Genomic DNA, 144,179 nt, shown 5'->3' with positions numbered 1-144,179 from the left:
TAAGTGAAATTGTCTGTAAACAATTTTTAGAAAAATTACTTGTGTCATGCACAAAGTAGATGTCCTAACCGACTTGCCCAAACTATAGTTTGTTAACAAGAAATTTGTGGAGTGGTTGAGAAACGAGTTTTAATGACTCCAACATAAGTGTATGTAAACTTCCGACTTCAACTGTACATAAGTATTCAGACCCTTTGCAATGAGACTTGAAAGTCCGTAGAGCTCCGAGACAGGATTGTGTTGAGGCACAGATCTAAGGAAGGGTACCAAAACATTTCTGCTGCATTGAAGATCCCCAAGAATACAGTGGCCTCCATCATTCTTAAATGGAAGAAGTTTGGAACCACCAATAATCTTCCTAGAGCTGGCCGCCTGGCCAAACTGAGCAATCGGGTGAGAAGGGCCTTGGTCAGGGAGGTGAACAAGAACCCAATGGTCACTCTGACAGAGCTCCAGAGTTCCTCTGTGGAGATGGGAGAACCTTCCAGAAGGACAATCCTCTCTGCAGCACTCCACCAATCAGGCCTTTATGGTAGAGTGGCCAGACGGAAGCTACTCCTCAGTAAAAGGCACATGACAGCCCACTTCGAGTTTGCCAAAAGGCACCTAAAGGACTCTCAGACAATGAGAAACAAGATTCTCTGGTCTAATGAAACCAAGATTGAATTATTTGGCCTGAATGCCTAGCGTCACGTCTGGAGGCAACCTGGCACGATCCCTACGGTGAAGCATGGTGGTGGCAGCATCATGCTGCGGGGATCTTTTTCATTTGCATATACTTTTTTGACAAGTCAGGATCGAGGGAAAGATGAAAACAGCAAAGTACAGAGAGATCCTTGAAGAAAACCTGCCCCAGAGTGCTCAGCACCTCAGACTGGGACGAAAGTTCACCTTCCAACAGGACAACGACCCTAAGCACACAGCCAAGACAGCACAGGAGTGGCTTCGGGACAAGTCTCTGAATCCTTGAGGTGCCTAGCCAGAGCCCAGACTTGAACCCAATCGAACATCTTTGGAAAGACCTGATAATAGATGTGCAGGGATGCTCCCCATCCAACCTGACAAAGCTTGAGATGATCTGCAGAGAAAAATGGGAGAAACTCCCCAAATACACGTGTGCCAAGCTTGTATCGTCATACCCAAGAAGTCTCGAGGCAGTAATTGCTGCCAAAGTTGCTTCAACAAATTATGGAGTAAAGGGTCTAAATACTTATGTAAATGTTATATTTCAGTTCTTTATTTTTAATAMATTTGCTCAAATGTATTAAAAACAGTTTTTGCTTTGTCATTATGGGGTATTGTGTGTAGATGTAACGACGTTCGTCTGAGGAAGAAGGAGAGGACCAAGGTGCAGCKGGGTATGTGTTCATGACTTWTAATAACACTGAACACTAGAACAAAAAATAACAAAACGGAACAAACGAAACAGTCCTTTCTGGTGCAGACACAAAACAGAAAACWACTACCTACAAAACACAGGAGGGAAAAGGCTACCTAAGTGTGGTTCTCAATCAGAGACAACGATAAACAGCTGCCTCTGATTGAGAACCACACCCGGCCAAACACATAGAAATCGACAACATAGAACAAAAACATAGAATGCCCACCCCAACTCACGCCCTGACCAGACAAAATAGAGACACAAAAAGGATCTCTAAGGTCAGGGCGTGACGGTAGATTGATGAGGRAAAAAACGATTTAATCAATTTTAGAATAAGGCAATAACGTAACAAAATTTGGAAAAGGTCAAGGGGTCTGAAAACTTTCCGAATGCACTGTAGACCACATGTAGATGTTTTATGTTAATAAAGACTTTCTAAAGTGCCAAAATTCTTCATTTTGATATGTCCCTCTGTGCATCCTCTGTGACTTCCAGGAAGATTTTAACCCACCAAAATATATCCAGGTTTTCACCATTATTGTTAAGCTCATGTTATTAGTGATTATTTTAAGGTAAAAAAAANACTTCCAGGAAGATTTTAACCCACCAAAATATATCCAGGTTTTCACCATTATTGTTAAGCTCATGTTATTAGTGATTATTTTAAGGTAAAAAAAACAACCTGTCCTTCATTTTAAGGTCAACCCGGTTACATTAAATGAACTCTTGTTTTAATATGGTGAAACCATTCACTTTCATTTTTTTTTTTTTTTAAGAACATCTAATTGTCAAGTCATAGCATAAAAGCAGTTGAGCTGTTTTGGCCTTTTTCTGGTGTTTTGGGGTGGAAATCTGAACGGGTCGAGCATAACAACCCTGTTCTCATAAATAGGCAGGCTAGATATGCTTGAACAATTTTAGGTAACGCTTTACATTAAGTTGGCCCTATTACTATTTAGCTACACAGTAATAACTGTAGTAATGACATAGTAGTGGAATTACATAGTAATAAGGTTGTAGCTGTTTCAGTTTTTACACAATGGTAACAAGGAATGTGTAATTACACATCCACTTGCTTAATGTTATTACATATTTCTTGTTCCACTATGTAAATAATGTTTTGTAATTATACATTATAAAGTCAGCTGTGAATACCGTGTTATTAACTCGAACCAAAATCTGACCTTTGTTACATGTTACTACAAGGTGCCACTACCATTGAATCCACATGTAATACCAGAGTTTATAAATAGGCTTAGACCTGGTAACAACAATTGTAACAAGGAACACCCTGTCATTAACTACCAGCCATTTTCAATTAATTTATTACTATACTATGACCTGGCTCAAAGGCTATACCAAATCAAATGTAATGTAAGAACAATATAGTTACATAGGAGATACTTGAAGTTATCATGTACCTACCCAGAAACAAGCAACTTGATATAAAGTGAAACCCAGTAGGGTATAACCTTTAATTACTATGCAGTTACAATGTAACAACCTTTGCAGACAATAGGCTAATGAGGACAAATTATGAGACAGGACAACATTAGGTATAAACCTTTTAGTTACATTGTTCTTACAATGTAACAATCTTTATCAACCAACTCTGTAATTGCAATGTTGTTACAAGGGATATACATGTATTTACAATGTATTTACCCAGGAGCAAGCAACTTAATGTGAAATCATGTGACATTTAAATGACTTTGTAGTTACAACCTGACAACCTTTGCAGACAATAGGCTAACCAGGAGAAAAAGGAGACAAGATACATTTTTTCAGTTGGACTTTTCTTTAGGAATCGGACATTTCTTTCCCCATTTTCGCCTAAAATGACATACCCAAATCTAACTGCCTGTAGCTCAGGACCTGAAGCAAGGATATGCATATTCTTGATACCATTTGAAAGGAAACACTTTTACAAATTCATGTAGGAGAATATAACACATTAGATCTGGTAAAATATATAATCTTTGAAATGCAAGAGAAAGGCCATAATATACTATTCCAGGTTAGGCGCAATTTCGATTTTGGCCACTAGATGGCAACAGTGTATGTGCAAAGTTTTAGACTGATTCAATGAACCATTGCATTTCTGTTCAAAATGTTGTATCAAGACTGCCCAAATGTGCCTAATTGGTTTATTAATACNGTGCAAAGTTTTAGACTGATTCAATGAACCATTGCATTTCTGTTCAAAATGTTGTATCAAGACTGCCCAAATGTGCCTAATTGGTTTATTAATACATTTTCAAGTTAATAACTGTGCACGCTCCTCAAACAATAGCATGGTATTATTTCACCGTAATAGCTACTGTAAATTGGACAGTGCAGTTACATTAACAGGAATTTAAGCWTTCTGCCGATATCAGATATGTCTATGTCCTGGGAAATTTTCTTGTTACTTACAACCTCATGGTAATCACATTAGCCTACGTTAGCTCAACYGTCCCGTGGCGGGGACAMCGRCCACTAAGATTCATATTCAAACCATTGAAATTCAATTCCCCATTTCAGACTCAAAGCAAAAGCCATATTARTTAGTAAAATATACTAACACAGGTTGGGAAAGCTAGCTAGCATTTCCCCATTACACCTATTCCCCCAGACACTCACTATAGTCATTTTGTTTTACCTCTTGATATGTTTTTTATTATTGTTGAACATTTGCTCTTTATGACAGAATGTGATAAAGTGTGTTCACCAAGTTACACATCTCAAAAGGCACCGAATTGGTGGAACAACCCTGCTATTTTATAAACAGCATGACAAAGCTCCATTCTCCCATTAATCCATGCTGACAGACCCAACAAGAAAATGATGCACCCTCACATCTTTCAACAGAACACAGGGTGTTGAAAATGCCCTGTCTTCCCTCATTATTCCGTCCTGTACATCAACCTTTAAGCAATTTGGCCTTGGGTTAGGTCTCCTCCCATTTTGTTTGGAACTGTATCATAGGGAGTGTTCTCAAGCTCCTGTCTGACTGATGTCTCGGCCTTCATGAGCCTTAACCAACCAAAACAATGTATTGGCCTGGTTACGTGGGTCTGCCTGTCTGTGAGGTCAACGATTTTTACAAGGGATGCCACCCATCGAGACAGCAATGCCCACTCAGCGTACCAGTGGGTGGTCTCTCTACCCAAGCAGGGCACCATTGTGGTTGAGAGAGCAGTTTGGGGCTGCCCATTATGCCCACAGTAAATGTGTTGAGAGATACATTGCCTATCACTCTGTAAAATGACTTTCAAAATGCACTCTATGCAGGCCTTTACCGTTACACTCTATAAGCCCTATACCAGTAACTAACAACCCCCAACATTAAATACATTGCTCTTTTGTCCTCCAACAGACTGAAGGTCCCTGAGGATGCTATGTGAGCAGTATTCACTGTGCAGTAAGTATACGCTATGTGAAAAAGCTGGTGTTTTGGCAGAGGTGGCGACTGTGGGCTGGAATGGAAATAATCAGTTGAAGCTGGCTGTAGAAAAGAAGCTGTAGTTCTGAGCCGAAGCCCTGTGCTCCCCAGAGGGAGATATGGTTCTCACCATACTCTCATTCTGCTCGCTTTCAGCCTGACACTAAACCTATTGTGACTAAAAGGAATCCAGCTAACATTTTATATCTCCATGAGGAGAACAAAAGTGGGATTTACCAGTGAAGGAAAATGGCATCAATAGGTTGCCATGAGGAAGAAAAGTAAGAAATTCATCAATTGTCTTCACAATCGTGAAGGTCAATGACAACACAAAAAAATGCCTATGAACTGGGGACATGCACAACTATTGTGAGTGGATTGTAACAACAACCATACAGTAAATTAAGATCCTACATCCATCTTTTTATAGAGGGTGTCTCTGACTGTTATAACTTTGAAACAATTGTTCAGCCTGTAGCATACAGAACTGCATTGAACCCTACTGCCATGGAAACTAAAACCCTTATCAAGGCAAACAGTAAACCGTTAACCCAAAGTACCCTTTAAACTTCTGATACCCTGATATCTCTGCTATTGCTGATCAAAAGGAGGCGAATTACATTTTTTGAACTTGGATCATGGAAACTAAAAGAGAAATCTCAGTGTGCAACTCAAGGTATGTACAGTATTTTCCACAGACCCTTCTGTTATTTACAGTCTGTTGCCTATCATTTGACAGGCCTGTGCAGCTGCACAGGTGGATTACACTTTGAAATGGACATACAATGCCATTTTGAAGTGTATACCAGCTGAATAATGTACTAAAGCATCATAACCCTTTTAATGAAGCTAATGTTAACATACCAACAAAGCAAGCAACCGTTTTTATGATACAGCCTAGCCAGAGAACAAGGCTGAGGGCAACATAGACTGCCTTCTCTAAAATCAGAAAACATAGGCCTAAATACCTATTTAGCATGATACCATATCATCTATGTAATTGTATACAATTCAACAGCACAAGCCATTTTCCCTGACCCTGTACTTACTCATGCATTATAGAGACATTAGACATTCAGGAGATCCCCAAAACAATATCCATGACCTTGTATCACTTCTTTAGTGTTTCACCCTCCCCACCCCCATATGACTGATGAATTAAGTTGTTATCACTATAAGATATGGCCTCTCCCAACATCATATGGTATAGGAGTTAGCTTTATCATTTACATTATATAAACAAATCTGTCATTGTCGATAGCCTACAGTAAGTGTGAGGTTGAAACTGAGAAACCACTGCCAATGAGAACGTAAACACCTGGTGTGGAGAGAGCCTAGGAGACAGGAACCGGTGGAGCAAGCAGCCTGAAACCCTGTGTGGAGGATAAGTGTCGTCTGTGGCCCCTCCACCACAAGGAGCCACAGGGCTTAAAGGCTGAGTAAGTCCAGAGTTTCTAATGGTGCTTTCATAACCATTTGTGCTCTTACCCTACATTGATTCCTTCAACAGCAGTTACTATTCATTCCTCTGTTCCATTATGAAAAGAATGGTGAGGCAAGAAAGAGTCCAGGTTGTTAAGAACACTGAAACACTTGGAATTGGTTACAAAACTCTGTGTTTGAGAGTTACGGTGGTCCATAGCTCCAGGAGGAAGTATTTATAGTGCCAGAAAGCAGTTTGATCTCCAATATACTTATCCTTTGAATCTGAGGATTATGTGGCTATAACAAATAAGAACCAGTAAGCATATGGGACAGCCATTTTGAAATTATTGTGTAGCTTTTTCCACAGTCTTCCTTTGAGTGAATTGAATCAAGCTCGATTTCAAATCAGTACATGTTGTTCTGAGTGGATAGTTCTGTGGCCTCTCAAGCATACCTAAGCAGACCCGAGACCCTGACACAGGATAAATCCACATACAGAATTCTACATGTGCAATATTTCCAGCAAAACTATTTAATCAGTACTTCTGATGCTGGAAATGTTTTACACTCACACAGGAACACAGAAGCTTCGCTGCTCACTCCATTCTGTTCCCAGGACATTTTACACTGAGATCTGGGGGAACTAATAAACTATTTATTTGGGCTAAAGGCTGTAGAATAAATCATCCTTTCATTTCTTACCGTTGAATACCAAAAGATGACAAGCTTTTAAAGCTGTGTTTACCCACACCCTATTAAAGAGGGAGGTTTAAAGATCTTGGTTGGTAAACCAAGTCAACTGCACAGAGACATTGACATACTGCTGACTCCAAGGGAAAAACACAATCATTTCAAGTTGTATAGTCCAGGAGGAGGGATACATAGCTACAGTTATTTCTCATTCATCTATAGTTGATTTCAGCAATTTCCATTTTATACACACTAAACACGCCATCAATGGATCATCTGGCTTCTTAGGTCTTCCATCTTGGCATAGTGTATTCCTGGCAAACTGCATGTCATTGAGGGGCACTTTGTGGGAGTTTGGATACTGTCTGCAGACCTATTAAACTGGGCATATTCCAAATCCAAGTCAGGTCAACAAGCAGACAGTGCCAGGGTACAGCAGTATCTCAACATTGAGGGTGAGAGATCAAACATTATAGTTGGCAATAAAAATATTTCCATGTCAAAAGTTCACAACGGTACGTCATTCACAAGTCACCATGTTAATCATGGCCTCTGCATTCAGACAGGTCACACAATCTACAAAATGACGTTGGCTATCGTTTCTGGTGCACCTGCAAAGTTTATCTCCCCATAAATCAAAGCCATGGCTGGAATGTTAGATCATGGAAACGGGGAGAATAACAGTACATTGGTGTGAGATATCTTCAAAATTATGAGACGGAACAGTAGGTTGATATGCAAGCATTGAGACATCTGGTTCTAGTCATTCATACAGCACCATGGAGTGACTACCAGATGAAGTGTTCAAATCTAATTTAATATGTTACAATTMAATTAGATATGTTGCAAGTTATAATAAAGTAAAGATATCACATGGATTGTCTGAGATAACAAGAGCATTTTACTTCAACAGATAACCTGCTGTGACAATGCCTACAGTCCCGTACATTAAATATAGAAAAGTGAAATATAGTTGTTCCCTCTCTAAACCTTTATACCGTCAGGTGGAGCTTTTGTCCTGCTTTCAGCAGTGTTTATACAGAAAAGACTCTTTGATCGTAAAATAAATCTCATGGTAGCCTATAACAAGTATATAAACAGAGGTATAGCGATGCTCCATTCTTTTTAGTCTGAAATTGAAATTTATGGCAAATTCACTTTGAGAATGACAAAGGTATGCATGATATGGATCAAGAGACTAAAAAAGTTGTGAGTTTAGGCTGTGAATTTAACCTGACTATGTAAAGTAATTCAACCAAGTCTGGTAAAATATGAACAAGTGCCCTCTTGTGCAAATGAAAAGATTCTAAGAGGGGAAAAAAGCTGACTACACTACATCGCAGAAAGAGTGGWATCTGACTTTGAGAAACCTTTTGAAGTTGAAAATGCATTTAACAACGACCTGAATCCACTGACCCAGGAAGTTTTTCTAACCAGTCAAATGGGAAATATGACCCATCGAGACGGGGTAACGAGCTGAGGCAGAATATAATTAAAATAGCATAGAAAGTCTGTACGATCTGCGAGAAGGAACAGGGATTATTTCAYCTGGCTCGCTATCAGCATTATAAATCAATCAATTATTTATGTCTGGGCCTGTAAAGAATATAGTGAAGAATTTCATTTTTTACATAGGAGTACATTTTGAAATGTAGAAGGGACTTAAAGGAAGTTGTCTTGAACAGTTGAGGAAATAATAGAGAGTACCCAGCTGCCCCCTGTCAACAGTAAGTGACATCATCAGATGTAGGATCCAACGGCCAACAACCAGACAAGAATATATTTTTAGTGGAATTACTGTATATTGGCTTCCAGGACAGTGCTTTACATTCCAATCACTCAGTGTTATCTTCTCTGCGCTACGGATCCCTTTAGCGGGATCATTTTCCTAAACAACCGCTGAATTGCAGGGCGCAAAATATTACTAACAATATTTATAATCATGCAATCACAAGTGAAATATACCAAAACACAGCTTAGCTTGTTGTTAATCCACCTATCGTGTCAGATTTTGAAAATATGCTTTGCAGCGAAAGCAATCCAAGCTTTTGTGAGTGTATCAATCAATGCTACAACAGCTAGCCCCAAATTAGCATGGTCACGAAAGTCAGAAAAGCAATAAAATGAATTGCTTACCTTTGATAATCTTCRGATGTTTGCACTCACGAGACTCCCAGTTACACAAGAAATGTTATTTTTGTTAAATAAATATTACTTTTATAACAAAAAAACGCCATTTGGGTTGCGCGTTATGTTCAGAAAACTACAGCCTCGTTCCGTTCGACAAAAATTCAAAAAGTATCCGTAATGGTCGTAGAAACATATCAAATGTTTTTTATAATCAATCCTCAGGTTGTTTTTAGCAAACATAATCGATAATATTTCAACCGGACCGTAACCTATTCAATAAGAGAGAAAAAGAAAATGGAGGGCTACCCCTCTTGTGCGCAGGAACTAATCAGAGGACACCTGACTAGTTTTGAAATATCTCGCTAATTTTTCAAAATAAAAGCCTGAAACTATGTCTAAAGCCTGGTCACAGCCTGAGGAAGCCATTGGAAAAGGAATCTGGTTGATACCCCTTTAAATGGAAGAAAGACGGGCCAGGAAACACAGATACAAAAAAAAAATCACTTCCGGGTTAGATTTTCTCAGGTTTTCGCCCGCAGAATCAGTTTTGTTATACTCACAGACAATATTTGGACAGTTTTGGAAACTTTGGAGTGTTTTCTATCCTAATCATATTCTACGATCTGGACCTGAGAAATAGTCTGTTTACCTTGGGAACGTTATTTTAAAAAATTATAATAATCTGACCCCTAGCGTCAAGAGGTTACAGCGCTCTTCTTCACATGCATCCAAATAATACTCATCCTTATCGTCTTCTTAGATGTGATACCTGAAAGTGAAAACCATCGCATTTAACCATGGAAAGGTGACTGGGAATATGGCAGAATACAAACAGTGTAGTTATTCTCTCCGTAAGGCAATAAAACAGGAAAAACGTCAGTATAGAGACAAAGTGGAGTCCCAATTCAACGGCTCAGACACGAGATGTACATGGTAGGGTCTACAGACAATCACGTACTACAAAGGGAAAACCAGCTACGTCGCAGACACCAACATCTTGCTTCCGGACAAGCTAAACACCTTCTTCGCCCGCTTTGAGGATAACAYAGTCCCACCAACGTGGCCCACTACCAAGGACTGTGGGCTCTCCTTCTCCGTGGCCGATGTGAGTAAGACGTTTAAGCGTTTTAACCTTCGCAAGGCTGCCGGCCCAGACAGCATCCCTAGCCGCGTCYTCAGAGCATGCGCAGGCCAGCTGGCTGGAGTGTTTCCGGACATATTCAATCTCTCCCTATCCCAGTCTGTTGTCCCCACATACTTCAAGATGTCCACCATTGTTCCTGTACCCAAGAAAGCAAAGGTAACTGAACTAAATGACTATCGCCATCATGMAGTGCTTTGAGAGASTAGTCAAGGATTATATCACCTCTAGCACTTTAATTTGCTTACCGCCCCAATAGGTCCACTAACGATGCAATCGCAATCGCACTGGACGCTACCCTATCCCATCTGGACAAGAGGAATACCTATGTAAGAATGCTGTTCATTGACTATAGCTCAGCATTAAACACCACAGTACCCTCCAAGCTCATCATTAACCTCTTGAAGCTATTTTTATGTTTGGAAAAATAACGTTCCCAATGTAAGCTGCCTATTTCTCAGGTCCAGATACTAGAATATGCATATAATTGACAGAGTATGATAGAAAACACTGTAAAGTTTCCAAAACTGTAAAAATATTGTCTGTGAGTATAACAGAACTGATTTTGCAGGCGAAAACCTGAGGAAATCCAACCCGGAAGTGCCTTTTATTTTGAAAGATCACTGTTCCATTGCCTGCCTTTCGTCCATTTAAAGGGATATCAACCAGATTCCCTTTCCAATGGCTTCCTCAGGGTGTCTTTAGACATAGTTTCAAGCTTTTATTCTGAAAAATGAGCGAGATTTATCAAAACGCGTCAGTGGATAGACGGAGGTCCTTACATTAGTTCATGCGCTCGACACTAGTTGCTGGACATTTTCTTTCTCTCCAGTATTGAATAGTTTACAGTCCGGTTGAAATATTATCRATTATTGATGTTAAAACAACCTGAGGATTGATTATTAAAAACATTTGACATGTTTCTACGAACTTTACGGATACTTTTTGGAATTTTCGTCAAGCCTTGATGACTTGCCTAAGGCTGTGTAATACTGAACATAACGCGCCAAACAAATGGAGTTTTTTTTATATAAAAATAATCTTTATCGAACAAAAGGAACATTTATTGTGTAACTGGGAGTCTCGTGAGTGCAAACATCCGAAGATCATCAAAGGTAAGTGATTAATGTTATTGCTTTACTGGCTTTCGTGACCAATCTACATTGCTGCTAGGTGTTTGTAATGTTTTGTCTAGTGATCGATAAACTCACACAAACGCTTGGATTGCTTTCACTGTAAAGCATATTTTCAAAATCTGACACGACAGGTGGATTAACAACAAGCTAAGCTGTGTTTTGCTATATTGCACTTGTGATTTCATGAATATAAATATTTTTAGCAATTTTTTAAAAATTTGGCGCTCTGCAATTCAGCGGTTGTTTACGAAAATGATCCCGCTAAAGGGAAGAAGCGTCAAGAAGTTAAGCTCGAGGCCCTGGGTCTGAACCCCGCCCTGTGCAACTGGGTCCTGGACTTCCTGACAGGCCGCCCCCAGGTGGTGAAGGTAGCAAACAACACCTCCACTTCGCTGATCCTCAACACTGGGGCCCCACAAGGATGTGTGCTTAGGTCCCTCCTGTACTCCCTGTTCACCCATGACTGCGTGGCCATGCATGCCTCCAACTCAATCATCAAGTTTGCCAACGACACAACAGTAGTAGGCCTGATTACCAACAATGACGACACAGCCTACAGGGAGGAGCCCTGGGAGTGTGGTACCAGGAAAATAACCTCTCACCCAACGTCAACAAAACAAAGGTGCTAATCGTGGACTTCAGGAAGCAGCAGAGGGAGCACCCCCCTATCCACATCTACRGGACCGCAGTGGAGACGGTGGAAAGCTTCAAGTTCCTCGGCGTACACATCACTGACAAACTGAAATGGTCCACCCACACAGACAGTGTGTTGAAGAAGGCGCAACAGCGCCTCTGCAACCTCAGGAGGCCGAAGAAAGTTGGCTTGGCTCCTAAAACCCTCACAAACTTTTACAGATGCACAATTGAGAGCATCCTGTCGGGCTGTATCACGGCCTGGTACGGCAACTGCACCACCCGCAACCGCAGGGCTCTCCAGAGGGTGGTGTGGTATGCCCAACGCATCACCGGGGGCAAACTACCTGCCCTCCAGGAAACCTATAGCACCCGATGTCACAGATAGGCCAAAAAGATCATCAAGGGCAATATCCACCCGAGCCACTGCCTGTTCACAGAGAGACTGGAAAATATATAAGGCCATCAGACTGTTAAATAGCCATTACTAGCATATTAGAGGCTGCTGCCCTATATACATAGACTTGAAATCACTGGCCACTTTAATAATGTAACACTAGTCACTTTAATAATGTTTACATATTTTGCATTACTCATCTCATATGTATATACTGTATTCTATCCTATTCTATTGTATCTTAGTCTATGCCGCTCTGACATTGGTCGTCCAAATATTTATATATTCTTAATTCCATTCCTTTACTTTAGATTGTGTGTATTGTTAGATACACATTTCGCTACACCCGCAATATCATCTGCTAATCGCGTGTATGTGACAAATAAAATTTGGTTTGATTTGATTTGACCATGACTGTGAAACACATTTATTCTGGAAAAATAACAACAATTACACATTTAATGCTGGCTTTGCTGCCAATACATTTGACAGTTTTGCAAAACCAACCCACTGGGCACAGATGTCATTTCAACGTCTAGATTTTGATTTACATTTGGTTGAGTTGTCAACTAACGTGAATTCACTGTGAAATCAACAAAAACATTCACCATGTCAAAAAAAGAAGACGAAATTCCATTAAGTTGATTTCTTTTTGCAAATCCAATCAGTTTTTCACGTTATTCAATGTTTTTCACGTTATTCAATTCATCACATGAGATGGAAATAATGTTGATTCAACCAGTTTTTGCCCAGTGGGAAGTGTCTGCTTAATTTAGAGTCACTACAACTTACAGTGCCCTCTACTGGGAGGATCTATGAGATGTATTTTTATATAAGGAAAACTAGTGATCTCATCCCTCCATTCCATCCTGCACCTCATCAAACACCCTCACATTTTCACACAAAACTGGGCAAGGGACCAGTTGTAGAACAAAAAACAGACAACCTATGGAAATGTGGTGTACGTCAAAAAACCCAGCAAAATGACATGACTCATTGGAGGTTGAGAGCATGATGTCATGTGGGAGGACTGATGGTGTCACGGTGCGAAATGAGTGGCACACCAGGCATGACCTCATTACCTATGACCTTACACTTCAGCCGGGAAACATTTCAGTACATTTAAGTAAACACATTCACACCACTCCCCCACTTTCCCAAAATATATGGGAATTGTCATTCTTCAAACAAAAAAAGTGCCATGTTACATCTTACCATGCTACGATGCTGTAGTGTAGTGTTTAAGGGACAACAAATACTTGGCACACACCTTGACGAATGTAGAGTTTTCAACGTATCCAAATCCGAGGTGGGAAAAATGTAGAACTAACAACAAAATGAATGGGAATTTTAAATGTGAAATTCCAATGGCTCTAGTTCATCTTGAGGCTTTTCTGGTTGTATTTTAATGTGGGTACAGGAGGACAGCGCATGAACTACAAAGACCTGTTTCTGTATAAGGGAGGGGTGCTACAGTTCAGGTTCACCTCTGGTTAGCTTGACGTGCACAGCCAAAAATCATAAGCTAAGTTTAGTTTGGTTTAACAAGCCTTAAAGACACACTCCAGCTATTTCTGAACTATTCCTGTTGAAAAATCCCACGGCATGTTTAAGTACAGTAATGTACACACACTTAAGGGTAAAAAACATGTGCAAACATCATGAAGGAGGCCATTCAAGGAGTTGGTCTAATGGTGCCTCGTGATGTCAGCGGTCTCCCATTGCTTGAGGAACAAGTGCTATGTCAGAGGACACCAGGAACACTAACTGAGATGAGCCGTTTGTTAAGTAAAACAGGTAATAAATGAGCTTAAAGGAGACTGATGTAGGACTTTAAACTACTTATCTTAAAACAGGGCTGTGACATGATTGAAATAACACCTGTAATTAATTTCTACATGTAACATTTATCTTGAAGCTGTGCAGGCCAAAAAAGTTGTCTTTGAGTATGAGGTTTTGACTCCTGTGGGTTGTTTAAAAGGACTTTTGAGAGGTTGAGCCAAATAAAAGATCCAAATATAATGTTTTCACTTGCCCAGGTTATGGTTGGGGCTGAAATTAAAGGGATTGCAGAAACTCAGACAGATGTTTGAAAWTGCAGTGTAGCACACTTAGCAACTAACTGGAAAAACAGTGGTGCGGGGCTTAAATGTTCTCTTCTGACATGGGGAACACTTTGCCGTATTCCCCCAACCACTATTTGACCCTTCAGATCACCTCAACTCTCAATTATAATTCAATAGTTTAGTGATCCTCCCTATATATGAGCCACGCTACAATTCCTRCCAAGTGGGTTAACCCTATTGGCGTGATGCGTAGGATATTTGCCTTTCACGCCAGACACCTGAGTTTGTTTCTCGTTCGCTACGATATGTTGGGACCTGGCATTTTTATTGTTTGTTATATAAACAAATAAAAATCTGTCATTTACAGCTCACCAATTGCCACTGCACAACATACAAGTAATGCAGCGATAATGTGGTTGATTCACACTAGATTAGATATTCAGTACACTAAGCATGCAATGTGCTACTAACCTCAGGGGCTGGAATTAGTCTATGATATAAATACAGAGAAAGAGGGAGAGCTGTGGAGGCATATGAGACACTGGAAAGCCTGAGATGCCAAATACTGTACTGAATGGTGGAACACACTAAGCAATGGGAACCATATGTTCTCAAGGGAGAGGCCTATGGGGAGTGGTGCTTACATACAATCATGTCTAATGGCCGTAGTCCAGTTACAAGAGGCGATGGAAAACCCTAATGCTAATTCATATACTGTAAGGGTGAGCACAAATACAGGTGCCTTTCCAATCAATTAGCTGTAAATGCAGTATCCTAATCTAGATTGAATCCAGTCTAAGTGGCTGGATTGATAATGCTCCGTAATGGGCAGCTTTGTTCCATATCACAAAGTAATCTGGCAACTCTGAYCTTCCACATCATATCTGCAGCCAGGCGGAAAATGGGGTGTGTAATAGCTTGTCTTGCACAATAAGACTGTGTGTGATAAGAGGCGATAGCAGCAAGGAAAGCAGCCTACTCTGCATGCAGTCCTAAGCGTTAACTTGGCTAGAGTTAGGAGCCAGGTTGTTGCATGACTGCAGGCCAACCCTGACTGCATCCTTCAATGTGAAATCAAAAAATAAATTTCACCATTGCCATTGGATTTAGGTTAACTTTGGGTGAAAAAAATACAAAATGCCCTTGTGACTTTTTGCAAATCCAATCAGTTTTCCACATTGATTCAACGTATATATAACTATCTGCCCCTTACACAGCAAGCAAATTTAACACTGGGCCAGTGTCTATACGAGTCCACAACTTTCAGTGTTAAGTTAACACTGTGCTTAGTGCTGACACTGTTACACTTTGTCAGTGCTAGGGAATTAACATTTTAGCATTTAACACTAGGAAGTGTATAAAGTTTACACCAATGGTGTTATGCAATAACACCTCATATAATATTTTTAACCATTACACAAAGAGATCCAGCTCATGCTGCAYTAAGGACATAACAATATTATTTCCAAGTCTTTATTTTCATATGCTCTTATGTGCTGATTTCCAAAGACTTCAGKACTGGCAGCAGACAAGCTCAAACTTTTATTAACATAACCATAGACCACTTGAACTAGTACAACACTTCCACTCATGGCTGGCCAAAAACAATGAATTGAAAGCCACACCCCCACTAAGCCACGCCTACATTATAACGCCTTGCCTTGCCTTTTCGAGGTAATTGTAGCGTTACCACCCATAACAGTTTTGTTAGTGAGAGAGACATGGTTGTTGAATTCGGTCATTTTCAGTCCTGTGGATTTCACTAAGTAAGTTCCTACTGGAGGCGGATGTTGTCATTCAAATCAAACTCTTCAGGACAATACATTAAATATATAATAAGGCCTTGGTTGTCAAATCAAGGCCAAGTTCCTCCTTAACACAGTGGTGTTAGGAACCTCCCTGGTTCACAGGCCACTTCAGGCCTGCAAGTAACATTACGCTGGCTTACAAAATGGTGTGTAATTCCTACTGCAATCCAAGAGGAGTTAGGACATCCAACAGTGGTAATTTGTATTCACCTGCAACCTGCATTCAGAATGACTGTCAGGATTAGAAAGATTGTGAGGAGACTAGCTAAACCATTTAAACTGGGACAACCATTTCAGTAACGGCTGCAATAAATCTAACAAAATTATTGGATTAGTTTAGACACATTTACGTTATTTATCTTTGTGTAGCATAATATCAATCAATCAATCAATGTAGGCCTTCATGCAAAAACAAAGATAGTGAAAACAATCCTAAAAATGTCTACCTGCAGTAGAGCATGGTGGGAAATCTGATAATGATGGGCATGGTTTGATGGGAATGTTTTACTCTCCACAGAGTAAAACTGACATGTTCACATTTTCACACTCAACACGGGTTATTAACACCAACGCYGGGGTTATTTTACACCACTGCGTGTTMATTTCACTTTTACAGAGKTAATTTAAGCCCTAAATCAACACTAGAAATGTTACACAGAAAAATCAACACTACAGTATGTAACACTGGCCAATTTGCTGAGTACTGTACCTCCACAAAGTCAAAAGTATTAGATTGATTAGTTTAATATATTTGTTTGTCTTCAAGTCATAAAATGTTGCTCAAATATAAATTKAAGAAAACTTAAAGTGACATATTCTTGCAAGGGAGAGTCAGAGTTCAAGTGCATGGAAGCCTTTGGCAGTGTTTGTAACAAAACAGGTACTCAACCAAATAGTCTGCTCACAACATCATTATCACTGCTAAAGATTGCCACCTAGGGGTGGCAACCAGCAAATGATACCAATATATTTCTGCTCTCATATTTCCAATGTTTCACATGCACAGGAACACTCTTCAATGACACATTTCATGCCCTAAAAACATCACAATGATTGATTGATATTCAGCCACTGCTCAACAATAGTTTGTCTGATTCAAATGCCTCAATATCTATTTGCTTTATTGTCTTTTTCTGGGGGGACTGCAACTCAACGATTTACATTACACTACCTAAAACTAGCCTACTTATGTTTTGTTTTAGTGCTGATAAAAGTAAATATATCAAACCCAAGAACACTATCAAAAGTTGCTAAAAAACAGATGGCAATCACACAAAACAAAACAGTAGAGCGGTGAAAAAGAACTTGGATGCGTTAGTAAGGCCCTCCAAGTACATGGCTGAGGACACTCACTGTATCATAGCTGTCACACTGGGGCTAAATTTGGAGGCCTCATGCCAGAAATTAAGCAATCCTTCAAAGTGKCTCTGACCTACTTGAAAGCCTTACATTTATTTATTTGCAGTGCAGAGACTGCAGTGGTACATGGAGAAAGKGCATGGGTTGCTCATTATAAAGTTTTGATGACTCTTGTCTTCCTTTTTGACAGAAAAGGTTAGATGTGAATTAATAAGCAAGACTGCCGTAACCGTAAGCCATGTAATTTAACATACTCCTCCACCTCTCAGTGCATTTATTGTGTTGTAACGCTAAAAGAGCAGTGGGCYTTTCTCCTGGAGCCTGAAACAGGAATACCACGGTGGGTCCTCAGGCCACGGTCATTCTCAGCGAGGCAGAGGGACACTCCAAGAGTGATGTCAGTCCTTCCACGCCCTTTAAACCTGTGCCGTGTGACTCCGGCCTGGCGGTGTTGTTACTCTCTTGATGCGGTCTGCTTTTCCTCTCCGCTAAATCAGATGGCTCCCAGGGGTCTAGTAGTCTTTGGTATGTTTCAGATGACTTCTTGAGCTTCCTGTTCCTCTCCTGGGCTCCTCCCGGRGAGTTAGGGCTGGATGAGTCAAAGCTGTAAACCTTGAGCCCTTGGAAGACAGGGGAAACCAGTGCTCTCCACAGCCAGAGTCCATTGATTGTGTAAGCACAATAAGGAGGAGGCATATAGCCTTGCTTCTAGTGCAATCACCATCACACTCTTCATCAGTGCTGTGCATCATTTACCTAATGAACATGAAATATATATTCCCTGTGATCTTTACATTGGAGTAACACTGTCAATCCATTTWAAAAAATGATCAAAACTCCGTACACGCATCTGGCTTTAGAATCTTATTTGGAATCCCACCTGTATCTGTCAGCAGCACCAGACTCACAACACAACATTTTAGCACAGGGTTACCCAGCTGGCAGCCGTTATGTTTTTATATATATACAGTACCAAAAGTTTGGACACACCTACATATTCAAGGGTTTTTCTTTATTTGTAYTATTTTGTACATTGTAGAATAATAGTGAAGACATCGAAACTATGAAATAACACATGGAATCATGTAGTAACCAAAAAAGTGTTAAGACAATCCGGTGRAAAATTTCAAGAACTTTGAAAGTTGCTTCAAGCGCAGTAGACAAATTAGGACCACCACAAGAAAGGAAAACCCAGAGTTACCTCTGCTGCAGAGGATAAGTTCATTAGAGTTAACTGCACCTCAGATTGCAGCCCAAATAAATGCTTCACAGAGTTCAAGTAACAGACACATTTCAACATCAACTGTTCAGAGGAGACTGGGTGAATCAGGCCTTCATGGTTGAATTGCTGCAAAGAAACCACTTCTAAAGGACACCAATAAGAAGAAGATACTTGCTTGGGCCACGAAACACGAGCAATGGACCTTAGACCGGTGGAAATCTGTCCTTTGATCTGAGTTCAAATTTCAGATTTTTGTTTCCAATCGCTGTGTCTTTGTGAGACGCAGAGTAGGTGAATGGATGATCTCTGCATGTGTGGTTCCCACCGTGAAGCATGGAGGAGGAGGTGTGTCACCTTTGCTGGTGACACTGTTTGTGATKTATTTAGAATTCAAGGCACACTTAACCAGCATGGCTACCACAGCATTCTGCAGCRATACACCATCCCATCTGGTTTGGGCTTAGTGGGACTATCATTTCTTTTCAACAGAACAATGACACAAAACACACTTCCAGGCTGTGTAAGGGCTATTTGACCAAGAAGAAGAGTGATGGAGTGCTGCATCATTTATCTGGGTTGGAGCCCCCCCTTGAGYTGTGCCGTGGCGGAGATCTTTGTGGGCTATACTCGGCCTTGTCTCAGGATGGTAAGTTGGTGGTTGAAGATATCCCTCTAGTGGTGTGGGGGCTGTGCTTTGGCAAAGTGGGTTGGGTTATATCCTGTCTGTTTGGCCCTGTCCGGGGGTAACATCGGATGGGGCCACAGTATCTCCTGACCCCTCCTGTCTCAGCCTCCAGTATTTATACAGCATGTAGTTTATGTGTCGGGGGCTAGGGTCAGTCTGTTATATCTGTAGTATTTCTCCTGTTTTATCCGGGGTCCTGTGAATTTAAGTATGCTTTCTCTAATTCTCTCTTTCTTTTTTCTCTCTCTCAGAAGACCTGAGCCTTAGGACCATGCCTCAGGACTACCTGGCATGATGACTCCTTGCTGTCCCCAGTCCACCTGGCCGTGCTGCTGCTCCGTTTTCAACTGTTCTGCCTGCGGCTATGGAACCCTGACCTGTTCACCGGACGTGCTACCTGTCCAAGACCTGCTGTTTTCAACTCTAGAAAGCGGTAGAGATACTCTCAATGATCGGCTATGAAAAGCCAACTGACATTTACTCCTGAGGTGCTGACTTGTTGCACCCTCGACAACTACTGTGATTATTATTATTTGACCATGCTGGTCATCTATGAACATTTGAACATCTTGGCCATGTTCTGTTATAATCTCCACTCGGCACAGCCAGAAGAGGACTGGCCACCCCTCATAGCCTGGTTCCTCTCTAGGTTTCTTCCTAGGTTTTGGCCTTTCTAGRGAGTTTTTCCTAGCCACCGTGCTTCTACACCTGCATTGCTTGCTGTTTGGGGTTTTAGGCTGGGTTCTGTACAGCACTTTGATATATCAGCTGATGTAAGAAGGGCTATATAAATACATTTGATTTGATTTGATTTATTATCATTGCATAGGCACAAAACTTTTGTATTTATAAAAAACWAACTTGACAGGAGAATGTGCGGTCCTCCACAGACACTTTGACCCATACGTACGCACATAAACTGGAGAAATGAGAATGGATGAAACTCGAGAAACACTTTGAAATTGATACCATTGTGTAAAATAAATTGAAATAATACCTCTCACGTATTATAAATTAAGYGCACACAAAAAACATGATTTATGATAATAAATACAAATGGAGATATCTGTTTTTGSAAAAGAACCCCTCAAATATGTTGTACAGTTTAATCGGGAATCATATTTAATTGGATCTGTAATTATTAAATAATACTTGCATGTTATGCTCATAAATAATAAGGTGAACAGTAAGACAAATTACATTTAAACTGAGCTGTTTTCGAAGCCTCAGTTAGGCAGATACGAGTGAACAATTTCATATAATTTTATCACAAGTTCGTTGCGCAGAACTGTCAATGTGATAATGGCYCTGTCATTGTCAGTTACAATCAGGGTAATTTCCACACCTGAAGGTGTTATGCAATTGTGTAGCTTTGACAATCAAATGGGTGGGTATAAAAAGGCATGCAATTACAATGCGTAATGACACGCAATGGCTGCTTTGGCACTGCTGGAAGATTTGGCAAATGGAAGAATTCGACGAGAGTGAATTTTCAGAGACCAGCAAGATTTACTGGCCAATGATGATGAGTGGCTTATGAGCTGGTTTCGATTACCAAGAGCTGTTCTCTTTGACCTCTGTGCTGTAGTGGGCYCAGCTTTACAGAGAAGCACCCGCAGAAACCAAGCCRYGCCTGTCCCACTTCAACTCCTTGGCAACCTCATTAATAGCATTGATGGTGTCTCTTTGCGTTTGCAGGACTACATCTGTGAGGACACGGCCACTGGAGGGTTGTGATGCACGAGTTGCAGTGGAGACACCAGGGCTTGGCACACTCAGCTCMTGCTCAGCTGCAGCACCACCGACCCYGCTGGAACACGCARCGACTAAAAACAATAGAAAATGTCACAATTGTTTGTGTAAACAAATGTTTAAACACAACATGAATGCATTTGGTTTACTCTTTTCAAACGCGGGAATACTAATTACAAACCTGGATCATCCGGTGCGTCTGCATGTTCGTGTCCCCCTCCACCTCCGTCACTACTCCACTCAGGAGGGATTCCCCTACGATACTGGCAAGTGTCCCCTTTCCCCCGCCAGTGGCACAAACACTATGCSCCTTTTGGCCTCCACTTTTATGTCTGACCACTTCTTTTTTATTTCTGAGAGGGTCCGACCTTCTGAGCCAGCAGCATTCACAGCTTCCACCACATGCTGCCACACTAACACCTTTTTGGCATTTGTAATGCCCACACAATATATTTTTTCTTGCTTCAACCTTCCCTACAAGAACTTCCATTTCACACTGGGTGAAATTTGTTTTTTTAGCCTTTCTGTCAGGATTTGACGTCATTGTCATCATGCAGTCATTATGGATGAATATTGATTAGGAGCGCTTCACTGACTATTTATAGGCAACTATGGGCGTTAAAAGGGTGGGACAAGACGCTCGCTCAAGTGCGCCAAATTTCGAGTTGATTGTGATTTATAAATGGAAACTGGCGTGGGACGTGCGTGCGCACTGTGTTACAAATCAGAATATTTTTGTGCGTAAGCACTTTCTGTGTTTCGTCCGTACGCCGTCTTTTGACGTGAATCCGCCACACAGTGTTATAAATGAGCCCCCTGGCCTCCACAATCACACGACCTCAACCCAATTGAGATGGTTTGGGATGAATTGGACCGCAGAGTGAAGGAAAAGGAGCTAACAAGTGCTTAGCATATGTGGGAACTCCTTCAAGACTATTGGAAAATCATTCCAGGTGAAGCTAGTTGAGAGAATGCCAAGAGTGTGCAAAGCTGTCATCAAGGCAAAGGGTGGCTAGTTTGAAGAATCTAAAATGTAAAATATATTTTGATTTGTTTAACACTTTTTTGGTTACTACATGATTCCATATGTGTTATTTCAACTCCTCCTTTGGCCGCCTTCCCTTCCAGTTCTCTGCTGCCAATGACTGGAAGGAATTGCAAAAATCACTGAAGCTGGAGTCTTATATCTCCCTCACTAACTTTAAGTATCAGCTGTCAGAGCAGCTTACTGATCATTGCACCTGTACACAGCCCATCTATAAATAGCCCACCCAACTACCTCATCCTCATATTGTTATTTCTTTTTTTGCTCCTTGCACCCCAGTATCTCTACTTGCACATTCATCTTCTGCACATCTATCACTCCAGTGTTTAATTGCTAAATTGCAATTATTTCGCCACTATGGCCTATTTATTGCCTTACCTCCCTAATCTTACTACAATTGCACACACTGTATATAGATTTTTCTATTGTGCTATTGACTGTATGTTTGTTTATCCCATGTGTAACTCTGTGTTGTTTGTCTCGCACTGCTTTGCTTTATCTTGGCCATGTCACAGTTGTAAATGAGAACTTGTTCTCAACTGGCCTACCTGGTTAAATAAAGGTGAAATATATATATATATATATATATATATATATATAAGGACTTTGAAATATATTTTGACAGCCTTTGAAATATTTGGCAGGCCTTTGAAATGTTTTGCGAGCATTTAATATATTTTGCTGTCAATTGAAATATTTTGCACGTCTATTTTGAAAGCTGGTTTGCCCCTTACATGCTGACCAGACCGGACACGTCGCGTGCKCGAGCATCGCAAAATACATTTAGAAATCCATGTTATTCAATTATTGCACCCACACTGCTCGCGTGCACCAACGAGCGTCTGCGACGCCAAGGGCTAAAATAGAAGTCGTTCTTATTTCTGACGCAGATCGCGCTGAAAGTCATCTCCTCATTGGTTTATAGAAGCAGGTACGCACGTGCCATCTCCTCATTGGTTATACCCACGTGGGTGATTGAAAGACGAACTTTGTTGCCTGTTGTCATGGTAATACAATGAAAGTTTAGATGCGATCACCATATAAGTTCAAAGATGAAAAAGCCTGGATGGAGGAGAGATGACTAGAAACGATTCGGTTGGCCGTTTTATGTGTGGATTAATTGTCGGAGTAGAGGTCCTTGTGCATTTCAGGTAAAATAACAACTCAATATCCCAGGACAAATTAGCTAGCAACAGCAAGCTAGCTAAATAGGACAAATTAACATTAGCTAGCAAGTGCAAGCTAACTAGCTAAATTGCCATACATGTTTAATGCTTTTCGACCTGTCCCCAAATCAATGTCATTGGTTCAGAGTTTGTTTTGATATTTTAACCTGCGTGTCGTGATTGCGTTTGATGTGGGGGGGCAAAATACTATATGCAGGATAGCGCACGATGGTGCACGCGCGCAGCCGGTTTGGGTTCCGTGTTAGGGCCACCACACCTTTACCATACTGTTTTGTACTTCATTCTTGAAAGCACCAGTGTACATACATTTTTTACAGGCTATGATACATGCTCCTCTAATGCCCTTATCTGCATATTGTTGACACCACAAATCTCATACCTCTGATCTGTACAGTCACCATACAAATACCATTCTGTAAAAAATAACATTGAGAGTGACATTAACACCCACCTTTTTTWAATTATAAGTAGCCTATTCTGTCATGGTCTCACTATTATAGTAATGGCTTTGCATTGTTCAAGTTCCATCATATTGATGTGTTGTTTCATTTGATACCACTTGGTGGCACCTTCATCTAAGAATCTGCATCCCATTTGAAGCATCTCTGCATGCCAAGAGGAAAGTTGACAAAAGGACAAAAGCCAAGAACCTCTTTCCAATAATTTTCTGGTTAATGACATTTCTCTAAATTTTGAGATGGAGTAGGCCTAAATGTCTTCATTTTTTACGTCATACTTAGGTATTTTGATAATCAACATAGACACTTATTCATTTCTAATGCACTGTCTCAAATGCAGAGAAGAGTAAACCAGCAGGAATTATTGCCCATGTCAATAAGCATTTCAAAGGTATCTATGGCTTTGAAGTGGAAAACTGTCAGGGTTGTGTTAAAACAAGTTACCAGTATCTTATACAATTTCTTACAGTTGTCAGAGCTCTCTGTGAAATTATGCTGTGAATGGGATTCAGCTGCATATGTCATGCATTAGGATCAGAGGTCATGGTCATTTGCAGATACAGTGTAAAAGCCAGGCCTAATTATGATGTAAAAAGATCTAGCTAGGCTAATAACAAATATACATTTATTTTTTCTTCTCTGGATAGTGGAGTGAATTAATTATTTGTCTCAACCACATTTGGCACACTGCATTATGTCTTGAGAAAGTCCAGCTGTGGCAAGGGGATTTTCCGACCTGTTCCCCCAGGTTGTCCCACGTAACTTCTGCGTGGAAAGGTTGCTATAGCTACAGACGATGTCAGCTTTCTTGAAAGTTCCTCCCCGCAGGCAGTTCAGTGAAATTCCTCCACTGTTACATTGTAAACAGAGGAAATACAGCTTTATCAAATTGTGACAAAGATACACTTTTGAAGTCGTCTACGACTATCTTTACTGCCTTCACATGGTAACGTATTACTTTACTTTATCTTACTTTTTTAGGCTACTTTAGCTAGTTGGACTGTACAACTGTCTACAGTGGCGGGTGAGTTAACGTTAACTTGAGAAAGATTTGACGGATCATCACCCTGGCTTGATATTAACTTTATGTCGGCAACTCTTTCAATGCGGCGGTGCCAATAGTTTTACCTTACACATATAAAGATGTTTTTCTTAGGGAGGAGGAACATTTTCTATTTTAGTAACGAAAGTCACTTACGTCGCCTATAAGTATGACGTGATCAGGAAGTGTCGGTTACATTTTGTTTCAGGTGTTGTGAACTGAATGTTTCACATGCCTTGGCATGATGATCTGTTAAAATAAGTAGTGTAAATCATTGAAGATGAAGGTATCTGTCTGTCTCATAGGGTGTTAGGCAATGTGCTGATTGATTTTCTACACGAATGATCAATTGGGCATACTTAAGTCCACTAAAAAAGTATGTCTACATCTTTAGAAAATGCAGATCAGAACCTAATTTTTCATCCAGTCATTAGTTTTATAATATAGCCTGCAACACTGCTTTGCCATTGCATTACAATATTGCAGTGCAGAGCTGTTAGACAATTTCACTACACTACTTTAGAATTGTATAATTTTTCCACTATCCACAATGGTTAAATTGAGAGCAGCATTGGGAAGTGGCCTCAACCAGGAAGTGAGTTTCAATTGCCAGTTGTCTGACTTGGTGTACTTGAAAAACCTCTGACCCGGTAAGATGTGCTGGAACCACAGACAGATGTGTGGCCTCGGCCTGATAGAACAAGATTGTCACATATCAAGACAGGATGCTGTTTAGTTACCACACACATTGACCTAGTTACTTACACTCCCCTACATATTTATTTGGACAGTGAAGCTAAAACTTTTAATTTGGCTCTATACTCCAGCATTTTGGATTTGAGATACAGTACAGAATGTCACCTTTTATTTTGAGGGTATTTTTTGCCATTTAGAAATGAAAGCACTTTATGTATCTAGTCCACCCATTTGAAGGTGTCAAATATATGGACAAGATCACTTATAATGTATTAACCCCTTCACGTTCCTGTACTATATTTACTACCAAATCAAAAATCTAATCTAATTTTATTGGTCATATACACATATTTAGCAGATGTTATTGCGGGTGTAGTGAAATGCTTGTTTTACTGCTGCACTGTTGGAGTTAGGATCTAACAATTCTCAACAATACAAAAATCTAAAAGTAAAAGAATGCAATTAAGAAATATATAAATATTAGGAAGAGCACTGTCGGAGTGGCATTGACTAAAATACAGTTGAATATAATACAGTATATAYATATGAGATGAGTAAAGCAGTATGTAAACAGCAGCCTCTAAGGTGCAGGGTTGAGTAACCGGGTGGTAGCTGGCTAGTGATGGCTATTTAACAGTCGGATGGCCTTGAGATAGAAGCTGTTTTTCAGTCTCTCAGTCCCAGCTTTATTGCACCTTTACTGACTTCGCCTTCTGGATGATAGCAGGGTGAACATGCCGTTGCTCGGGTGGTTGATGTCCTTGATGATCTTTTTGGCCTTCCTGAGAAATCAGGTGCTGTAGGTGTCCTGGAGGGCAGGCAGTGTGCCCCCGGTGATGCGTTGGACAGACCGCACCACCCTCTGGAGAGCCTTGCGGTTGCAGGCGGTGCAGTTGCCAAATCAGGCGGTGATACAGCCCGACAGAATGCTTTMAATTGTGCATCTGTAAAAGTTTGTGAGGGTCCAAGCCAAGTTTCTTCAGCCTCCTGAAGTGCCGTTGTTGAAGAGGCGTGTGTGGGTGGACTTTTTCAGATTGTCAGTGATGTGTACGCCAAGGAAATTGAAGCTTTCCATCTTCTGCACTGCAGTCCCGTAGATGTGGATAGGGTGTGCTCCCTCTGCTGTTTCCTGAAGTCCACAATCAGGTTCTTCGTTTTTTTGATGTTGAGAAAAATGTTATTTTCCTGCAGCCACTCTGCCAGGGCCCTCAACACCTCCCTGTAGGCTATCTCGCCATTGTTGGTGATCAGGCCTACTACTGTTGTGCCGTCTGCAAATTTGATGACTGAGTTGGAGGTGTGCGTGGCCACGCAGTCATGGGTGAACAGGTAGTCCAGGAGGGGGCTGAGCACGCCCCCTCCTGGACTACCTGTTGTGTTGAGGATCAGCAAAGTGGAGGTGTTGTTTCCTACCTTCACCACCTGGGGGGCGGCCCATCAGGAAGTCCAGGACCCAGTTGCACAGGGCGGAGATCAGACCCAGGGCCCCGAGCTTAATAATGAGCTTGGAGGGTACTATAGTGTTGAAAGCTGAGCTGTAGTCAATGAACAGCATTCTGACGTAGGTATTCCCATTTTCCAGATGGGATAGGGCAGTTTGCAATGCAGTGGCGATTGCATCGTCTGTGGATCTATTGGGGCGGTAAGCAAATTGAAGTGGGTCTAGGGTGTCACGTAAGGCAGAGATAATATGATGTTTAACTAGCCACTCAAAGCACTTCATAATGACATTAGTCATTTAGTTCAGTTACTTTTGCTTTCTTGGGTACAGAAACAATGTTGGACATCTTGAAGCAAGTGGGGACAGCAGACTGGTATAGGGAGAGATTAAATATGTCCGGAAACACCCCAGCCAGCTGGTCTGCGCATGCTCTGAAGACGCGGCTAGGGATGCCGTATGGGCCAGCAGCCTTGCGAGGGTTAACATGCTTAAATGTCTTACTCAAGTCGGCCACAGAGAAGGAGAGCCCACAGTCCTTGGGAGCAGGCCGTGTCGGTGCTACTGTGTTATCCTCAAAGCTGGCGAAGAAGGTGTTTAGCTTGTCCGGGAGCAAGATGCCGGTGTCTGCGACGTGGCTGGTTTTCCCTTTATAATCCGTGCTTGTCTTTAGACCCTGCCACATACAACTCGTGACTGAGCCGTTGAATTGCGACTCCACTTTGTTTCTGTACTGATGTTTTGCCTGTTTGAGTGTCTTACGGAGGGAATAACTACACTGTTTGATTTCAACCATACTCTCAGTCACCTTGCTGTGGTTAAATGGGGTGGTTCACGCTTTCAGTTATGCGCGAATGCTGCCATCTATCCACGGTTTCTGGTTTTGGTAGGTTTTAGTAGTCACCGTGGGAACACCATCCCCTATACACTTCCTGATGTGCTCAGTCACTGTGTCCGTGTATACGTCAATGTTATTCTCAGAGGCTGTCACGTCTGCTCCCGCTCTTTCCCTCCCCCTGGCGCTTGAGGGCGCCAGAATGCCTTGCATCACTCACTCCTGCCATCCATCACGTACACCTGCCTTTCCTTGTCACGCGCATCAGCGTTATTGGACTCACCTGGACTCTATTATCACCTGTTCATTTCCTCCCCTATATGTGTCAGTTCCCCAGCTCTGTTCCCTGCTTCTGCATTGATTGTTTTTCTGTTTGCTAAGCTGTTTATGTCTCGTTCCATGTCCGTTATTTATTAAATGTTACTCCCCGTACCTGCTTCGTCTCTCCAGCGTCATCCTTGTGATAGATCGTGACAGAGGCTACCCGGAACATATCCCAGTCTGTGATCAAAACAGTCTTGAAGCGTGGATTCTGATTGGTCAGACCAGCGTTGAATGGACCTCAGCACGGGTACTTCCTGTTTGAGTTTCTGCCTATAGGAAGGGAGGAGCAAAATGGAGTTGTGATCTGATTTGCCGAAGCTAGGGCGGGGGAGGGTCTTGTAGGCATCTTGAAAAGGTAACTARCAGGGGTCTAGTGTTTTTTCTAAGCGAGTACTACAGTCAATGTGTTGATAGAACTTCGGTAGCGTTTTCCTAAAATTAGCTTTGTTAAAATCCCCAGCTATAATACATGCGGCCTCAGGATATGTGGTTTCCAGTTTGCATAAAGTCCAGTGTAGTTCCTTGAGGGCCGTCGTGGTATCGGCTTGAGGGGGAATATACAAGGCTGKGACTATAACCAAAGAGAATTATCTTGGGAGGTAATACGGTCTGCATTTGATTGTGAGATATTCTAGGTTGGGTGAACAAAAATACTTGAGTTTCTGTATGTTATCACAATCACACCATGAGTAGTTAATCATGAAACATACACCACCGCCTTTCTTCTTCCCAGAAAGTTCTTTATTCCTGTCTGCGCGATGAACTGAGAACTCAGCTGGCTGTATGRACGTGGACAGTATATCCCGAGAGAGCCATGATTCCTTGAAACAGAGTATGTTAAAGTCCCTGATGCCTCTCTGGGATGAGATCCTCACCCTTAGCTCATCTACTTTATTGTCCAGAGACTGAACATTAGCGAGTAATATACTCGGAAGCGGTGGTTGATGTGCACGCCTCCTGAGTCGGACTACAAGTCCACTCCAAATACCTCTTCCCCTTCTGGCGGCGTTTTGGAGCAGCCACTGGGATAATTTCAATTGCCCTAGGGGGTACGAACAAAGGATCCAATTCGGGAAAGTCGTATTCCTAGTCGTAATGTTGGTGACTTACCGCCTCTCTGATATCCAAAAGTCATTTCCGGCTGTATGTAATAACACAAAAAACGTTCTGGGCTAATAATGTAAGAAATAGCACACAAAATACTGCAAAGTTGCTTAGGAGCTAGAAGCAGAGCTGCCATGTCTGTCAGTGCCATCTTACTAGGAAGCGGTGGAGAACAAATTCACCACAGAACAAATTCTGTTTGTAAATGCATGAAATTTGGTGTCAACATAGTTGGTACAAGTGTCTAAAGAGGCCACATTGAAATGCTAAGATTTCCTACCATAGTCCCAGTGTCAATCAAAGTTGGGATTTTGAGAAAATGTTAAGAAATCATTCAAATAACTTAAGCATGTATCATTTCAGAATTTAATTGTTTAGAAGCATATAGTATTATTTGACCTGTTCTAAGCCCATATATGCCAAATACATGTATTTGATTTGACTGTTTTTTGCACATTTCATGAAGCAAGTCATGTGAATAGATGTTCAAATGATCAGGTCTTAATAATATTTGGTATATAGATTGTCCGGACCTACAGTACCAGTCAAAAGTTTGGACACACCTTCTCATTGAAGGGTTTTTCTTTATTTTTGCTATTTTCTACATTGTAGAATAATAGTGAAGACATCAACACTATGAAATAACACATATGGAATCATGTAGTAACCAAAAAAGTGTTAAACAAATCAAAATATATTTTATATTTGAGATTCTTCAAAGTAGCCACCCTTAGCCTTGAAGCCACTCCTCAGTAAAAAGCACATGACAGCCTGCGTGGAGTTTGCCAAAAGACACTAAATGACTCTCAGACCATGAGAAACAAGATTCTCAGGACTCTTTGTCCTGAATGCCAAGCGTCACGTCTGGCGGAAACCAGGCACCACTCATCACCTGGCCAATACCATCCCTACGGTGAAGCATGGTGGTGGCAGCATCATGCTGTGGGGATGTTTTTCAGTGGCAGGGACTGGGAGACTAGTCCGGATCAAGAGAAAGATGAATGGAGCAAAGTACAGAGAGATCCTTGATGAAAACCTGCTTCAGATCGCTCAGGAAGGTTCACCTTACAACAGGTTAATTACCCTAAGCACACAGCCAAGACAACGCAGGAGTGGCTTCGGAACAAGTCTGAATGTCCTTGAGTGGCCCAGCCAGAGCCTGATCGAACATCTCTGGAAAGACCTGAAAATAGCTGTGCAGCGACGCTCCCCATCCAACCTGACAGAGCTTGAGAGGATCTGCAGAGAAGAATGGGGGAAGACCGCTGTGCCACTCAGGAGCCCCTATTATGGGGTATTCTCAAAGCTCTCTGTGAAATTATGCTGTGAATGGGATTCAGCTGCAAATGTCATGCATAAGGATCAGAGGTAATGGCCCAATTTGGAGATACAGTGTAAAGGCCAGGCCTAATTATGATGTAAAAAGATCTAGCTAGGCTAATAAGAAATGTCAATTTATTTTTTCTTCTCTGGATAGTGGAGTGAATTAATTATTTGTCTCAACCACATTTGGCACACTGCATTATGTCTTGAGAAAGTCCAGCTGTGGCAAGGGGATTTTCCGACCTGTTCCCCCAGGTTGTCCCACGTAACTTCTGCGTGGAAAGGTTACTATAGCTACAKACGATGTCAGCTTTCTTGAAAGTTCCTCCCCGCAGGCAGTTCAGTGAAATTCCTCCACTGTTACATTGTAAACAGAGGAAATACAGCTTTATCAAATTGTGACAAAGATACACTTTTGAAGTCGTCTACGACTATCTTTATTGTCTTCACATGGTAACGTATTACTTTACTTTATCTTACTTTTTTAGGCTACTTTAGCTAGTTGGACTGTACAACTGTCTACAGTGGCGGGTGAGTTAACGTTAACTTGAGAAAGATTTGACGGATCATCACCCTGGCTTGATATTAACTTTATGTCGGCAACTCTTTCAATGCGGCGGTGCCAATAGTTTTACCTTACACATATAAAGATGTTTTTCTTAGGGAGGAGGAACATTTTCTATTTTAGTAWCGAAAGTCACTTACGTCGCCTTATAAGTATGACGTGATCAGGAAGTGTCGGTTACATTTTGTTTCAGGTGTAGTTGTCATGCAATCTATGCGTAGTGGGTGTGGAGTCAGGCGCAGGAAGCAGAGGGTAAAGAACAATGTTTTATACCGGCGCAGGGAAAATGGTCACGCCAAAACACCAGGCGCAAATAACAAGACCGGCCCAAAACCAGGACCCAACCAGTCCGGAGGAAAAAACAAAGGAATCGCACAACCACAAACATGAACAGAGGAAAAATAAGCCCGCACAAAGAGCAGGCGGGCATACCGGCTTAAATAGCCCAACTAAAACCTAAACAAGAAACAGGTGTAACCAATAAGACAAAAACAACAGAAAACGGAAAAAGGGATTTGTGGCAGCTAGTAGACCGGTGACGACAACCACCGAGCGCCACCCGAACAGGAAGAGGAGCCACCTTCGTTGTGAGTCGTGACAGTTGTGAACTGAATGTTTCACATGCCTTGGCTTGATGATCTGTTAAAATAAGTAGTGTAAGTCATTGAAGATGAAGGTATCTGTCTGTCTCATAGTGTTAGGCATTGTGTTGATTGATTTTCTACATGAATGGTCAATGGGTCATTGACCCATTTGAGATTGAGGGGAAAAAACAATTGAATCAATTTTAGAATAATGCTGTAACGTAACAATGTAGAAAAAGTGAAGGGGTCTGAATACTTTCCGAATGCACACACTCTCTTTCACACACACACACCTCTAGAGTACATGCAGTATAAGCAAATCTAATGGAAGTCAATGGAGACTGGATAGTGAGTCATTTTACATTGTTTTCTCTCTTTCTCAGATCTTAAACATTTTCAAATCTTAATAGTTGTCTGGTCAAATATATAYAAAACAATGTCAAAAAAACTATACTCACACACACCCTTGGTGTATGAATTGGCGTGGTAGGAGGCAGAATAATGATCTGTTTGTTATCACATTTAGTATACAGTTGGAGTCGGAAGTTTACATAAACTTAGGTTGGAGTCATTAAAACTAGTTTTTCAACCACTCCACAAATTTCTTGTAAACAATCTATAGTTTTGGCGAGTCAGTTAGAACATCTACTTCGTGCATGACACAAGTCATTTTTCCAACAATTGTTTACAGACAGATTATTTCACTTATAATTCACTGTATCACAATTCCAGTGGGTCAGAAGTTTACATACATTAAGTTGACTGTGCCTTTAAACAGTTTGGAAAATTCCAGAAAATGATGTTGTGGCTTTAGAAGCTTCTGATAGGCTAATTGACATCGTTTGAGTCAATTGGAGGTGTACCTGTGGATGTATTTCAAGGCCTACCTTCAAACTCAGTGCCTCTTTGCTTGACATCATTGGAAAATCAAAAGAAATCAACCAAGACCTCAGAAAAAAATTTGTAGTCCTCCACAAGTCTTGTTCATCCTTGGGAGCAATTTCCAAACACATGAAGGTACCACGTTCATCTGTACAAACAATAGTACGCAAGTATAAACACCATGGGACCACGCAGCCGTCATACCACTCAGGAAGGAGACGCGTTCTGCCTCCTAGAGATGAATGTACTTTGGTGCGAAAAGTGCAAATCAATCCCAGAACAACAGCAAAGGACCCTGTGAAGATGCTGGAGGAAACAGGTACAAAAGTATCTATATCCACAGTAAAACGAGTCCTATATCGACATAACCTGAAATGCCGCTCAGCAAGGAAGAAGCCACTGCTCCAAAAACCAACATAAACAAAAGCCAGACTACGGTTTGCAACTGCACATGGGGACAAAGATCGTACATTTTGGAGAAATGTTCTCTGGTCTGATGAAACAAAAATAGAACTGTTTGGCCATAATGACCATCATTATGTTTGGAGGAAAAAGGGGGAGGCTTTCAAGCCAAAGAACACCATCCCAACCGTGAAGCACGGGGGGTGGCAGCATCATGTTGTGGGGGTGCTTTGCTGCAGGAGGGACTGGTGCACTTCACAAAATAGATGGCATCATGAGAAAGAAAAGTATGTGGATATAATGAAGCAACATCTCAAGACATCAGTCAGGAAGTTAAAGCTTTGTCGCAAATGTCTTCCAAATGGACAATGACCGCAAGCATACTTCCATAGTTTCCAAAGACTCCAGCTCCAGTTACCCAGCTCTGTCAGGAGGAATGGCCAAAATTCACCCAACTTATTGTGGGAAGCTTGTGGGAGGCTACCCGAAACGTTTGACCCAAGTTAAACAATTTAATGCAATGATACCAAATACTAATTGAGTGCATTAACTTCTGACCCACTGGGAATGTGATGAAAGAAATAAAAGCTGAAATAAATCATTCTCTCTACTATTACTCTGACATGTCACATTCTTAAAATAAAGTGGTGATCCTAAGTGACCTAAGATAGAGATTTTTTACTRGGATTAAATGTCAGGAATTGTGAAAAACTGAGTTTAAATGTATTTGGCTAAGGTGTATGTTAACTTCCGACTTCAACTGTACATTTATCCTGTTTCCACAATCCAGTAACCCTACGTGACTTTTTGTCTCTGGTACAGGCTGGCTCTGTAGCTGTTTTGTWGTACTTGAAAGATAAGTCAGCTAAYTGTATGCAAAGTAGTACAGCAGGTTATTTTCCGAAGTTGACAGTTGAAACAAGCCAATACCTTACATTGAAATGTAGCCTATGTTTCAAATGCAATTGTTATGGAAACTGCACTAGGCCTAGGCTACTCTGTTCTACTTTTCTCATTAGCTGACATTGTAGGTCATAGACTCATAGTTAAGACGTACAGGTTTCTGTTTGCATTCAACAGTGGGTGTACCATGTGTCATTCATTGCATTATAAATAGCCTATGTCTGAGTTGGCGATGTGTCATCATGCTGTGTGTATTGTTATAAGCCTATTACATAAGTTATCATCACAGTGTTCAACTTTAAAGTGTCAAATATTGTCTTTGAGACTGGTCCGATCCCTGGCTCGAGATACATCCATGATAATGAGATTAACGGTCAAGCTCTTAAACTGACTAGGCCAATTCATGAGAGCCTATAGGCCTGTGTTTTTCAGACCTTGTCTCGGGGACCCACAGACGTTTCACAATTTAGTTGTAGCCCTGAACTAGCTTACCTGATACACCTAGTCAAGGGCTTGATGATTAGTTGACAAGTTGAAACAGGTGTGCTAGCGGTGCAATAGTTCAAATTCAAGGAACAGCTGAGCGTCCCCGAGGAGACGTTTGAAAACCCCTGGCCTAGGCGAGAGGGTAGTTGTGTTGTGTCAACTGAAAAGTGTTGGGATTACTGGTCCTTTGTAAAATAAAACTGTGCAACTTTAGCGCTTTAGAGTRAAATGCACAATCAAGTGTTTCAAATTGGATCATCAATAGTGTTGAGGATATCTTCCTGGTTCAGCTTCCAGGGTTTGGCCAACAGGGTGTTTGTTGGCTATTTTTTGCCAACAAAATAACCATTCAAAAATTCTAATACGGGGCATCAGAGATTGTTTGGAGCATGAGGAAGAATAGGTAGTGTGTGTGTCTCTGTCTCTCTGACTGCATACATGTGTGGTGGTGCTCTGTCTGTTCTCTGCCTGCCCTGCAGTGACTCAGCCTGCAGCCTACGGGCTAGGGGGACAGCTCCTTGAAGGCAGTCTTCCAAACCAGTGCACACAGGAGCCCATGTAGGCCTAACCACTAACCACTGTGTGTGGCTTTACCAGTCAATATTTCCAAGAATCCCTTCCAGACAGGCAAAAGAAGTCCTCCAACTCTGGCTCAACTTGTTGCCCATCATCAATCCCATCACTCATACTTGCTATAGTCTTGATGTGTACCGTACCAAGCGAACAGCACTACTGTAGTCTTTTGTGGATGCACAACACACAGTGGACCTTGTTGGATTGAGTATTCAACAATGTCCTATGTTAATGCATTGCATGATACTGTTCTGTAAGAATGTAGTAGCATTTGAGGCTTTTGCCTCTGTGGACTGGATGCTTAATTCAGAATAAGTATCTTTCCTGTTAGCCTCTTTACCCTGAGAAACCAGTAAGAATTGGCCAAGCCTAGTGCCAACCTAATTGTTTTGTTTGAACTACTGTGATAGAGAGAACATGATACTTCCCACTGAACGGGAAGGGAACTAAATTCATCAAAAAACTTAGCTTATAACAGTATACCTTTTTTTTGTGGGATACACATAAGGCAATTTTAGGTCTTGTGGCATATTTTGGTTAAACTATCCCCAATTCAATGGAATTGCAACCCTCTGCATGCACAGTGCATTCTTCCATCACATGTACAGCTGAATCTCAAGATCTTGCACACCAATGAGATGCTATTGAGCCCACACTACTACACTGTCTGAGCCAAGTTGGTAAGCTGGTAAGTTTTGATTACAATACTGGGTGGGGTGAATATATTTTATATGACATACAGTATATGATTCTTTTGTTAACTAGTAAATAAACTCAGCAAAAAAGATGCGTCCCTTTTTCAGGATCCTGTCTTTCAAAGATAATTCGTAAAAATTGAAATAACGTTGCAGATATTCATTGTAAAGGGTTTAAACACTGTTTCCAATGCTTGTTCAATGAACCATAAACAATTAATGAACATGCACCTGTGGAACAGTCGTTAAGACACTAACAGCTTACAGATGGTAGGCAATTAAGGTCACCGTTATGAAAACTTAGGACACTAAAGAGGCCTTTCTATTGACTCTGAAAAACACCAAAAGAAAGATGCCCATGGGGCCTGCTCATCTGCGTGAACATGCTTTAGGCATGCTGCAAGGAGGCATGAGGACTGCAGATGTGGCCAGGGCAATAAATTGCAATGTCCGTACTGTGAGAGGCCTAAGACAGCACTACAGGGAAACAGGACGGACAGCTGATCATCCTCGCAGTGGCAGATCACGTGTAACAACACCTGCACAGGATCGGTAGATCTGAACATCACACCTGCGGGACAGGTACAGGATGGCAAYAACAACTGCCCGAGTTACACCAGGAACTCACAATCCCTCCATCAGTGCTCAGACTGTCTGCAATAGGCTGAGAGAGGCTGGACTGAGGGCTTGTAGGCCTGTTGTAAGGCAGGTCCTCACCAGACATCACCGGCAACAACGTTGCCTATGGGCACAAACCCACCATCGCTGGACCAGACAGGACTGGCAAAAAGAGCTCTTTTCTGACGAGTCGTGGTTTGTCTCACCAGGGGTGATGGTCGGATTCGCGTTTATCGTCAAAGGAATGAGCGTTACACCAAGGCCTGTACTCTGGAGCGGGATCGATTTGGAGGTGGAGGGTCCGTCATGGTCTGTGCGGTGTGTCACAGTATCATCGGACTGAACTTGTTGTCATTGCAAGCATCTCCACCCCTCAACCAGTATTCTGCAAGAGCACAGACACAAGGGACAACAGACACACCGGTCTCTACATTGCAGATGAGCTGAAGGCAGTCATCARTGACCTTGGACCACAGAAGGTATTTGCACTGGTGACAGACAATGCTGCGAACATGAAGGCTGCTTGGTCTAAAGGGGAGGAGTCCTACCCTCACATCACACCCATTGGCTGTGCTGCTCATGCATTGAATCTGCTCTTCAAGGACATCATGGCACTGAAAACAATGGATACACTCTACAAGAGAGCCAAGGAAATGGTTAGGTATGTGAAGGTTCATCAAGTTACAGCAGCAATCTACCTCACCAAGCAAAGTGAGAAGAATAAGAGCACCACATTGAAGCTGCCCAGCAACACCCATTGGGGTGGTGTTGTCATCATGTTTGACAGTCTCCTGGAGGGGAGGAGTCTCTCCAAGAAATGGCCATATCACAGTCTGCCGATATGGACTGCCCCATCAAGAGAATCCTCCTGGATGATGTATTTTGGGAGAGAGTGGCAAATCTGGTGAAACTCCTGAAACCTATGGCAGTAGCCATTGCACGGATTGAGGGAGACAATGCCATCCTGTCTGATGTTCAGACTGCTTGCAGATGTAAGAGAAGAAATCCTTACTGCCCTGCCCACTTCACTGTTGCTCCAAGCAGAGGAAACTGCAGTTCTGAAATACATAAAAAAGCATGAAGACTTCTGCCTGAAGCCCATACAGCGTATGGTATATATACAGCGTATATGGTGGACCCCAAGTATACTGGCAAGAGCATCCTGCCTGGTGCAGAGATCAACCAGGCCTATGGTGTTATCACTACCGTGTCTCGCCACCTTGGCCTGGATGAGGGCAAGGTTCTTGGCAGTCTGGCGAAGTACACTTCCAAGCAAGGGCTTTGGGATGGAGATGCAATATGGCAGTCGTGCCAACATATCTCGTCAGCTACCTGGTGGAAGGGACTTTGTGGATCTGAGGCACTTTCCCCTGTTGCCTCCATCCTCCAAATCCCACCAACATCAGCCGCCTCAGAGCGCAACTGGTCCTTGTTTGAGAACACACACACCAAGGCACGCAACAGGCTGACCAATTCAAGGGTTGAAAAATTGGTGGCCATCCGGGCAAATTTGAGGTTTTTTGAGCCTGACAACGAGCCATCCTCAACAAGGTTGGAAAGTGACAGTGAAGAATAGGCCTCAGAGTCTGATGTTCAAGAGGTGGACATTGAGGAGGTCCAGGGAGAAGACATGGAAGCCTGAGAGGAAGACAACCAAAGCTTTATTTTCTAGACTTTTTACAGATGTATGTTGAAAACGTTTTTGGGAGATGCGATTGAGCGTTGGGAATTTATTCAATATTCCCTTTCTTTTGTTATTCAGTGAAATCATCCCATGTGAAGAGTCAACTCATTTAATTAAAGTCGAATTCGCCACTAAATGTTGTTAAAAATTTCTATTGGAAGGATTTAATCATTTGCAATTATGTCTACTTATGATAAGGTAAAAGGTTTATGTTTCTGTCTCCATATGATATGGTAAATATTTCCAATGCAAAAAACATCTACATTTAAATGGTATTAACATTMATTTGCATATATTTCCGTTAATTCCATATATTCCCACGGAAAGTTTCCACCTCTGAATATTCCCCAAAATGTGCAACCCTAATTGCAATTATCACGATTCTATATTTATTGTGATTCGATACTGTGATTTTATTCCGATTCGATGTTCCAAACATATTGCTCAACATATGTCTGCAGCAGAGGGACAGAGAGCCATGAGACAATTTGTTTTCATCAGTCATGGATATAAAAGTGTTGAAAGCAATTGGCTCCCTTTTTAAAAAGAAGATGAAGAACAAGCTATGAAGGAAAAATACTGGAGTTTTGGTGCTGGTACAGCCAACTTGAGATTTTTTTTTATTGTGATTTTGTCAAAATGATACGATACGATATATCGTCAAAAATAATATCCCGATATGTAACTATCGATTTTTTTTGCCCTCATCGCTAATTATTAGACTACATGTCATTATATTCTAATAAGATCTAGGTTATGTTATCTAGAGAAAATGAACAACATAAAAATGCCATGTATAGAAAGACAATAGTCTGACATGCTCCTTCATTCAGAGAGGGTTATTTAAAGGGATCTATTTTACCTTTGCTTCCTTCCTGTCTATCTCTCTCAGACTAGGCTTYATCTACTAATTAAAGAGGCGGTTGCTAAGAGATAACAAGCAGTGACATCGCTGCTGAGAGCCTTTGATGTGCTGCAGCCTGAACCTGCATCTCTACTCTGGGTCTCTTCTCTCAACCCCCATCTAGACCTGAGTGCACCTGACTCATGTGAAGGAGTAGGGGGAGAGAGAGAGAAAGCGGAGCCACACCACACCACATACCACACGCCATGGCAGCTTTTACCAGTACCCCGAAAGTGAGTTCCGGGAGTGCTCCTCGCCACGGGTTCAGGGAGGAGAGCCCAGCGGAGTGTGACTGGAAGGACTGTGACACTGGAGGCAGCGAGAGGTCTAGAGGACACCGCACCATGCTGGAGAAGACCCAGGACTTCTTCCAGACCTGTGACATCGAGGACAAGGGCTTCATCACCCGCCGGGACATGCAGGTAAGATCACCTATATGGGATCACCGAGTCTGACAGAATCATCTCATGGGAAGTTATTGAAATGTTTAGGCTACACCAGACGTGCATTATGTATGTTCCAATCCCTACTGTGTAGTTACCTAGTCATGTGTCGTTGTTACTTTTATGTCATTATGTCAAGAGTACCAAATATTTTAAAGCTCCAACGTTTGATACTGATTTTTACGATGCAATAAGTTATGACCGTTTTGTTTTGAACTGTGATTCATGCTGAATGTTGTTTTGCCGCTCTGAAGGTTCAAAATAATTCTGAGTTGTAGTCGGTTGGTTGGAGTTGTGATGGATTTCTCTAGATGTATTCTAGCCTACACATCTGTCCCGTATCTCACTATTGTTATCATTCAGGCTTTTGTAAGGGCATCTGAATGACTGCTGTTAACAATAGAATACACTAAACAATGAGGAAATTATAGCAATCTAACAACTGCAACAAATCCTCCATAGACATTTATGTTAGATTTGGAGACAAATATCTGGTAATTTCATTAGGCTGCACATGGAGGACAGAGACTCTGTGTGCTCCTTAGAATTAGCTAGAACACTTCTATATCTATGTTGTGTGCTCATTAGAGATGTTTCTGAGGACATAGTCTCTATCATTCTAATTCAGGAGTGTATGTGAAAAGAGTGCCAGGAACCCACAACACCTACTGGCAGCAAAGAGCCAAGCAGATCCACGCTTTGTCATATATCTCCTTCAGCTGTGTTATTGTGCAGATCCAGAAGCCTTTCACATTCATCCATGGCAGTATTATTTTGATGGAGCAGTTGTGAGCCCATGCCGCGACAAGGGTCTCTCAATAGAATGGATGGGTCTCTTTGATCATTGCTTACGGAAATAGATTGAAAATGACCTTATACCCACTCCCCATGTTCATTAGGAGTTGTGGAAGAATTACATTTTTTTAGTAATGGAAATGGATAACTCAACATATGCAGGAGTGTACAGTACATTGCTTCTCCCACTCTGTGTAAATTAGTCTAATTAACATACAAGTAGGTAATCAGTGTTAGCAACTGAAATGCAGTTCTGCTGGTCTATAGCTACAGTGCATTCGGAAAGTATTCAGACCCCTTGACTTTTTTCATATTTTGTTACGTTACAGCATTATTCTAAAATGTATTAAATAAATAAAAATCTCATCAATCTATACACACAAAACCCCATAATGACAAAGCGAAAACCGGTTTTTAGACATTTTTGCAAATGTATTCAAAAATATAAAACTGAAATACCTTATTTACATAAGTTTTCAGACCCTTTGCTATGGGACTCGAAATTGAGGGTACCAAAACATTTCCGATTGTGTTTTTTTGTTAGTTTATTTGCGTTTTTTGTTACTTATTTTGTACATAATGTTGCCGCTACCATCTCTTATGACCGAAAAAAACTTCTGGACATCAGGACTGCGATTACTCACCACAGACTAGCAGAATCCTTTTTTTCCTTTAATGAGTCTGACGAGCCCGACGCGAATGATATACTGCTTTCTTGGGACCAGGCCCAGATCCCCGTGATTTGCGTGAAGAGGTGGAGAAAAAGGGGCCAAAGGGCAGGCTGCCTTCTGAGAATTCGTAGGCGATCCAATAAACCCCCACTTCCTTCCACTCTGCTAGTACACGTGCAATCTTTGGAGAAGAAAATAGATGACCTACGCGCAAGATTAAACTACCAACAGGACATTCAAAACTGTAATATCTTATGCTTCACGGAGTCGTGGCTGAATGACGACACTATCAACATACAGCTGGCTGGTTATACGCTGTACCGGCAGGATACAACAGCGGCGTCTGGTAAGACAAGGGGCGGAGGGCTATGTATTTTTGTAAATAACAGCTGGTGCACTATATCTAAGGAAGTCTCGAGCTATTTCTCATCTGAGGTAGAGTATATTATGATAAGCTGTAGACCACACTATCTACTTAGAGAGTTTTTRTCTGTATTTGTCATAGCTGTTTACATACCACAACAGTCAGAGGCTGGCACTAAGACAGCATTGAATGAGCTGTATTCCACCCATAAGCAAACAAGAAAACGCTCACCCAGAGGCGGCGCTCTTAGTAGCCGGGGACTTTAATGCAGGGAAACTTAAATCCGTTTTACCAAATTTCTATCAGCATGTTAAATGTGCAACCTGGACCACCTTTAATCCACACACAGAGACGCATACAAAGCGCTCCCTCGCCCTCCATTTGGCAAATCTGACCCAAATTCTATCCTCCTGATTCCTGCTTACAAGCTAAAATTAAAGCAGGAAGCACCAGTGGCTAGATCAATAAAAAAGTGGTCAGATGAAGCAGATGCTAAGCTACAAGACTGTTTTGCTAGCACAGACTGGAATATGTTCTGGGATTCCTCTGATGGCATTGAGGAGTACACCACATCAGTCATTGGCTTCATCAATAAGTGCATTGATGAAGTCGTCCCCACAGTGACCGTACGTACATACCCCAACCAGAAGCCATGGATTACAGGCAACATCCGCACTGAGCTAAAAGCTAGAGCTGCCGCTTTCAAGGAGCCCTCCAACGAACCATCAAACAGGCAAAGCGTCAATACAGAACTAAGATTGAATCGTACAACACCRGCTCTGAAGCTCGTCGTATGTGGCAGGGCTTGCAAACAATTACAGACTACAAAGGGAAGCACATCCGAGAGCTGCCCAGTGACATGAGCCTACCAGATGAGCTAAACTACTTCTATGCTCGCTTCGAGGCAAATGGCACTGAAACATGCATGACAGCACCAGCTCTTCCGGAAGACTGTGTGATCACGCTCTCAGCAGCCGATGTGAGTAAGACCTTCAAACAGGTCAACATTCATAAGGCCGCAGGGCCAGACAGATTACCAAGACGTGTACTGCAAGCATGCGCTGACCAACTGGCAAGTGTCTTCACTGACATTTTCTGTCTGAGTCTGTAATATCATCATGTATTAAGCAGACCACCATAGTCCCTGTGCCCAAGAGGACTAAGGTAACCTGCCTAAATGACTACCGACCCATAGCACTCCATGTCTGTAGCCATGAAGTGCTTTGAAAGGCTGGTCATGGTTCACRTCAACACCATTATCCCAGAAACCCTAGACCCACTCTAATTTGCATACCGCCCCAACAGATCCACAGATGATGCAATATATTGCACTCCACACTGCCCTTTCCCACCTGGACAAAAGGAACACCTATGTGAGAATGCTATTCATTGACTACAGCTCAGCGTTCAACACCATAGTGTCCTCAAAGCTCATCAATAAGCTAAGGACCCTGGAACTAAACACCTCCCTCTGCAACTGGATCCTGGACTTCCTGACGGACCACCTCCAGGTGGTAAGGGTAGGTAACAACACATCCGCCACGCTGATCCTCAACACAGGGGCCCCTCAGGGGTGCGTGCTCAGCCCCATCCTGTACTCCCTGTTTACTCATGACTGCACGGCCAGGCACGACTCCAACACCATTAAGTTTGCCAATGACACAACAGTGGTAGGCCTGATCACCGTCAACGACGAGACAGCCTATAGGGAGGAGGTCAGAGACCTGGCCGTGTAGTGCCAGGACAACAACCTCTCCCTCAACGTGATCAAGACAAAGGAGATGATTGTGGACTACAGGAAAAAGAGGACCGAGCATGCCCCCATTCTCATCGACAGGGCTGCATTGGAGCAGGTTGAGAGCTTCAAGTTCCTTGGTGTCCACATCACCAAAAAACTAACTTGGTCCATACACAACAAGACAGTCGTGAAGAGGGCACGACAAAACCTATTCCCCCTCAGGAGACTGAAAAGATTTGACATGGGTCCTCAGATCCTCAAAAGGTTCTAAAGCTGCGCCATCGAGAGCATCCTGACTGGTTGCATAACTGCCTGGTATGGCAACTGCTCGGCCTCCGACCGCAAGGCACTACAGAAGGTAGTGCGTACGGCCCAGTACATCACTGGGGCCAAGCTTCCTGCCATCCAGGACCTCTATACCAGGCAGAGGAAGGCCCTTGTCAATGACTCCAGCCACAACAGTCATAGACTGTTCTCTCTGCTACCGCATGGCAAGCGGTACCGAAGCGCCAAGTCTAGGTCCCCCCTGTATATAGTCTCGCTGTTGTTATTTTACTGCTGCTCTTTAATTACTTAGTTACTTTTAATTCTTGTTCTTATCCGTATTTTTTAAACTGCATTGTTGGTTAGGGGCTCGTAAGTAAGCATTTCATTTTAAGGTCTACACCTGTTGTATTCGGCACGTGTTTTGATTTGACTATTCAGGATTGAGGGAAAGATGAACGGAGCAAAGTACAGAGAGATCCTTGATGAAAACCTGCTCCAGAGTGCTCAGGAACTCAGACTGACCCTAAGCACACAGCCAAGACAACGTAGGAGTAGCTTTGGGATAAGTCTCTGAATGTCCTTGAGTGGTCCAGCCAGAGCCCGGACTTGAACCCGATCGAACATCTCTGGAAAGACCTGAAAATAGCTGTGCAGCGACGCTCTCCATCCAACCTGGCAGAGCTTGTAGCGTCATACCCAAGAAGACTCAAGGCTTTAATCGCTGCTAAAGGGGCATCAACAAAGTACTGAGTAAAGGGTCTGAATGCTTATGTAAATGTGATATTGATGTTTTTTTTAAATAAATTTGCAAAAATTTCAAAAACCTGTTTTTGCTTTGTCAATATGGGGTATTGTGTGTAGATTGACGAGGGCAAAACACTACTTAATCCATTTTAGAATAAGGCTGTAACGTAACAAAATGTGGGAAAAGTCAAGGGGTCTGAATACTTTTCGAATCCACTATATACAACCAGCGCAGGTGGTACAGGAAAGTAATTTTGATTTAGTCAGGTATTTACAATGCTTGATAAGGCAACCCTTGTATATCCACAAGGGTTAAGAATCTGGTGGCACAATAACCCTTTTTAAAATATATATTTTATTTACTTTAATAACGTATTCTAGCAAATGCCAGCATTGCCATAGATGTGCACATGTAGCATTTTGTGCTGATGCACATAATGTACAGCCTGTACAATGTTTTTCACACCATGATCTAACGGTTGGCAGTGGTGTGTCTCAGGCTGTGAACTCTGTTTGCTGACATAAGGGATGTGTTCAGTCCAGATAACAGAATGTACAAGCAGTGGAAAGCAGACTAGGTCTCATAGAATTTCACAAGTGGTTTCAGTTTAAACATTGACATGCACAGCTCACAGAGGTGTGGCAGCATTTGGCTTTTCAGGATCATTCTGGTCTTTACTGTTTATTTTCAGGGTTTGAGTAGGTTTTAAGTCTCTTGTTTGCTTGTCTATATTACAAACAGTTTTTACACTCTGCTTGGCCTTGGTGTGTAAATGGTGGTTTGGGCTATGTATTAACACAGATTAAGGTTTATGTTGTTGACTTTTTTTGCTGTTTTTGTTGACTGGGCAGATATGTTAATTTCTCAAATGTTTGGGTTCAATCCGAATAAAGATGTCACAGGTTCATTAATATAAACATTTTATTAAACAAATAGAGTAGTTATTTACTATTCCTTCATCATGAACACGTTTACATCCATTAGATCAGTTATGTGAGCGCAAATAATACACTATCCCACTCCTTATGAACATGAAGTTCTTACAACGACTCGTCCTGTACTTGGATACAAATCTCTTCTGATGCTAATCATAGTGTTGAAGTGTTTTCCCAGGGGCTTATGCCTGGCTGGCAGCTGTTGTACCATGTACTGTATTGTTAATGTAAATACTCCAGAATCCTTCAGGTCCCCAGTCGTGTCAATGGCACCTGACAGTGTGTCCTGCTCCACAGAGGCTCCATGGAGAGCTGCCACTCAGTGCCGAGGAGCTGGAGAACGTCTTTGACACCCTGGACTCTGACGGCAATGGATACCTCACCCTGGAGGAATTCTCCTTGGGCTTTAGTAGGTTGACTATGTTCCCTTCTCACTTTCTACTATCCACTGTATGTTTATGTGCTGTGATTGTAGTGTCTTCCATTTCCACATAATAACATCAACAGTGCTAGTGCACCGTGCAGGCGGAGTATGGTAGCTCAGCGTAGGTGCAGGTGCAGGTAGAGAGAAAGAGAAGGGAAAGAGTGGAGAGTGAGAGTAAAGGATATTATGAATCATCTCCTGGACTCTTGTTTCTCTAGGTGAGTTCCTGTTTGGCCGGAGGATCTCTGCAACGGAGGGGATGGGGGAGGCCAGCCGCATTGCCAAGGAACCCACTCAGGGCCCTCCAGGYGCCCTGTACCAGACCCAGTGGGAGGAGAGGTTGGTGGGCAGCGAGGACGAGGAGGAGAAGCACTTCTGCATGCTAATGGAGAGCTTGGGAGCCAGCAATGTCTTTGARGAGTGAGTGTTTTTGTCTTATGCAATCCTTTGTCCACCCCTCAACAATGCCCTCAAATGACCTATTTGTCTATTCCATTAGATTGGTCAGCTGTGCAAAACAAAAAGCACTGTAAATTGCCACTCCTTAGTAGTGCTAGCCACTTTACTTGCTGTTTCAATCTACTTGCTTTGATATTTATCTGGAAATTCTGAGCTTAACAACCAAGCATAGAACAGATTAAATCCTGAAGTGTACTGTCTTCTTCCCTAAAAACATCAGACATAGGAAAAGTTCATCAAAATTGATTTGGCTTGCTTAACCTTCGACAAATCATTACAGTCGACGACATTCATGTCTATGAAAGTATTCCTGACATTGGTGACTGGGTGCTGGTACCAACGATTTTGGCTTTTTGAACTCCAGGCATTGGGAGGGAAAAGATAAAGCCAGGCCTCGTATAACGCATGACTAGACTCACCTTTAGCAAACAAGTACAGCTCAATAAAGTTCAACAGTAGTAGTGGAGGATGTACATTTGATAAGGACATCCTATTGACTGTGTAAACCTGGGTTAGAACCAGAGAGGAATGCTGACAATTTACATCAGATCGGTTTGTGCACCAACCTCTGGTGTGTCTTCCTGAAGTTGACATGGCGTAGGAGTCTACTGTAAGGAGTCTTCCAGAGGTCTGCGAGTCAAGTCAACAAGTTCACATTTCTATGAACAAATCCATCAAACATATGCATTGCATGGCGGAGGATGATTGTTTTGTCTTTCCACACATTCACCTGCCTTTTACAATACAATGTTCAATAGCAGTCGTTATCTGAACACTGACGTGAATACCTGGGCACAGACAAAGATGGCTTTAAACCGTCAAAATATTTATTTTCTACTAACCGGAAAGGGGATTTTCAAGGCAAAGATCATCTTGTCCAAGTGTACATTTTAAACAAATATGTAAGCATGGTTGCAGGCAGTCCACAGCCACCCACTGCCTGCCTGTCCACAGCCACCCACTGCCTGCCTGTCCACAGCCACCCACTGCCTGCCTGCCCACAGCCACCCACTGCCTGCCTGCCCACAGCCACCCACTGCCTGCCTGCCTACATTGTCCTAATTGTTCACATTGACCTTGTCTTAAAAGAAAGTCTATTCATGGCTATATTTCTATGTCCATACAATTCTACTTCAAGTATAATTCAATTTCTTTCCTCCAAGAAGAACCTCAGTACAGTTCTTCTACAGAAATCTAACTGCAGTATACAGACTATATTCCAGGTCTTGTCATTCAGGCTAATCTTTGTTCTGACCCGCTTCCCATCAGCCCTGGTGAGGTGCGTAGTCTTTGGGCCCAGCTGAGGAGGGACGAGCCGCACCTCCTGTACAACTTTGAGGAGTTCCTGGCCAGAGTAATTYTACAGATCACAGGGGCCAACCAGGAGAGGATGGAGATGGAGAGCGCCCTTAAAAGGTTAGTAGCCTACTACTTCATTCATCAGATATTGGTGCACATGTAAGATTTAGGCAATTAGCAGCCCACTGTTGCCTGGTCCCAGATCTGTTTGGGCTGTCTTGCCAACTCCTATGGTCATTGGCAAGGCAGCACCAACATATCTGGGATCAAGCTAGTTCAAAATGTTCCTTTACAGAAAACCTCATTGCCTAAGTAATGAAGGGCGAAGTAGCCTACTGCATGTACTTGCTATGTGTGCCAGTTAGACCTTTATGGCATGAGGGCATCTACAAAATGGTCGACCCCAGGTATGTATCTGTTTTTTCCCCGTTTTTTCATTCTATTACTAAAAGCATCACTTTTTCTTTCAGATTTGTAGTCCTTAAGCCAGCTAAATTCCACACATTGAGTGTTAGTTCTGCCTTGGGAGGGTAGAAGTGTTAAAGTTTTACAGTGTGGGCGCAACAAACATTTACTTCAACAGACACATTACTCAACCTTCCAGTTCCAAAGCCATATTAAGTGTTTGTGAATGTTCTCCCTCAACGCMAACTTTCTTCAAATCATGTCGGGCAATATGTACAGTATGGCAATTTTACACAAGGAATACTACTCCACAATCTCTACCTACAGTACTTGTTTATTATGTCACGTTTCAACTAAGCACAGCTTTTGTACCACAGTGGTGCATTATCACACAGTTTCACATAGTTGAAAAGCATCCAGTTCGGTGGGCTGTTTCTGACAGAAATGAATGCAAATGTTGCATAAGGCTGCTATGTGGCTCACACTTTGCAGCTGTTTCAGAATGTATTGTCAATGTCTTTCTTGCTGTAGTCTGAGCTGTAGACACGCAGGGATGTTTGATTAAAGCTGACCAGAGTAGTCAGGCCTGGAATGGTTCAGTAATTACAGTTATCCTTTTTATCTTCAGATGTGAACTACATGTAATGCTAGACTGATAATAAGTGTTATTTTTTCATGGTACTCCCTTGAAAATCAATTTGTTGCTGTGCCTGTTTGGAATGCATCACAATAGGTTACAAATACCTACTGTATGATTGAAATGGCAGACTGGAAGCTCATGTAAGATCTCAAGTACGGCATTTATGTGCTGCCTATGCATGTGATTCTATGCCTATGCATGTGATTCTATGCCTATGCATGTGATTCTATGCCTATGCATGTGATTCTATGCCTATGCATGTGATTCTATGCCTATGCATGTGATTCTATGCCTATGCATGTGATTCTATGCCTATGCATGTGATTCTATGCCTATGCATGTGATTCTATGCCTATGCATGTGATTCTATGCCTATGCATGTGATTCTATGCCTATRYATATCATTCTATGCCTATGCATGTGATTCACCAAACTAACGGAATATGCTGTATTAGCATTAACAAGATGAAAATATTTCTAAATCCGAACAGAAAATCAGCAACACATGACGATGAGATCCATCGCTTATATGAAGAAATGGAACAGCAAATCAAAAATGAGAAGGACAGGATCTTACTGCAGGTAAAGAGATCTCCCACTGAATACAACACACTTGTTAGTAACTTCAGTTGTCTGAGATCTCTCTCTCTCTCTCTCTCTCTCTCTCTCTCTCTCACTCTCACTCTCACTCTCACTCTCTATCTCTCTCTCTCTCACACACACAACCTTCCTCTTTCACACACTTTATCTCTCACACTCTGTCTCACACTCTCTCACACTCTCTCTCACACACACACACTCTTTCTCTCACACTCTCTCTCACACTCTGTCTCACACTGTCTCTCACTCTCCACTACAGGACTCTGAGCGCTTCCTGTCTAGGAGTCAGGATCTGGAGGATCAGCTGTCCAGTAAGGAAAGGGAGCTGAATCAGATCTTCCAGAAACAGAGGAGGGTGAGTCAGGACACCAATGATGAGAAATTGATCATCACTGGCATCACAGTAAAGGATAGAATTCTACTGTACAGAACGTATCATTATTATTTATTAAATCAAATTTTCCTGAAAGTGTTTTGAACAATGTGAAATATCAACTCTGATTGATCTGGAATGAATTGTGACCAGCCTTATTAGTAGACTTGAAGCTCTAAGAGCTGTCCCTGAGTGTCTGCAGCTTACTCTCAAATGAAAATTAGATGATGATAATACGCAACAATAACACTATCAAAAACAGAACTCCGGGCCTCCCGGGTGGCGCAGTGGTCTAGGGTTTGGCCGGTAGGGATATCCTTGTCTCATCGCGCACCAGCGACGCCTGTGGCGAGCCGTGCGCAGTGCACGCTAACCAAGGTCGCCAGGTGCACATTGTTTCCTCCGACACATTGGTGCGGCTGGCTTCCGGGTTGGATGCGCGCTGTGTTGGGTTGGGTTGTGTTTCGGAGGATGCATGGCTTTCGACCTTCGTCTCTCCCGAGCCCGTACGGGAGTTGTAGCAATGAGACAAGATAGTAACTACTAACAATTGGATACGATACCACGGAATTGGGGAGAAAAGGGAGAAAAGTACAATTAAAAAATATATATATATATTAAAAAAACTGAACTCCACAGAAGCTTTTAAAACGAATTAATCAAGGAGTCTTACCAGTGCATCTCAATTTGCTTTATAAAAGGAAACAAGGCCTTAATTCGTACTGTGCCCAAGTCACCAAAGCCTTCACTCAGATCTCCCTGGCACCATCCACATTCCTCTGCCAACCATAAATTGAATGGCAGAACATTGACTGGATTGGGAATGTCCATTGTAGATATTCTATTTCTATGGTGCCAACACGTCTCTGTAGAGCAGGCATACAGGCGCTATGCTGGCTAGCCTAATCACAGTGTCGCTAGATAAAACGTCTCTTATGTTGTTGTGTTGGATCCGTTGTGACACTTGGGCTTATATATTTAGAACAGTGATAGTAGTGTTTGAGGCTGCATTCAGACAATAGCCTTATCTGCGTGTCCTCACACAACCTCTGGCTTCAATGGATGCGTGTCAGACCAGACCAGTATGTGTTTAGAAGATATCACTTGTTTCATCCTTTGATTCATCAATGTTTGGTGTATCATAACAATCACACATTGATCATACTCTACCAATCATAGACCTCAGACCGTGATTGTTACTGCATAGTAGCATCTGGGATATGGTGACCCCAGATCAACTGGCCTTGCCATTCTTCAACACAGATATGAATGAAATGAAAGTGCAGGTTATTGTAGTGCGTCTGCTTTAGGCTGTAGTGTTGTTTTGTGTGTTGTCACCTCTGCTTGTCTCCTCTGTGACCGTGTCCCCTACCCAGTGGGAGCATCAGTGCCGGGAGCTGCACAGCGAGCAGCACGTGACCAAGGTGGAGAACGTGGCGCTGAAGCAGACCAATGAGGAGCTGGCCCAGGAGCTGGAGCACACCAGTCAGGAGCTGAGCCTTGCCCAGGAGCAGCTGGTCCTCCTGCAGGAGCAGTCCTCACACCTGAACCAGGAGAGGGAGATGTAAGTCTATCTGGCTGGCTGGATGGCTGGCTGTGTCTGGGATCCTGTTTGGGTGTTTGTTTCTCCTTGTGAGTCCATATCTTAGACCAGTGGTTTCCAACTTCGCTTCTTGAGCACCCCAAAAGCCCCGAAAGCATTCCTGATTCAACTCATTGATGGCCTGATAATTAGTTGAATCAGGTGTGCTTGTCCAGGGCTACAATAAAAATGTGTACTGTTTGGGGTTTCAAGGACCGGAGTTGGGAACATCTGTCATAGGCGCTACTTGCATTCAGTAGCGTCTATAAATCACATGATTATGAAGGCATAAATGTATAAAAGCCTCTATACCTAATTTATGTTGATGTAGTTCTGTCCTTGTGATGTACTTGTCTGTTAATGTTCTGTATTATATAATGTTTTATGTTCTGTTTGGACCCCAAGAAGAGTAGCAGCTGCTAGCTGATGGGGATCCTAATGAAATATTGATATTATAACATGAATATGTGTATTTGTTGTCCAACACAGGGAGATGTACCGGGTCACAGAGGGATTGCAGAGGGAGCGAGCGAGCCTGCTGAAACAACTTGACCTGCTGAGGTAAAAGTGGAGATGGAACAGACAAACACACACACACACACACACACACACTAGGAGAGGGGCAGTGGGTTACTGTATATCAGTTCAGAGCCACTACTCTCCAAATCAAGGAGCAATGATCATACTGTACAATACTGAAGGTTATGTTATATTCACTACAAACCAAGGCCACACATCAATCCAACAGATAGCATTGACCTCAGGCAAACTCCTCAAGCTGTTTTATACTAAAGCAATGAGGCACGAGGGGTGTGGTGCATGGCCAATATACCACAGCTAAGGGCTGTTCTTAACCACGACGCAATGCGGAGTGCCTGGAAACAGCCCGTAGCAGTGGGAAATTAGTCATATACCACAAACCYCCGAGGTGCATTATTGCTATTATAAACTGCTTACAAATGTAATTAGAACAGTAAAACTAAAAGTTTTGCCATACCTGTGGTATACAGTCTCGTATACCATGGCTTTCAGCCAATCAGCATTCAGTGCTCGAACCATCCAATTTATAATAGTGCTTAGAAAGTATGTATTTCTGTTCCAATGAACCCCTTCCTTGTTATATTATCTTCAGGGAAATGAACAAGCACTTACGAGATGAGCGAGACATGTGCTCTTATCAAGTAAGTATACACATGTGCAATGTATTTATTAATCATTCTCTTTTCGTGAAATCCCCTTCTATCTATCTACAGTATCTGTATGTCTGTTTCTATCAAGTTTGATAGATACTAACCTAAAAACATGATTCCTTGAAAAGCATGGAATCTAGAAAACATTTTAAATCAAATCCAATTGCAATCAAATTGCAGATGAATTTGTTTTTCTTTTGYTGTTTTGCAGAAACTGAGGAATACTGTTAAAAATCCTGCTTGCAACCCGAGGCCTGGATCAAAAACTATGAATCCCTTTGACAGAAAGGCCTTTAGGTATACTATTTGCTTAGAAAGGCTTTTAATACAAATTGAATGGATAGTGCCTGGTGCTGTTATGGAAGCCTTAATTGATACAAACGTTCAATTCACCTACAATACACTCTTGTTCAGTATGAATATGACTGTAGTTTGAATAGTTATTAATAGTGAATGATTCATATTTTCTAAGTAGGTGGCATTGCAAAAAGTCAAACAGAGCACATGAAACGTAATTCACATGTTGGACAGAAAGCTGCTCAATAGGGCTGCAGTTTTAGTTCTGTGTAGAACGTGTCTGTACAGTATTTACATTGTTCTTAATATATGCAAATGCCTGTAAGTCAATTCACATTCTACATCCATACCATTGTACTCCATAAAAATCATTTGTTAGCCAATTTCCCCATCAATTTCCATCTCATCCCTGTCTCTCCAGTGAGGATGAGGAGGTAGTGCTCCCCCACTCTAAGAGGAAGAGTCCGGGTGGAGTGAATGGCTACAGCCTGGAGGACGTGGTGGATTCCAGACCCCTCCAGAGGATCATCTCCATAGAGGAGGACCACCTACCCCAGCTCCTTCAGGATAACTACCAGACTCAGCTCTGGGAGTGGCATGAGGAGGCCGAGGAGGAAGAGCACATAGAGCTACAGATGACCTCTATACATCCTCCTAGTTCTCCAACGATGGAGCAGCAGCCAGTTGACACCAGAGAGACAGAGATGCCTACATCCCCCAGGGGCCAGCCTGTCGGAAAGGAGACTATGGGGAATGTAAGCATGTAGGACAAGGGCTCAGATAGAGACACAACATCAGTGTTGGTTTGAAATTATGTGGAGAGACATTGTGGTCCGTCTACTGAAAAGACTAGAAGGATTCAGTTGGCTTGGCATAGTTATCCTCCATTTGAAGTKAAAGAGATTGTTCAGCATTTTCACATTATGTTCCCTCCAGGGTCGTTTGTAGGTCACCAGGTTTTTGTTTGTTCTCCTGACCCCGTAAAGAGAGGTGTGGGGGAGGAGTGTAGGTGGATGTACAGCACAGTGTGTTTCCAACAGACCAGACCTGAGATAGGAACAAAACAGTCACAGGTGTTGGGTTTCTCACTTTGAGTGAGTTGACCCCGCAGTGAACCTCATAAACAAGATTAGCTACTTGTATTAGTGTTTGTTGAAAGAGTGTTTCCATGATTTACTGTCGATTTTAGAAAATTACTATGTATTTCAAGAACTTTGTTTTACTATAACAGAATAATATAATAGGATAATAGTTGTGGAGTTTCTTGGAATTAGGGGGCTAATTATGCAGTGTTCATAATATTTTCAAATTTGCTGCTCAATGCTCAAATATTTGTTGCCATGTCATGTTTGTTTGTAGTGTACTCTTGTAGTGTACTGTTTGTTTGTAGTGTACTCTCTCCCAGTATATATCGAATTGGATACTTGCAATCTGAATTATCCTGGTAATTACTTGAGGAAAAGTAGACTTGAGTACATAGTGAGTTTGAAAGAGTTGGATGAAAGTTATAATATGAACTCTTAACACACACATCCCTCTTTCACTCTGTGTTGTGTTTCCAGGAGGAGGTTGCAGCGTTGGCCCCAGACCGCCTGTTTAAGATCGTCCTGGTGGGCAACTCCAGTGTGGGGAAGACCTCCCTCCTCAGGCGGTTCTGTGATGACTGCTTTTACCCAGGCACCTCTGCCACCGTCGGTGAGTGGCCTTTCCAGGCTTCCTTTTTTACAGCAGAGCAGGGTTGTGTTCATTAGGCACCAATGGAACAAAACCAACTGAAACAGGAACTACCTGGAATTGTTGTATAAGAATCTCTCATTTTATTTTACGTTGAAAAATGTTTCGCTACGGTGTGCCCTAATGAACACGACCCAGAGCCGAGCCCCAGTCCTGTGGCTGGTTGACCTCACCCTCCCTCTCACACTGGCTTTACTCACTAAGCACTTTAAGATGCTGATTGTTTAACACTGTGGAAAGCTGATTATGTTGTGTTGATCTTGCACTTATAGGCCACAGCCTAATAAGCAGAGAAACCATATTGTGGTGCTGTATATTGACTGACTTGACTCACACTGACCATGACTTGGATTCTTCCGATTGGCCTTTCTGTTGTACTGTAGGTTAATGTTGCACACCCAAAACGAGTTTGTTCTGTGTGTGACTGAGAGCATACTCAATTATGTCATGACTCACCATACCATTTTATATTGGTTTAATTCAATTAAGTATTTTCACTCATACAGTGCTGTGCAATCCCATCGTAAGTCAGTGCACCATTCTGTAGACATGAATCAAGCGCACTTTAAGTGTATTGGGGATCTTGTAATTTTACCAGTAGAGCTAGGCAGACCAAACAGCGCCACATGAAACAGCTTGTGAAGTCACAGTGTTCCTCTCCTGTCATTCTGCAGCCTGGTACAAACAGCTCCACATTTCTTCATATCCTCTCTATTTAGGCCCTGTTTGGAAGCATTTGATTCTCAAAATAGTCATACAATTCTGAGAATGTATTTTTGTTGTTGTTGAGAAAGTCAGATAGATTTCGAATTGTGTGGTCCCTTTAGAACAATATACAATATCCGATCAACTCCTGTTGACGCAATTGTGACGCAAGCATTGACAGAAAACATGTTGTTCCTCCGTTTCTATTTGAGCACTGGGGACAAATGTAGTCGATTGGAATCATCAATGGATAAGTAAATATCAGAAACTCAGAGAAGGACATTGCCATATAAAGTTCCACATGTTATCCTTTGAAGTTCCTTGTTTTATCCAGATTTAGCCCGGAAATCAATTTTTGGTTCCTTTTATCATTTTTGTATCTTATTACGTGCCCATCATTTCTGAAAATGGGTTTACTTTTGAAAATGAATATGGATAAAAAGTTACAGGAACAAAATATTATTGTAAKGCAAAAGATAGTAAATGACTATAAGTGACAATAAGTGACTTAAATCWGATTAATGATATATTGTCTGTCCTGCATCATCAACAGGCATAGACTACAGTGTGAAGACAATACGGGTGGACAACAGCCAGGTGGCGCTGCAGATGTGGGATACAGCAGGACAGGAGAGGTGGGAACTCTACTGGGTGGATTTACACATGTTCAACCTTTTGCCTCAGCAGCTTTTATTTTGCTACATGCAGTTAGGCTGTATGGCGCACTACTGCTACTATGGTTAAATGTCAATATTTTTACGTATTTTAATAATGAGACAAAAGTTTTAAAAGATCAAATGACATGTAATGTTGTGCATGAGGATAAAGTACAAACGGGGGAATTCTCAGTCTTACAATTACTCACTTCTCCACCACTTCAGGAGAGGACTATCAGAATGGTCCTGCAATAGATAGCAGCCGTTTTACAGGCTCCTGAACAATTCTAMAAWWWWWWWTTTTTTTTGCGCTGATCGTAACTTTTTTGTACATAATGTTTCTGCCATCGTTTCCTATGATCGAAAAGGGCTTCTGGACACCAGAACAGCGATCAATAACCTTGATTTGGATTAAGATTTCTACTTCAACAAGTCGTAGGCACAGGACATAGTGCTCATTCTGGACCAGACCCTAATCCCAGAGAAAAGAGAGGCTGGCATGCGGGCACCCTGACAAAACTACATTGGCGAGTACATAAACCGCCTCTACAATCAATGGAGAACAAACTGGATGAGCTCTGTTCAAGACTATCCTATCAACGGGACCTGAAGAACTGTAATATCTTATGTTTCTCAGAGTTGTGGCTGAACAAGGACATGGATAATATACATTGAGTGTACAAAACATTAGGAACACCCCCTTTTGCCCTCAGAACAGCCTCAATTCGTTGGGGCATGGACTCTACATGGTGTCGAAAGCGTTCCACATGGATGCTGCCCATGTTGACTCCAATGCTTCCCACAGTTGGCTGGATGTCCTTTGGGTGGGGAAGCATTCTTGATACACACAGGAAACTGTTGAGCGTGAAAAACCCAGTAGCGTTGCAGTTCTTGACACACTCAAACCGGTGCGCCTGGCACCTACTACCATACCCCATTTAAAGGCACTTCAATCTTTTGTCTTGCCTGTTCATCCTCTGAATGGCACACATACACAATCCATGTCTCAAAGCTTAAAAATCCTACCCTTCATCTACACTGATTGAAGTGGATTTAAACGGTGACATCAATAAGGGATCATAGCTTTCACCTGGACAGTCATGGAAAGAGAAGGTGTTCCTAATGTTTTGTACACTCAGTGTACATCTAGCTGGTTTTTCCATGCATCGGCAGGACAGAACAGCAGCGTCAGGTAATCTCAAGAGCGGAGGTGTCTCTTTGTTAACAACAGCTGGTGTGCCATCTCGAGGTTCTGCTCGCCTGAGTTAGAATACCTAATGATAAGCTATATATAGACCATACTATTTACCAAGATAGTTTTAATCTATATTTTTCATAGCAGTCTTTTTAGAATCACAAACCGATGCTGGCACTAAGACTGCACTCAATGAGCTGTATAGGGGCCATAAGCAAACAGAAAAATGCTCATCCAGAAGCGGCGCTYCTAGTGGCCTGTGATTTTAATGCAGGAAAACTGAAATCCGTCCAACCTCATTTCTACCAGCATGTCACCTGTGCAACGAGAGGTGAAAAAAACTATAGATCATCTTTACTCCACACACAGAAACGCATATAAATCTCTCCCTCACCATAACTCTAACCTCCTGATTCATGCTTACAAGCAATAACTCAAATGAAGTACCAGTGACGCGCTCAATACAGAAGTGGTCCAATGAAGCAGATGCTAAGATACAGRACTGTTTCGCTAACACAGAGTGGAATATGTTCCGCCATTCATCCAATGGCATTGAGGATTGTACCACATCAGTCACCGGCTTCATTAATATGTGCATCAACGACATTGACGAACCATCAAACAGGCAAAGCGTCAATACAGGACTAAGATCGAATCTTGCTACATCAGCTCTGACGCTTGTCGGATGTGGCAGGGCTTGCAAACTATCACGGATTACAAAGGGAAACCCAGCCACGAGCTGCCCAGTGACGCAAGCCTACCAGATGAGCTGAATGCTTTCTATGCTCACTTCGAGGCAAGCAACACTGATCCATGCATGAGAGCACCAGCCATTCCAGATGACCGTGTGATCACGCTCTCCGTAGCTGATGTGAGTAAGACCTTTAAAACAGGTTAACATTCACTAGGCCGCAGGGTCAGATGGATTACTCAGAGTATGCGCTGAGCAGCTGGCAAGTGTGTTCACTGACATTTTCAACCTCTCCCTGACCCAGTCTGTAATACGTACATGTTTCAAGCAGACCACCATAGTCCCTGTGCCCCAGAACGCCAAAGTAACCTGTCTAAATGACTTATGCACCGTGGCACTCACATCTGTAGCCATGAAATGATTTGAAAGGCTGGTCATGGCTCACATCAACACCATCATCTTGACACCCTGGACCCACTCAAATTCGCATACCGCCCCAACAAATCCTCAGATGACGCAGTCTCAATTGCACTCCACACTGCCCTATCCCATCTGGACAAGAGGAATACCTATGTAAGAATGCATTCCATTGAATACAGCTCAGCCTTCAACACCATAGTACCCTCCAAGCTCATCACTAAGCTCAGGGCCCTGGAGTGGACGCAAAATTACCCCAGGTAATCTTGCGTCCACCCACACAGACAGCGTTGTGAAGAAGGCGCAGCAGCGCCTCTTCAACCTCAGGAGGCTGAAGAAATTYGGCTTGTCACCAAAAGCACTCACAAACTTCTACAGATGCACAATCGAGAGCATCCTGTCGGGCTGTATCACCGCCTGGTACGGCAACTGCTCCGCCCACAACCGTAAGGCTCTCCAGAGGGTAGTGAGGTCTGCACAACGCATCACCGAGGGCAAACTACCTGCCCTCCAGGACACCTACACCACCCGATGTCACAGGAAGGCCATAAAGATCATCAAGGACAACAACCACCCAAGCCACTGCCTGTTCACCCCGCTATCATCCAGAAGGCGAGGTCAGTACAGGTGCATCAAAGCAGGGACCGAGAGACTGAAAAACAGCTTCTATCTCAAGGCCATCAGACTGTTAAACAGCCACCACTAACATTTAGCGGCCGCTGCCAACATACTGACTCAACTCCAGCCACTTTAATAATGGGAATTGATGGAAATTATGTAAAAATGTACCACTAGCCACTTTAAACAATGCCACTTAATATAATGTTTACATACCCTACATTACTCATCTCATATGTATATGTATATACTGTACTCTATATCATCTACTGCATCTTGCCATCTTTATGTAATACATGTATCACTAGCCACTTTAAACTATGCCACTTTGTTTACATACCCTACATTACTCATCTCATATGTATATACTGTACTCTATACCATCTACTGCATCTTGCCTATGCCGTTCTGTACCATCACTCATTCATATATCTTTATGTACATATTCTTTATCCCTTTAAGGTAGTAGTTGTGGAATTGTTAGGTTAGATTACTTGTTGGTTATTACTGCATTGTCGGAACTAGAAGCACAAGCATTTCGCTACACTCGCATTAACATCTGCTAACCATGTGTATGTGACAAATAAAATTTGATTTGATTTGATAAGAGTGTCTGCTAAATGACTACAATATCCTTGTACCTCGTGTATATAGCTAAGTTATCGTTACTCTTTGTGTATTTACTTTTATTTCTCTATTTTCTTTCTGTCTGCATTGTTGGGAAGGGCCCGTTAGTAAGAATTTCACTCTTAGTCTACACCTGTTGTTTAAGAAGCATATGATGAATACTATTTTATTTGATTTCAGGTATCGCAGCATCACCAAGCAGTTCTTCCGCAAGGCTGACGGTGTGATAGTCATGTATGACATCACTGCTGAGCAGAGTTTTACCGCAGTGAGGCAGTGGCTGACCAGTGTACAGGTAGGAAGTGCCCAAACACTTTACTGCTCACCTCTGACATAGTACTACATACAGTGGCAAGAAAAAGTATGTGAACCCTTTGGAATTACCTGGATTTCTGCATAAATTGGTCATCAAATTTGATCGGATCTTCATCTAAGTCACAACAATAGACAAACATAGTATGCTTAAACAAATAACACACAAATTGTATTTTTCTTGTCTATATTGAATACAGCATTTAAACATTCACAGTRTAGGTTGGAAAWAGTATGTGAACCCCTAGGCTAATGACTTCTCCAAATCATAATTGGAGTCAGGAGTCAGCTAACCTGGAGTCCATTCAATGAGACGAGATTGGAGATGTTGGTTAGAGCTGCCTTGCACTATAAAAAACACTCACAACATTTGAGTTTGCTATTCACAAGAATCATTGCCTGATGTGAACCATGCTTCGAACAAAAGAGATCTCACAAGACCTAAGATGAAGAATTGTTGACTTGCATAAAGCTGGAAAGGGTTACAAAAGTATCTCGAAAAGCCTTGCTGTTCATCTGTCCACGGTAAGACAAATTGTATATAAATGGAGAAAGTTCAGCACTGTTGCTACTCTCCCTAGGAGTGGCCATCCTGCAAAGATGACTGCAACAGCACAGTGCAGAATGCTCAATAAGGTTAAGAAGAATCCTAGAGTGTCAGCTAAAGACTTTCTGGAATATGCTAACATCTCTGTTGACGAGTCTGCGATACGTAAAACGCTAAACAAGAATGGTGTWMATGGGAGGACACCACCAAAGAAGCCACTGCTGTCCAAAAAAAACATTGCTGTACGTCTGAAGTTTGCAAAAGTGCACCTGGATGTTCCACAGTGCTACTGGCAAAATATTCTGTGGACAGATGAAACTACAGTTGAGTTGTTTGGAAGGAACACACAACACTATGTGTGGAGGAAAAAGGCACAGCACACCAACATCAAAACCTCATCCCAACTGTAAAGTATGGTGGAGAGAGCATCATGGTTTGGGGCTGCCTCAGGGCCTGGACAGCTTGCTATCATCGACGGAAAAATGAATTCCTAGGTTTATCAAGACATTTTGCAGGAGAATGTTAGGCTATCTGTTCGCCAATTGAAGCTCAACAGAAATTGGGTGATGCAACAGGACAACGACCCAAAACACAGAAGTAAATCAACAACAGAATTGCTTCAACAGAAGAAAATACGCCTTCTGGAGTGGCCCAGTCAGAGTCCTGACCTCAACCCGATTGAGATACTGTGGCATGACCTCAAGAGAGCAGTTCACACCAGACATCCCAAGAATATTGCTGAACTGAAACAGTTTTGTAAAGAGGAATGGTTCAAAATTCCTCCTGACCGTTGTGCAGGTCTGATCCGCAACTACAGAAAACAGTTGGTTGAGGTTATTGCTGCCAAAGGAGGGTCAACCAGTTATTAAATCCAAGGATTCACATACTTTTCCCACCCTGCACTGTGAATGTTTACACGGTGTGTTCAATAAAGACATGAACACGTATAATTGTTTGTGTGTTTAAGCAGASCAGAAGATCAGATCAAATTTTATGACCAATTAATGCAGGAATCCAGGTATTTCCAAAGGGTTCACATGCTTTTTCTTGCCACTGTAGCTCATAAAAATGTAGATCGCACTGAGGGCCTCCTCCTGCTCAATAGCACATTCACTGTATGCCTACATAACATTGATATACAATACCAGATCAAATGTGCTACTTATTGTAATTCATACTGGATATCTGTAGAGGCACGATACATGTTACCATTCAATATCGTTACGTATTCAGTGACACAGTTCAGAGTACATCATGTCCACTATACTGATAAAGCCAGCTTTGTCATGTACTACCAGAGAGAGAGAGAGAGAGAGAGAGATCTAGCCCTAATGTAATGCCTCTGTGTCCATCATCTCCTCTCTCTTCACAGGAGGGGGCTGGCGAGGACATTCCCATCATGCTGCTGGGGAACAAAATGGACAAGGGGAGTGAGCGGAAGGTTCAGACGAGAGTGGGTGAAAAATTAGCCAAGGTCTGTCTATCAGCCATTCCCTGGGCGTTGTTAATGGTCCAGTCTTCAACCCACAGGCTTCACAGTGCCCACAGATCTTCTCCCTGAATAAGTAAAAGCAACAAAATGAGGCTTTTTAACGAGACTTGTGTGTGGTCTTATTAATATGGCCCAGGATTTTTTTTCTACTTCCTACATCCTTCTTTCATCTATGTTTTCTTTTTCCTTTCTTTGGGTCTGTAGTTTCTATGGTGATAGATAATTGCTAAGTGCCTCAGATCAGTCAAGAGCTGCTCTTCTTTTTCATTTTGCTCCTATGGCCATTAGTCCAGATGATGTTTACCTTAATGCTACTAAAGAGGCCTGAGTACTAGGAGATGGCTGTGTGGGAGAGGAGACTGATAGACCTACTACAGCCGCTTGCAATCACAGCGCTGGTCTGTACATCCCATTGACTTCATGTTTGTCATCCGGTAAAGACTTATCAAATCTCCTTTGCAGGACTGCCAGTTGATTTTCTACGAGTGCAGTGCTTGTTCCGGACAAAACGTGGTAGACTCAATGGTAAATTTGGCAAGGTGAGTTGAGTAAAGTGCTGTGAGGGATTTTTAACAGGACATAATTCCTACTTCTTCCACATATCTATTGTCTTAACACTATTTGTCATTTTAATTTAAGCCATTAATTAACAAGACTATATATGACGGGAAAACAAACTTAATACTGTCAGGCCAAAAATGTAATAACTGTCTGCTTGGACATAGTCCAAACTGGGCTTTATGCGGTCTGCAGTGACTCACATTAAGCCAAATGTGTCACGGCAAGATTAAGAAAACAATGACCAAKCTTATCATTCCTAAATATACACTTTAGACACGTAGTACATAACTTTATCCTAGAACTTCAATAATAGGATCAGAATGTTATATTGTGTGCAATTTCTTCTCTAGTCAAGTCACTGTAATAGAGGTTGAGTTCTCACTCTCAATAATAAACAATTAACCTGAAGTATATGTATGACTGGCGCATTTCTGGGTGAAATCTCTTCTGCTATGTCTTCTAGAATTCTGAAAGAGCAGGAGGACAGAGAGAAAGAGAAAACGATCCATCTGGTGAACAGCCCTTCACAGAAGAGGTCCTGCTGCTAGCAACAAAATGGCTATTAGTTACTGTCTTCACAACACCATAGTGTACCTGTTCAGATGTTCACTGTACATTTTAACCTCCGGTCCTKAGGAACTCAAGGATCTATAGCACAATGCAGTTGATGTCGGAAGTTTACATACACCTTAGCCAAATACATTTAAACTCAGTTTTTCACAATCCCTGACATTTAATCCTAGTCAAAATTCCCTGTTTTAGGTCAGTTAGGATCACCACTTTATTTTAAGAATGTGACATGTCAAAATAATAGTAGATTGAATTATTTATTTCAGCTTTTATTTCTTTCATCCCATTCCCAGTGGGTCGGAAGTTTACATACACTCAATTTGTATTTGGTAGTATTGCCTTTAAATTGTTTAACTTGGGTCAAACATTTCGGGTAGCCTTCCACATGCTTCCCACAATAAGTTGGGTGAATTTTGGCCCATTCCTCCTGACAGAGCTGGTGTAACTGAGTCAGGTTTGTAGGCCTCCTTGCTCGCACACGCTTTTTCAGTTCTGCCCACAAATGTTCTATGGGATTGAGGTCAGGGCTTTGTGAAGGCCACTCCAATACCTTGACTTTGTTGTCCTTAAGCCATTTTTCCACAACTTTGGAAGAATGCTTGGGGTCATTGTCCATTTGGAAGACCCATTTGCGACCAAGCTTTAACTTCCTGACTGATGTCTTGAGATGTTGCCTCAATATTTCCACATAATATTCCTGTCTCATGATGCCATCTATTTTATATAGTGCACCAGTCCCTCCTGCAGCAAAGCACCCCCACAACATGATGCTGCTGCCCCCGTGCTTCACGGTTGAGATGGTGTTCTTCGGCTTGCAAGCATCCCCCTTTTTCCTCCAAACATAACGCATGGTGCATTGCCAAACAGTTTTCTATTTTTGTTTCATCAGACCAGAGGACATTTCTCCAAATGGTACGATTTTGTCCCATGTGCAGTTGCAAATCGTAGTCTGGCTTTTTTATGGCGGTTTTGGAGCAGTAGCTTCTTCCTTGCTGAGCGGCCTTTCAGGTTATGTCGATATAGGACTCGTTTTACTGTGGATTAGAATCTTTTTACCTGTTTCTCCAGCTCTTTCACAGTGGTCCTTTGCCGTTGTTCTGGGATTGATTTGCACTTTTCGCACCAAAGTACGTTCATCTCTAGGAGACAGAACGTGTCTCCTTCCTGATGGGTATGACGGCTGTGTGGTCCCATGGTGTTTATACCTGCGTACTATTGTTTGTACAGATGAACGTGGTACCTTCAGGCATTTGGAAGGTCTTGGCTGATTTCTTTTGATTTTCACATGATGTCAAGCAGAGGCACTGAGTTTGAAGGTAGGCCTTGAAATACATCCACAGGTACACCTCCAATTGACTCAAATGATGTCAATTAGCCTATCAGAAGCTTCTAAGGCCTTGACATCATTTTCTGGAATTATCCAAGTTGTTTAAAGGCACAGTCAACGTACCCACAACGACCCACTGGAATTGTGATACAGTGAATTATAAGTGAAATAATCTGTAAACAATTGTTTGAAAAATTACTTTTGGTCATGCACAAAGTAGATGTCCTAACCAACTTGCCAAAACTAGTTTGTTAACAAGAAATTTGTGGAGTGGTTGAAAAACTAATTTTAATGACTCCAACCTAAGTGTATGTAAACTTCCGACTTCAACTGTACCTCTTTCGATCTCACTCGGTCTCTCAGTCTCTCTCTCTCGGTCTAACTCCCTCTCTCTCTACACATGCAGTRTGTACACCTGTTTTCATGAGTCTGTGGCTTTTAAAACAGCTCTCTTTCAGATGTTATCTTAGCACTTCACACCATGAAAGAGCCAGACTATGGGATGACACTACCATTGGTGAATAGAATTAAATTTAAAAAAAGACAGTATTGTACTATTAAAATATCATAGATGTATTTTCCTAATAACTACAATTTATTTTTAATTAAATGTATTTTCAACCAGCTAAGCCAAAACCAACAGTGAGTTATATACTGTATAAAAGTTAAGAAAGTAAATCTTTGTTTATGGCTGGGTTAGGTTTTCGACAATTTGTGAAATGTGGATTTTGTTCAGAACCATTTGAACATTTCCAACAGTAAAGAAGAGTTCATATTATTTGTCAGATTTTGACTCTATTTATCTCAGATCAATTTTGTTACTAGATTAGCCTCTCTCAAACATAAGGTTTACTGTTGTATGTGGGGATGATTGTCCAGAAGTCAACTATGTGTATAGAAATGCCTTTGCAATGAGTGGCCGGTAGTAGAGCTCTGCCATACTGTACCTCGATCAAAGCGTCTGCATGCAAACTGTCACCACTATTTGGCTTTTTTATGTAATTGGCGCAGTGTTATTTCTATGAAGGAGTTGTCTGTTGAACTGCAGTTGTTTGCTCAATCTTGCCAAGTGATATGCCTTTTCCATAACCAGATCTCTTAAAGTATTTGTTTGTGGACGCGCTAAAACATTTCTCATAATAATTCCATAAAAGTTGATATAGCACCAAGTATTGTTGAACAAATTATCTTGTGCTCCCGCTGGGAATTTGTTGTAAATATAACATATTGTAATGKACACCATCACTGCACTTGTACAGTATAGTAATTTAGCTTCCAATAGATACCTATGAGACAATGGAGGTRTCATTAGTACGTGTATGTTCTGGGATGTTGAGGAACACTGACAAATCATCCTTTGGGGTCCTCCAGTGTAGAGTATCTCTTGTGTATTTGACAGTGTGCTATGGCCACTCTAAACTAACCAACCCGGTTGCATTTGTGCCACGTTACTGTACCTGTGTTCTTGCACAATCATGTGAAAATGTAAATATGAAAAATGTTATGGTTTCTCTGAATAATAAATGGATATTGTATATTTCAGGGATCTTGTGAAAACTTGAATTACAGATGCCACCTAGTGGACAATGTTAGTCTTTAGCTTAACTTTTATTTAACTCTTACACGACAGCAGGTAAAATTAACAATACAATACAATGCTTGAATAGCACTATTTTTAAACTCTATTGAAAATGTAATTGTCATACAAAATGAACATATAGCACAATTTCAGTAGCTGACTTGAATGAACTAGTGGTAACCATGTTTTAGTACTTAGGCAGGTTACCAGGTGTAAATAATTAAATGATTGCCATGAGTGGTAAACAGGAATAACACTTAGCAAGTGTTATATCTGCTGAAGGGTAAACATTAAAGTTCGTTAGCTTAAATCACTGACTTAATTCCAAAGACAACAGTGTTGTATGCATGCTATTGCACGCAATCTACTTAGTGGATACTATTTCAGTTAGATTTTCTTCATAATATTCTGCTTTTTTATTCTATTTCACACGCTGTGCTAGACATACACACGTTGATACTGGATCAAAAGCAAAAAAGGTAAAGACATACTATCTGCTCACAAGAGACAGCTCTCTCAACATGAAACTACCGGTCCCTGCCCTTCTAGATCAAACCGCAGACTCTTTACGGAACATATTGTACATGAGCCAAATGTCACTCACTCATTACTAGCCACTAGTCTATTCATACATGGCATGTCACACTGTACGTCTTCTGAACAGTCATAAGTGTTGTGCTGATGAGCTTCATTGAGAGGCATGGAAGAGCGTCTGTATCTTGGCTGCAGATAGAATGTCTTTGGTAAGGAAGGATGGTGTAACAGTACTACACAACTGTGAGGGGAGGTCACACAGTTGGACTGGAGGACACCTCCAGTTGTTGCCTTGGCGATGACCTTAGAGTTAGTAAGAGCACAGGTGAAGGGAAGGAGCTGCCGCCTGAGTGTCCAACTCCAGCGCTGAGCAGAGGCTGGAATTAACTCTCTGCTACTGATCTAAGGACAGGACTAACTGCTGACAGTTGCTAGGCCAGGCTCTGAGGACAGGCCAGTCACTGACCCGAGATCAGCAGAGCCAGGGAAAGCATGGTAACTACAAGGCCCTCAAGTTGAGAGAAGTTCAGTGAGCAGCAGCTACTGATGTGAGGCCCCACCCACTAAATGCTGCGTCACACTTTCCACTTCTTGGTATGGCTTCAGTGTGTACACAGAATTTAAGAGACAATGGTTATTATTAAAGATCAGTGTCTGCCCAGTGGGGTAGGCCTTGTAATCAGGAGCTTTTGCAGGCATCTAGACAAGAGCCGCTGACTACGCAGATTACAACACCGACATCACAGCTCTAACAGAAACCACAGACCACACTTTGGAGTGCAAGCTGCGCAAATGTATGAGCGCTCATACTGTTATATTGCACACTCCCAAAAAGCTACAGTACATGACCTGATTGCAAACACACACTATTATTCACATCGTTACACATACATTATTATGCAGCACTGAATTTTTCTTGGCCGATACATTTAATTACTGCACTATCAGATATGGTGAAGATTATTTACAAACATGCAAAATTGGGTAATTTAAAAGTATATTTGAAGATAGAAGATACTGGCCTAGGATGTAGAATATTAAAAAGTATCATTATATGCAATATATATGCAAAGTACAGTAACTGATCATAATGGACTCCAAACACTGAAGCTCACAGAAAATATTTTCCCAAAAAAGGAGGGAAAATGAAGACATTTTAAAAAGTGCTAACTAATCCTGTGGCCTGATTATTTTGGAAGAACAATGAACAAAATCAAGATAACATACAATATAGATAAATAATCAATAACATTCATTATGACTAGAACATTCTTGAATTCACAAGGTGTTACATTCAAAGTTGTCCTCTGAACAGTTGGCCTAACAGTTAAGACTTGCCTAGTTAAATAAAGGTTAAATTAAAAAAATGCCGGTGAGAGGTGTTGATGTGGGCATGTTGATATTGCTTGGAGTGCCACCCCTGTACTCTTCTCTCATCATCACCTGATTCCTCTGATCTGGCCTATCCCACCATTTCTCTCCATCCATTCTCTTTCATCCTTCCTCTCCATCTATTCTCTCTCATCCCTCTATCTCCTCTTTGATTCCTGCATCCCACCATCTCCCTCTCAACCTCTCTCATTCTTCCATCCCACTCTCTCGTCTCCCTCCACCCCATTCTCTCTCCTCAGTGTCTGTTGTTAAGGGGAGTGCCTCTGCCTCCCTCTGTGTTTGTGGGGCTGCAGGCAGCACTGCGCACCGGCTCTCCCTGTTGGACACCTAGCTAACGCATCTTGTAGTCGTGGGAGATGGCTGCCTCACATAACTGTCCTTTGAAATCCAACTCAAAGGTAAAGTCCAAGTCACGCTGCAAGACAGAGACAAAGAGAGAAAGAAAGAGAAAGAGAGAAAGAAAGAAAGAGACAGAGAGAATTCACCAGGGGGGAAAGAGAGAAATCAGAGTGAGTGTTAAATCAAACGTTTCTTATTTCAGGCCTGTCACCTGAACATGGGCTTGACAGAGTTCTCACACAGGCAATTTCTACAGATGAGGAAAGAGGGTGGATTACAGGACTCTGTATCATCTCCTGTTTGGTCTGGGACTGATCAGTGTTTTCTCTCCTTTGACCTTTATCACAAAGATGATTAAAACAAGCTGTCTATTGTGGAGAAGTAGCAGTGGAATTGAGTTTATTTCTAGCTATATAATGATAGAATAAATGCTTTATCTGCCTGAAATGACGATATTAGTCTTTTTGACTTTATTTTGATAGACAAAACAAGTACAAATAKTATATGTATGTGTCACGCCCTGACTTAAGTTATATTTGCTTTCTTTATTATTTGGTTAGGGCAGGGTGTGACAAGGGGTGGTTTGTTTAGTTTTTGWATTGTSTAGGGGTTTTTGTTATCTATGGGGATTTTGTWTTGTCTAGGGGTTGTAGGTTTATGGTGGCCTGAGTGGGTTTCCAATCAGAGACAGCTGTTTATCGTTGTCTCTGATTGGGGAGCCTATTTAGGTTGCCATTTTCCATGTTGGTTTGGTGGGTAGTTGTCCATGTTTAGTTGCCTGTGAACACTACATTGGCTTCACGGTTTGTTTGTTAAGTGTTCTTCGTTGAATTAAARTATGTATTCCAATYGCGCTGCACCTTGGTCCACTCCTTTAAACGCCCGTGACAGTATGACCTGTACCTATCCCTGTGGGGCCTGGTTCTCTAGCTATCATGCAGTAGGTAGGGGCTAGGGCCTTTAAAAAACATTTTTGGGGACCAGAACAAACCTGGTACCTAGATGGGGAGGGTTTCCCGGACACAGATTTAGCCTAGTCCTGGACTACAAAGCACTCTCAATGGAGATTCTAGACTGTGTCCCAGAAATTACCCTTATAAGCATAACTTCTCAGTTGATGACTTTTTACTGGTCATAGATTCCAGATACTCACTATGTTCTTGTCGTTGGGCTTCATGTTGATGCTGCCAATGATCTCTTCCCCTCTCCTCACAGTCAGGTAGTCCTCCAGGTAGAACACTGTCTGTTTCCAGTGTGTGTACGGAGCATCGGGGGCTGTAGGAAGACAGACAGGCAGTTAAGGCCAAATCCTAACTTCAGGTCAGTGTGCTTAAAAGGTCCAATGCAACCGTTTTTATCTTAATATCAAATAATTTCTGCGTAATTGTTTTCAATTACAATGGTCAAAAATAAATAAATAGCTTATTAGCAAAAAGCCATTTTTCAAGCAATCATTTTGCCAGGAGTGGTCTGAGACAAGGACCTAATGGGAGTGATATGCACCCCGAAAACAAGCTGTTATTGGCAGAGAGGTTTGAAATTATCTTTGTTATTGGTCTATTAACTTATATTTCCTGGTGATGTAGCCAGGCAGGCCAAAACTCCACCCATGCTAAACGAGCTGAAATTCCAGGTGGTGTCCAGCTCTTACACTAAAAGGGTATTATCACAATTTCACAGTATTATTCCAACCTCAGTGTGTAAATATACAGTATATAAAACAAAGGAAAATCATGTTTTTGACTGTACTGCCCCTTATACTCGTATTTTCACGTATATTATGCATAATTGTCAACTGAAGAGTTAATTTTAGAATTCGGCCCTTAGAGTGGACATGACCCCCAGACCATTTACCCTTAAAACCAAAACAATCATGAGCCAAAGTTTTGACCCCTATATGAACTGTAACTCAGTAAAATCTTTGGAATTGAAATTCATTATTTGTACATTTCCCAGTTAAAACCTCTTGACGCGGGATCATTTTCGTAAACAACCGCTGAATTGCAGAGCGCCAAATTCAACAAACAAAACAATATTTATAAATCATAAGTGAAATATACCAAAACACAGCTTAGCTTGTTGTTAATCCACCTATCATGTCAGATTTTGAAAATATGCTCTACAGCGAAAGCAATCCAAGCGTTTGTGAGTTTATCAATCACTAGACAAAACAGTAAGAACAGCTAGCCGCAAATTAGCTTGGTCACAAAAGTCAGAAAAGCAATACAATTAATCGCTTACCTTTGATAATCTTCGGATGTTTGCACACACGAGACTCCCAGTTACACAATAAATGTTATTTTTGTTCGATAAAGATTAGTTTTATAACCAAAAACCGCCATTTGGTTTGCGCGTTATGTTCAGAAAAACACAGGCTCGTTCCGGTCCTGAAAGGCAGACGAAAATTCCAAAAAGTATCCATAATGTTCGTAGAAACATGTCAAACGTTTTTTATAATCAATCCTCAGGTTGTTTTTAACATACATAATCGATAATATTATCAACCGGACGGTAACCTATTCAATACTACAGAGAAAGAAAATGTCGAGTTACATCTCTCGCACGCAGGAACTAATCAAAGGACACCTGACGYGTTTTGAAAAATCTCGCTCATTTTTCAAAATAAAAGCTTGAAACTATGTCTAAAGCCTGGTCACAGCCTGAGGAAGCCATTGGAAAAGGAATCTGGTTGATACCCTTTTAAATGGAGGGGCAGGCAATGGAACAGGGATTTTTCCAAATAAAAGGCACTTCCGGGTTGGATTTCCTCAGGTTTTCGCCTGCAAAATCAATTCTGTTAYACTCAGACAATATTTTGACAGTTTTGGAAACTTTAGAGTGTTTTCTATCCTAATCTGTCGAGTATATGCATATTCTAGCATCTGGACCTGAGAAATAGTCCGTTTACCTTGGGAACGTTATTTTTCCAAACATAAAAATTCTGCCCCCTAGCTGAAAGAGGTTAATGGAATGAATGCGCTTAGTGTCAAAAATGGACTGCAGGGGGACTGCAGGATTTGTTTAAATGCATTTCAACTTGTATTGGTGAATTTCCATGACAGCTAGGCTCTCTGAACAGTGACATGATAAGTCTGAAAGCCTGGGGAATTAAACCCTGATCACTAATCATCATGCTATTTACAAACACCACAGATGTGTGATGATAAAATGCTGGTTGAGGATATACATATCATTGGTATAACGAACAGATAAGAGGAACTGACTGGGTTGACCTCCCCACCGACATTTGTCTTTATCAATCTGTATCCTCCCTTTACCTCGCCACTCCTCATGCATTCCACTACCTGAATTGTATGTGTGTATGTGTGTGTGTCATCTCCAGCTGCACACTGCTGATAGCCGACACCACCGCCCCAAACAAAAGTGTGTGCCCCCTTGTGAATGCGCTGTTAAACRATTGCTGGACCAAGCCAAAGGGCAATACACCTTTAATCAAATTTCAGCCGGCTGTCCTGGGGTAACTTTGCACCTTAAAAAGATACGCCATTTGAGGGCTCATGGAAAAAAATGAGTTTCTGATCAGCATGGGTGCTGCATAAACAAACAGTAACAAACAGAATAGGTAAATCTATAGTTGTGAAGAGGGCATGACAACACCTTTTCCTCCTCAGGAGACTGAAAAGATTTGGCATGGGTCCCCAGATCCACAAAATGTTCTACAGCTGCACCATCGAGAGCATCCTGACCGGTTGCATCACCGCCTGGTATGGCAACTGCTTGGCATCTAAGGCGCTACAGAGGGTAGTGCGTATGGCCCAGTACATCACTGGGGCCAAGTTTCCTGACATCCAGGACCTATATACTAGGCAGTGTCAGAGGAAGGCCCAAAAAATTGTCAAAGACTACAGTCACCCAAGTCATAGACTGTTCTCTCTGCTACTGCATGGCAAGTGGTACCGGAGCACAAAGTCTATGACCAAAAGGCTCCTTAACAGCTTCTACCCCCAAACCAAAAGACTGCTGAACAACTAATCAAATGGGCACCCGGACTATTTACATTGATGCCCCCCCCCCCCCCCCCCYCTTTGTTTTTACACTGCTGCTACTCACTGTTTATCTATGCATAGTCACTTTACAAATTACCTCGACTAACCTGTACCCCCGCACAATAACAAGGCTATATACAGGGGGTACCGGTACCTTGTTATTGTAATCTAAATATCTTGTAAAACATACATACATATATATTTTTTTACTTTAGTTAATTTAGTAAATATTATCTTAACTCTATTTCTTGAACTGCATTGTTGGTTAAGGGCTTGTAAGTAAGCATTTCACGGTAAGGTCTACTACACCTGTTGTATTCGGCGCATGTGACAAATAAAATTTGTTTTGATTTGTTTCGCTAATTCAATGCGTGAGTTGTTATTTTCCAGCAGCAGATAACTTGAACTTTTTCTACCTCCACTCAGCATGTCTGAGTGTCTCTGTGTGCTCCATACACTATATACCGGTCCTCCAGGAGAATATAGGAAAACAATGGCTGTAAAGGACTTAGGCCTCTATGTGTGCATTTAGATGCGTATCAGGGGTGCAGCGAGGGCTCAAATCAATACAAAAAGGTGGAAGAGCTGTATGATTGGAGGTCAAAATGAAGACATGGTCTACTTTGCAGTGACAACACATGGTCATCTTGCCACTGCCTCTGCAAAATGTACGCCACAGAAAGTCACAGTTCAAAGTCTCCTATGTGTGTCACAAATTCGAATGAAGGCAAACGAATGAAGATATTATGCGGTATCACATCACAAAATGTATAACATCACACCACCACTAGAGGTCGCTCACTGACTGATCCAAATGAACTCRGCTCATCGCTCTACGTTCTGTGGACATGCAAATCAACTGGGGCCTCAAAGGTCTTCTAATTTTAGGCTTGATACACTACATGACCAAAAGTATGTGGACACCTGCTCGTCAAACATCTCATTCCAAAATCATGGGCATTAATATGGAGTTCGTCCCCCCTTTACTGCTATAACAGCCTCCACTCTTCTGGGAAGGCTTTCCACTAGATGTTGGAACAATGGGATTCCATTCAGCCACAAGCGCATTCGTGAGATCGGGCACTGATCWTGGGCGATTAGGCCTGGCTCGCAGTCGGCATTCCAATTCATCCCAAAGGTGTTCGGTGGGGTTGAGGTCAGGGCTCTGTGCAGGCCAGTCAAGTTCTTCCACATCGATCTCGAAAAATCATTTCTGTATGGACCTCGCTTTGTGCACGGGGGCATTGTCATGCTGAAACAGGAAAGGGCCTTCTCCAAACTGTTGCCACGAAGTTGGAAGCACAGAATCATCTAGAATGTCATTGTATGCTGTAGCGTTAAGATTTCCCTTCACTGGAACTAAGGGGCCTAGTCCGAAACCATGAAAAATATTACCAGACCATTATTCCTCCTCTACCAAACTTTACAGTTGGCACTATGCATTGGGGCAGGTAGCGTTCTCCTGGCATCCGGCAAACCCAGATTAGTTCGTCGGACTGCCAGATGGTGAAGCGTGATTCATCACTCCAGAGAACGCGTTTCTGCTGCTCCACAGTCAAATAGCGGCGAGCTTTACACCCCTCCAGCCGACGCTTGGCATTGCCCATGATGATCTTAGGCTTGTGTGCGGCTGCTTGGCCATGGAAACCCATTTCATGAAGCTTCGGACAAACAGTTATTGTGCTGACGTTGCTTTGGAGCGCTGTGCACTTTAGCACTTGGCAGTCCCGTTCTGTGAGCTTGTGTGGCCACCACTTCGCAGCTAAGMCATTGTTGCTCCTAGATGCTTCCACTTCACAACAACAGCACTTACAGTTCACTGTGGMAGCTCTAGCAGGGCCAAAATTTGATGAACTGACTTGTTGGAAAGGTGGCATCCAATGACGGTGCCACATTGAAAGACACAGAGATATTCAGTAAGGCCATTCTACTGCCAATGTTTGTTTATGGAGATTGCATCGCTGTGTGCTCAATTGTATACCTCTGTCAGCAACAGGTGTGGCTGAAATAGCCGAATCCACTAMTTTTAAGGGGTGTCCACTTACTTTTATATATATAGTGTATCAGCATTTGCTGTTGTAGTCTAGGCCTTTCTGGCTTATCAAAGAACTCATTAGAGGGGGTTCTTTGTCTTGGGATGGAACCCATAGGGAGGATGGATGGTGGGCAGGGAGCAGGAACTCTAGCTAACCTGTCAGGGAGCAGCAGGACTCTCCTAGCCTATAATCTGCTGCCGCCAATTAAAAGGATAAAACCCTAGGTCTGCAGAAGTTGGTCTGATAACGACACCGTGAACTGAAGAGCTGCTAGTACTACGGTACAAAGAGTGCTAATAAGCCTTCCACACCGAGACTTCCTTTATTGCTCATACTTTCTTATCATCCAGTTTATTGTTGTCGTCCCCCAACAATTGCCTGTTGCCGACCCCTGACCTACACATTCCTCTTATTAATCACATGTCAATCTTACATCTACAATTAGGCTACACCTGTGTAAGCCTGTGTGAAAATCAATAACAGAGAAAGAGAGAGGCCGAGAACAGGAAGAGTGTTGAAAATGTACCGGTGGAGAAGCCAGTCTTCTTGTGACACTTGGTGAACTCGATGTTAAAGTAGGTGACCAGGGCATGGATGTAGTCGTTCCTCTGGATCTGAAGGCAGAAGGCTGAGGTGAAGGACAAGTCCTCAGTCTTCACTGTATAGATGTCCACCTCCTGTTGAAGAGGGACAACAACCACACTTCCCTGTTACATCTACAGCTAGCAGTGTTAATGCTAATCACATGCATAATCCATAGTGATTGGGGTTCTATTCACACCATTCACTGCCAGCACAGTGGTTTCTCCATTGTGTATGTACATGTAGGCCTAACTCTTCCTCTGTTGTCCTACAAGTCTTAAGTCTTGTAAGGAGCAGGTCACATGCATATCTTATATGTGAGTCATATGATCTATGTGGCAGTGCCCCTGGGCATTGTGTCCTGTATTATCCCTGAGCCTCTTGTTCTCTCTGTCAGAGCTGAAGCCTCTGCTCTCTGCTACTCTGCTCCAACMTCTCCCTTTGGGTTCAAGGGCCACAGAGCTGAAACCAAACCCCACTAATCTCCCCTCACCCCAGAGGGACCAGCCCAGAAACCCCCACTAAAGGTGGATGAACGAGGAGGAGAAGATGGGGTCATTTGTCTGGAGAACCAAGGCAGTAACTATTGTTAAGTTTGTATTGTGCTCACATCCTGCTCCTTTATAGACCTCCTACAGTATGATTCATATCCCATATTTTAAAAGGGTATCTACTGCCTTGTGATTCTGCAGTGRGAGAGGAGAGAGAGAGGAGAGCATATGGTTGTGAAACACAGCTTTCTGCTCCRGTGAGGCCCACATTTCATCTTTCACTCAAATGTCAACACACCAGCGGTTCCCAAATCACGTTAGCGTTTGATTACAGAGAAATCAGGAGCGTCCTCCCATCTGAATCCGTTGCTGCTAGGTAAGCAGACAGATGGTTTAGAGCTCAGATAATGTGTTGTTATGCAGTACCCTATAGTATTCACTGCGGGGGGCAACTGGCTCTGTTTCCAAAGTGACACATTTGCAGTGGAAAAATAAAATGTTTATGTATCGGGCGATCAGCAGTTAAAACAGCATAATTCAAAGTCAACGTCCCCAGCTATCTTTCTCAAACAACTCCCAGCTTTCGTAAGCGTAACAACTGTTTACTTTGGTTATGCGCCACAAACTCCTTAAAGTCATATTTCATAGTGCAGGACGACAATTCCTTTTCGGCGCCCTCTCACTCACAGTAAAGGAAACATTTTGAACACGAGGAACTTGTTTGATCCCTTTAACATCCTAAGCTCCTTTGCGCACTGTCTGTGTACAATATTAATTAACGGACTCATCCTATAATCCATCCAGAGACATGCAACACCTTGTGGCATGTCATTTTCTGGGTTGTCAGGTTTAATCTTGCCAGGCGTGAGTGAAAAGAAGGCGCCAGTACCAAAATCTTGAAGATAAAACACTGACTTTTCAAAGATTATTTCCCTGCTTGTTATTATTACAGACAAAAGGCTTTAGAAAAAAACTACATAAACACATGCACTTAGAAATGGCAATCCAATCAATAATCCAGGTAAACAAGACAACCAATAATCTAGGTAAACAAGACAATCAATAATCTAGGTAAACAAGACAACCAATAATCTAGGTAAACAAGACAAGCAATAATCTAGGTAAACAAGACAACCAATAATCTAGGTAAACAAGACAATCAATAATCTAGGTAAACAAGACAACCAATAATCTAGGTAAACAAGACAACCAATAATCTAGGTAAACAAGACAATCAATAATCTAGGTAAACAAGACAATCAATAATCTAGGTAAACAAGAATCAATAATCTAGGTAAACAAGACAATCAGACAATCAGCAGTCTAGACATTGGAATTAACATGCATGGCACAATCTGTAGCTAGTAGTGAAGGACAGAGAAAGCATGGCCAGAAGGCTGGAATTGGAGGATCACATTAGGGTGAAATATTGTCCATTTACAGCTGAGGACATACGCCACTAGATTGTGATATGTATGTGGATGATTTACAGTCTCTTTACTGTAACGTATGGCCTCTTTCCTGATTTTGAATTAGGTTAAACAGTTTAAAAAGTCTTGATTCCTACAGTGTGTTTTCAACAATGCCAAGTTACGTTGAGGCACGTGGATGAGAAGTACACACCTCAGCAGTCCAAAACCTGAAGCTTAGCAGCTGTGTTCACTATTCTAATGAACAGATCAAGATATCGCCCGGTGGCCCATTATACTAATAACACTAACACTGGGTATGTAAATCCTACACTGCATTAGCCTAGAGGTTTTTGTTTACTTTAATATTTCAACTATTTWAAAAAACAAGCACACATAAAACTTGAAAAAGCCATAGGTACACATGAGTAAAATCATGGAGGATAACACAATAAAGGGATTGTGGTCCTCTTGAAACACGGATGAAAATAGTATGGCAGTGAGATAATAAAACAGAAAAACAAAGAAGAAGAACATCTATCTCATCATTGCAGTTACATTGTAGGGTACAATGAAACGGGCACAGAAGACAAACGTTTAAAACTTCGCAGAGAGGGTGTCGTTTTTTACGGGCAGGGACAACGCTGACGCAATGCTTTGTGATTCAACAGTGGGCTTTCACACTGCTGGTTCTCCACAAATACAAATACAAAAAATAACTACCCACACATACAGTCACACACAGAGACATACAATAGTTCTACACACATCCACACATGTGAAATGAAGACAAAGCGGACCTTGATCAGGAAGGAGTTGGTGACCATCTGTTTGGGGTCAACTATGTCCACCAGGGGCTCCTTCATGGCCACGTTACGGATGCAGGTCATGTCAAAGCCATACACGTTCTCCCACCCTGTGGATGCACAGCGCATTATGGAACACCTTTGTGGAAGAAGGGCAATTAAATAAATCAGTCTTAGAGAGGGAGGAATACATAGTGTGTGTCCAAAATGGCACCCTACTCCCTATGTAGTTGACCAAGGCCCAAGATACCTGGTCAAAAGTAGTGGACTAAATAGGGAATTGGGGGCCACTTCAGACTCAGTGTCGGCTAACCATCACTGTAGTGCAGTGCACCGCAGTAAACAGAGAGATTGCCTAATCGCTCCTCTCCTCAGGCTAACTCATCATGTATTAAGCATGGCTACAGTACTTAAGATAGTGTGTTTAAGATCCAGTCCATTTAAAAAAAAAAAAATGGAGGCCTCTTACACTTCAATATTGTGAAAATCCTGGCGAAATGCATTGCACATAGAATAAAAAAGGTTTTACCAGATACTGTTCATCCTGATCAGACAGGTTTTTTTACAAGGACGATATATTGGAGATAATATGCGACAATTACTTGAAACAATTGAACACTATGAAACGCCAACAATACCAGGCCTGGTCTTCATAGCAGATTTTGAAAATGCGTTTGACAAAGTACAACTAGAGTATATATATATAAATGCCTGGACTACTTTAATTTCGGTGAATCTCTTATACAATGAGTAAAAGTTATGTACAGCAATGCCAGGTGTAAAATAGTAAATAATGGTTACTTCTCAGAAAGTCTTGAGCTGTTAAGAGGAGCAAAACAAGGCTATCTGTTGTCTCCATATCTATTTATTGCCATTGAAATGCTAGCTATTAAAATTAGATCCAACAAGAACGTCAAGGGGTTAGAAATCCAGGGGATAAAAACAAAAGTGTCAATGTATTGCAATGAATAAAGTATTTTATTGAGTCCGCAATCTGTATCCCTGCAGTCTCAATGAAGATCTTGATCACTTTTCTAGCCTCTCTCGACTAAAACCTAATTTTGTGTACCATATTACGTATTGTAGTTTACCAATAACATTGGTGGATGGTGGTGGTGAAGTAGACATACTTGGTATTCATATCTCAGATAAGATGCTGCAACCATGGAGAGGTATGTACAGTGCATTCGGAAAGTATTCAGACCCCCTTGACTTTTTCCACATTTTGTTACGTTGGACTTATTCTAAAATGTATTAAATACATTTCCCCCTTAATCTACACACAATACCCCATAATGACAAAGCACAGTTTTTTTGCAAATGTATTAAATATACAAAACAGAAATATCACATTTCAGTCAGACCCTTTACTCAGTGCATAGTTGAAGTACCTTTGGCAGTGATGACAGCCCCGAGTGTTCTTGGGTATGACGCTACAAGCTTGGCACACCTGTATTTGGGGAGTTTCTCCCATTATTCTCTGCAGATCCTCTCAAGCTCTGTCAGGTTGGATGGGGAGCGTCGCTGCACAGCTATTTTCAGGTCTCTCAAGGGGTGTTCGATCGGGTTCAAGTCCGGGCTCTGGCTGGGCCACTCAAGAACATTGAGAGACTTGTCCTGAAGCCACACCAGCCGTGTCTTAGCTGTGTGCTTAGGGGCTTTGTCCTGTTGGAAGGTGAACCTTTGCCCCAGTCAGGTCCTGAGCGCTCTGGAGCAGGTTTTCATCAATGATCTCTCTGTACTTTGCTCATTTCACCTTTCCCTCGATCCTGACTTGTCTCCCAGTCTCTGCCACTGAAAAACATCTTGTTTCTAATGGTCTGAGTCCTTATGTGCCTTTTGGCAAATTCTAAGCGGACTGTCATGTGCCTTTTACTGAGGAGTGGCTTTCGTCTGGCCACTCTACCATAAAGGCCTGATTGGTGGAGTGCTGCAGAGATGGTTGTCCTTCTGGAAGGTTATCCCATCTCCACAGAGGAACTCTAGAGCTGTCAGAGTGACACACGGGTTCTTGGTCACCTTCCTGACCAAGGCCCTTCTCCCCCAGTTTGCTCAGTTTGGCCGGGCGGCCAGCCCTAGCAAGATCCTTGGTGGTTACAAACTTCTTCCATTTAAGAATGATGGAGGCCACTGTGTTCTTGGGGACCTTCAATGCTGCAGAAATGTTTTGGTACCCTTCCCCAGATCCGTGCCTTGAGATAATCCTGTCTCAGAGCTCTACGGACAATTACTTTGACCTCATGGCTTGGTTTTTGCACTGACATGCAGTCAACTGTGGGACCTTATATAGACAGTTGTGTGCCTTTCCAAATCATGTTCAATCAATTGAATTTACCACAGGTGGACTCCAATGAAGTTGTAGAAACATCTCAAGGATGATCAATGGAAACAGGATGAACCTGAGCTCACTTTCGAGTCTCATAGCAAAGGGTCTGAATACTTATGTAAATGTGATATTTCAGTTTTTGCTTTGTCATTATGGGGTATTGTGTGTAGATTAATGAGTGAAAATAACTATTTAATCCATTTTAGAATAAGGTTGTAATGTAACTGTCACACCCTGACCATAGAGAGCTGTTTATTCTCTATGTTGGTTAGGTCGGGATGTAATTAAGGGTGGGTTATCTAGGGGAATTGTATGTCCATGTTGGCCTGGTGTGGTTCCCAAACAGAGGCAGCTGTTTATCATTGTCTCTGATTGGGGATCATATTTAGGTAGCCATTTCCCCATTGTGCTTTGTGGGATCTTGTCTATGTATAGTTGCCTGCAAGCATTATATTTAGCTTCACGTTTCGTTTGTTCGCTTTATTGTTTTGTTCTTTGAGTTCTCTCTTCCTATTAAAAGGGATGGAAACATATCACGCTGCATCTTGGTCCAATCATTATGATGATCGTGACAGTAACAAAACGTGGAAAAAGTCAAGAGKTCTGAATACTTTGAATGCACTGTACATGTCTATTTATGAGAAAAAATCACATTGATTAACTCTTTGTTCCTATCACAGTTTACTTACTGATGGTGTTGCCTACTCCAGACGACTCGTTTTTAGCCAAAAATATTTCACTTTATTTGGAATGCTAAGCCAGACAAAATTATACGTCCCTATTTATATAATGAATATGAGTTTGGGAGGCTAAAATKTATAAATATTAAAGCATTAAATCTATCACTAAAAGCTTCACTCATACATAAGTTATACTAAAACCCAAACTGGTTCTCCGGTAAATTATTAAGAAGGCAAAAGTTGGAACAAAGAATGAGCTTTTATACGTATTACCACTTCTCATTTCCGACAAATTGAAAATTAAACTCTTAAACAAGCCAAACAAAGCTGGTTACAATTTCAATTTTATCCTCCAGAAAAGAAAGAACAAATATTAYAACAATTATTATGGTTAAACTCAAATATAGTGATTGATTAAAAAAACTTTATGGAAAAAAAGTGTTTAAATTCTATTATATTTATTAATGATTAACTATGAATAGAAATGGTGGAGTTATATTACATTTGCAGCTATCAAAAATAAATGGGAATGTCTGCTCAATCCAAATGTACAACCAACTGATTGCATCATTACCGCAAAAATGGAGGGTGGAAGGGGGAGAAGACCTGTTTGTCTGCCATATATTAAAGATACGAATTGGCTGAAAAGGATTGGCATAAATAGACAAATATACCAGTTTCATTTGAGGATTTATCATTTTATTTTTTTACAGCGGCGCCATACAGGTTGCAATATAAATGGGCAGAGATGTTCGATGTACCGATCCCATGGCATATGAACTGATACAAAAAAAACAATACTTGATTCAACACTTCAAATTGTTCCAGTTGAATTATTAAATGAAATTGTTGCCACCAACAGAATGCTATATATATGGGGCATACAACAATCTCAGCTCTGTATATTTTGAGGGTGGGATGGGCTGAGAGTTGCTGAGGGGTGAGATTAAGAGCTTATGTTTGGTAATGTGTTATTGTTATGTGATTGTTGTATATAAAATGTACATGTAAAGTGGGATATGTAAAATGTATGTATATGTAGCATAAAAGATGTAAAAACAAAATAAGAGATTTGTGTAATCCGAAGAGGGGGCGTGGTGGATGGGTTAATAAAAAAAAGTATTATAATCATTTTTAAAAAGATAGTGTGTAAGCATCTTTATGTGTCCCTTTGAAGTGGAAACACTTAAGCGTGACAACAGGAGGAGGGAATAATGAGCAGGTCGCACCTCAGCTGTGCTTTATCAGGCCCTAAAACTGAAGTACTCCTGGGTAATATTCCAGCAAATGTAAGAACACAGATTGAAACAGGGAGTGACTATCTGACTTTGTCCAATAAGAAATGCTAATTTCCTTTTTCCGTTTCAAAATGCTTTGCTATGATATGCCATAATGAATACGACCCTGTTCTCATGATGGCAGAACATTATTTTTAGCACACCAAGTGATCAGGTATGTCATCCTTTCCCAAAAGACATCTGTCTGTTGGAACCAGACTGGGCCAAATATGGACACTGTCCCCCACTCGTCCTCTACCTCCTATCTCTGCTTTCACTAAAACCTCTCACTGCACATGGCTGAGAAAGAGGAACAGCACTGGCTGGACTTCTCCTCAGCACTCAGTCATGTGGTCTGGGTTTCTGTAAGCCAAAGGAACTCGCTGTCTCAGAGTATTGTGTTGGTGTGGAATTCCCTATTGTTGGTGTATGTGTGTGTGTAGGTATGTGGAGTGGGTGTGTGTGGTGGTATGAGGCATTGTTCTGCTTCATGTTTTCTGTTCGACTGTCATGGCTCTGGTCTCTGTGCTGAGATGAACAATTCCACCAAATCCACCAGGAGAGCTTTGTGTGGGCTAGCACTGAGATGGAGAGGCTTGTTGACTTGAATATTGTATCGATCATCACTTATGCCTTTGAAAAGTTCAAATGTATGACCAACACTAATGTGTGTGCCTGCCGTGTGTGTGTGTGTGCCTGCCGTGTGTGTGTGTGTGTGTGTCTGCGTACAGTATATATTGTGTATGTTTAAGTGTGTGTCTTTGGTGCGTGTGCTGCTGTGGTTGTTCGACATTCACGGTTGATTAGCAAAGCAGAAATATAAGGCAGGTAAGACCCACCATGGGAATAGAGAGCGAGTCAGGGGCAGAGGGACTTATGTGAGGGCACAGGGCCAAGTAAACATACACACTCACAGTGGATTTTGAAGTCCTTGTACTGCCTGTCCTCGATGGCCACCACATACAGTGCAGCTCGGTCTGGAAACATCAGACCGCCGGGTTTCTGTTTAAAATTTGGGGAGAAAAAAAGTACCTGCAATCAATCCTGCATAGAAGTACATCTCATTTCTCAGCTGTGCTGCATGTGAGAAGCAAACACCAGGCCAGGTTATGGTTTTTATCCCTGGGTAAGTCAGTGAGGTTAGAGCATTCGTCATGCTGCTAGCATGTCTGGTCAGTGCATGTGCACACACACACCTACCAGCCACTTGTCCCTTGCAAAGATGACGGTATTGAGCATGGACTCGTAGAAGAGACAGTAGCCCATCCACTCTGAGATGATGATGTCAACCTTCTCTACTGGCAGCTCCACTTCCTCCACCTTGCCCCTGAAGATGGTGATAACTGCAAGACATACCATTACACACCATTAACATGGAGTAAATCACATGAGGTATCTGTGAAGATAACATAGGAGCAGTGGAGTAAAGAACTTAAGAAAAAATACTTTAAAGTACTACTACTTAAGTCGTTTTTACTTTTACTTCACTACATTCCTAATAAAAATAATGTACTTTTTACTCCATACATTTTCCATGACACCCAAAGGTACTCGTAACATTTTGAATGCTTAGCAGGACAGGAAAATGGTCCAATTCACACACTTATCAAGAGWACATCCCTGGTCATCTCTACTGCCTCTGATCTGGCAGACTCACTAAACGCAAATTGTTGTTTGACTGTGCCCCTGGCTATCCGTAAACAAGAAAACGGTGCCGTCTGGTTTGCTTAATATAAGGAATTTKAAATAAGTATATTTAACAATTACATTTACTTTTGATACTTTTAGACTTTTACTCAAGTAGTATTTTACTGGGTGACTTTCATTTTCTATTAATGGTATCTTAACTTTTACTCAACTATGACATTCGCTTACCACTTAATATTATCACTTAAGCTCTGCTTCTAATAACACAATCTGCAAATGATGCTAGCCTTGAACCATGGCAAGAATTCAATTAGCTGAAGTGTTTTTTTGTAATAGCGTAATTCTCTGTCGTACATAAAGTGCATTCGGAAAGTATTGAGAACACTTAACTTTTTCAACATTTTGTTACGTTACAGCCTAATTATAAAATGGCTTCAATAAAATAAAATAAAACTCAAATGTATAAAAAAMTTATTTAAAAAAAAAGGTATTTACATAAGTATTCAGACCCTTTGCTATGAGACTCGAAATTGAGCTCAGCTGCATCCTGTTTCCATTGATCATCCTTGAGATGTTTCTACAACTTGGAGTCCAMCTGTGGTAAATTCAATTGATTGGACATGACTTGGAAAGGCACACCTCTGTCTATATAAGGTCCCACAGTTGACAGTGCATGTCAGAGCAAAAACCAAGCCATGGGGTTGAAGGAATTGTCTGTAGAGCTCCGACAAAGAATTGTGTCGAGGCACAGATCTAGGGAAGGGTAGAAAAAAATGGCTGCAGCATTGAAGGTCCCCAAGAACACAGTGGCATTAATGACAGCTTTGCACACTCTTGGCATTCTCTCAACCAGCTTCATGAATGCATTTCAATTAACAGGTGTGCCTTGTTAAAAGTTCATTTGTGGAATTTCTTTCCTTCTTAATGCGTTTGAGCTAATCAGTTGTGTTGTGACAAGGTAGGGGAGGTATACAGATGATAACCCTATTTGGTAAAATACCAAGTCCATATTAAATGGCAAGAACAGCTCAAATAAGCAAAGAGAAATGACAGTCCATCATTACTTTAAGACATGAAGGTCAGTCAATACGGAACATTTCAAGAACTTTGAAAGTTTCTTAMAGTGCAGTCATAAAAACCATCAAGCGCTATGATGAAACTGGCTTTCATGAGGACCGCTACAGGAATGGAAGACCCAGAGTTACCTCTGCTGCAGAGGACAAGTTCATTAGAGTTACCAGCCTCAGAAATTGCAGCCCAAATAAATGGTTCACAGAGTTCAAGTAACAGACACATCAACATCAACTGTTCAGAGGAGACTGCGTGAAATCAGGCCTTCATGGTCAAATTGCTTCAAAGAAACCACTACTACAGGACACCAATAAGAAGAGACTTGGGCCAAGAAACATGAGCAATGGACATTAGACCAGTGGAMATTTGTCCTTTGGTCTGATGAGTCCAAATTTGAGATTTTTGGTCCCAACCGGCGTCTTTGTGAGACGTGGTGTGGGTGAACGGAAGATCTCAGCATGTGTATTTCCCACCGTAAAACATGAAGTAGGAGGTGTTATGGTGTGGGGGTGTTTTGCTGGTGACACTGTCTGTGATTTATTTAGAATTCAAGGAACACTTAACTTCTCTAGGATAGGGGGCAGCATTTTCACGTTTGGATRAAAAGCATACCCAAATTCAACTGCCAGCTATTCATCCCCAGAAGATAAGATATGCATATTATTAGTAGATTTGGRTAGAAAARTTTCTAAAACTGTTTGAATCATGTCTGTGAGTATAACAGAACTTATTTAGCAGGCGAAACCCCGAGGACAAATATTWATTTTTTTGAAGTCACTCTCTTTTCAATGGATTTTCATTGGGAATCCAGATTTCTAATTGACCTTCTTGCAGTCCTYGCTTCCACTGGATGTCAACAGTCTTGAAAAATTGGTTGAGGTTATTCCTTTGTGTCATGAAGAAGTATGGCCATCTTGAACGAGGGTCACTCGAAGTGTCCTGTTAGTTAGAGGCGCGTGACCAGAAAGCTAGCTACAGTTTGTTTTAATCCTGTATTGAACACAGATCATCTCGTCTTAAATTTTATCGATTATTTACGTAAAAGAATACCTAAAGTTGTATTACAAAAGTAGTTTGAAATGTTTTGGCAAAGTTTACAGGTAACCTTTGAGATATTTTGTAGCCACGTTTGAGCAAGTTGGAATCGGTGTTTTTCCGGATCAAACACGCCAAATAAATTGACATTTTGGATATATATATCGACGGAATTAATCGAACAAAAGGACCATTTGTGATGTTTATGGGACATATTGGAGTGCCAACAGCAGAAGCTCGTCAAAGGTAAGGCATGAATTATATTTTTATTTCTGCGTTTTGTGTTGCGCCTGCAGGGTTGAAATATACTTCTCTCTCTTTGTTTACAATGTTGCTATCCTCAGAAAATAGCATAGTTTGCTTTCGCCGAAAAGCCTATTTGAATTCTGACATGTTAGCTGGATTCACAACCAGTGTAGCTTTAATTTGGTATCTTTCATGTGTGATTTAATGAAAGTTTGATTTTTATAGTAATTTATTTATATTTGGTGCTCTGCATTTTCTCTGGCTTTTGGCAAAGTGAGACAGTAGCGTCCCGCCTAAACTCAGATTTTTGGATATAAATATGAACTTTACCGAACAAAACATACATGTATTGTGTAACATGAAGTCCTATGAGTGTCATCTGATGAAGATCATCAAAGGTTAGTGATTCATTTTATCTCTATTTCTGCTTTTTGTTACTCCTCTCTTTGGCTGGAAAAATGGCTGTCTTTTTCTGTGACTTGGCTCTGACCTAACATAATCGTTTGGTGTGCTTTCGTCGTAAAACCTTTTTGAAATCGGACACTGTGGCTGGATTTACAACAAGTGTATCTTTAAAAAATGGTGTAAAATACTTGTATGTTTGAGGAATTTAAATTATGTGATTTCTGTTGTTTTGAATTTGGCGCCCTGCAGTTTCACTGGCTGTTGACGAGGTGGGACGCTAGCGTCCCACATACCCTAGAGAAGTTTACACTCTTTTTTACCTTTATTTAACTAGGCAAGTCAGTTAAGAACAAATTCTTATTTTCAATGGCGGCCTAGGAACAGTGGGTTAACTGCCTTGTTCAGGGGCAGAACTGACAGATTTTTACCTTGTCGGCTCGGGAATTCGATCTTGCAACCTTTCGGTTACTAGTCCAACGCTCCAACCACTACCATACATGAATACATGATTCCATGTGTGTTATTTCATAGTTTTGATGTCTTCACTATTATTCTACAATGTAGAAAATAATAACAAACACTCTTGAATGAGTAGGTGTTGTAAAACTTTTGACCAGTTAGTGTATGTTAGGGATTTGGTCTTAAAAAGGAAAATTCCACTCAAAAACAAYGTTTTTGAATTTTTTTCATTCGTCCACTGCTGACACATGTCATCATGTCAGCATCTTACGATGCCAAGATGCCAAGATGCTACTGGCGGAATTACCGTTAGGCATTAGGGGCAATTGCCCCAGGCCTCACATCATCAAGGGGCCTCAAGAGCAGGGCATAAAAATATAATAATAAAACAATTATAATAATTGCCGCTCGAGGCATAATAAAAAACAAAAAAGTTAAATCCCCATCAAAATGTGTATGTTTAAGCTAGAGATATGTTTTTTGTTGTTGCATGGGCTGCGTTTCAATCCACCACATTTGTGATGTTGGCCTTGAGCATCTGCGGTGGAAGGTGGCAGAGCTATAGCAGTGTTTTTCAGACCAGGAGATATTTTGAAAATTGGTCTCGTCATCAAAATGTCTGTAGCGTCAGAACAGTTTGGCCTAGAAATGAATATGACTCCTCTATGGAGAGAGATGAGACTCACGAACACGATGGTGTTCTCCGCGACACGTCTGAAAGTAACCCGGYATCGGGTCAAAAAATTATGGAAGTAAATAGTGCATTTCTACAAAGGTATACAGGTAATTCCACTGTAAAACCTTTTTTTCCCAGAGCCTTTTTCTATGTCTCAGATATAGGACAGACGTTTCAAAACATACTTATTTCTTATTAAATGTTTTACTATCCGTTTTTTAACGTATGAATCTGTTATTCAATGCATTTCTATGGGCTAATAGTGGTAAGGCCAAATTCAATGTTTCACATTTTTTAAATATATTTTTTTATACCTACTGGGGTCCTAACATTCTAAATCAAATAGCTAAATCATCCTTTGTATGACCATCTTAAAACAATTACATATGTTAGCTTAGTAATTGTCCCACGTTGCCACTCCTCCAAAATCAGGTCACTGTCACCCTTCCCTTGAGGGGTCCGGAGAATTTGGTTCGCTGGCTCCCAGTGGCAAGATTTTGATTGAATGGTATATTTCAAGAACCCTCCCCACATACCCGTTGGTGCTACGAGTTATGTTCCTCACTGTTTTCAGACAGAGAGTTGTTCCATGTGCTAGTTTGCATATGCTATCAGACTCCTCTGATAATGGTTCCTCGGCGTACACATCACGGACAAACTGAAATGGTCCACCCACACAGACAGCGTGGTGAAGAAGGCGCAACAGCGCCTCTTCAACCTCAGGAGGCTTAAGAAATTTGGCTTGTCTCCAAAAACACTCAAACTTTTACAGATGCACAATCGAGAGCATCCTGTCGGGCTGTATCACAACTGCTCCGTCCACAACCGTAAGGCTCTCCAGAGGGTAGTGAGGTCTGCACAACGCATCACCGGGGGCAAACTACCTGCCCTTCAGGACACCTACACCACCCGATGTCACAGGAAGGCCAAAAAGATCATCAAGGACAACAACCACCCGAGCCACTGCCTGTTCAACCCGCTATCATCCAGAAGGCGAGGTCAGTACAGGTGCATCAAAGCTGGGACCGAGAGACTGAAAAACAGCTTCTATCTCAAGGCCATCAGACTGTTAAACAGYCATCACTAACATTGAGTGGCTGCTGCTAACATACTGACTCATCTCTAGCCACGTTAATAATTAAAAAATGGATGTAATAAATGTATCACTAGTCACTTTAAACAATGACACTTTATATATTGTTTACATACCCTACATTACTCATCTCATATGTATATACTGTACTCTATACCATCTACTGCATCTTGCCTATGCCGTTCGGCCATTGCTCATCCATATATTTATATGTATATATTCTTATTCATTCCTTTACACTTGTCTGTGAAAGGTAGTTGTTGTGAAATTGTTAGATTACTTGTTAGATATTACTGCATGGTCGGAACTAGAAGCACAAGCATTTCGCTACACTCGCATTAACATCTGCTAACCATGTGTATGTGACCAATAAAATTTGGTTTGATTTGATGGCACGGGGGGGCTGCTGTTTTATGGGCCCCCCAACAAACTTTGCTATTTTGTTTGTTTGTTTGCATTGTTTGTAACTTATTTCATACATAATATTGCTGCTACCGTCTCTTATGACCAAAAAGAGCTTCTGGACATCAGAACAGTGATTACTCACCTCGAACTGGATGAAGATTTTTCTTTAATGAGTCCGACGCAAAGGATATACTGCTTTGTCGAGACAAGGCCCAAATTCCCGTCATCCGCGTGAAGAAGACAGAGARAAAGGGGGAGGAGGGCGTGGTGTCTTGTAAGAATTTGCCAACGACTAGGTAAACCACCACTACCCTCCGTATTATTGGCCWACATGCAAACATTGGAAAACAAACTGGACAATCTACGATTAAGACTATCCTACCAACGGGACATTAAAAACTGTAATATCTTGTATTTCACCGAGACGTGGAAAAACACTGACACAGATAATATAGAGCTGGCGGGCTTCTCCGTTCATCGACAGGACAGGGTAGCTACGTCTGGTAAGATAATGGACGGGGTGTGTGTCTATTTGTCAATAACTGCTGGTGCGCGATGTCTAATATTAAAGAAGTCTCGAGGTATTGCTCGCCTAAGATAGTGTGATCTACAGCGTATCATGAGGGATTCTATCTACCAAGAGAGTTCTCATCTATATTATTCCTAGCCGTCTATTTACCACCACAAACCGATTCTGGCACTAAAACTGCACTCAACGAGCTGCATAAGGCCATAAGCAAACAAGAAAATGCTCATCTAGAAGCTGCGCTCCTAGTGGCCGGGGACTTTAATGCAGGCAAACCTAAATCTGTTTTACCTCATGTGCAACCAGAGGGGAAAAAAACAAAAAAAAACTCTACACCGCCTTTACTCCACACACAGAGATGCATACAAAGCTCTCCCTCGCCCTCCATTTGGTAAATCTGACCATAATTATATCCTCCTGATTCCTGCTTATAAACAAAAACTAAAGCAGGAAGTATCAGTGACTTGCTCAATACGGAAGTGGTCCGATGAATCAAATGCTAAGCTACAGRACTGTTTTGCTAGCACAGACTGGAATATGTTCCGGGATTCATCCAATGGAATTGAGGAGTATACCACCTCAGTCACCGGCTTCATCAATAAGTGCATCAACGACATCTTCCMCACAGTGACCGTACTTACATATCCCAACCAGAAGCCATGGATTACGGGCAACRTCCGCACTGAGCTAAAGGCTAGAGCTGCCGCTTTCAAGGAGCGGGACACTAATCCGGACGCTTATAAGAAATCCCGCTATGCCCTCAGACGAACCATCAAACAGCGCAAAGTGTCAATACAGGACTAATTAAATGTGACTATTACCGGCTCTATTACGGACTACAAGAGAAGACCCAGCAGCGAGGTGCAAGCAGTGACTCGAGCCTACACATTTACTGCCATTGTCTTCAAGGCAGAGGACATGTTTGTGTAGCCCATGTATCTGATGCTGTCTGGACCAAAAGATTATTGCATGTCATAAATGTTTTTTGGGCCAGACAGCATCAGATACACGGGCTACACAAACATGTCCTCTGCTTGAAGACAGACAGTCACGCCCCCTGATCGACCTTAGAAGAACCTTTTAATTTTCTCTATTTGGTTAGGTCAGGGTGTGATTAGGGTGGGCATTCTAGTTTTTCGTTTTCTATGTTGGCCTGATGTGGTTCCAATCAGAGGCAGCTGTCTTCGTTGTCTCTGATTGGGGATCATATTTAGGCAGCCTTTTTCCACCTGTTGTTTGTGGGATTTTTCTTGTTTTTGTGTAGTGCCTGTGAGCACTCCATTTCTGCACGTTTCGTTTGTTTCTTTATTGTATTCTGGGAGTTTCATTTAAACTAAACATGTGGAACTCTACGCCCGCTGCGCCTTGGTCCACTCATTCAGACGATGTGACACAGAGTTAAGACAGAGGGGGCTGTTTGCTCTCTCGGATGCTTTCTCCAGTGAGATGTTTCAGCCACTTGTGAATTGAAGAGAAAGCTGGCGGAGGTGCACAGGTGCACTGTTATTTTGGATAATGTGCAAAGGTAACCTACTTTTTGATGATTTGTTAGCAATTACTAAATCCACCTCCTGCAAAAGGCCCTGTGCCTTGTGTGACTCCCCCTTTGACACAGAGACAAACCCGTGTTGTGTGACTCCCCTTTACAAGAGACAAACCCGCTGTTGTGTGACTCCCCCTTACACAGAGACAAACCCGTGTTGTGTGACTCCCCCTTACACAGAGACAAACCCGTGTTGTGTGACTCCCCCTTACACAGAGACAAACCCGTGTTGCGTGTTGTTCCAAATGTATCGTACCAGTTGACAAACAACAATCTCCATCTGGCTTTCTTCACGTTTACCCAAGATCATCTGTACAGTAAGTGTGTTTACAAATGACACAAAGACAAATATGTTAGCTCTGATCAAACCAATGAGTTTATCAGGCTCTGCTGAAGGCGTCTTATGCCGAAACGCAAGCCTGTCTGTTTGGTCCCATGAATAAAAACAAAGATCTATGCAGAGACAGAGTCCTCCTTTAGTTTTTTCTGGGATAGTCACCTGTTGAAGTGTCCTAGGCTAAGGAAAACTTTTTGGGATAATCAAGTCCCTCACTTGAGCGACTGATTCCCCTTTCTGTTCAAGCTAGGCTGAAGTGCTTTTGGGTAACGCAATAATGACAAGGAGTCCAGTGTAATTTGGAGGCGAAAGAAACGCACACCTATTTAGGCGATGTGCTGGCTAGCGGTGTAGAACACCTGAAAAGTAAAGGAGAACCGCACACTCTAGGAGCTCAGATGCAATAATTTAATAACCAACGTTCGACAGATGATTGAAGACAGCTTGTCTGTCGAAACGTTGGTTATTACCGGTAAATTATTGCATCTGAGCTCCTAGAGTGTGCGGTTCTCCTTTACTTTTCAAGGAGTAGAATGCATCATGGAAAATTAGGTGACCTTGGCTACAGCACACAGCCAACATTTCTATTCACTTTACACAACATGTTGTTTCTGACATTCGGATCAAATCAGATTTACGCTTTAATGATGACTGAATAGTGGGCTCAAAGTACTGTTGTAGCCACAAAAACGTATCTCTTCTTGAGAATAAAGTTGAACAAATTTAAAGTCCTTTTCCAGTCAGTATGCGCTTTGTCTACACATACAGTGCATTCGGAAAGTATTCAGACCCCTCACATTTTGTTACGTTACAGCCTTATTCTAATATGGATTAAATCGTTTTTTCCCCTCTTCAAACTACAAACAAAAACCCATAATGGCAAAGCAGAAACAGGTTTTTATAAAAATAGGTTTTTAATATATTAATACAAAAAACTGAAATATGGCATTTACATAAGTATTCAGACCCTTAACTCCGTACTTTGTTGAAGCATCTTTGGCAGCGATTACAGGCTTGAGTCTTCTTGGGTATGACGCTACAAGCTTGGCAGACCTGTATTTGGGGAGTTTCTCCCATTCTTCTTTGCAGATCCTCTCAAGCTCTGTCAGGTTGGATGGGGAGCGTCGCTGCACAGCTATTTTCANCCCTCTTCAAACTACAAACAAAAACCCATAATGGCAAAGCAGAAACAGGTTTTTATAAAAATAGGTTTTTAATATATTAATATAAAAAACTGAAATATGGCATTTACATAAGTATTCAGACCCTTAACTCCGTACTTTGTTGAAGCATCTTTGGCAGCGATTACAGGCTTGAGTCTTCTTGGGTATGACGCTACAAGCTTGGCAGACCTGTATTTGGGGAGTTTCTCCCATTCTTCTTTGCAGATCCTCTCAAGCTCTGTCAGGTTGGATGGGGAGCGTCGCTGCACAGCTATTTTCAGGTCTCTCCAGAGATGTTTGATCAGGTTCAAGTCCAGGCAATGGCTGGGCCATTCAAGGACATTCAGAGACTGTCCCGAAGCCACTCCTGCGTTGTCTTGGCTGTATGCTTAGAGTTGTTGTCCTGTTGGAAGGTGAACCTTCGCCCCAGTCTGAGGTCCTGACAGGTTTTCATTGCTCCGTTCACGTCACGGTTCCCTCAATCCCGACTAGTCCCTGCCGCTGAAAAACATCCCGACACCATGATGCTGCCACCACCATGCTTCACCGTAGGGATGATGCCAGGTTTCCTCCAGACATCTCACTTGGCATTCAGGCCAAAGAGTTCAAACTTGGTTTCATCAGAGAAACCAGAGAATCTTGTTTCTCATGGTCTGAGAGTCCTTTAGGTGCTTTTTGGCTAATTCCAAGTGTGCTGTGCCTTTACTGAGGAGTGGCTTCCATCTGGCCACTCAACAATAAAGGCCTGAGGGGTCGAGTGCTGCAGAGATGGTTGTCCTTCTGGAAAGTTCTCCCATCTCCACAGAGGAACTCTGGAGCTCTGTAAGTGTTCACCTCCCTGACCAAGGCCCTTCTCCCCCAATTTTGGCCAGGCGGCCAGCTATAGGAAGAGTCTTGGTGATTCCAAACTTCTTCCATTTAAGAATGATGGAGGCCACTGTGTTCTTGGGGACCTTCAATGTTGCATACATTTTTTGTACCCTTGCCCAGATATGCCTCAACAAAATCCTGTCTCAGAGCTCTACGGACAATTCCTTCGACCTCAAGGCTTTGTTTTTGCTCTGACATGCACCATCAACTGTGAGACCTYATATAGACGGGTGTGTATCYTTCCAAATCATGTTCAATCAATTGAATTTACCACAGGTGGACTCCAATCAAGTTGTAGAAACATCTCAAGGATGATCAATGGAAACAGGATGCAACGGAGCTCAATTTCGAGTCTCATAGCAAAAGGTCTGAATACTTTTGTAAATAAGGTTTATGTTATTTTTATAAAAAAATAACTGTTTTAGCTTTGTCATTATGGGGTGTTGTGTGTAGACTGATTACAATCTTTAATTTAATCAATTTTAGAATAAGGCTGTAACATAATAAAATGTGGAAAATGCAAGGGGTCTGAATACTTTCCGAATGCACTGTATGTTTTCTAAGTGGTGGCTATCCCTATACATAGCCACACAGCCAGTCCATAGTGTTCTCATAAATCAGCTCACCTGGAGGCTAAAGAAAATAAGTGGAATCTCACTCCAGCTGAGATGAGTTGGCAACAATCACGTTTGTTCTCCTACCTGGAGTTATTGAATACAGTTTCTCAGAGAACAGAAGTCTTTGTCAGCATGAAAATGAACCCTCCCAGGCTTGGTACCAGTTACCACTCTGTCATTGGCTTTCCAAAAGCTTCCCTAAACACACTGGAGGTTGCAAATGAGCTAGTCTACACAATTACCCCATCCATATTTAACAGGCAGGGCTTTGGAAAGATTGATTTTGCCGATGCTACTTTTTGCTATTATTTGTTAGAGCTTAAATCGCAACTTGGCTGTTAGCTGAGTAAACATTTTGCATGAATGTGTGGTTAATCCCCTATAAAATATCACTGTACAAATTGTGAAGTTGATCCCCAAGAAGTAAACCCACTTGTTTTCTACAGAGAAGTGAGAATATAGGTTACTTTCGCATTATGTTTTAAATTAGCCATATTTCCTATCACACACAGATGGACAACTTCCCACGGTCTTGGTGAATCCTCCCCTTTTAGACAATGACAGTCACGGTCACACATCCCTGTTGTACTGCATCTCTGAGGAGAAAAGTAAATAGGCACAGTGAATAAGAAAGACCTTCAGCTCTTACCACTGTCCAGGTGGTTAGACTTGATGATTTTCTCAGAGTATTCCGATATACTGGAACATTCAATCTGGGGAAAAAACAAAACAAAAATCACTTCAAACATTTTGACACTGATACCACTGATCACCAAGGAAAACTATTGTGCATCAGATGTGGATGATGTGTGGATGACAAATCAAATCAACAATGGTGGAATATGCTGCTCTCTAACTCCGTCCAACAGATGAGTTCTGAGAAAGTAGTTAGCACTGGAAGTCCAGAACTTGAAGAAACTGTTTGTGATGGTAAMTAGACAGCTACGAAAAATATAGATAAACTCCCTTGGTAAAAAAAATGGTCTGCAGCTTATAACGGGGTATTCTAACTAAGGCGAGCAAAAACTTGAGACTTCCTTAATATTATTGATCGCACACCAGCTGTTGTTAAATAGACACACCCCTCCTCCCTTCGTCTTACCACAGTCTGCAGTCCGGTCTTGATGATAGATAGCAAAAACAGTGAGATGTACAGTTGAAGTCAGATGTTTACATACACTTAGGTTGGAGTCATTAAAACTTGTTTTTCGGGCCTCCCGGGTGGCGCAGTGGTCTAGGGCACTGCATCGCAGCGCTAGCTGCGCCACCAGAGTCTCTGGGTTCGCGCACAGGCTCTGTCGCAGCCGGCCGCGACCGGGAGGTCCGTGGGGCGACGCAAAATTGGCCTAGCGTCGTCCGGGTTAGGGAGGGTTTGGCCGGTAGGGATATCCTTGTCTCATCGCGCTCCAGCGACTCCTGTGGCGGGCTGGGCGCAGTGCGCGCTAACCGAGGGGGCCAGGTGCACGGTGTTTCCTCCGACACATTGGTGCGGCTGGCTTCCGGGTTGGAGGCGTGCTGTGTTAAGAAGCAGTGCGGCTTGGTTGGGTTGTKCTTCGGAGGACGCATGGCTTTCGACCTTCGTCTCTCCCGAGCCCGTACGGGAGTTGTAGCGATGAGACAAGATAGTAATTACTAGCGATTGGATACCTGAAATGGGGAGAAAAGGGGGTAAAAATAAAAAAAAAAAAATGTTTTCAACCACTGCACAAATTTTCTTGTTATCAAATTGTATTTGTCACATACACATGGTAGAGCAGATGTTCATGCGAGTGTAGCGAAATGCTTGTGCTCTCTAGGTTTCGACAATGCAGTAAATAACCAACGGAGTAAATCTAACCTAACAATTCCACAACTACTACCTTATACACACAAGTGTAAAGGGATAAAAGAATATGTACATAAAGAATATGAATGAGTGATGGTAACAGAACGGCATAGGCAAGATGCAGTAGATGGTATCGAGTACAGTATATACATATACAAATTATATTAAGTGCATGTTTAAGTGACATTTTATTTTCAATTATCATCAATTTCCATATTAAAGTGAGCTGGAGCTTGAAGTATCAGTATGTATGGCAGCAGCACACATAATGTTAGTGGTGGCTGATAATTAAACGTCTGATGGCCTTGAGATAAGCTGTTTTTCAGTTCTCGGTCCTGCTTTGATGCACCTGTCTAGACCTCGCCTTCTGGATGATAAAGCGGGGTGAACAGCAGTGGCTCGGGTGGTTGTGTCCTTGATGATCTTTTTGGCCTATCTGACATCGGTGGTGTAGGTGTCCTGGAGGGCAGGTAGTTTGCACCCATGATGCGAGTTGTGCAGACCTCACTACCTCTGGGAGCCTTACGTTGTTGGGCGGAGCAGTTGCCGTACCAGGCGGTGATACAGCCCGACAGGATGCTCTCGATTGTGATCTTAGAAGTTTGATGCTTTTTGACATAGCCGAATTTCTTCAGCTCCTGAGTTGAAGAGGCGCTTCTGCTTCGTCACAACGCATGTCTGTGGTTGGAGCAATTCAGTTTGTCCGTGATGTGTACGCCGAGAACCTAAAACTTACTACCCTCTCCACTACTGTCCGTCGATGTTGATAGGGGGTGCTCCCTCTGCTGTTTCCTGAAGTCCACAATCATTCTTTGTTTGATGACGTTGAGTGTGAGGTTATTTTCCTGACACCCACACTCTCGAGGGCCCTCACCTCCTCCCTGTAGGCCGTCTCGTCGTTGTTGGTAATCAAGCCTACCACTGTAGTGTCTTCCGCAAACTTGATGATTGAGTTGGAGGCGTGCATGGCCACGCAGTCGTGGGTGAACAGGGAGTACAGGAGAGGGCTCAGAACGCACCCTTGTGGGGCCCCAGTGTTGAGGATCAGCGGGGTGGAGATGTTATTACCTACCCTCACCACCTGGGGGCGGCCCGTCAGGAAGTCCAGTACCCAGTTGCACAGGGCGGGGTCGAGACCCAGGGTCTCAAGCTTGATGACGAGTTTGGAGGGTACTATGGTGTTAAATGCTGAGCTGTAGTCGATGAACAGCATTCTCACATCGGTATTCCTCTTATCCAGATGGGTTAGGGCAGTGTGCAGTGTGGTTGCGATTGCGTCGTCTGTGGACCTATTGGGGCGGTAAGCAAATTGGAGTGGGTCTAGGGTGTCAGGTAGGGTGGAGGTGATATGGTCCTTGACTAGTCTCTCAAAGCACTTCATAATGATGGAAGTGAGTGCTACGGGGCGGTAGTCGTTTAGCTCAGTTACCTTAGCTTTCTTGGGAACAGGAACAATGGTGGCCCTCTTGAAGCATGTGGGAACAGCAGACTGGGATGAGGATTGATTGAATATGTCGGTAAACACACCAGCCAGCTGGTCTGCGCATGCTCTGAGGAAGCGGCTGGGGATGCCGTCTGGGCCTGCAGCCTTGCGAGGGTTAACACGTTTAAATGTTTTACTCACGTCGGCTGCAGTTTTGGAGAGTCAGTTAGGACATCTACTTTGTGCATGACAAGTAATTTTTCCAAAAATTGTTTACAGACAGAGTATTTAACTTATAATTCCCTGTATCACAAGGCCTATCTTCAAACTCGGTGCCTCTTTGCTTGACATCATTGGAAAATCAAAAGAAATCAGCCAACACCTCAGAAAAAAAATGGTAGACCTCCACAAGTCTGGTTCGTCCTTGGGAGCAATTTCCAAATGCCTGAAAATACCACGTTCATCTGTACAAACAATAGTACGCAAGTATGTCCCACCATGGGACCACGCAGCTGTCAGACCGCTCAGGAAGGAGACGCATTCTGTCTCCTAGAGATGAACGTACTTTGGTGCGAAAAGTGCAAATCAATCCCAGAACAACAGCAAAGGACCTTGTGAAGATACTAGAGGAAACAGGTACAAAAGGATCTATATCCACAGCAAAACGAGTCCTATATCGACATAACCTGAACGGCCGCTCAGCAAGTAAGAAGCCACTGCTCCAAAACCGTCATAAAAAAGCCAGACTACGGTTTGCAACTGCACATGGGGACAAAGATCGTACTTTTTGGAGAAAAGTCCTCTGGTCTGATGAAACAAAAATATAACTGTTTGGCCATAATGACCATCGTTATGTTTGGAGGAAAAAGGGGAGGCTTGCAAGCCGAAGAACACCATATGCAGTTTTGTCACACAACACAATGTAACAGATGTTTCAAGTTGAGGGAGCGTGCAATTGGCATGCTGACTGCAGATATAACCACCAGAGAATGCCAGAAAATGTAATGTTAATTTCTCTACCATAACCCGCCTGTTGGCATGTTGGTGAGCGGTTTGCTGATGTCAACGTTGTAAGCAGAGTGCCACATGGTGGCGGTGGGGTTATGGAATGGACAGGCATAAGCTACGGACAACGAACACAATTGCATATTAATCAATGGCAATTTGAATGCACAGAGATACTGTGACAAGATCCTGGAAGCTTGTCGTGCCATTCATCTGCCGCCATTACCTCATGTTTCAGCATGATAATGGACGGCCCAATGTCACAAGGATTGGTACACAATTCCTGGAAGCTGAAAATGTCCCAGTGCATACTTACCAGACATGTCCCCCATTGATCATGTTTGGGATGCTCTGGATCAATGTGTATGACAACGTGTTCCAGTTCCCGCCAATATCCAGCAACTTCGCACAGCCATTGAAGAGGAGTGGGACAAGAACGCACTGTATCTGTGACCAACAGATGCATATCTGTATTCCCAGTCATGTGAAATCCATAGATTAGGGCCTAATTAATTTCCTTACATGAACTGTAACTCAGTAAAATCTTTGAAATTGTTGCATGTTGCGTTTTGAGTATACATCGCTACCTCAATTACCTAGTACCATTGCACATCGACATTACAAGTACTTCCTGTATATAGCCATGTTATTTTTACTCCTTATTAATATTATTCGTTATTCACTGTATTGTTTCCTTGTGTCACTATTACAATTTAATTTAGTATACTTACCTTTAACTCTGCATTGTTGGAAAAGGATCCGTAAGCAAGCATTTCACTGGTAGTCTACACCTGTTGTTTACAAAGCATGACAAATAAAATTTGATTTGAAGTCTTCTTCAGTAGAGATGTAGAAACAAATAATATAACAGTCTGTCCTTTCCTGTGCTCAGCTGTCAGAGCTGTTTTCTTCAGGTAATGTACATTTTTATTTAACCAGGCAAGTCAGTAAAGAACAAATTCTTATTTACATTGATGGCCTACACCGGCCAAACCTGGACGACGCTGGGCCAATTGTGCACCGCCCTATAGGACTCCCAATCACAGCCGGTTGTGATACAGCCTGGATTCAAACCAGGGTGTCTGTAGTGACACATCTAGCACTGAGATGCAGTGCCTTAGACTGCTGCGCCACTCGGGAGCCGAAGTTCAGCAGGACCTGAAGAACCTCTCGCACACTTGCCTTCTCTATCTCTCTATTCTCTCTCTCTCTCTCCCTTTCACACACACACAGAGCACAGCGAGTTTGGCATCTCAATAAAATGTCACATTTTCACACCTTGCTCTCTGCCTGTATAAAACTGTATAAAACATCTCTCCCCCTGTCAGTGGTACTCTGCCTCCCTGTCTGTCTTTCACCATGGCCACACTGTAGGGGGCTGAGGCCCATAGTCTGGAACCCCACCAGGAGAGCCAAACAGCTCCCTATACATGTTTTTCTACAATGAAAGCACTCATCCATCAACTGTGGAGACTTCCATTGAAAGCCTTCACATTATTAAAGCAGGCCCCGGGACACAGTCATATTGATCAATATTGAACTTTAAAAGTGTCAGGATTCTGCAGGTATTGATTTTTCCTCCATGTACGCTCCACAGCCTACTATGTTTGTCTGAGGTGTACAAGGGGAATCATGCTCTACACCACCCATGTGTTCTCAATCTGTAATGGTCTCTGGAAAACAGAGAGGACAGGGCAACAGGGTGGAGCTGGCTAATGCTTGGGCCCTTCGTAAAGGCAGRGTAGAGGGACCAAGGTGAGGCCTGCCCGCTCCGTGCCTCGCTGTTCTGGGGCTGTCATCTGGGGCATGCCTGGCCCTCTACACCCCAGTGCCCATGGTCATCTGCCAGCCTGCCACCACATCTGTTCCCCAAGGCCTGACCTGCTGTATAAAGGCATGTGGAGGGGAGTATGCCATTGATGATGTGTAGCCTGTGTGTGTTGGCACTGATTTCTCCACTTGCCCAAGACGGGGACATATATCTACCTTCAGTGCCAGTCCTGAGTGGGCACTCTCACCCACAGAGATCTATATGCCCCTCACATCTCTCACTGGTGCCAGGAGGCATCACTACCTATCACCCACAGGCAGTCACACAGCTCCTCCTACCTGGAGATAGTCTCCCATAGTCACACAGCTACCTCTTAGGAATAACTTCTACTAGGTAGGCTTTAAGGCAGGCAAACATCTGCATAAGGACTGTTAAAACTATTCAGTGTGAAGGACTTACAGTAGCATGGACGTCATCACTGCTGTAGTTGGGTGTGATTTTCCTGTTAATTAAACTCCTAGACTGTGGCTTATCAGTTCAGCAATGGTGATACAGGATTTTACTCCAATCGTGTGATTTAGAGTCTACCACTGCTTAGGAATGATCCTCCATTTTGATACTGGGATGTCAGGTTTGATGTTCTGTATGAAAGGTCTTTGATCTGTTTTTTATAATAACATTAGATGTTCCTTTTCTCTGTGAAAGACTACATCTCTCTGACAGGGTGATGTTCTGTATGGGAGAGTTCAGATTTGGCCTCGAGCCCAGATCTGTTCTCTGGGGTTTGTCTCTCTGGTGGAGTCTAAGTGATGGATCTGATAACGGCATGGCCCCAGAGCTCACAGTGAGAGCATAATAAAACCAAAGATGGGAAACTGCATATAGGTTGCAGTAGAATATAGATGGAAAATCAAAACCAATATAACAGGAAAATAGAATGACGGATGGAACGATATAGTTGCAACTTGCAGGCAGTGAGAAGTTAGTGTTGCACAGCCTTGGTATTGGCAGAACATTTGTCCAAATTCACACACACACACAAAGACTGAGTCTGAGGAGAGCGAGCAGATTGTCAGGCTAGGTTTCACAGCATTTCCTGATGCTGTCGGTCGCGATGGTTCTGCCTGATAACATTCTAGTTTGAGACCGGACAGGGCGCATGGAGGGAGAAAGCTTTTCTTACCCCATACACGTGCTTGGCTCCTGCCTTGGCTGCAAACATGGACAGGATACCAGTCCCACTGCCCACATCAAGGACGATCTTGTCTTTAAAGGCGTGCTTGTTGTGGTACATGGAGTTTCTGTAGGTCAGCGTCCTCACTTCGTCCTTCAGCATCTCCTGCTCAGTGAAAAATGATTGATGTCAGGGTGGGAGTTATCCAAATCTCTTTCAACTGTGTATCAAGGTGAATAACAAGGTGTTTTTCTTATCAAAGCTGTTTTAATTTCCATGACAATTACATTTTTTTGATGTATTAGGATCCCCATTAGCYGACAMCAATGGCGGCAGCTAGTCTTACTGGGGTCCGACATATAAACAAAAAAGACATTACAGACAAGACTTTACAATTGACAAACATTTAAAAACATGAACATGTAGTGTGTGTGTGTGTGCATCTATCAGTTACACATACATGTCAGTACATACACACAACAAGGGTGTGGGTCTGTGTGTGCATCTATCAGTTACACATACATGTCAGTACATACACATAACAAGTAAGTCACAATGTGAAAATAGATTTAGTGTAGTATGGATAAAAATCATAATTGCACAGGCTATGTAGATATTAATCTGCAGTAATTCTACCCTTCCATTTCAGACACACTGGTACACAGTGAAAAACAATGCGTTACTGCATATCCCTCTTAAGTAATTTCAGCCATTCTCTCTCTAACAGAAACATTCACAGAGCAGAAATGATTAAAACCCATCTGACTTACATTCTAAAAATGTCACAGAACAAACCTCATCTCACAGGTCTAACTTGAAAGATGCTCTGCACCCTTCTGACATCTTCCTCCCTTACTCCCTGAAACACAGTACATCTCTGGAGATGAGATGCACTACTGTGATGTGTTCTTACCCCTGAAACACAGTACATCTCTGGAGATGAGATGCACTACTGTGATGTGTTCTTACTCCCTGAAACACAGTACATCTCTGGAGATGAGATGCACTACTGTGATGTGTTCTAAAGTGGGCCAATCTATTGTGGCACGAACTTTACATAGTCATGTAAAGACACAGTAGGTAAGAAGTGGGCCTGTATTTACATGGTATACCAAAGTAGGAATAATAATCATCATAATCATAATATAGAGTAGGAAGGCTCATCTAAACTCAAGCAACCCACCCAGTCTAATCTTTTGCTGATCCTAGATCAGCACTACCACTTTGAAATGCTTGATACATTACATACAGCCACAGGGCAGCCCTACCTCATGGATGCCAAAGTGGGCGTAGGAGTCAAAGTAGTAGTCCCTGGAGGTCATCTCCTCAGGGTTGAGGAACTTGGCCATCTTTCCCCGGCCAGGGCAGCTGGGCAGGGAGGCAGCGTGGGGCGTATGGGGCGGCTGTGGGACATGGTGGATGGAGGGCACAGGCTTGGGCAGCGAGGTTGGCTGCACGCGCTGAGACTGGATGATGCGGATTGGCTGCGGCTGCTGCTGTTGCTAAGGGTTGGAGAGAATGGTAATACACAATAAAGACTTCATGGAGTGGGGGCAGATTTCTGAAAGTCAAGTCTTCCATAGAGAAACAGTGGGTGAAGGGCATACTGAATGATGATAAAACTCAAAAACCCAATGAATTKACTCTGAAAACATAACACTGTTTGCATTCACCTCACAATCTGCGGGAAGCTTAGATCTTGCAGACGTTTATATTCTTTGCTATATTCATCTCTCAGCTGCCATTAGCTTTCCCATGGTACCCCAGAGGTGAGTTCACAGAGCCTATTCTCCTAGACAACGATAACAGTATTGACAGGAGGTCTGTATGAAAAAGTACGGAAATGTATGCTCTCACTACTGTAAGTCGCTCAGGGTGAGAGCGTCTGCTAAATGACTCAAATGTAAATGTTACATTTCTGTCTGTCCGTCTGAGGAAAGTAGAAGATACATAATTCTACACACGTGTGCCTGTAAAACTCTGATAGGCTTTTCTCTGCTCTCCCAGCATTCATTGCAGGTGACTGTCTGATCAGCCTGTAGCTCAGCAGGAGAAAAATGATCCAAAATGATCCCGTCTGGACATATCAGAGGACAGAGGGGGAAAGAAATCTAATGTGAGCRTTCAACTCAATCCATTTGTTCTATTCCCCAGTGCACATACATCTTAAGATTTAGACTTCACTCTCATGGCTGTCACTGATATTGATCTGGTCTTGTTAAAAAAAATAAGTGCTTCTCCTCTGTCTTGTGATTTCAGCAGCCAATCTGACTGTGCAGCTTTGTCTTTGTCCTTGTTTTCTTTCATAATGGGGATGGTCTAGCAGCAGGGGACTGAGCGGGCATCTATATGGGTACTGCAGTAATCTTTTTTTCACCACAATTTTTTATTCCTCAAACTTTTACTCTCAAGCAGAAAATAGTACAATTGCCATGTCAAGCACATCTAAAGAAAACAGCAGCCTTTAGCCGCTGCCAGTGAATTGCCAAGCTGAGATCCACTGGTATTATTTATTTACTGATGTTCCATCGGGAAATGACACACAATGAGTGCAATTCACTTCATGTGAAATATGACAGCGCATCCCAAAACAGCAGGGAATATTTTACTCTGGAACATCCACAAGAATAGAATAAAACTCCACTACTTTCTATCTGCTAAAGTTCAGTGAGTTGTACTGTCCTGCAATRGACCTCAGACTATCTGAATGAATGCTAATTGGAGACACTAATTAAATAAATGCTGAGATCCGTCCCTAAATCTGTTAGAGTTGCTGTGCTCAACATCAGATGCCTGAGAAGAATGTTCCAGGGTGTATAGAATGACAGTGAAAAAGGTAATTCCACTAAGCACAGACTCAGAATGCAAGAGCGGAATGATGGGTCCTCTTTGTGTGAAAAGGTGAACGTGCAAGCTGTTGTTTTTTAAGGTTAAGACACTGTACAGGATGTGTCCCCGTCAACCTCTGTTCACTGACCAGTCAGATTTGGACTTCAACATGTTGTCTTGTTATTTGGGAGGAGCATTATTTTGGCTAGTGTAAACCACAGCCCCTTAACCCTCAAGTGACCTCTTCAGTCCTTGATGTCTGGAGAACAACCACAGTAGACAAATAAATCAGAATTATGTACAGTACAAATGAAAAACAAGCTGAAACAGAAATAGGTGCATGGCAGATTATGCTGCTCTTCATCAGAATAGACATGACAAACTCCCCATAAACGAATTACTGATATTGACCATAGTTCCCTAAGAGCAATTCGTGCACGAAGGCATCATAGCTCTTAGGGCCAGTCTACCGCATTTGGGGCCCCAGGGCCCATTTTGTGGGAAGAATTTGCAGTTGTATAATGCTATTCTACACATTCTGTCATGAGGCTGAGAGCAAATGTTGCAGTTTTAAAGCTAAATTCCTGCAATTCTACACTTTTTGCCATGGGTCAGAGAGAAAAATGTGCTGTTTTATAGCTCATCTCATGCTATTTTTTACATTTTGCCATGAGGCTGAGGGAAAATGTTACAGTTTTAAAGATAATTTCCTCCTATTTTGCCATGAAGCAGAGATCATTTTAAAGTGTTGAAGCCCATTTACTGCAATTGTACACATTTTGCTATCACATGCTATCTGTGGGGTCGGGTGTCCCGGGTCGCGTGCCCTGTGTGCCCGTTCTGTACTCTGGCCCTGGTCAGGGGAGTCTATCACTTTCAGAAGTCAAGAAAACCACTGTGGATCTGGGCTCCTGCCACCACGGCACTCAAACACTTCACATCCAACTAGGCTCATTCCATTACTTCAGAGGAGGGCTCCACTGCCCTCAGATAATGGTCTTAGTCTGCTTACAACACTCTACCTTAGTAATGAGAATCAACAGGATGAGGGGTTTGACAATGTTTTTTCCCCTATATTATCCGAGTCTGAAAACTGTGGATGAATAATTTACAGAAGACCTTTTGAAAAACAGAGTGCCAATCTGCCTCTTATACGTAAGTGTATGTGCCAACATGTCAGCAGAGAGAAGTAGTTTTTGAATAATTGAAAGCAGCAGCACTCATATGGTCAATGCTATCCGCGATTCTTGGGGCATCCCTACGGTTGAACATTTTGGGGAATATTCAGAGGTGGAAACTTTCCATGGGAATCAACAGGAATATATGRGAATTAACGTGAACATATGGAAATTAACAAAAATATATGCAAATTAAGATTAATACCATTTAAATGTAGATGTTTTTCGCATTGGATATATTTACCATATCACATGGAGACAGAAACATAAACCTTTGACCTTATCATAAGTAGACATAATTGCAAATGATTAAATCCTTCCAGGAGAAATAAAAAAAATACAATTTTACTTACGAATTGAATTTGAATCGAAAGGGGTTGACTCTTCACATGGGATGATTTCACTGAACAACAAAAKAATGAATATTGAATGATCCATCGCATCTCCCAAAAACGTTTTCTACATACATCAGTAAAATCATAGTCTAGAAACTAAAGCTTTGGTTGTCTTCCTCTCAGGCTTCCATGTCATCTCCCTGGACCTCCTCAATGTCCACCTCTTGAACATCAGACTCTGAGGCCTCATCTTCACTGTCACTTTCCAACCTTGTTGAGGATGGCTCGTTGTCAGGCTCAAAAAGCCTCAAATTTGCTCGGATGGCCAMCAATTTTTCAACCCTTGTATTGGTCAGCCTGTTGCGTGCTTTGGTGTGTGTGTGTTCCCAAACAAGGACCAGTTGCGCTCTGCGGTGGCTGATGTTGGTGGGATTGGGAGGATGGAGGCAACAGGGGAAAGAGCCTCAGATCCACAAAGTCCCTTCCACCAGGTGGCTGATGAGATATGTTGCTTGGAAGTGTACTTCGCCAGACTGCCAAGAACCTTGCCCTCATCCAGGCCAAGGTGGCGAGACACGGTAGTGATAACGCCATAGGCCTGGTTGATCTCTGCACCAGACAGGATGCTSTTGCCAGTATACTTGGGGTCCACCATGTACGCTGCGGCGTGTATGGGCTTCAGGCAGAAGTCTTCACGCTTTTTTATGTATTTCAGAACTGCAGTTTCTTCTGCTTGGAGCAACAGTGAAGTGGGCAGGGCAGTAAGGATTTCTTCTCTTACATGTGCAAGCAGAGTCTGAACATCAGACAGGATGGCATTGTCTCCCTCAATCCGTGCAATGKCTACTGCCATAGGTTTCAGGAGTTTCACCAGATTTGCCACTCTCTCCCAAAATACATCATCCAGGAGGATCCTCTTGATGGGGCAGTCCATATCGGCAGACTGTGATATGGCCATTTCTTGGAGAGACTCCTCCCCTCCAGGAGACTGTCAAACATGATGACAACACCACCTCAACGGGTGTTGCTGGGCAGATTCAATGTGGTGCTCTTATTCTTCTCACTTTGCTTGGTGAGGTAGATTGCTGCTGTAACTTGATGACCCTTCACATACCTAACAATTTCCTTGGCTCTCKTGTAGAGTGTATCCATTGTTTTCAGTGCCATGATGTCCTTAAGGAGCAGATTCAACGCATGAGCAGCACAGTCATATGGGTGTGATGTGAGGGTAGGACTCCTCCACTTTAGACCAAGTATCCTTCATGTTTGTAGCATTGTCTGTCACCAGTGCAAATAACTTCTGTGGTCYAAGGTCATTGATGACTGCCTTCAGCTCATCTGCAATGTAGAGACCGGTGTGTCTGTTGTCCCTTGTGTCTGGGCTCTTGTAGAATACTGGTTGAAGGGTGGAGATGATGTCGTTAATTATTCCTTGGCCACGAACATTCGACCACCMATCAGAGATGATTGCAATACAGTCTGCTTTCTCTATGATTTGCTTGACCTTCACTTGAACTCTGCAGAACTCCGCATCCAGCAAATGAGTAGATAAAGCATGTCTGGTTGGAGGGGTGTATGCTGGGCGAAGAACATTCAGAAATATCTTCCAATACACTGCCTGTGAGCATCAGAGGTGAACCAGTTGCATACACAGCTCGAGCAAGACATTCATCAGCATTTCTCTGACWATGTTCCACGATTGAGTCAAAAAAACTTCTGATTCCAGGAGGACCATGAGCTGTTGCTATCGTTAAAGTGTCTGATTAATCATTTTCACCTCGAGTAGAAGTAGAGGGACTTTTGTCAGAGGTTGCTTGTTGTGAGCGCTGAGGGAACTTTATGCACTTGGCCAGATGATTCTGCATCTTTGTTGCCATCTTCACAAATGATTTGGCACAGTATTTGCAAATGTACACAGCTTTTCCATCTACAATAGTTGCAGTGAAATGTCTCCACACATCAGATAGTGCCCATGGCATTTTCCTATAAAGATTAGGAAAAAATGAGTAAAAACAATAATAATACAATTTYATGTACAAATAAATAGTTAAGCAGTCAGATTAAACAACTCCTTTGTAAGATAAATGTTTTAAAATGAAACATGTATGGAAACAGGTGAATTAACACTCCTCAGTTAGCAGGCTCAAGCAAGCTAAAACCCACATGGTAGCAAAAACTAACTAGCAGAAATTCCTAACAAGTTAGAAATTATTTAAACACACTTTGCTGTAGGCTACTACTTACTAGTTAACAAAAAAAGTCATGCATGTCACATAAAATATATTCMCTCCACCCAGTATTGTAATCAAAACTTACCAGGAAGCATGTAGTCCTTGGCTCAGACAGTGTAGTAGTGTGGGCTCAATAGCATCTCATTGGTGTGCAAGATCTTGAGAATCAGCCGTACATGTGATGGAAGAGTGCACTGCACATGTGATGGAAGAATGCACTGTGCAGGCAGAGGGTTGCAATTCCATTGAATTGGGGATAGTTTAACCAAAATATGCCAAAAGACCTAGAATTGCCTTATGTGTCAATCCCACAAAAAAAAGGTTCACTGTTATAAGCTAACTTTTTTGATGAATTTAAGCAAAATTCCCAAAATTCCCGGGCTTAACTTCCCATGGAAAATTTCCAGAAAATTTCCAACCCTTTGTTAACTCTTGATATCCCTACCCTAAACCCTGCCACAGTAGTGGAAAAGTACCTAATTGTCATACTTGAGTAAAAGTAAAGATTACTTAATAGAAAATGACTCAAGTAAAAGTCACCCAGTAAAATACTACTTGAGTAAAAGTCTAAAAGTATTTGGTTTGAAAAAAGTAAATGTAATGGATAAAATATACTTAAGTATCAAAAGTAAAGGTTTAAATGCTCTCAAATTCCTTATATTAAGTGAATCTTTTTAATTTACAGATAGCCAGAGGCACACTCCAACACTCAGAAATAATTTACAAACAAAGCATTTGTATTTTGTGAGTCCGTGAGTCCGCCAGATCACAAGCAGGAGAGATGACCAGGGATGTTCTCTTGATTAGTGAGTGACCATTTTCCWGTCCTGCTAAGCATTAAAAATGTAAGGAGTACTTCTGGGTGTCAGGGAAAATGTATGGAGTAAAAAGTACATCAATTTATTTAGGAATGTAGTGAAGTAAAAGTAGTCAAAAATATAAATAGTAAAGTACAGATACCACAAAAAACGACTTCAGTAGTACTTTAAAGTATTTTTACACCMCTGCCCTTAACCATTTTAAATTTCAACTTCATGGGGGTTGGGACGTTCCTGGATAGCATGGACCTTGCTCATACTTCTAAAGTGAAACTGATTTCTAGGCTGTCATATTATGCTGAGCAGATTAGTTTATGCTATGCATACAAATATGAGTTATGGACTTCCCAATACCCTATCCAACATTTAATAGAAATATGTGCATTTTCCAAACACACTCAGCTAGCTACTGGTGATAAACACACATTACTGATAAAACTAAGGGACCTCTCACTCATCTGAACGGGATTTTGGCCAGTCAGATTCCTGCTAAAATCTGTTTAAACACTCGCCTAACARTCTAACAACAAACTAAAAATATGTTGGTTATAACACTCGTTTTTAGTCGACAATTCGGCGCATGGTTCAGCAATGCAGCTGGACAGGACAAGGGAGGACGCACGAGCTCAAATCTTCGCGCCCTAAATCACATTGCTCCGAATCTTTACCTGTGACGGAGTGCGACATTTCTCAAAATAAGAGACAAACAAATAGTTGGTGGCAGACACACGAGTAGGCTATCATTAGGATAGCTAGGCTACCATGAAACAGGGTGTCACAAGACTCAATTTATGCTCAGAGAACAATTTGAAGTCACTATTTTATGCTTCGATTAAAATTATATGGCACRAGTGGAGCGTGCCATTGTCACCGAAGGGCATTTGGTGCACAAGAGTGGACCCGATGAGTACTAGAAAATACATCTCAGAGGTACCAGCCTACTCTGGGTGGCTTTTGCATCCTCGAAATGAGAATCAAACCTGACAGCGCATTGCACTAGCCTATTCATCACTCACATATTTAGTGTAGCCTACATTCATTTATCGTAACTTGCACACCTACCTCAGTGCTCTCGGACTCCGCCATTTTTCTCCTGAGGAGCATACAGCGGGAGGAGTGTTTCATTCCCATAAGAGCCACGGCGATGGTGTCTCGATATGGATAAAAAAAAAATAGGATGAAATTGTATATATTTAAGGATTTAGTCGCAGGTCTGTTTGTCAAAAATGTTCCACATCATGACATTTTACAAAATTGCTCTTACATTTCAAAGATGAAAAGAGTACATAAAGTCCCACAAGAATAGCAACCCGTTTTAGCAGATAAACGTGTTCTGGAATCCAGAGTGCAAAAGTTACCTATCTCACATGTTGCTTTCTAGGAGAGCATAAGGCAACCACTCTTCACTTTGCAACCTTTGAGGAAAATGAATAAATTAAACTGCATTCCATATTCTCCAGCGGTGTACGCTACTCCAGAGCAGGTGCGACGCACACTAGCAGAAATGTTCCCATCACATGTATGAACAAAATTGGTTTCTAAAAATAGAATCCAACGTACCTATTGCTGTGATGTCTTGATCAGGCCTCACAGATGTTCATGTCAGCTCATTTTCTACGAAACTATTGCAAGCATTGCCTATTTAACTAAGCCTATTAATAACGCAGTAACTTGTCCTCTAGTGAGCCCATTTCAGCGCAGGCAGCTCCAAAACGTAGAAGAGCTCACGCTTTGCTTGATCTAATTGCCACTTTGTCGACGCTTTGCTTGATCTAATTGCCACTTTGTCGAATTGCAAAGCAGCTTATTATATAAAGTTCAACTTTACTCTGTTTGAATGCGATGATAAGGAAGCAAGTCTTGATGCTTGAAAGACATGGCACCACCACCTCACCGTGCGCGTGTGACATCAGTCCCTTCTGCTTGCTTGTCCACCTATTCCTATATTCAGTGAGAGGATATAGAAATAGGTGTCTTAGTCAGTGAGTTTATGCTGCTCCATAGCCGCGGGAAGAGCACCCCCTGAAAAATTTGAATATCTATATTTTTTATATTAAATATATTTACAAAAATATTAATACATTTAAAAAAATCACATAAGTAATGCAGTGGTTCTTTAATATTCCTGTATTAGCAGAAAAAAAGATTTGTAAATATTTTCAAATTGCCATCGATAAAATGCAATTGTGTTCGTTGTTTATGCCTGCCCATACCATAATCCCACTGCCACCGTAGGGCACTCTGTTCACAACATTGACATAAGCAAACTGCTCGCCCACATGACACCATACAGTCTGCTATCTRCCCAGTACAGCTGAAACCGGGATTCATCCATGAAGAGCACACTTCTCCAGCGTGCCAGTGGCCATCAAAGGTATGCATTCGTCAACTGAAGTCGGTGACTACGCCGACTGCAGTCAGGTCAAGACCCTGAAGACGATGACGAGCACRCAGATGAGCTTCTCTGAGAAGGTTTCTGACACTTTGTACAGAAATTCTTTGGTTGTCCAAACCCACAGTTTCATTAGCTGTCCGGGTTATGCACACAAAGCTTATTTCTCTCAAATGTTGTGAGCAGATTTGTTAACATTCCTATTAGTGAGCATTTCTCCTTTCCAAGATAATCCATCCACCTGACTAGTGTGGCATATCAAGAAGCTGATTAAACAACATGATCATTACACAGGTGTACCTTGCACTGGGGACAATAAAAGGCCACTTTAAAATGTGCTGTTTTGTCACACAACACAATGCCACAGATGTCTGAAGTTTTGAGGGAGTGTGCAATTGGCATGCTGACTGCAGGAATGCCCACCAGAGATTTTTCCAGATAATTTAATGTTAATTTCTCTACCATAAGCTGCCTCCAATGTCGTTTCAGAGAATTTCGCAGTACGTCCAACCGCAGACCACGTGTAACCACGCCAGCCCAGGACCCCCACATCCGGCTTCTTCACATGCGGGATCGTCTGAGGGGGGTTTGGAGGGGGGGGCTGAGGAGTATTTCTGTCTGTAATAAAGCCCTTTTGTGGGGAAAAACTCAGTCTTATTGGCTGAGCCTGGCTCCCCAGTAGGTGGGCCTGGCTTCCAAGTGGGTGGGCCTATGCCCTCCCAGGCCCAACCATGGCTGCACCCCTGCTCAGCCATGTGAAATCCATAGCTTAGGGCCTAATTCATTTATTTCAATTGACTGATTTCCTTTTATGAACTGTAACTCAGGAAAATCTTAGAAATTGTTGCATGTTACGCTTATATTTTTTGCACTACATTTACGTTACAATTTAGCCATTCAGCAGAYGTTCTCCTTCAGAGCGACCCACAGCTAGTGCATTCATCTTAAGGTAGCCAGGCGAGACAACCACATATCACAGTCGTACCCCATCCACGTATCACATACATAATACAATACATAATGCATAAACATTTATTTGTCTCTCTTCATAGTCTCCGTCGTGCTGTAAGGTGTTCTTCTATGTGTTTTTTAAATCTGGATTTGTCGCTAGCTGGAGTTACCTGGGGTGGCAGACAGTTCCATTTAGTAATGGCTCTATTTAATACTGTGTGTTTCCCAGCCTCTGTTCTGGACCTGGGGACTGTGAAGAGACATCTGGTTGCATGTCTTTTCTGATACCGATGAATGTCCGTCCTGTGTGCCAACTGCTTGAACAGACAGTTCKGTACCTTCAACTCATCAACACCTCACACAAAGACCAATAGTGATGTAGTCAATCTCTCCTCAACTTTGAGACAGAAGCGATTGACATGCATGTCATTGACATTCGCCCTCTGTGTACATACGTGCTGCTCTGTTTTGGACCAACTGCAATTTATCTATGTCCTTCTTTGCTATACCTGATCACACAACTGGACAGTAGTCCAGGTGCGACAAAACTAGGGCCTGTAGGACCTGTCTGGTTGACTGAGATATCAAGAAAGCAGAGAAACGCCTTATCATTGACAGACCTCTTCCCATTTTAGTAACAATTGAGTCTATATGTTTTGACCATGATAGCTTGCTGTCTAGGGTGACACTCAGCAATTTAGTCTCCTCAACTTGCTCAGTAGCCACATTATTCAATAATAGATCCAGATGAGGTTTAGGGTTTAGCAAGTGATTTGTCCCAAAAATTATGCTTTTAGTTTTTGAGAAATTTAGCACCAGCCTATTTCTAGTTACCCATTCTAAAACTGACTGGAGCTCTATGTTAAGGGTGTCAGTTATTTATTTTACTGTTGCAGCCAACGTCTATACAGTTGAGTCGTGTACATGAGCACTTCCGGGTTGGAGCGAGTAGTCGCATTCCGCTTTCGCTCCTCAGGTAGTATTACATTTCATTTCATTTCATTACAGTACAACGGTTTGATTTGTTTGATCTTAGCTAGCTACATAGCCGTCTTTGTATCAAACATAATTGTGTAGTTTAGAGTAATTATTGAGATTCGCTAGCCAGCTATTTTTCGTCGTCCTAACGTAACGTAGTCAACACTGCTAGCTAGCCAGCTAGCCAGCTAGCCACCGAATAGCAGCACTGTATAAACTATAAACTATTACATTACAACGGAACGACTTGATTAGTGTAGTGTTAGCTAGCTACATAGTTGTCTTTGCTGTCTTTGTATCTAAGATAATTGTGTAGTTTAGAGTAATTATCGGTTAGCTAGCCAGCTATTTTCGTCCGCCGCGCTGCCGTTCTCCTACCTAGTCAACACTGCTAGCTAACACTGCTAGCTAGCCAACTCCTAGAATAGTAGCACTGTCGAAACTATTACATTCAACGGAACGACTTGATTAGCGTAGTGTTAGCTAGCTACATAGTTTCTTTGCTGTCTTTGTATCCAAGATAATTGTGTAGTCTAGAGTAATTGTCGAGGTTACCTAGCCAGTTAGAGGTTACCTAGCCAGCTACACTTTCAAACAAAGTCAACAACGCAGCCACTGCTAGCTAGCCTATTTCACCAGCCAGCAGTACTATATCATTTTAGTCAATAAGATTTTTTTGCAACGTAAGCTTAACTTTCTGAACATTCGAGACGTGTAGTCCACTTGTCATTCCAATCTCCTTTGCATTAGCGTAGCCTCTTCTGTAGCCTGTCAACTATGTGTCTGTCTATCCTCTTCTCTCCTCTCTGCACAGACCATACAAACGCTTCACACCGCGAGGCCGCTGCTACTCTAATTTGGTGGTCCCAGCGCGCACGACCCACGTGGAGTTCCAGGTCTCCGGCAGCCTTGGACCTGCCGATCTGCGGCCAACAAGGCAGAGTTCATCTCAGCCTATGCTTCCCTCCAGTCCCTCGACTTCTTGGCACTGAGAAACATGGATTACCACTGATAACCACTGTACTCCTACTGCTCTCCTCTCGTCTGCCACGTGTTCTCGCACACCCGAGAGCTTCTGGTCAGCGGGGTGGTGGCACTGGGATCCTCATCTCTCCCAAGTGGACATTCTCTCTTTCTGCCCTGACCCATCTGTCTATCACCTCCTTTGAATTCCATGCTGTCACAGTTACCAGCCCTTTCAAGCTTAACATCCTTATCATTTATCGCCCTCCAGGTTCCTTGGAGAGTTCTCAATGAGCTTGACCGCCTGATAAGTTCCTTTCCTGAGGATGGCTCACCTCTCACAGTTCTGGGTGACTTTAACCTCCCACGTCTACCTTTGACTCATTCCTCTCTGCCTCCTTCTTTCCACTCCTCTCCTCTTTTGACCTCACCCTCTCACCTTCCCCTCCTACTCACAAGGCAGGCAATACGCTTGACCTAATCTTTTCTAGATGCTGTTCTTCCACTAATCTCATTGCAATCCCTCCAAGTCTCCGACCACTACCTTGTATCCTTTTCCCTCTGCTCTCATCAACACTTACATTACATTACATTAGTCATTTAGCAGACCTCTTATCCAGAGCGACTTACAATTGGCAAGTTCACATTTCATCCTGGCCCCCGTGGAATGAACCACAACCTGCGTGCACGCATGCTCTACAACTGCCACGGACCACACTTCCCACACTGCCCCTACTCGGATGTATCGCGCCGTCCAACCTTCGCTCTCTCTCCCCGCTACTCTCTCCTCTTCCATCCTATCATCTCTTCCCTCTGCTCAAACCTTCTCCAACCTATCTCCTGATTCTGCCTCCTCAACCCTCCTCTCCTCCCTTTCTGCATCCTTTGACTCTCTATGTCCCCTATTTCCAGGCCGGCTCGGTCCTCCCCTCCTGCTCCGTGGCTCGACGTCTCATTGTGAGCTCACGAACAGGGCTCCGGGCAGCCGAGCGGAAATGGAGAGAAACTCGCCTCCCTGCGGACCTGGCATCCTTTCATCCCTCCTCTCTACATTCTCCTCTTCTGTCTCTGCTGCTAAAGCCACTTTCTACACTCTAAATTCAAAGCATCTGCCTCTAACCCTAGGAAGCTCTTTGCCACCTTCTCCTCCCTCCTGAATCCTCCTCCCCCTCCTCCCCCCTCCTCCTCTCTGCGGATGACTTCGTCAACCATTTTGAAAAGAAGGTCGACGACATCCGATCCTCGTTTGCTAAGTCAAACGACACCGCTGGTTCTGCTCACACTGCCCTACCCTGTGCTTTGACCTCTTTCTCCCTCTCTCTCCAGATGAAATCTCGCGTCTTGTGACGGCCGGCCGCCAACAACCTGCCCGCTTGACCTATCCCTCCTCTCTTCTCCAGACCATTTCCGGAGACCTTCTCCCTTACCTCACCTCGCTCATCAACTCATCCTTGACCGCTGGCTACGTCCCTTCCGTCTTCAAGAGAGCGAGAGTTGCACCACTTCTGAAAAACCTACACTCGATCCCTCCGATGTCAACAACTACAGACCAGTATCCCTTCTTTCTTTCTCTCCAAAACTCTTGAACGTGCCGTCCTTGGCCAGCTCTCCTGCTATCTCTCTCAGAATGACCTTCTTGATCCAAATCAGTCAGGTTTCAAGACTAGTCATTCAACTGAGACTGCTCTTCTCTGTGTCACGGAGGCGCCCCGCACTGCTAAAGCTAACTCTCTCTCCTCTGTCTCATCCTTCTAGACCTATCGGCTGCCTTTGATACTTGAACCATCAGATCCTCCTCTCACCCTCTCCGAGCTGGGCATCTCCGGCGCGGCCCACGCTTGGATTGCGTCCTACCTGACAGGTCGCTCCTACCAGGTGGCGTGGCGAGAATCTGTCTCCGCACCACGTGCTCTCACCACTGGTGTCCCCCAGGGCTCTGTTCTAGGCCCTCTCCTATTCTCGCTATACACCAAGTCACTTGGCTTTGTCATATCCTCACATGGTCTCTCTCCTATCATTGCTATGCAGACGACACACAATTAATCTTCTCCTTTCCCCCTCTGATAACCAGGTGGCGAATCGCATCTCTGCATGTCTGGCAGACATATCAGTGTGGATGACGGATCACCACTCAAGCTGAACCTCGGCAAGACGGAGCTGCTCTTCCTCCGGGGAAGGACTGCCCGTTCCATGATCTCGCCATCACGGTTGACAACTCCATTGTGTCTCCTCCCAGAGTGCTAAGAACCTTGGCGTGATCCTGGACAAACACCTGTCGTTCTCACCAACATCAAGGCGGTGACCCGTTCCTGTAGGTTCATGCTCTACAACATTCGCAGAGTACGACCCTGCTCACACAGGAAGCGGCGCAGGTCCTATCCAGGCACTTGTCATCTCCCGTCTGGATTACTGCAACTCGCTGTTGGCTGGGCTCCCTGCCTGTGCCATTAAACCCTACAACTCATCCAGAACGCCGCAGCCCGTCTGGTGTTCAACCTTCCCAAGTTCTCTCACGTTACCCCGCTCCTTTCGCTCTCTCCACTGGCTTCCAGTTGAAGCTCGCATCGCTACAAGACCATGGTGCTTGCCTACGGAGCTGTGGAGGAACGGCACCTCCGTACCTTCAGGCTCTGATCAGGCCCTACACCCAAACAAGGGCACTGCGTTCATCCACCTCTGGCCTGCTCGCTCCCTACCTCTGAGGAAGTACAGTTCCCGCTCAGCCCAGTCAAAACTGTTCGCTGCTCTGGCACCCCAATGGTGGAACAAACTCCCTCACGACGCCAGGTCAGCGGAGTCAATCACCACCTTCCGGAGACACCTGAAACCCACCTCTTTAAGGAATACTGGATAGGATAAAGTAATCCTTCAACCCCCCCCCCCTTAAAAGAGTTAGATGCACTATTGTAAAGTGGTTGTTCCCCTGGAATATCATAAGGTGAATGCACCAATTTGTAAGTCGCTCTGGATAAGAGCGTCTGCTAAATGACTTAAATGTAAATGTACATGGACACACAGGCTTTATTCAAGGTCAGTGGAAGGTTATTAGTAAACACAGAAAACAATAATTTTCCAAGCCGGCTGCCCTGCGGTCCACCACACTTGTATTTGCATTAGAGAAGCTTTCATTAAAGAAAACCCTCTGTGTTCTATTGGATAGGTAACGGTCCATCCATGATAAGGTAGAGGATGTTAATCCATAACACCAATTCTTTAAGCAATATGTTGACTGATAGAAGAAAGTACTCGGCTTCCATTTCACAGACATAGATTTGTGAAGGTTTGTACCTAGCGCCCTTCTTTCTACGTTGCATCATCTACCCATTCGCCATTCAGCATACTGCACAAAGCTACCCTCTCTCCTATCTGAATTCCAACAACTTCCTGCCACGCGTAGGTTAGCGTCTTTTTTTCTCCCAAGAGAGGTTAGCTGAAATCACGGCCCTTTTCTGCTACCGGAGTATGCCAGCCTACATACATTGAGCCCCTCTATCAGCAGGTAAAACAGAGCTCAGTAGTAGCCAGATTAGCGTAATATAACAGGATAATGAGCAATGTATTAGCTTATGCTTTATTCTCACCCACTCACTCACTCACTCACTCACTCTGCTGACAAACAGATACAGTAGGCATTGCCATCTGGTACCAAGCAACTGTTGGCATAGAACCTACAATGACGTCACTTGTGACTTTCTCACTCACTCCTGCGATAGGTTTGTGTTCCCCTTGTTATTCTACACATCAATCAGGAGGCATTCATTTACAATTGACAGAAAATAGTGGTCATTAACCGGAAACAGAAACAGCGGGCTTATTCTTTTCATGATTCATTTGTTGAGACACATGGGCATCGAAACTGGTTCGAATTATAGCCAGCAACTGCCTGGAAAGGAAGGGTACGATTTTCGGGAAAGCTGAGGTTCTGGATAGGGAAGCTATCCTGACCTGTCAATGGAATTAAGCAGTTATACTGGAGTGCAGTGGAGAAAATAGGTCTTTGATGTTGGTTCCATCTGATCTGGATAGTGTACGACTGTTTAATGTTAAATAGCATTTCCATTTACTGATGTCTGTGGGCGCTCTTATGGTTGGCCTGAATTAGTAATGCCAAAATTAAGGGAAGGGAAAAAGGGAAGGGAAAAAGCTGCATTACTCATTTTGTCAGACTGAAGCTAACAGTGTTCTGATAATACTATACAGTATAAATCCCAATGAAATATTTAATCTTCATACAGTAATAATAAGCCTTTTGTGTGTTTGTCAGCCATCTCAGGTGTGAAATTACACCAAAGATGGTGGATAATTGAAGATAATTCATCCAGGCTGTTTACCATTGATTTATTTTATTTTATTTCCTGTCTACCTAATTATTATCACCAAATTATCACCAATGTGATAGCAGCTGGTTCGGGTCTACTTAGTTCATTGACTTCCATTGAAACAGAAGAAATTAGGGAGTGGATAGTCTCACTTCCTCTTCCGTCTCTGATTGCACCTCTCCACCTAAGATATGCCAACATTAGCTACACCATGCTGTCATGTCATTGTGGTTAGGCTTGGCTTACTCTGTTGTTCAAAAAATATATATACTGTATATATTTTCAGTTTTGTCTTAGAACATTCTTGTAGTAAAGTGATATGGTTATGTCTTTTATTGTGACATTATGTTATCTCCAGTTAAAATCCTAGACTTTCTATGAAACACTTTAACCATAACCGCAGATGAGGAGACCTACATACAAAAAAAAGCCTGCAGACTCTGCCCCTTCTTGGAGCACCTGCTAGCACTACATTTGACATTTCTGTCATTTAGCAGATKCCCTTATCCAGAGTAACTTAGTAAGTGCATACATTTTCATACTGGTCCCCAATGTGAATTGAACCCACAACCCTGGCATTGCAAGTGCCATGCTCTACCAACTGACCCATRTGGGACCAAACAAGCCACACTAGCCTCCAAGCCCTCTGCGGTACCTCCTGATAACTTTCCTCATACACTCCCTATTGGCCTAACTTGTCTATTATACAGAGGGTCAGGGTTGCTAACTAGGACAATATTATGGCGGGTCCATAGAGAATGATAGAATGATAGCCTCTTGTGGCAAAAAGGCTGTGTTAGCATGGGCAGCGCCCTTGAGGGCTTCCACCATGCTTCCTCCATTTTAAAGTAGTCAACTGGCTGGGGATTCCTATGGGTTGTAGCCATATGGTTCTGCCCATGCTGTCACAGATGCTATAATGGCAGAGATATAAGATGAGTCCTATATCTACCAAAAGGATGAAGCTAGCTTTAGTTTACAATGCTCACACAAGGTTTTGGGACTTTCTGGTTTTATCCGTGTGGTGATTCGTTGTTGTTGAATGGAGCGATGTGTTCTCCAGTGAGTCTGTAGCAAACTAAGACTGGATTAAGGTGTCATTCAGTCCCACTGGAAGAGAGCTGAGGAGATGATTGACAAATCAAAGTACTTGTCTGGAAATCTCATTAGGCTCATTGTGTGTTGTGGATACATGGACGTTTTTAATTATGAGTCTGTTTTTAGCTGCAGTGGTTTCCCACAGGCATGGACTAGCATTGGCGTCCGTCCAACGTCTGTAATTAGAGCTAATGATAAAGGGTGTGTGTTTTGCCATTGAAATTAGTCAACGTGATGTTTGCTTTCACAGCAACGGATGTTGTCCTTGCCTTAGAAACCCATATCATTGCATACTATGAAAATACTTCAGGTTTTATCTCCTGTTGATGTAAAGATAGTCTGGTTTCTCTGGGAACACTAATTGAAAAGGCTAATTAATAGTATCCTCCTAAGCTTACAGAATGAGGCMCATATGTGTGGAGTGAGGCTGTCGTTGCTGATATAAATAACACGCTCCRAAAGAATGGCCAGACCCTCCATAGCAACATCTAATCAAATCAAATCAAATTTGATTGGTCACATATACAGTTGAAGTTGGAAGTTTACATACACCTTAGCCAAATACATTTAAACTCAGTTTCACAATTCCTGACATTTAATCCGAGTAAAAAGTCCCTGTCTTAGTTCAGTTAGGATCACCACTTTATTTTAAGAATATGAAATGTCAGAATAATAGTAGAGAGAATTATTTATTTCAGCTTTTATTACTTTCATCACATTCCCAGTGGGTCAGAAGTTTACATACACTCAATTAGTATTTGGTAGCATTGCCTTTAAATTGTTTAACTTGGGTCATACATTTCGGGTAGCCTTCCTCAAGCTACCCACAATAAGTTGGGTGAATTTTGTCCCATTCCTCCTGACAGAGCTGGTGTAACTGAGTCAGGTTTGTAGGCCTCCTTGCTCCCACACGCTTTTTCAGTTCTGCCCACAAATATTCTATAGGATTGAGGTCAGGGCTTTGTGATGGCCACTCCAATACCTTGACTTTGTTGTTCTTAAGCCATTTTGCCACCACTTTGGAAGTATGCTTGGGGTCATTGTCCATTTGGAAGACGCATTTGCGACCAAGCTTTAACTTCTTGACTGATGTCTTGAGATGTTGCTTCAATATATCCACATAATTTTCCTGCCTCATGATGCCATCTATTTTGTGAAGTGCACCAGTCCCTCCTGCAGCAAAGCACCCCCACAACATGATGTTGCCACCCCCATGCTTCATGGTTGGGATGGTGTTCTTCGGCTTGCAAGCATCCCCCTTTTTCCTCCAAACATAACGATGGTCATTATGGCCAAACAGTTATATTTTTGTTTCATCAGACCAGAGGGCATTTTTCCCAAAAGTACAATCTTTATCCCCACGTGCAGTTGCAAACTGTAGTCTGGCTTTTTTATTGCGGTTTTGGAACAGTGGCTTCTTCCTTGCTGAGTGGCCTTTCAGGTTATGTTGATATAGGACTCGTTTTACTGTGGATATAGATACTTTTGTACCTGTTTCCTCCAGCCTCTTCACAAGGTCTTTTGCTGTTGTTCTGGGATTTATTTRCACTTTTCGCACCAAAGTACGTTCATCTCTAGGAGACAGAACGCGTCTCCTTCCTGAGCTGTATGACGGCTGCGTGGTCCCATGGTGTTTATACTTGCGTACTATTGTTTGTACAGGTGAACGTGGTACCTTCAGGCATTTGGAAATTGCTCCCAATGAGGAACCAGACGTGTGGAGGTCTACAATTTTTTTTCTGAGGTCTTGGCTGATTTCTTTTGATTGTCACATGATGTCAAGCAAAGAGGCACTGAGTTTGAAGGTAGGCCTTGAAATACATCCACAGGTGCATCTCCAATTGACTCAAATKATGTCAATTAGCCTATCAGAAGCTTCTAAAGCCATGACATAATTTTCTGGAATTTTCCAAGCTGTTTAAAGGCACAGTCAACTTAGTGTATTCACACGTCACCAAATAACGTGTAGTGTAGTTTTACTATACATTTGTTAAAAGCCAAAACAACGCAGCACAGGTACTCACACGACCAACGGATATTGGAACAATAATCGACAGCCCAATGGTGAACCAAGGGCACACTTATACAAATACTAATCAGGGGAGAAAATGGGGACCAGGTGTGCGTAATGACAGTTCAGTTCCTAGAGGCCGATGACGTAGACCTCCGAAACTGGTGCACAGAATGAGCAACAGTACCGGAGGGATCCGTGACAATTGTGTTGTGTGACAGAACTACACATTTAGAATGGCCTTTTATTGTCCCCAGTACAAGGTACACTTGTGTAATAATCATGCTGTTTAATCATCTTATTGATATGCCACACCTGCCAGGTGGATGGATTATCTTGGCAAAGGAGAAAATAGAAAACTGAGGATGGACTAACAACATTGTAGTTACTCCACAATACTAACCTAATTACAGGGTAGAAAGAAAGAAGACTGTACAGAATAAAAATATTACAAAACATGCACCCTGTTTGCAACAAGGCATTAAAGTAATACTGACAAAACTCTAAGAGATTTACACAGAAATTCACATAGCTGTAGTTGCTGCCAAAGGTGATGCTAACATGTATTGACTCAGGGGTGTGAATACTTATGTAAATGAGATATTTCTGTATTTCATTTTCAATAAATTTGCWAAATGTTTTCACTTTGTTATTATGGGGTATTATGTGTAGATGGGTGAAGAAGAAAATTAAATTAATCCATTATGAGTTCAGGCTGTAACACAAAATGTGGAATAAGTCAAGGGGTACGAATACTTTCTGAAGGCACTGTACGTAGGGCAGCAGTCTCCAAGGTGCAGGGTTGAGTACCGGGTGGTAGCCGGCTAGTAACAATGAATATGTTTACATGTACAGTAATAATTCAATACTGATTATGGCAGTAGGCAGATTAAGCAATAGTCACGTAAACACATTACTCTGCTTATCTTAAACGGTTCAAAATCAAAGTAAGCATATGCCAATTAAAACACCTTTCAAATTATTAGGACATACAAACACCTTAAACGGCATTCCAGCTGTGTATTTGATCATGTACTAGCATCAGCCGAGTGAACCTCCCTCTTTAAGGTGAGTGAAGTGAGCGAGCTGACCACACCAGCCTTTGGAGAGCCCTGTGGTTGCAGACAGTGCAGTTGCCTTAGAAGGCGGTGATATAGCCCGACAGGATGCTCTCAATGGTGCACCAGTAAAAGTTTGTGAGGGCCCTAGGGGCCAAGATGAATTTTCTGCCTCCTGAGGTTGAAGAGGTGCCTTTGTGCCTTCTTCACCACTCTGTCTGTGTTTGGATGGACCATTTCAGTTTGTCAGTGATGTGCACGCCGAGGAACTTGCAGCTTTTCATCCTTTCCCTGTCGATGTGGATGGGGGTGTACTCCCTCTGCTGTCTCCTGAAGTCCACGATCAGCTCCATCTGTTATTTTCCTCGCACCACTTCGCCAGGGCCCTCACCTCCTCCCTGTAGGCTGTCTCAGCATTGTTGGTAATCAGGTGATGRGCTTGGAGGGCACTATGGTGTTGAAGGCTAAGCTGTAGTTGATGAAAAGCATTCTTAGGTATTCCTCTTGCCCAAATGGGATAGAGCAGTGTACAGTACGATTCCGTCATCTGTGGATCTGTTGGGGAGGTATGCAAATTGTAGTGGGYCTAGGGTGTTGAGTAAGGTGGAGGTCATACGATCGATCCTTAACTAGCCTCTCAAAGCACTTCATGATGACAGAAGCTTTCTTGGGTACAGGAACAATGGTGGACATCTTGAAGCAAGTGGGAACACAGACTGGGATGGGAATACATTTAATATGTCCGTAAACACTCCAGCCAACTGGTCTGTACATGCTCTGAGGACGCAACGAGGGATACCGTCCGGTCCGGCAGCCTTGTGAGGGTTATCACGCTTAAATGTCTTACTCGCTTACTTGCTGCTGGTGATTCTCTGATCCACCTCTACGCAGACGACACCATTCTGTATACCTCTGGTCATTCTTTGGACACTGTGTTGACTAACCTCCAGACGAGCTTCAATGCCATACAACTCTCCTTCCGTGGCCTCCAACTGCTCTTAAATGCAAGTAAAACTAAATGCAKKCTCTTCAACCGATCGCTGCCCGCACCTGCCCACCCATCCAGCATCAGTACTCTGTACGGTTCTGACTTAGAATATGTGGACAATTACAAATACCTAGGTGTCTGCTTAGACTGTAAAGCATCTCCAATCCAAAATTAAATCTAGAATCGGCTTCCTATTTCGCAACAAAGCATCCTTCACTCATGCTGCCAAACATACCCTCGTAAAACTGACCATCCTACTGATCCTCAACTTCGGCGATGTCATTTACAAAATAGCCTCCAACACTCTACTCAACAAATTGGATGCAGTGCCATCTGTTTTGTCACCAAAGCCCCATATACTACCCACCACTGCGACCTGTACGCTCTCGTTGGCTGGCCCTCGCTTCATACTCGTCGCCAAACCCATTGGCTCCAGGTCATCTACAAGTCTCTGCTAGGTAAAGCCCCGTCTTATCTCAGCTCACTGGTCACCATAGCAGCACCCACCCATAGCACGCGCTCCAGCAGGTATATCTCACTGGTCACCCCCAAAGCCTATCCTTCCAGTCTGGAACCAATTGCAAAAATCTCTGAAGCTGGAGACTCATATCCCCCTCACTAGCTTTAAGAACCAGCTGTCAGAGCAGCTCACAGATCACTGCACCTGTACATWGCCCATCTGTAAATAGCCCATCCAACTACCTCATCCCCATACTGTATTTATTTATTTATCTTGCTCCTTTGCACCCCAGTATCTCTACTTGCACATTCATCTTCTGCACATCCACCATTCCAGTGTTTAATTGCTATATTGTAACTACTTCGCCACCATGGCCTATTATTGCCTTACCTCCCTTATCCTACCTCATTTACACATACTGTATATAGACTTTTCCAACTGTATTATTGACTGTATGTTTGTTTATTCCATGTGTAACTGTGTTGTCGTATGTGTCGAACTGCTTTGCTTTATCTTGGCCAGGTTGCAGTTGCAAATGAGAACTTGTTCTCAATTGGCCTACCTGGTTAAATAAAGGTGAAATATATATATATTTTTAAATACTCACACCGGCTGAGGAGAACGAGAGCTCACAGTCCTCGTGAGCGGCGGTGGCCCGCGACGTCGGCACTGTGCTTTCCTTGAAGCAAGCAAAGAAGGTTAACTTGTCCGGGAGCAAGGCATTGGGGTCCACGGCGTGGCTGGTTTTCCCTTTATAATCCGTGATTGTCTGGAGTCCCTGCCACGTACGTCTCGTGAGCCGTTGAATTACGACTCCACTTTGTTTCTGTACTGACATTTGCCTGTTTGATTGCCTTACGGAGGACATAGCTGGACTCTTTGTACTCCTCCATGTTCCCAGTCACCTTGCTGTGGTTAAATGCAGTGGTTCGTGCCTTCAGTTTTGCGCGAATGCTGCCATCTATCCATGTATTTTGGTTTGGATAAGTTCTATTTGTTACAGTGGGAACAACATCCTCTATGCACTTCTTGATGAACCCAGTCACAGAGTCAGTGTATACGTTAATGTTATTCTCAGAGGCAACCAGTACCATATCCCAGTCCTCGTGATCAATATTTACTTCCCAGCCCAGATTATAACAGCCCAGATTATTACTGCCCAGCCCAGTATTACAGATGCTGCTGTGTCACAGTGCCACTGATGAGGATGGAAAGACTGAAGAGCAAGTCAATGCGTATGTCACTGACCAAAAGCATCACACTCAAGTTATTACATGAGTAAATCCATAAGGAATTCACATTGGGTGTATCAGTTGCAATGAGAGTGTCCCATAACCCCTTTGTGAGCCATGATTTCACTCACAAGGTGTGACATTGCAGCATTCCTAATGATGCGTAAAATAACACATAAAAACCAAACAATGTCAAATTTCCTGTGTTAGTTCTATTGATTTTACCTGTATGTGGCAGGTAGCCTAGCGGTTAAGAGCATTGGGGCAGTAACCAAAATGTTGCTGGTTTGAATCCCCTACCCAACTAAATATAACATTTGTTGATGAAACTTTGAGCAAGGCACTTAACCCTAGTCTCTCTGGATAAAGGTGTCTACTAAATGACTTAAATGTTGATGTGGCTAGCTAGCTCATTATGTGTTTATGTAGGAATCAGTACACTCTGAGAGGACATGTCACTGCAGTGGGATCAGACAACTGGTGTTATAAATTTAATCTAGAAGTTAGCACTTTGAACACACACACACACCTGTCATGCCCACAAAAACACGGGACGTCCGTTTGTTTGCGGCTTTGTATCTATCCCCCCAGATTTAGCCCTGAGCATGACACACAGCGCTGAATGGTCTCACATCCTCCCCAAGCCCGGGCCGCATCTGCTTGTTGAGCTAAAGTTAGTCGTAACGGTGACAATCTATGCTACATGGCCTGGGGCCCAAGAGCAGCAGAGATACAGTAGGGACCTAGCCTGAGAGGTCCCTTCTTAAGACACACACACACCATATAGCAGGGGTCGGCAACAGGCGGCCCTCAGACCAAAACCATCCCACAAGTTATTTTTTGGAGGGGATTTTGTTTTCATTCATTATTTTCATTTAGGAAAAGTATTCCAACGAAATCAAAAAGAGATGTGATAGTGTTGTAATGTAATCAAGGTATGACATTATTTATTTTCAAATGTAATCTATTTTCGGGCTTAGTTGTGGTCAATTTGCAGTGTACAAATTATTGTAATTATGTTCTGGCCCCGCTACTGTCCGCTCKGACAAAAATCAGCCCATGGCTGAATCTAGTTGCCTACCCCTGCCATATAGTCATTGAAACACTTGCACACATACATTCACAGAAACGCACGCGGATGTGCACACACACACACACACACAGAGCTGCACTCAGCCAACGGCCACTTTTTCCAAGGGCTACGCTGCCTGAGTTAAGTTGCCTGTCAGCTAAAGCACCAATGACACACAGACTAATTGCTTATCCTACAGGAAGCAGGAATGGCTGTGCACCCCAGAATAGACACATACACTTCCTAAACCAAACCTTATTTCCTGCTGTGATTGACAAGCCTTTTAATTAAGCCTCGTGTTCATCACTGGTGCTCCTGTCACACTGCCTCCATGCTGGCTGGGGGTGTTGGGGAGAGGCTACCACTTTATTTGGATAGTCCACCTGTAGATGCTTTACAGATTACTGTATCTACAGACTATCAGTTACATTTCAGCTGACAATCTACTAACACTAACCCTAGCTCTAACCCTAACCTTAACCCCTTATCCTAACCCTAAACTTAACCCTTACCCTAGCTCTAACCCTTAACTTAATCCTTATCCTAACCCTTATTCTAAACCTAACCCTAACCGTAACCTTAGCAAGCAGTTGCTTATCAACAGATAGTTTGTTGATATCCAAATATATGTGAGCAGGGAGAGTCCAGGTAGCCCACTGTGCTCAGGTTAATAAGGGTGTCTATGCTTTTAGATCAGGGTAAACGGTAAACCAGGGGTGGGTGAGATTGCACACAACCAAGCCACTATGTTTCCCCCTTGCTGGATACTGCAGAGCTGGTTGTGGTTTAAGTTCAGCTGAGGATGGAGGATGAGGTTACAGCCATGCAGTGGGAAGAGGCAGGTGTTGGCTGGGGTCCTAACAGTGATCGGGTCTGGTTGTGGCAGTGCATGTGACATTGGGAGGGAGGATTCTGGGATTATGTTCTCTGGCAGGCTGTTATTAAGGGTGAGATGGTGGGGAGAATCTACAGATGCTGTTCTGGAATCTCTACTGAAATTCCATCAAGGGCATCACATAGTTCTGCCTGGATAAGACAGAACCTATGATGATCAACAATGACTGTAGGAGAGTTCCCACTGGGCACAAACCTCAATTCAACGTCTATTCCACGTTGGTTCAACCTAATTCCGTAGAAATTCTGTAGAAACAACGTTGATTCAGCCAGTGTGTGCCCAGTGGGATATTTACAATAATGTCCTCCATAATGTCCTCCTTCGTAATGTAAAATCACTACTGGTGTAATTACTTATATTCAATCAGATGATTATGTTATATGGATCAGGCTATACATGTGCCACAGGGAAAGAGAGAAGGTTAAAAGTCAGTGCTTCCTTTGCATTTCTTCAGCACTCCCTCTCTCCCTATCCATATTTCATGACCCAGATGCATGCATGGAAATGGGATGCTGTAGTAGAACAAACCTGGGCATAAACCCACTGGCTCCTTTAATGCTACAGTTTACAGAGGAGCTGAGCTGAGTTGTATTAATAATACAGATATTTCCATAGGGACACACACAGGAGGGGAGCTAGCCACACTCTTAGAAAAAAGAGTTCCAAAAGGGTTCTTCAGCTGTCCCCATAGGAGAATCGTTATTTTGGTTCCAGGCACAACACTTTTTGGTACCATGTAGARCTCTTTTGGGTTCCATGTAAAACCTTCTGTGTAAAGGGTTCTTCATGGAACTCAACAGGGTTCTATCTGGAACTAAAAGGGTGCTACATGGAATCAAAAMGTTTTTTTTAAAGGTTTGTYCTATGGGGACAACCAAAGAACCCKTTTAGTTTCTAGACAGCAACTGTGTGTATTTGATATTTATTTTACAGTCTGACTGACTTCGATTCGACAGTCACCCCTCAGAACCATTCTCTTGCTTAGTTGAAGGCTGAACTTTACCCATGTGCGTTGGTATACTTCTAATTTAGATTTTGACATTTTAATTATTTTGTTTGAGTCCCATTGCCAGGCCCATCATTTTGGCTGAAGGCCACAATCACACACTAACAGCACAATTATAGTTTCTGAGGTGCAGTGAGGTTCAGTCCCTCTGAATCGGGATGCAGAGTAGCACCCCACAGGGCATTTTCCTTAAACAYACAGTACCAGTCAACAGTTGGACACAGCTGCTCATTCAGTGTTTTTTCTTTATTTTTACTATTTTCTACATGGTAGAATAATAGTGAAGACATCAAAACTATGAAAAAACACATATGGAATCATGTAGTAACCCAAAAAAGTGTTAAACAAATAAAAATATATTTTAGATTTTAGATTCTTTAAAGTAGCCACCCTTTGCCTTGATGACAGGTTTGCACACTCTTGGCATTCTCTCAACCAGCTTCATTAGGTAGTCACCTGGAATGCATTTAAATTAACAAGTGTGCCTTGTTAAAAGTTAATTTGTGGAATTTCTTTCCTTCTTAATGCGTTTGAGCCAATCAGTTGTGTTGTGACAAGGTAGTGGGGTAGACAGAAGATAGCCCTATTCGGTAAAAGACCAAGTCCATTTTATGAACAGCTCAAATAAGCAACGAGAAACGACAGTCCATCATTACTTTAAGACACGAAGGACAGTCAATCCAGGAAAGTTCAAGAACTTTGAAGGTTTCTTCAAGTTCAGTCGCAAAAACCATGAAGTGCTATGATGAAACAGGTTCTCATGTGGACCGCCAAGGGAAAGGAAGACCAAGAGATACCTATGCTGCAGAGGATAAGTTCATTAGAGTAAACAGCCTCAGAAACTGCAACCCAAATAAATGCTTCACAGAGTTCAAGTAAGAGACACATCTCAACATCAACTGTTCAGAGGAGACTGCGTGAATCAGGCATTCGTGGTCGAATTGCTGCAAAGAAACCACTACATTTACGTCATTTAGCAGACGCTCTTATCCAGAGCGACTTACAAATTGGAAAGTTCATACATATTCATCCTGGTCCCCCCGTGGGGAATGAACCCACAACCCTGGCGTTGCAAGCGCCATGCTCTACCAACTGAGCCACACGGGACCACTACTAAAGGACACCAATAAGAGAGCACTCATTCTAAGAAAACAGAGCAGCACCCACTGAAAATGTCAATAGTGTCAACAGTGCTATCTTATCGTAGGCTGCATCAATCCCAGAGATGCACAGATCACATTCCTGTTGTTTAGATGGCCGTACATAGTATTTACACCACACAGTCAGGTGTCAGTCATTCCATGGAGATAGGCGTATATGCTGGTTTTTGTTATTACCATTCAATTTGTGTCCAATTAATATTTAAAGATAGGAGTTCCTAACTAATCAGTGACCTTAATTGATCAATCAAGTACAAGGGAGGAATGAAAATCTGCAGACACTCTGCCCTCCATGGAATGAGTTTGACACCTGTGATTTACACCATTCAATCAAATGGCTGAGAAATATGACAAATTGGAAAACTGACACTGCCTTTTCCCTGTCTGTCTGTACCATGCCTTTTCCCTGTCTGTCTGTACCATGCCTTTTCCCTGTCTTCTGTACCATCCTTTTCCCTGTCTGTCTCTGTACCATCCATGTAATCACTTCAACCAGGGATTAAGAAGGATCATAGAATACATTTGAGACTGACACTTCGATTGTATGTGTCAAAGTCTGTTGTTCCATTTGTGTCTAATACCTAACACTGAAAAGTGTGAGGGTTAGATTTTGATTGAAATATCCATTTGGGATGTTGGAAAGATAGGGTATTATAATTTTTATTCTGAGTGAACATTGTCTTCATAGCAGTATGTTTTCTATTCAGCATATTTGACCACTCTGAACAATCCCATCTAATGTAGAGATGTTAAAAACAGCCCTTATACGAGTGAAATTAAACACAATACATTTCCTACCTCTTTAACTGTGCAGCTGTATCTCACCACGGTGCACGTATTTTATGACTCTTATAATGAAGTGCTTATCTCCATTTGGAAGCCTGCGAGGGATGAAATTGATTCGTCACCGAGCTGCCTCAGTCACATCTGTTTGTTTTTGCGCTCTATCGTCTCTGAACTCCATCTCATTAACAGGAGATTAAAGTGTATTAGATGGATAAGCCACTGTGCCACATTTTATGTTTTTTTAATTGTTTGGCTAATGAGGTATCACAGGGTAATACTTTACTTGAAGCATTCATGTAAGAATTCATAACACCTTCATGAAACCAGTCATTTATGAGTGTTGAGTATCAGTCAACATTAAAAATAAAAGTCCCCCAAATAGATCTTCATCTATCCATTGTACAGTTGAAATGTCTATTTTTACTGCCACAGCACCCAACCCTCTGACACACTACTCAACAGGCTAGGAGCAGCATAATGATAGTGGTTACCACTGGGCACAAACTTGTTAAATCAACATTGTTTTCAATGTAATTTCTCATTTAAAAAAAAATATATATTTCACAAGTTCTCATTTACAACTGCGACCTGCAAGATAAAGCAAAGCAGTGCGACACAAAACAACACACAGAGTTACAATGGAATAAACAAAACATACAGTCAAGAACACAATATGAAAAGAAATCTATATACAGTGTGTGCAAATGAGGTAAGATTAGGGAGGTAAGGCAATAAATAGGCCGTAGTGGCGAAGTAATTACAATTTAGCAATTAAACACTGGAGTGATAGATGTGCAGAAGATGAATGTGCAAGTAGAGATACTGGGGTGCAAAGGAGCAACAAAATAAAAAAATAAATAACAATATGGGGATGAGGTAGTTGGATGGGCTATTTACAGATGGGCTATGTACAGATGCAGTGATCTGTGAGCTGCTCTGACAGCTGATGCTTAAAGTTAGTGAGGGAGATATGACTCTCCAGCTTCAGTGATTTTTGCAATTAGTTCCAGTCAGTGGTAGCAGAGAACTGGAAGGAAAGGCAGCCAAAGTAGGAAGAGGCTTTGGGGGTGASCAGTGAAATATACCTGCTGGAGTGCATGCTACGGGTGGGTGCTGCTATGGTGACCAGTGAGCTGAGATAAGGCAGAGCTTGACCTAGCAAAGACTTATAGATGACCTGGAGCCAGTGGGTTTGGCAACGAATATGAAGCGAGGGCCAGCCAACGAGAGCATACAGGTCGCAGTGGTGGGTAGTACAGTATATGGGGCTTTGGTGACAAAACGGATGGCACTGTGATAGACTGCATCCAATTTGCTGAGTAGAGTGTTGGAGGCTATTTTATAAATGGCATCGCCAAAGTCAAGGATCGGTAGGATGGTCAGTTTTACGAATGTACTGTATGTTTGGCAGCATGAGTGAAGGATGCTTTGTTGCGAAATAGGAAGCTGATTCTAGATTTGATTTTGGATTGGAGATGCTTAATATGAGTCTGGAAGGAGAGTTTACAGTCTAACCAGACACCTAGGTATTTGTAATTGTCCACACATTCTAAGTCAGAACCGTCCAGAGTAGTGATGCTGGACGGGTAGGCAGGTGTGGGCAGCGATCAGTTGAAGAGCATGCATTTAGTTTTACTTGCATTTAAGAGCAGTTGGAGGCTACGGAAGGAGAGATGTATGACATTGAAGCTTGTCTGGAGGTTAGTTAACACAGTGTCCAAAGAAGGGCCAGAAGTATACAGAATGGTGTCGTTTGCGTAGAGGTGGATCAGAGAATCACCAGCAGCAAAAGCGACATCATTGATGTTTACAGAGAAAAGAGTCGGCCCGAGAATTGAACCCTGTGGCGTYCCCATAGAGACTACCAGAGTTCCAAATTGTAGGTAGCTAAAGAAGTCCATGTTAGGCAAGTGGTATTTCTGTTTCAGCTGATCAAAAGACATAAGAACTCCCTCCTCGTAACAATGTTCCAGAAGAGTGATCCCCTTATCAAACCATGGTCTAAAGTTACTATTCTGGAAAAACATAGGAATCAATCTATTGTTCCATAAAGGGGTTTTAGGGGAAAGGAATCCCCCTCGTCCGAACAGCTCATGCAGTTTGCACCATGCCAGGACAGAATGTATGATTAAAGGGTTGTCTGTGATGGTTTTTATAGATTTTCTGTCCCATTTGTAAAACAATTCTGCCCCRGTGTCATCATTTACCTCAAGYTTTTCMATGTTCAACCATGAGGGAGAGKGACCATTGTCAAACCTCTGAGCCAGAAACCTAGACTGTGCAGCCCAGTAGTACATTCTAAAATTGGGGAGGTTTAAGCCCCCTTGACTGTAATCAAGGGTCAGTTTATCCAGGCCAACCCTAGGGGTTTTGCCGTGYCAGATAAACCGTCTGGTCAGCTTGTCGAGAGAGGAWAMGAATGCTGCGGGMACAGGGATAGGGARAGATTGAAACAGATATAGAAATCTGGGCAGGACATTCATTWTAATTACATTGATTCTACCCAGTAGGGTGAGAGGTAAGTCCATCCATTTACAAAGGTCACCCTCCACCTTTTGCAACAAACTGGCCAGATTGAGTTCATAGAGGTTGTTCAGATTACCATCCACCATTATGCCCAAATATGTGAAGCCCATAGGTGACCATCTAAAAGGAAACTTGTGCTTGATGGTATGATGGTCAAAGACAGACAACGGTAAGATTTCGCTTTTATCAAAATTGACCTTATATCCAGAGAAAGAACTATAACACTGTAGTAGGATCTGCAAGTAAGAGAGGGAGTGTTCTGGGGTTGTTAGAAATAAGATAAGGTCGTCCGCAAAGAGTGATAATTTATGGGTATGGGAGCCCACCTCAAAGCCATGTATGTCAGGGCACGTTCTAATAGCCTCAGCCAACGGTTCGATGGCGAGGGCAAAGAGGTGGGGGCTAATTGGGCAACCTTGTCTGTTCCCCCTATAGAGAGGGAAAGAGGAGGAAGTAATCCCATTGGTAGCAATCCTAGCTTTAGGAGATTTGTAGAGTGATTTTATCAAATTTACAAACACGGTACCTAAACCAAACTTTTCCAAGACTATCAAAGGCCTTTTCAGCGTCGAGGGAGACTGCGACACTAGGTATTTTGTTTTTGTTAGCAAGGTGAATTATATCAAAGAACCTTCTGAGATTATTGGAGGACAATCTATTAATTATGAAGCCAGTCTGATCTGGGTAGACCAACAGGTTGAAGACATGACTCCAGTCTCTTAGATAGCATCTTGGTGACCAGTTTACAATCTGTGTTAAGGAGAGAGATTGGTCTATAGGAGGCGCACTTTAGCGGGTTTTTCCCTTTCTTGTGGATTACAGTAATCACTGCTTGAGAGAAAGACTCTGGAAAGCAGTTGTCTTCCCTGGCTTTTTTAAGTACCTCCATAAGTTAGGGGACCAACAGCTCCCTAAATTCTTTATAGAACTCTGGAGGGAAGCCATCCTCCCCAGGAGATTTATTAGAAGGTAAGGATTTAATGGCCTCCAACAATTCAGGAACTGAGAAGTGTTCACTCAGGCGCTCGCTGTCTTCCCCTGACAGGCATGGGAGGTTGAGAGAGGAGAGAAAGGAGTCGATCTCTGATAGATCATCGCTTGATTGGGAAGTGTAGAGGTCTTCATAGTATTTCTTAAAAGTATTATTAATTTCAGTAGGGTCGAAAGATATCTCATTAGTAAGAGTTTCTATAGCATTAATTGTCCTCTTACTTTCCTCTGCTTTCAGTTGCCATGCCAATACTTTGTGAGCTTTCTCTCCAAGTTCGTAATAACGCTGTTTTGATTTAGTGATGGTCCTCTCAGCTTGATATGTGTTCAAAATATTATATTTCAGTTTTTTTATTTACCAAAAGCCTGTATAGATCTTTAGTCGGGCCTCTCTGGTAGGTTCTCTAGCTCGGAGATTTCAGATTCAAGGGCACTCAGTTCCGCACCGTGTTTTCTCTTCAGCCCTTAAGTATAGGAAATTATCTGTCCCCTCAGATAGGCCTTCAATGTGTCCCAAAGAATGAAACTGTCAGGAGCGGAGGGTTTGTTTGCCAAAGTAAAAATATTGATCTGCTCTTTGATGAATGCACAAAATTCAGGTTGCTTTAGGAGTGTAGAATTTAGTCTCCATCTATATGCTCCATTTACCTTGGTAGGAATGGAGATTGATAATACCAGAGGAGAATGGTCACTAAGCAATCTGGGGAGATACTCGACATCTAACACTCTATGAAACAGTTGTGTCGATAGTAAAAAGTTATCTATGCGTGTGTGTGTCTTGTGTGGGTGTGAATAAAAATAGTAGTCCCTATCCTGTGGGTGCAACTGTCTCCAGATGTCTAGTAAATTGAGATCTTTCATGAATGACATGGTGAGCTTGCCGGCTTTGGTAAGAAGTGAGGGTTTATCAGATGACCTATCAAGAACTGTATCTAAACAAAAATTAAAATCTCCTCCAACCAGTAACCATCCTGGTGGTGCTTGAGCGACCTGAAGGAAGACATTCTGAATAAACATATGGTCATCGAAGTTAGGAGCATAAATATTCAATAGGGTCCAAGACTCTGAAAACATATGCCCCTGCACCAAAACAAACCTGCCAGAGGGATCAGAGATGGTGTTGTTGACGCAGAAGGGGATGCGTCTACTTATCAAAATTGCAGTTCCTCTTGCTTTGTAGTTAAAAGAGGACGCAAAAACTTGTCCTGCCCATTCCCTCTTCAATTTCTTGTGTTCACTGGCTGTAAGATGTGTTTCTTGTGAAAACACAATGTCARCCTTTAATTTCTTAAGGTATGTATGGACTCTTTTCCTTTTAAATCGGGCTGTTAAGACCTTTTACGTTGAATGTGACATATTAAGGTTGGGTTTAGGTTGGGTTTCAAATATGTAACTGAATGGAATTCTATCATATGTAGATAGTTAGGAAATGTTTCAACTTTGGTTTGAACACAGAAGTGACCTATGTGTCTCTTTAGGAAGGAAACAATAAACATAGAAAAAAGGAAAAAAATAAAATCCCACCCACCCCGATTGTCAGACTAAAACAACAATCCCAACAATCAAAAATGAATACACTTGTAGAGATACGTTGCTGCTCGCTTTCMATCTTGCTCTTACTAGCTAAACCTTGGCGTAAACTAAAACCTGCGAGCTCTCTAAGTTGAAAACAAACGTTGTGAATAGACATTTATGGCTGAATATTTACTGCCCACGGTAAGGGCTGCTTGAGTCTCTTTTCGAAAGATTAACATAAATGAGGGGGGAAGCAGTGGGCCTAAGCCCACTTATTTGCTTCACCCAGTGGATATGGACTAAACCAAAATATACTCTCCTGTAAATGTAATAGAACTCCCCCCGGAAAGATACGGTTAGTTGAAAATGTACAAATCAATTATAGCGACCGGAAGATATCAGCAGTTCAGTCCGGATAAGAGAAAACAAACAAACTGCATCTTATCCCCCAGAGAGACCGTCCTGGCTCAGACGTTGTTCAGTTCTTTTAGAAAAGTGTACACTTCTCCCGGTGTGTTGAAGAGATGGCTTCGGCCTTTGTACAGAACTTTCATCCGCGCAGGGTGGATGAGGTAGCCGGTGATGTTCTTCTCCTTCAGTGCTTTGGCGGCAGGTCTGAACTGCTTGCGACGTCTTGCGAGATCCGCCCTCATATCCGGGAAAAGGCTGACCCTCTTGCCATCGATGGTGATGTCCCCTTTGGCTCTTGCGAGTTGCAGTATCTTCTCTCTGTCTTGGAAGCGGAGGAACCTGATCAGGACGGCCCTTGGGGTGCTCATCTGGCCGGGGTTTCGGCACGGATGTTCTGTGGGCGCGTTCGATTTCTAGTCGCTTGGTGAAGTTGATTATGCCTAGGACATCCGGGATCCATTGAGTGAAGAAACGGACCGGGTMACGGCCCTCGCTGTCCTCTTTCAATCCCACCACACGGATATAACTACGTCTACTCTGGTTCTCTATCTGATCTACCTTGTTTTTGAGGTAGGCATTGTCCTTTTGCAGTTGTATCAAGACCTGGTCATGTCGAGCGATGGTATCTTCAACTGTGCTAATGCACAACTCTGCCTCAGTCGTTCTCAAAAGGAGATCATTCATGGAAGATTTCAGGTCGTCAATGGAAGAATGGAGTTCAGCCGATTTCTTATCAATTCTCATAGAAAGACCTTTGTTACCATCCTGAATTTCCCGGAGGAGAGTGGCCAGTATGTCTGCCGAGAGCAACAGTCTGGAACTGTTGTTTGAGTTATGAGGGCTAATTTGCGAGGCTGCCAAGAGCAACAGTCGGGAACTGTCGTCTGAGTTATGAGGGCTAATGCTAATCTTGCTAGCTGTAGCGTTATCTTGGGAATCAACKACGTTTTGGTCGTCCTTTCTTGCCTCTCGGTCGGAGGTCCATGGCTCTTTGGGAAGGTAAGTACTTGTCAATTTATCAGCCGATGTTAGAATATTGTTTGAACGTTGTTATTTAGGTAATAATAGAATAACTTTGAAGAGCTCGGTTTGTCAACGTCTGCTCAGCTCCGCGGCATCACGTGCTCCATAATCCTATTCTTTAATTTAGATTTTTAAACAATAGCTGTTGATAATGTATGATTGATAAAGCATGGTTACATTTAATTTACTCTGTTGAACTTACCTTTAGGAATTACTTCGATAGCAACAGTGAATCTATTAAGTGGAGATTTCTCAACAATTGTTCTCCAAGTGGCGCAGTGGTCTACGGCACTGCWGCCCCAGTGCCACTGCAGTCTCTGGTTCAAATCCAGGCTGCATCACATTTGGCTGTGATTGGGAGTCCCATAGGGCTGTGCACAATTGACCCAGCATTGTCTGGGTTTGGCCGGGGTAGGCTGTCATTGTAAATAAGAAATAGTTCGTAACTGACTTGCCTAGAAGTTAAATGAAGGTTACATAGCACATTGGTAATAGTCAGACACATTTTGAGGTTACTGAAACAATACATGTATTTTCCATTGGAATTTAGTTGTGCTTTTAGATGGTTCAAAGCATAGTGATAACACATTGGGAATTCAACACACTTTTGGCTGTCTTTTTGAATGGGTGAAAATATGTTGGAATCTCATTGATCAACGTATCTACCAAATATTAGTCAAATCAAATCAAAGTTCATTGGTCGCATGCACAGTTTAGCAGATGTTATAGCGGCTGCAGCGAAATGCTTACATTACTAGCTTCTAACAATTAAGTAAAATGTCAAACAAGTACTGTAAATAATGTAGAAAAAATAAATCAAGAACATCGGGAAGAATCCAATTAACAACCCAGATWGCACTGTAACAGTAATCAAAATGCGATCTATACATATGTACACCGGGACAATTTAGAGAAGATATACTAAGAATGATATGCACAGCAGTATACAGTATATATTAATGTGAACTATGCCATGAATCCAGTGTATATAAATAAATATTTGGTGTAACTAAAACAAAGTACAGTAGTAGAAATATTAGAATGTCGGGAATACAGTATTTCAACCTGGACTCAGGGGTAGATGTAACATAGTATATGTATATCTGGAACTCTCCAATTAGTATGATATGTTACATGTATTAATATGTGGATGTTCATCATCCATTTTCTATAGTATGTTATGAATTATAATTTGTATGATATGTTATGAATTGCAATTTGTACAATATGTTACAATTTTGCTAAACATATGATACAGTATGGTAAGAATTACTATTTGTTGTGGCTAATGTTCGGGGTTAAGGTTAGGGTGAGAAATTAGGTTAAAGGGTTAATGTTAGGGTTAAGGTTAGGGGAAGGGTTAGCTAACATGCTAAGTAGTTGCAAAGTAGCTAACAAGTAGTAAGTAGTTGCAAAGTTGCCAAAATTGTCCATGATGGGATTTGAACACACAACCTTTGGGTTGCTAGACACTCACATTATATGCTCACCCATCCACCCCAACCAATCATCCTGCTTCCRTTTTTATCGTAAGTAACATTCTGTCTTATGTTACCATACCAAACATAACATATACTACACTAAACAAAAATATAAACACAACATGTAAAGTGTTGGTCCCATGTTTCATGAGCTGAAAAAAATATAAAAATAATTCTCTCAAATGTTGTGCACAAATTTCTTTACATCCCTGTTAGTGAGCATTTCTCCTTTGCCGAGATAATCCATCCACTTGACAGGTGTGGCATGCTAAGAAGCTGATTAAACAGTATGATCATTACACAGGTGCACCTTGTGCTGGGGACAATAGAAGGCCACTCTAAAATGTGCAGTTTTGTGGGTTGTGCAAACTGTGGGTTTGCAAACCCAAGAATTTCTGGACAAACCAGAAACCATCTCAGGAAAGCTCGTCTGTGTGCTCGTCATCCTCACCAGGGTCTTGACCTGAATGCAGTTCGGTGTCGTAACCGACTTCAGTGTGCAAACGCTCACCTTTGGTGGCCACTAGCATGCTGGAGAAGTTTGCTCTTCAYAGATTAATCCTGATTTCAACAACTGTATCGGGCAGATGTGGGTAAACGGTTTGCTGATCAACATTGTGAATAGAGTGCCCCATGATGGGCGGTGGGGTTATGGTATGGGCAGGCATAAGCTATAGACAACGAACACAATTGCATTTTATCGATGGCAATTTGAATACATTGAGGTRCCGTGACGAGATCCTGAGGCTCATTGTCGTGTCATTCACCCGCTATCACCTCATGTTTCAACATGATAATGCACGGCCCCATGTCACAAGGATCTGTACACAATTCCTGGACGCTGAACATTTTCCAATTCTTCCATAGCCTGCATACTCACCAGACATGTCACCCATTGAGCATGTTTGGGATGCTCTGGATTGATGTGTACGACAGTGTATTCCAGTTCCCCAGTTTCTGTGTTGTGGGTTTATGTATATGTATGTGTGTATTTCAGGAAATGGCTTCCTGGATTCCCTCAAGCAGCTGATTGGTTGGCCCCATTGCAGATTGGAGCTCTGATTCCGCCCGCTCGTTAGGGATACAGCTGTCGGCAATTACCGTCTCCTGCGGCAGCTTGAAAAGCCAGTGTTCCTTTGTTAGGAGAGAAAGCTTTTAGGRTGTCCTGTGTTGGTTGTTGCTCAGAGACAGTTTTGTTGAAAGTATTTTGTAGCTGCTACTTCTGAGGTATGTGTGTGCCAATAGAACTCAGTGTTTTGATTATTGAAATTGTTCATTTTAAGTTTGTATTATTCTGTTTAATTTGTTCCCAGGGGGGAAGGTACCTTGGGTGTGCTTAGGCAAGAGGCCTGCGGGTATACATATACCCGTAGCATGTACTCTGTCTATGCACACTAGGTAAGACCTGGGTGGACCACCCCCTGTATTTTGGTTAGTGCGCCAGGTGGCGTTAAGGTTAGCTAAGTAGTGGGTAGGCAGGTAAGATAGGAGAGAGGACTAACTTTTACGATCTTTGATTCTGTCCAGGCCCTTTTCCCCACATTACCATGTTAAGGAAATAAATTCCCAGTAAACTGTAATATTCTCTGCCTCTGTCATCCTTACCTGCACCTACAATCACATACCTCTTTCACTCCACGGGGGGTTGAGTGTAGCAGGGTGTTGCGTTCCCTCCAAGAGGCGTGTGTAACATCCAGCAATATTGCAAAGCCATTGAAGAGGAGTAGGACAACAGGCCACAATCAACTGCCTGATCAACTCTATGCGAAGGAGATGTGTTGCGCTGCATGAGGCAAATGGTGGTCACACCAGGCACTGACTGGTTTTCTGATCCATGCGCCTACTTTTTTAAGCAATCTGTGACCAACAGATGCACATCTGTAGACGATAGCTGAGTAAATGTGTGACAGGTCCTTAGTGATCTTCTTGGCCTTTGATACAAAGTGCTGTAAATGTCCTGGAGGGTGGGCAGCGTGTCATGATGCATTGGGCTGACCCCACCACCCTCTGGAGAGGCATGTGGTTGAGGGTAGTGCAGTTGCTACTGTATGTTGAAATTGTGGTGTGACTGCATTAAGTTCTGTTCTTTCTCGTAATCTTTCAATGCGGCATGAAGCAACTGGTTAAACAGTCCTTGTAATGATGTACTTATGACGTTCCCTCTGTGAGAAAGTTTACTGATATGCAGGAGGTGGATCTGAAGTAAAGTCCTAGAGAGAGTTCTGGAGATCCAATCCCAAATGTCATGTTAGATCTATAGTGGGTTCTCTGAGAAGAGAAACCTAAACGTGTTCTTATGGTAACTATGTTGAGTACTGTGGTTGTAATGATACTGAATGAATGATTGCAACACTCATGAATGGCTCCCTATGAATGCCTTTTGTATAACGCCTTCAAGTACAGTGTTACTGATAATAGCAGGGATAATAGTGGGTTGAATTCAGACAGGTTGGGAGGTGAACTCATAAAGAGGATGCCACTGAGTTTAGTCAATCTATCCTTTACTGGCCAGGTTAGCATACTGGAACTACCCGGTGAAAAACAACATTCCTAGCCTGTCAGAACCCATATTTTGCTGAGCAACATAGAGGAAAGAGCCATATGCCACCAATGACTCCCAGCCCACTATTAGGGAAACATTGGTTTAGGGGGCTTTGTTTTTTTGAAGTAGTGCCATCATCAAGAAGGATGGTGGCACTTTCCATTGGTATAAACCCCCCTAAATAACCAAACCACACAGTGAAACTCAAATCACATGTTCATTAGAGCTTGACTGGGTTTCAGACATTGCCTATGATTTAAAACTGTCCAAGCAAGCCTTCATGTTCTTTTCAAGGTTAAATGCACCATCGCAAATTTAGATAGTCAGAATGCCATCAGTATTGTTCATGCCATGCGTAGCTTTGACCACTAATTTCAAAGTTATTCTGACTCCGGTTTAGCAGAAAGTCTCATATTAAAGGCATAATGACATGCTTGATTGTAATTAGGCCTACACCAGTGTGTAATTATCACCTTGTCATTAGAAAGAAAATCTCCAGGTCGAGGTGTTGCTATGCATGGCTGAAAAGCCTAGAAAACCAAACATTTCTAGTCAGACACCTTAGAGGTAATAGCTGCATGAAAGCTTAAATCTTCATTCATTTTGTGTGGCCCATTACATTCTCACATGTCGGCAGAACATTACAGTTTGAGACTGGCTGAAAAATGGAGACCAATGTTTTGCCATTTGCCAAGTTCTCGTCAGGGCGATTGCATTTCTGTGTGACGTGATTAATTCTCATGTTGCAGAGCACTAACTGGTGGGGTTCAGAGTAAGAATGTGGTGAGGATGAAGACAGGCATCAGGGAGTAAATTTGTACATAGCAGACCTTGGTTCAAATACTACTTTAAATTATTTCAAATACTATATCTTTGCTAATTGAGCTTGTCTGTTGCAAATAGTATTTTAACCCAGGTCTGAGCCATACACAGGAGACTGTCATGCCCTGATCTGTTTCAGCTGACCTTGTGTCTCCATMCCCTCCAAGTGTTGCTTATTTTCCCCGGTGTATTTATCCCTGTGTTTCCTGTCTCTCTGCAAGTTCATCTTGTTTGTTCAAGTCAACCAGTGTGGTTTTCCCCTGTGCTCCTGCTTTTTCCTATTCTCTTTTGCTAGTCCTCCCGGTTTTGACCCTTGCCTGTTTCTGGACTCGAGCCTGCCTGCCACACTGCACCTCCTGTACTCTGAACTGGTTTTGACCTTTTGCCTGTCCAYGACCATTCTCTTGCCTACCCTTTTGGAATGTAATAAATATCAAAGACTCAAACCATCTGCCTCCCGTGTCTGCATCTGGGTCTGGCCTTGTGCCCTTACAGAGACTTTACATTCGGATGCTCTCAACATATAAACCCTGAAGGATTATCCAGTTTGACGAGTTGGATGATACAACAAGTTGAGTAGGAAGGTTACTTGGTAATGTCCTGTGAACTAGGCAGTAAACATGAGGGGTTTGTGAGGTTCTGTCTAAGACCTATTCCAGGTATGGAAAGTAAAACAGTCTCTGTACAAAAAAAAGTTTGGCATGTCTGCATAACTTCACCCTGTAATATAGACAGGTCTAGGATGGCAAACTTAATTCCTTTCAATAATATAAGTACCTTCATAAAAGCACTAGAGCTTGCATCTAAATGTTTCAGAAAGAAATGCCTTTGAAAGGAATTACAGTAAGTTTCAAGCTTAATGTGTGCTACTTCAACATTCTGTTCCCCGTTCTTTCCTTCGATCGCCTATTCAAGGCATTACCTCGTGAAAAGATAATGAATCGAATGAAGCGGACACTGTCTGAATACAGTACAGCTATGGCAGTAATACTGTCTGTTTCTCTCAGACAGCACCATCACCCTACCAACCTTTGACTGTGATTCAGTGACTTTCTGACTTTCTCATCAAGGGCCATTAGGGTCACAATTCAGAAGGTTACAGCCCTTAAACCTAATCTGGTGCAATCTGGGTCCCAAAGTCTCACACAGCTAGGCCTCCTCCAAGCTAGCAGTCTCATAAAAGAAAAACACTCACAGCCCAACAATCAGCTGCAGTGGCTGAGGCAGCATGAAGGCCACCTGGCCTCCAATGGCTAAAAATAAACCCTTCTGATTGATAACACTTCATTTCCTTTTGACATTTTAGGGCTTCCTGGTCCCACTAGGAAAAGTGATGTGCTTCGCTCRCTACTTAGAGGGTAATATGACAACAATGTTGGGCATTAGCTGTGAGTACAGAGCAGCCCCTCAGTGTACAGCTTTTTACTTGCACACTTTTTAAACAAGTTTTGAGTTTATTTTATTTTACAGGGAGTGTGCACATTAATCAACGTTTCAGTAAAAGTGCCGGTTTTAGCCAGCCGGCTAATTTTCAACCGCAGTAGCTTCATCAAAGGCAGGTCAATGTCACCAAACTTCTTGAGGATGAAGTCTGTCTGTGTTCGGCAACTTTCTGTAGATTTATTGAGAACAGTTTGTTGTGTGTACCTGTAGCCAATATTCTCCTCCAGGGTTAGAATAGGGGTCATTARGCAAACATTGTTATTCAAAGCAACTTCCAGTTGCTTCCAGCAACTTCCAACACTTTCAACTTCAGTATATAGGTGATGACTTTTGAAGACTTCTCACAGTGACGCACATAGTATATTCAGTATATTTAGTCCATGTAGGCGTTAACCCTCTAGAGTAAGGGCTCAGGGCTGGATTTCTACTAAGCTAACACATGGAATTGTTTTAATGGTCATACCAAGGATCATTTAGTGATTTAGAATTTTAGCACCCCTGTAGATATAAAAGTTTTTTTWATGAAACGTTGCATTTGGCCTTACTGCTATTAGCCCATAGAAACACATTGAATAACAGATTTGTGTAAGAAAAACAGATAGTAAAAAAATCAAAAGGAAGGATGTTTTCAAACATCATTCAAACTATATCTGAGAGATATAAGAAAGCTCAGGAATATATATTTTTTGGGATGTGGAAATGCCCTATTCACTTCCATAAATGTTTTGGCCCAGTATAGGGTTACCTTCAGACGAGTCCCGTGACACTTGTTGGGGGTCATAGAGCAAATCCMGAGAGTCATCTTTCCATAGAGGGGTCATACGGTATTASTGTGTAGCCCAAACCATTGGGACACTACGAACAGTTGGCACATCGGTGGTACCTACTTCAGACGAGTCCTGTGGAGGTCGTAGAGAAAATGCTGTCAAATCAAAGGCACTCCTTCGATATAAAGTTGTTTTTGACAAAAATTWAAACGTGTCAGTTTGTTGCTTTCACGAGGTTGGAGTAATAGCATGTTCAACTACTTAAGACATTGGCTTGACTCTAGGTTGGGCCTTGAGATTCAGAGAAAATGAACAACTAAGGAAAAATGTTTCACTTACTTGATTTACTTTTCAAACCCTGGCCTGGTCTGCTTCGCAAGTGTTCCTAGAAGTCTCGCAATGTTGCACATCTGGGTTTAGAAACTCTGTGGCACCATCGTGTTTGTGAGAGTAACATTTTTCCATAGAGGGCTCATATAGGGTTCCAACGGGCCACACCCCTCTTTTCGTGGTTATGGCTACGAAACTGACACGGCCACAATTTTTTTTGCATACACATTTTAACAACATGATGGTTATCGTGGTTYCAAATGTTGAATAGGTAAAAAAATCTCTGGGGTGGACCATTAGCCTAATTCAAAGTCAAGGGTACAATACTGTGTACATACCTGAGTTTTGAGGCAAACAAAGTACTCATCCAATACAGCATTGAGGTCTGTGTTGTCCAATCACAGGCCAGATGCAAATGACGTGATTTGTAGGCGAACACRCACGTGTTCGCTCGCGTATCATGTGACTTGTATCAGCTCGGTGACTGGACAATACAGACCACAAGGCTCATGGTTAGTGTCGTTTTTGGGGCTCTTTGCACCAGAAACTGTCGGTAAAAACATGACTTCTCAATGCAGAGGTTGAAACATTCATAACTGATGGGCATTACATCAACATACGAATTGTCTTGCAATCTCTGGAGAAAATAGAACATCTGCGTTGCACACTAATATCGCTATTGCTAATATTTATTATCACAATGGCTGATTGCATTCAGAATTCACTTGCTAGAACCACTCGTCGGTGCGCTATTAGTTGGTAACCCAAACCGTTAAGACGGTACAGACATTTTTGTAAGAAGAACAATTTTCGGGACGTCTCCTGATCGGACAAACAGTGCTGTAGCTCTGTCACCTTCSACCGCAGATGCGGAAGGCCGACATCGGCGGATGTGGTGGATTGAGACACAGCCCATGCAGTCTAGCTTAAAACCTCTTGACACTAGGGGTCAGATTCTTTTTTTTATTTTTTTTAAATAACGTTCCCAAGGTAAACAGACTATTTCTCAGGTCCAGATTGTAGAATATGCATATAATTAACAGATTAGGATAGAAAACACTCCAAAGTTTCCAAAACTGTCAAAATATTGTCTGTGAGTATAACAAAACTGATTCTGCAGGCGAAAACCTGAGGAAATCTAACC

At 42.4% G+C, this 144,179-nt stretch overlaps 2 protein-coding genes across 4 annotated transcripts; one reads left to right on the top strand and one right to left on the bottom strand.

Annotated features, from left to right (window-relative positions):
- Positions 1 to 24,762: 24,762 nt before the first annotated feature.
- On the top strand, positions 24,763 to 63,190 carry LOC111962605 (EF-hand calcium-binding domain-containing protein 4B-like). Of its 2 annotated transcripts, none has more exons than XM_023985814.2 (18): positions 24,763 to 24,885; positions 39,122 to 39,419; positions 45,253 to 45,364; positions 45,598 to 45,799; positions 47,108 to 47,254; positions 48,674 to 48,764; positions 49,042 to 49,137; positions 50,532 to 50,719; positions 51,227 to 51,298; positions 51,870 to 51,918; positions 52,139 to 52,224; positions 52,646 to 52,979; positions 53,787 to 53,919; positions 55,217 to 55,298; positions 59,048 to 59,162; positions 61,099 to 61,200; positions 61,681 to 61,757; positions 62,243 to 63,190. In XM_023985814.2, exons 2-18 carry the CDS (start codon positions 39,204 to 39,206, stop codon positions 62,325 to 62,327), a joined length of 2,187 nt encoding a protein of 728 aa, XP_023841582.1. In that variant the 5' UTR covers positions 24,763 to 24,885; positions 39,122 to 39,203; the 3' UTR covers positions 62,328 to 63,190. The 2 variants fall into 2 exon arrangements, with proteins under 2 accessions (XP_023841582.1, XP_070299253.1); XM_070443152.1 differs by lacking the exon at positions 24,763 to 24,885 and adding an exon at positions 30,977 to 31,154.
- LOC111962606 (protein arginine N-methyltransferase 8-B) lies at positions 61,137 to 109,740 on the bottom strand. 2 transcript variants are annotated; one of them, XM_023985817.2, is made up of 10 exons: positions 108,879 to 109,740; positions 101,694 to 101,927; positions 100,435 to 100,590; positions 93,877 to 93,940; positions 82,335 to 82,477; positions 82,049 to 82,136; positions 76,846 to 76,961; positions 74,090 to 74,240; positions 68,674 to 68,795; positions 61,137 to 61,283 (listed from the first exon to the last, which is right to left on the bottom strand). In XM_023985817.2, the coding sequence occupies exons 1-10, from the start codon at positions 108,945 to 108,947 to the stop codon at positions 61,260 to 61,262; spliced, it is 1,167 nt and encodes a 388-aa protein (XP_023841585.1). In that variant the 5' UTR covers positions 108,948 to 109,740; the 3' UTR covers positions 61,137 to 61,259. The 2 variants fall into 2 exon arrangements, with proteins under 2 accessions (XP_023841585.1, XP_023841584.1); XM_023985816.3 differs by lacking the exon at positions 61,137 to 61,283 and adding an exon at positions 65,253 to 67,596.
- Positions 109,741 to 144,179: the final 34,439 nt, after the last annotated feature.

This window comes from Salvelinus sp. IW2-2015, linkage group LG4q.1:29 (assembly GCF_002910315.2).
Source record: "Salvelinus sp. IW2-2015 linkage group LG4q.1:29, ASM291031v2, whole genome shotgun sequence".
Lineage (NCBI taxonomy): Eukaryota > Metazoa > Chordata > Actinopteri > Salmoniformes > Salmonidae > Salvelinus > Salvelinus sp. IW2-2015.
This window is presented reverse-complemented; position numbering and strand designations above follow the sequence as displayed.

Coding starts and splice junctions, on each gene's coding strand:
- LOC111962606 (XM_023985816.3), bottom strand. CDS start 108,947: ATGGGAATGAAACACTCCTCCCGCTGTATGCTCCTCAGGAGAAAAATG. Junction 82,478..93,876: donor GTCTAACCACCTGGACAGTG/GTAAGAGCTGAA, acceptor TATGTCTTGCAG/TTATCACCATCTTCAGGGGC. Junction 74,241..76,845: donor CCAACTCCTTCCTGATCAAG/GTCCGCTTTGTC, acceptor CCTCTTCAACAG/GAGGTGGACATCTATACAGT.